General features: G+C 37.2%; 5 protein-coding genes across 7 annotated transcripts; 1 reads left to right on the top strand and 4 right to left on the bottom strand.

Moving 5' to 3' along the window:
* Positions 1-15,291: 15,291 nt before the first annotated feature.
* LOC113291550 lies at positions 15,292-17,452 on the bottom strand. Its single transcript, XM_026541074.1, has 4 exons — positions 17,410-17,452; positions 17,056-17,324; positions 16,879-16,974; positions 15,292-16,719 (listed from the first exon to the last, which is right to left on the bottom strand). Exons 1-4 carry the CDS (start codon positions 17,450-17,452, stop codon positions 15,292-15,294), a joined length of 1,836 nt encoding a protein of 611 aa, XP_026396859.1.
* A 31,517-nt stretch (positions 17,453-48,969) lies between these two features.
* Positions 48,970-51,826, bottom strand: LOC113289467 (beta carbonic anhydrase 5, chloroplastic-like). Its single transcript, XM_026538721.1, has 9 exons — positions 51,591-51,826; positions 51,422-51,498; positions 51,023-51,175; positions 50,889-50,937; positions 50,664-50,777; positions 50,477-50,530; positions 50,320-50,402; positions 49,612-49,717; positions 48,970-49,445 (listed from the first exon to the last, which is right to left on the bottom strand). Exons 1-9 carry the CDS (start codon positions 51,669-51,671, stop codon positions 49,245-49,247), a joined length of 918 nt encoding a protein of 305 aa, XP_026394506.1. The 5' UTR covers positions 51,672-51,826; the 3' UTR covers positions 48,970-49,244.
* Positions 51,827-63,224: 11,398 nt separating this feature from the next.
* LOC113291549 lies at positions 63,225-64,601 on the top strand. The gene is made up of 2 exons (XM_026541073.1): positions 63,225-63,685; positions 63,833-64,601. The coding sequence occupies exons 1-2, from the start codon at positions 63,225-63,227 to the stop codon at positions 64,599-64,601; spliced, it is 1,230 nt and encodes a 409-aa protein (XP_026396858.1).
* Positions 64,602-88,021: 23,420 nt separating this feature from the next.
* On the bottom strand, positions 88,022-89,162 carry LOC113291548. The gene is made up of 2 exons (XM_026541072.1): positions 88,830-89,162; positions 88,022-88,717 (listed from the first exon to the last, which is right to left on the bottom strand). The coding sequence occupies exons 1-2, from the start codon at positions 89,160-89,162 to the stop codon at positions 88,130-88,132; spliced, it is 921 nt and encodes a 306-aa protein (XP_026396857.1). The 3' UTR covers positions 88,022-88,129.
* A 550-nt stretch (positions 89,163-89,712) lies between these two features.
* Positions 89,713-100,307, bottom strand: LOC113289466 (kinesin-like protein KIN-14B). Of its 3 annotated transcripts, none has more exons than XM_026538718.1 (23): positions 99,872-100,307; positions 98,436-98,559; positions 97,901-97,987; positions 97,605-97,775; positions 97,048-97,154; positions 96,618-96,749; positions 96,352-96,524; positions 96,069-96,230; positions 95,796-95,890; positions 95,559-95,710; positions 95,309-95,482; positions 95,068-95,214; positions 94,793-94,984; positions 94,267-94,338; positions 93,792-93,838; positions 93,474-93,690; positions 92,881-93,072; positions 92,571-92,783; positions 92,048-92,398; positions 91,257-91,355; positions 90,748-90,888; positions 90,504-90,662; positions 89,713-90,407 (listed from the first exon to the last, which is right to left on the bottom strand). In XM_026538718.1, the coding sequence occupies exons 1-23, from the start codon at positions 100,091-100,093 to the stop codon at positions 89,952-89,954; spliced, it is 3,885 nt and encodes a 1,294-aa protein (XP_026394503.1). In that variant the 5' UTR covers positions 100,094-100,307; the 3' UTR covers positions 89,713-89,951. The 3 variants fall into 3 exon arrangements, with proteins under 3 accessions (XP_026394503.1, XP_026394504.1, XP_026394505.1); XM_026538719.1 differs by having other exon boundaries at positions 89,934-90,407; positions 95,796-95,887; XM_026538720.1 differs by lacking the exons at positions 98,436-98,559; positions 99,872-100,307 and adding an exon at positions 98,138-98,193 and having other exon boundaries at positions 89,934-90,407.
* Between the last annotated feature and the right edge of the window lie 30,390 nt (positions 100,308-130,697).

The following is a 130,697-nucleotide window of genomic DNA, read 5'->3' as shown; positions in this document are numbered from 1 at the left end:
GCGTCTGGATGGGGGACGGATCCAGGGTTTTCTTTAGGTAGTACTGGAATATCACTAATATGCAAAGCGATTGAAGGTCACGACATATTTTTTTTTTGAAATAAATCATGTAGTTAGTGGCTAATTTTGATTCACAAATAGAATATTATATAAATAGATGTTAAAACAAATAAAATCAATAACAAAAAGTGACCGCGAAAAGAAATTTATAGTATATGGAAGAAAATTAGGAGAGAATTGTGTTGACACAAAGGTTTTTTTTTTTTTTTTGCTTTTAAATAAGAATATATATTAAGTGGCCTAAAAATTATCTCATAAATGGGTTAAAATGCTTGTATAAGTGGAATATAAATACAAATTCAAAGCATGTAAAATAAAGTTGGGCCAGAATTAGAGCGGGTTATACCTAGGTTATCCCCTTGCTAGGCATGTCCTTGATCTGGAAGGAGATTATCAAAACGTGATAAATGCCATGAGTAGAAAGTCTACATTTTCTAATTGGACTAGAAGTATCTTAATAGGAGATTTTTTAAATATTATGAACTCTTTTGAATTTTGGACATGTTCTTATGTTCCTAGAGATGCAACTAATGTAGCAGATGAGTCCTAATTTTTCTGAACCTCTATGACTTTATTGATTTGCTTTCTTGGATTCAAGAGCAATTAATTCAGATTGATCAAAATAATTGTAATTCCTTTCGGTCAATAATTTAAATTATAATTAAAAGAAACCAGATGATTTAAATTACAGTGTGTATTCAATTGATCTAGGATCATATATCAAATTTTGAGTTGCTAATAGGATTTTGAATCACGAGGCAGACTATAAATTATGAGGCAGATTCCAAGTCACAATGGCACTAGGTGGATTTTGGAATAAAAAGTATGTTCTATATCACGAAGGTACCCAAGTAAATTTTGGGTCATGGTATTAAGTTTCAGAAATATTTTTGCTCATGCACTTTCTTAGAGCATTGCTCGGTTGAACCTACAAGTTTTGCTATCTCAAGCTTGTTGTCAATGTTAGGTGATCAAAACTATATTTTGATTTCTAGTATACTAAGTCAAGTTTCGGATAGGTTAGAATTGTAGTTGGGTATCAGAATCACCCTTGAAGACTGAAGATCGACAAAGACATTTTGGAGAACTTATGTATCAGGTATGTGAAGACTGAACCATTCTTTTTTTTTGAAGCATTTTATTTTACTCACCATACCATCATTCTATCTATTGAGACTATGCCGTATGAATAATAGTAGATTAACAAAGAAGATGTTTCGAGTCAAGCTTGTCTTGTGAAAAATCTCGAAATATGATTTAGCGATTGGATGTTCAAAGGTCCTTAATAATATTAGTTCTATGAAGTAATTTGTAGATCAATTAAAAATTGCCCATGCAAATGATTATATCACTTAGGAATGTTTCAATCATCAAAAGAGAGATATATGAACTTGCTAGAGCATTGCTCGGTCGAACTCTCATGCGTTGCTATCTCAAGCATGTTTGTCAATGTTAGTGATCAAAACTATAAGTCTTGATCTAGTTTATTATAGCTAAGTCTCGGACTAGGATAGAAAGTGTAGTTGAGCTCAAGGACTTCATGGAGATTCATCATACAAGTAGAAGAACTACTCAAGGAACCGGTGGAACTTCTCGACAAAAAGGTATGTGAAGACTTGAACTTATCTATCACTCAAAAGTGTACCTACTCTATCTCCTACTCTTTGAGACAAGAAGTCATACGCTATATATATAGACTTTGATTATACACATTTGGTATTTGAAGCCAAGTATACCTCGTCTATCTATATCTCGAAATATGTGTTGGTATGCTTTTCGCTTCGATCAAGTTTATCTTTACCATGTGACGAAAGTCATGATATGTTTCAATCATCTTGAAAATTGCTTTGACGGGAAATGGTGTAACAACTATATAACTTCCTCTAAGAATGTTTCAATGATTGAAATGAGAGTTTAGATTACATAATCAATGGTGGACATAAGCATTGTTGTGGAAACACATTTATGTATAAGTCCTATTCCTTGAACCAAATTTGCGAACTTTGTTGATCAAGAGAACCGGAAGAATGGCGTGAGCCAAGTCCGCGAACTCAGTCCGCGAACCGACGAAGTTCTCATACCCGAGAATTTCTGGTGGAGTTTTTAAAATTTGCTCGGTAACTTAAGTCTGCGAACCTAGTCTGCGAACTTGAGAAGGTTGCATACGTTTGGGTAGGGTTAACAAACCTAGAAGCGTGCATTGTCAAGTGTGTGTAACAAGCTAAGTTTTCGATTTAACGGTTATGAAATATTAGCTTGAATATAAATCAGGTTTTTATCTAACGGTGAATATTGAATGCTTTGTTACTAATCTAACATTGATTGCAAACCCTGATTTAAAAAACTATATAAAGGAGACATCTAGTATTGTGCAAAACTAATCCCCACACCTTACGTGTGATACTAGTTTGCGTGCTAGAGTCGATTCTCCTTTAACCTTTGGTTTTATTCTTTTAAAACCAGGTTAACGACTTAAAGACTTCAATGGGATTGTGAAGCCAGACCGATACTACTTTTATCGTAGTTGTGTGATCTGATCTTGTATCTTCTATCGTACGAGTACAATCAGATTTATTGACTTGAGATTGATATCTCCGATGGGAAATATATAAAAAGTAATCACAAACATCTTCGTCTCATTGTTTGTGATTCCGCAACATCTTGTTTCGCTACCATACGATTAAGATTGTTGTGAGGTGATTGATAACTCTAGGATGTTCTTCGGGAATATAAGACTGGATTATAAATTGGTTCCTGTTCACCTTGATTATTATCAAAAGATGGAACAAAACCTTTAGGGTTTATATGTGGGAGACAGATTGATCCTTTGATAGACTTGTCTGTTTGAGACACATTTTTTTATTGTCAAAGCCTGCGATATTAGGTCGTAGCAACTCTTAGTTGTGGGTGAGATCATCTAAGGGAATCAAGTGCGCATTATACTGCTGGGATCAGAGGCGTAGGAGCATAATTGTACCTTGGATCAGTGGGAGATTGATTGGGGTTCAACTACAGTCCAGTCCGAAGTTAGATTGGAGTAGGCTAGTATCTGTAGCGGCTTAATACAGTGTGTGTTCAATCTGGACTAGGTCCCGGGGTTTTTCTGCATTTTCGGTTTCCTCGTTAACAAAATTTCTGGTGTCTGTGTTATTTCAATTTTCGCACTATATTGTTTTATCTTTATAATTGAAATCAGGCTGTGCATTTGAATCAATCAATTCTAAATCCGACCTTTGGTTGTTGATTGATATTGATTGATCCTTGGATATTGGTCTTTGGTACCATCCAAGTTATTCCTTGCATTTGATTAGAACTCGCAGTTCCTGCTTGAGTAAATCAAATCAAGAGAGAGATATAAACTCGTTGATATACTTTTAATTGATTGAGTCTTGTTTATTCTCTTAATAGTATATTCGAGTTTGTCCATACAGATTGCTAAGCGAAATATTTGGTTGTGTTGTTAGACCCCCACTTTTTCAATTGGTATCAGAGCAGGAAAACACCTCAAACCTTATAAGTTTATGTTTGTTTGATACTCAAAAGTCTATTCCTATGAGAAATATTTTTGGGAGGCTTGCTCGTGGCATCTGTAACACACACCAGAGTTCCTTAAATGTTGTTTAGAGGTTATCACACTTCATTCCTATGGATGCACATGATAATCCTATACCATCTAGCATGTCAGAAAATCTAGAGGTGAAGAAACGATCTAAGGAAAAGAATAAAACGAATTGTCGAAGAAAACATGGTCAACGCTCAAGGGTATGGAATCTCACGAGAAATACTCTTAATCTCTTTGAGGAATACTACCATAAAGGTTCCATTGACAAGGAGCTTTTCAGAGCGTTTGTAAGTGTTTTAATTCTTAGAAAAGCTTAATTCCATAGAGAATTTGAAGTATTCTGACAAGAGTGTTGTGCCTGTCAAATCATTTTCTAATGATGCACAAACTATTCTCAATACCGATTCATGTGAATCCGATAAAAAGGATTCGTATGAATTGAGCAGAGGAACCATTTGTCAGAAAAGGTTTTGTCTTTGTCATGAGAAAAAGGACCCACGTGACTCTAAGTATTATCATTACGATTATACTCCTGACTCTGGGTACAAATGTCAACCAAAAAAATTGCATGGTAAATCCTATGCAGTTTCCAACACCTGATTTCAGGATTGGCTCTACCCCATTTGTATATAACTTGAAATGGGGGCAAGTAACATGTTGATGTTTGTTTTCATATGTTTTTGTGATAAGAGCTTTTCATTAGGTACTTTTTCACTTGTTGTTTGTATTTTTAAAATCCTACTCCTCGAATGGGTCACGGTTCGTGCACGGGTCAAAGCCCATGTAGGGTATATAAACGAAATTCGCGGATGTCTTCATCACCTTAAACAGTCTGTGTACGTGAACCTCTAGGGTTTTGTGTGTTTCCACCATTAAAGCCTCCTTGAAGAAATTGAAAGAAAGTGTGTTCAAGATTCACTCCAAGTAAGTAAATTTCTCTTGATTTTTTCTTATTTCTAGACCTATGATGAATCCTAGAAGCACAAAAAGGAGTTCTAAAAGCTCAAAATCCTCTAGCTTGAATTCTCCTTGTGACCAGAACTCTCTTAGAATTAGGTTTGTGGATGATTCTTGTGATAGAATGTTTGATAAGATTGTTTCAAAAGGTTTCATTCTAGAAAATAAATTGGTTTTCTCTAGTGGACATGAAGAGGATTTGGTATGCTTTAGAAAATTCAAGTTTTGAAATATCTTTGATGGTCTTGGTCAAGGATTTGATTCTCTTACAAGGATTTTCTATGCCAACATTCATGATGTTGATTACAACAAGATAGAGTTCAAATCCATGATTGGTAGAGAAAGGTTTCTTGTTGATAGAGAATTAATTTCAAGGATTACCAAAATCCCATTGGGGAACGTACGGCTTCCTAGACCAAGTGATGAACGTCCATCATGTGATGATATCTCAGTTGGGCTTTGTGGGAAGAAGGTCGTTAGGAGTCAAGGAAAGTTCCCTACCAATGATCTTAGTATTGCTTTGATGGCTTTTTGAAAACTTGGTATCCCCAATCTTTGTCCCTCCACAATTGAAAATTCTTGGTGGAGTCATGAGTTTGCGTAATTGGTCTATTTCCTTGAATCGGGTGTTCCTAGTCTCGATATTTGTGATTTTATTATCTCTCAAATGATTTCGATGACTTCACCCATCAAGACTTTGGGATACCCATGCTTGATCAGTCAAATTTGCCATGATCATGGGTTTGATTCAATTGGCAACTCTCTTGGGGTTCCCAAACCGGTTCGTCTGTGTACCTTCAGGCGCATAAGGGAAAATGCTTGCAAGCGACAAAGAATCGCTTCTCTTGATTTCAGTGACCCTACCATCGTGATACTTCTTCAAAAAATTCATAAGGGTGTGTGCAAGGTTAATTCAAGAGTGAAGCGTGTCAAAGAGCAATTGTCTTTGGTTGCAACAAAGTTTCCCGGGCTCAAGGAAGGTTTGAACGCAATTCAAGCATCTTGGAGTATCTCCGATGAGGAAGAAGATGAGTAATTCGTGTTCTTATTGTTGCCTAGTATGTCTTATTTTTGATTTAGTTGGAAGAAGTGCTTTGAATAGCAATGATTGTGACTACATATAGCTATTATTTTTCATCTTCTTGTTCTTTTTTAGGTTTATTGGTTTAAATTCTAAAAACTGTTTGGAAGATGATGTTGTTGCAGTATTAATCTTTATGATTTGTTATATTGCAATTTGTTATGGGATATTGGTGTTTACGTCCGTGAACTATGTTTGTCCCATACTTTGTCAAAAGTAAAGTCGTTCGTGATCGGTATTCACGTACTGGTAAAAGAATGAATGAATTTTTGACAAATACAAAAGTTAAGCCTATATTGTCAAACATTTGATGGAAGATAGGTTAAAATATTTTGTTTTCAAGGATTATGTCTATTAATTGTCATTATGCAAATAGTGATTGAAGATAGAACGAATCCTTGTGTATTCCGCAGTATTAATCATCCCTGATCCATATTTTATGTATTACTGTGAGGCTCCGTAATGTATCTTATGTTGAGCACTATACAACCAAGTTGATCTTTTAGCTTAGGTGGTGTTCCGTGAGATATGTTATGTCGAGCATATTGAACTAAATTAATCATCTTGTTTGATTATTTAGTTATTGCTCCGTAAGTTTTCTTATGTCGAGCAAAACAAATGACAATTAAATTGATTACTTTTGTGATTAGTTTGGTCGTGTATTCCAATTAGATTAATTATGGGTTCTCTTGTAATTAATCTAGTTGAGTATTTTTGTGTCTCCATAAGTTCTCTTATGTTGAGCATAATCAATTGAATTGATCACCTCTTGTGTTTAATTTGATTGTGTATTCCGATTAAATTAATCATGGGTTTACTTGTGATTAATTTGATTGAGTTTTTTGGATATAGAAAATCGTTCTCATGGTTTTTGGTGTCCAATAAAATCCTTATTTTCTTTTGAAATTAAGGTCTCTCTTGTTGTTCTTTCGGGAATGACATCAAATGGGGGAGAGTTCTTTTGAACTTGTGCTTAATGGTCATATCTTGAGGGGTGTGCGGCCGTGGCATTCTAGAGGGGTTATCTTGTATCTTTAAACTCCTTGATGAATGCATTTAGCTTCGGCTTTATGATTTCATCTAAATTTGTTGGTATGTAGTTTTTCCTTTTGTCATGAAATATCTCTCGGAAATTTCATTATGATCCTGTTCTTGTACCTTTGCCAATTTTATTGAAAAAAAGGGGGAGAATTAATATGTAGTTCATACTACACATACATGTGGTTTTCGGATCATTATGTAAGGGGGAGTGGTTTTCATGTGAGATGGAGTATTGACTAAGGGGGAGTGATACATATCACCATAGTATTATTGTTGAAGTTGTGATACAATTGAACTTTCACGCTGTGTAATAATACTATGACACTGTATAACAATGATCGAGAACTATGTTTTCTCATTGTTATAGCTACGGATCTTCAACAGCGGTGATACTAAACTTACAACCTTTGGGATCATTGGAGTACTTGGAAGTGACGAAGATTACAAGGAATGTTGAAGATTAGACATGTGGAATATGAGCTACTAAAGTTTCTTTATCTTTTTTGTATTCCATATGTATTGATAGTTTTTTCACTAAAATTGGCAAAGGGGGAGATTGTTAGAGCATTACTCGGTAGAACTCGCATATGTTTCTATCTCAAACATGTTTGTCAATGTTAGTGATCAAAACTATAAGTCTTGATTTCTAGTCTATTATAGCTAAGTCTCGGACTAGGATAGAAATTGTAGTTGAGCTCAAGGACTTCATGGTGATTCATCATACAAGTAGAAGAACTACTCAAGGAACCGGTGGAACTTCTCGACAAAAAGGTATTTGAAGACTTGAACTTATCTATCACTCAAAAGGATATCTATTCTATCTCCTACTCTTTGAGACAAGAAGTTGTATGCTATATATATATAGACTTGGATTATACACATTTGGTATTTCGAGCCGAGTATACCTCGCCTATCTATATCTCGAAATATGTGTTGGTAATCTTTTCGCTTCGATCAAGTTTATCTTTACCATGTGACAAAAGTCATGATATTTTCCAATCATCTTGAAAATTGCTTTGACGAGAAATGGTGTAACAACTATATAACGTCCTCTAAGAATGTTTCAATGGTGGAAACGAGAGTTTAGATTACATAACCAATGGTGGACATAAGAATTGTTGTGGAAACACATTTATGTATAAGTCCTATTCCTTGAACCAAATTTGCGAACTTTTTTGATCAAGAGAACCGGAAGAATGGTGTGAGCCAAGTCCGCGAACTCAGTCCGCGAACCGGCGAAGTTCTCATACCCGAGAATTTCTGCTGGAGTTTGTAAACTCTGCCCGGTAACTTAAGTCCACGAAACCTAGTCTGCGAATTTGAGAAGGTTATATATATGAAGATGATTTCTGAACTTAAACTTAAAAATACTAAGGAATGCAGTTTGCAAACCGTGGCTATAAAAGTTCATGAACCGATTCAAGTGAATCAAATCATCTTTGCTTCAATTGTGTCTTGTGTAGTACATAAGATTTCCTTGCAATTGAAAAACTCTCTAACTAGTTCATTTGAAGTCATTAGAACTAGTTATGGTGAAGAAGAACCTGGTTAATATGAAACGCTCATATGGATAACCTTTTGGTTAATTATTGTTGAACAACAAGTGCATACGTTTGGGTAGGGTTAACAAACCTAGAAGCGTGCATTGTAAAGTGTGTGTAACAAGCTAAGTTTTCGATCTAACGGTTTAGAAATATTAGCTTGAATCTAAATCAGGTTTTCATCTAACGGTGAATATTGAATGCTTTGTTACTAAGCTAACATTGATTGCAAACCCTGATTTGAAAGACTATATAAAAGAGGCATCTAGTATTGTGAAAAACTAATCCCTACACCTTACGTGTGATACTAGTTTGCGTGCTAGAGTCGATTCTCCTTTAACCTTTGGTTTTCTTATTTTAAAACCAGGTCAGCGACTTAAAGAATTCATTGGGATTGTGAAGCCAGACCGATACTACTTTTATCGTAGTTGTGTGATCTGATCTTGCATCTTCTATCGTATGAGTACAATCAGATTGATTGTCTTGAGATTGATATCTCAGATAGGCAAGATATAAAAAGTAATCACAAACATCTTCGTCTCATTGTTTGTGATTCCGCAACATCTTGTTTTGCTACCATACGATTAAGATTGTTGTGAGGTGATTGATAACTCTAGGCTGTTCTTCGGGAATATAAGACTATATTATCAATTGGTTCCTGTTCACCTTGATGATTATCAAAAGACGGAACAAAACCTTTCGGGTTTATCTGTGGGAGACAGATTGATCCTTTGATAGACTTGTCTTTGTGAGACATATTTGTTTATTATCAAAGCCTGCGATTTTGGGGCGTAGCAACTCTCAGTTGTGGGTGAGATCAGCTAAGGGAATCAAGTGCGCAGTATCCTGCTGGGATCAGAGGCGTAGGAGCATAATTGTACCTTGGATAAGTGGGAGATTGATTGGGGTTAAACTACATTCCAGTCCGAAGTTATCTTGGAGTAGGCTAGTGTCTGTAGCGACTTAATACAGTGTCTGTTCAATCTGGACTAGGTCCCAATGTTTTTCTGCATTTGCGGTTTCCTCGTTAACAAAATTTCTGATGCCTGTGTTATTTTAATTTCCGCATTATATTTTTTTATCTTTATAATTGAAATAATACAGGTTTTGCGTTTGAATCAATCAATTCGAAATCCGACCTTTGGTTGTTGATTGAAATTGATTGATCCTTGGATATTGGTCTTTGGTACCATCCAAGTTATTCATTGCATTTGATTAGAACCCGCAGTTCCTGCTTGAGTAAATCAAATCAAAAGAGAGATATAAACTCGTTGATATACTTTTAATTGATTGAGTCTTGTTGATTCTCTTAAAAGTATATTCGAGTTTGTCCATACAGATTGCTAAGCGAAATATTGGGTGGTGTTGTTAGACCCCCGTTTTTTCAAAACTTACTGAATTTATACTCAGGGTAGGTTGGAGAACTCAGTTTACAAACCATAGATATCTCAGATTCATAAATACAAGAAGGTTGGCGAACGGGTTCACGAACCTGGTTGGCGAACCTTGGTGAACTGAATTTTATAGGTTAGATTAATTGGGTATCAGTTGGCGAACCCAGTTCAGAAACTGTGGTCAACTGAGTTACGGAGTCTAGTAGGGTTGGCGAACTCGGTTCATGAACCGTTGCACCCTGATTTGTGAACAAGACCTACAGTTGGCGAACCGTCGTACCAACTTTCCTGACATTGTTTAGCAGATGCTCAGAGACTTATTATTTTAACATATTTAGCATTGTTAGAACTCTCTTAAACACTTCTAAGACTTCATTGATTTATTAAAACACTTAGGTGTTTGAATCATGATTAACTTTTTAGGTGTTTAAATGAAAATCAAGTAGTTTTTAGTTCTTTGGTTAACTTTCCAAACCAAACAATCATTATACATGGTTATTGAACTTGGTCTAACAGAACCTTGTGTATAGTCTTATATTATAGTTTGAAGACCTATTTGTTTGCCAGATTCTCAAGTTATCTTAGCTTGAATTCTAAACTAACCCCGGTCTTTGAAAACTATAAATAGAACATCTCTGTCAACTTGGAAAATCAACCCCTGACACTTTCTGTCCTAGTTGATTCTAGAGTTGCCTCTATTGACCTTTTAGGTTTACGACTAAAAAGACTTCGCTTGGGGATTCATGAATCCAAGTCCGACTATCTTTACCTTGATTCTAGAGTCGCCTCTATTAACCTTTTAGGTTTACGACTAAAAAGACTTTTCTTGGGGATTCATGAAGCTTAATCCGACTATCTTTACCTTGATGATTCATGAATCTTGATCTTGCTTTTCTATTATTGAGGTTTTTGTAATGTCTTTCATGCAAGATAGATACTAGTCACAAAGTTCTCTTCATCTTAAACTTTGTGCTTCCTCAATATCTAAAGACTGATCTTAGTTGATCTTTCGACGATTGTTCTTGAGAGATGACTAAGAATCTAGGATGCTATTTGGGAGTCGTAAGTTCCGGATCCGTGAGGTTTTTTACCTTGATATTGCAAACAGATTTCCACACCTTGATCTTTGATCTAAACGGAAATCAAATAGGCTTATATGTTAGAGGCAGATTAGTAGCAAAAGTCTTCACTTAGGCTGAAGCAACTCTTAGAATGTAAACGATGTCAGCTAAGGGAATCAAGAGCGTAGAACCTTACAAGGTTCAAGAGATGTAAGGAGCGCGACTGTAACTGAATCACTTAGAGGGTGGATTCGTTCTCAACTACATTCCAGACTTATACTATATACCAAGTGTATACCTTGTGGTTGTTATGGTCTTGATAGTCTCTGTCTATATTAGATCGTGCAAGGTATCAGACTTATGGGTTGATACCGGAAAGATTATGGTATACTTGACATCCTCGCCATTTCAGTTGGTATCAGAGAAGGCAAAAACGAAAATATCTAACAATCTGTGTTTGGTGCGATCCAACCTATAAGACATGGGTTAAAGTACGATCAAGACAAAGTGAAGAAAATACTCAATTAACGTATCATAAGAGGTTGGTAAATCACTCTCTGATTCAGAGGTTACGAACAGTAATAATGGTTCTATCTCATCTAAGTCAAGTTCGGAATGTTCTTCTGGTATAATCTTAAATGAGTCAGAAAGATATCATGATAATCTAAAACTAAGTCCTATAGGCATGCCCAATGACTCAAGCATAAACCTCTATAGGTATATTGCAAGTTCTATGGATATGTTAACATCCATGTTGAATCAATCCCATGAACAATTGTTTTATTACAATAGTCACCAATGTATGTATATTGAAAAGGAAAAGAAACTTCAACGTGATTTAGAATCAAAGACTGTTGATTGCGAAATACTTCGTCAAGATCTCGAAAAAATAAGTAATTCTCAACAATTACAGAGTCTTAAAGATGAAGCAGGTGCTAGTATTATCGGGAAGATCTGATAGAGAAAGATCGTGATGCTACTCGAGAACTTCAAAATGTTGGAAGAGAAACTTGCCGAATCTGAAGCAGTGATTAATTCTCAACAAATGAGTTTTGAAGAGAAATAATGAGCTTATCTCTCTCGAGAAAAACACCTTGAGGCTGATCTAGCAAATTCTCTTGATAAAATCAAGACGTTGGAAGAAGAAAATTTGAACTTGATAAAGTTCAATCATAACTCAAATAATTTCACCTTAATGTTAGTAGCAAGTAGAAATCATTGTGATACACGAAGGTTGGTCTATAAGGGAATAAATGCTTCAAATATTAACAAATAGGTAAAACTCGTCAAGGCTAGAAATTCTTCTCAACCAGAGGCTTCCACTAATGAAAAAGATGCTATTATTTTTTGTTAAGAAGTAAAGTTTGTCAAGCCTAAGAATCATGCTCAGCCAAAATCTTCGAGTGCAGCTATCAAAGAAAGCACATGTACTAATATCAAGAAAGCAAGGCCTTTGAATGAAGACCGGAAGAAAAAATATCATCGACCTCCAATGCAAGTGGATCCACAAAATATTAACATTAAAACTCATAATCCTTATGTTACTAAGCATTATTTTTATTGTGGAAATCAAGGACACTTGCGATGGGGACGCAAAGTTTGTAAGATGCAAGATGCACTTTATTTTGTATCAAATGAATTGGCTAAGTTTGTCCAAACTCAGATCATTATTTTCCAAAGTTTAGGAAAAAATAATTATTATAGTGATAGTTCAAGTTTTGCCTATCGCTCGACAAGGTCATCTCATAAAAGACTCGATTATAGAAAGATAAGTGACTTTGTAAATGCGAAGACAAGATCCGATGTTCCAAATTGGAGAAAGGTTGTTTAGAAAAGTATCCAAAAGGGAAATGGTCCTAATGGTATGAGGGAGAAATATTCTCCTGGGAAACCCATCTATAAATGGGTCCCGAAGTCCTCCATAGCCAAGGAGGCACCAAAAGTTAGTCACAAGGACAACACTCAATTAATAAATATTGGTAACAATGTTTATGAGATCTTCTTGAAAGACTAAAGAAAACGACATCATGTTATCTAATGTCTCTCGTATGAATGCACGTTGTGTTAATGACACTCTTCATCACAGGTCAAGGAAGAAAAACAAGAGAAGTCAAACCAAGGAAGAGGTCAAGAATGATGATTCTGCCTTAGTCACATGTGATGAACATGACAAGGCTCAACTCAACACAACCTAATTATGTTGGAATGTGTATGCTCACCTTTGTTCTCAATCTTATGGAAGGTGAGGAAGCACATGAAACAAAGAACACGATCTGTCGATTATTAAATGATTGTTTAACATCTTCAGGGACATTTTTATCTTCTTTACTCATACCTTCTCTATCTATAATTGAGAATTTGATACAAATGGTAATTATGAGTTTAAGGTGTTGATATATACAAGTCATATATGTGCATCTCTTGTTTGTACGGCTAAAACGGTCCAAAAATCACTCAATTCGGATATCGTAAGCAAAAGTTATGTCTAAAACAGTTTTTCTGTGGATCCATGTTAGGATCGGCATTTACGTAGAACAATATTCAACTTTTCAATTAAGAATGAAGGCTTGGAAATCTGTTTTCAATAGACAAAGCTTGCAAACCTCACAAATACGAAACACTCACACTCACTTAGATGAGAAGCCTGGATACTTCACCACCTCTCAAGAACAATCTTCAACTTATCAATTAAGAATAGTTTTCAGATATCTATATTGAGGAATCATAAAGTCTAAGACAAAGAGAACTTTGCGATTACTATTTATCTTGCCTGAAAGAGATTACGAGAACCTCAATAACATAAAAGAAAGATCGGGATACACGAACTATCAAGGTAAAAGATAGTTGGACATGGATTCACAGATCCCCAAAGCGAAGTCTTTTAGTGGTAGACATAATCATGTTTCTCAGAGGAACCTAGATCAATAAGGGACGACTCTAGCTATCAACTAGGACATAAAGTTTCAGGTATTGAATTTCCCAGTTGAAAGAGCATCTCTATTTATAGTTTTTCAACACGGAGAGTTGTTTAGAATTCAAGCTAAGATAACTTGAGAATCAAGCAAACACTTTCTCTGTTTAGATGAAACTCAAATTAGGGTTTCAAGTAAGCATGTGAGAAGTTTGTCTTGAAATCATATTAGAAGAATATACATAGTGGTCTGGTTATGGAACCGTATATAATGACAGTTCTTTGGCAAATATGCCTTATGAACTATAAGCAATTTGATGTTCACTTGAACACTTAAGAATTTAATCATGATACACATACACAAGTATTCTAGTTATCAATGATGTCTAGGTGTTTAAGAAAGTCATAGCAATTCTAAACATATTTAAAAAATAAGTATTTGATCATATGCTAAAATCCACTAGGACCGTTAGTGAAATGGTTCGTGAACCATAAAGAAGTTCATGAATCAGGAGCTACAGTTCGTGAACCGGGTTCGTCAACCCTACTTGGCTCGAGAGCTCGTATGGACTCGGTTCGCCAACTATTAGCTTTTTACACCAACATGAAAAATTCAGATCACCACGGTTCGTGAACTGTCCCACTCTAAACTTTCCCTGTGTTTCCGAAACTCAGATATCCATGGTTTGCAAAATGGTTCGCCAACCTACCCTGAGCCGAAATATCAGGATTTCTGAATTTCTCTCTTTTCATGTTTGAAACAGTCTCAAATGATAAAATCATTTTCTTGGGCAATTTTCAATTGATCCACAAATTAATTCTTGAATAATAAATTGTTTTGAACTAATATTGTTAAGAACCTTTGAACATCTATGCTTGAATCATATTTCGAGATGTTTAAAAAGACAAGGTTGACTCAATTTTTTTCTTTGCGATAATTCTACTATAAGTTATACGACATAGTCTCATAAGATAGAATGGTAAGATGGTGAGTAAATTAGAATGGATCGGTCTTCACATACCTGATTGATGAAGTTCTCCAAATGTCTTCGTCAATCTTCAGTTTCAAGGTGATGTCAGATACTCAAATACCAAATTATAACCTAGTCTGAGACTTGACTTAGTAGACTAGTCTGAGTCTTCAGTTCTCCAAATGTCTTCGTCAATCTTCAGTTTCAAGGTGAACATCACTCTAACAATGTCTGCTAAATTTTATGGATTTTTCTATTTATATATTACAAACCCAAAATATCAGATCTAAAAAACAGTCAGAAACTTACTATTTGGAAGTTTCTGCCACCATTGTCACCCTTGTTGTAATGTTGCTATTTTTCGGCTTAATTATATTTCAATTACAGCCAAGTAAAGTTGCCAACCATAGGGCTTGCCGTTAAGGAAAATAATAATAGTATCAAGAGATACTCTTGAAGGTCCAGTATACTGACTTTCATTCTTCCTCGTTGCACACTTACACAGAAAAATGGTATATGAATCTGTATGTGACAAAATTACAGAGATAGAACTCTAATAGTTGGATATGACTTTTATTTAAGACAAAGAGTCTTATTTCCACATGGGAAATTCCCACTGTCCCAATAATGAGCTTTTATTTAAAAAAAACATATCTAACGTGAAGGTATAAGAATACATGATTTTTTTTACCAAAAGAAGAAATATTATACATTATGTAATAGAGACATCTTTGTCCAAAGATATAGAGATTTCAGCAGGTGGTATATTCCACCACTCTTCTACATTAAAATACTTGCGAACTGATTTGGCCAGACAATCTGCAGCTTTATTACACACTCTAGGTACATAGACACACTTCCAGTTCTGGTGTATTTTACAAAGATCAACACATAAAGATAAAATGGTAGAAGATTCCCAGGGAGGTAAAGGAAAACCATTATTCATATACAACATCAAACTCTTATTATCAGACTCAAAGATAACAACATCCCAGTCTTTAGCTTTAGCCAATTGCATTGCTTGTAATAAAGCCCATGTTTCGGCTTGAAAAGCATTTTCTACTCTTTTAAGTACTCCTCTGGAAGCAACATGTTGTCCTGTAGAAGTTCTAACTATCACAGCAATACCTGATAGATAAAAACTTTTATGATATGAAGCATCAACATTCATTTTTAAAGTATCTGGTGGAGGAGGATTCCGATGATGTGAATGTCCTACAATATGTCTAGGATGGAAAGCATGCTGATTAGACACTAATGATGAAGCAATATTAGTAAGATGCTTGAACAAAGGAAGTAAAACAGAGTTTATATTAATCTGTGCCTGCTGAAAGATAACTTGACATCTATATGTCCATATATGCCACATTGTTGCAAGAATTCCATGTATAGAAGGAGAATCTAAATAAAAATTGAACACAACATTAGTGGAGGACCAAGTATAAATCCAATCAGAAATAGTATTATACTGTTGTAGAAGATGAAAATGCTGAGGAAGAGAAGCTTTCCAAATGGCAGTAGCAAAAGGGCGGGTAAAAAAGAGATGATTGATATGTTCTATATGGCCTATATTGCAAAGTGGGCAAGAGAAATCAATTATATCAGGAACATGTCTCAAGTTGCTTCTAACAGGAAGAGCATCATGAATTATTTTGCACAAAAAAATCAGCAGCTTATAAGGTATCTTGAGCTTCCAGAACTTTAACCAGAAAGTTGTACTGAAGGAGGATAGATTGGTGTCATGCAAATCAATTTCACAAAGATGATTATAAGTTGACTTTACTGTGAAAATTCCAGTGGATGTAAGTGGCCAGATGAGAGTGTCTTGAGTATGTAACATCAGAGGAATAGTTAAAATAGAATCTACCTGTTGAGGAGAGAACAATTTTCTCAAAAGTGTAACATTCCATTCTCGTGTCTCAAAATGTATAAGATCAGAAACCCATTGAAGTTCATTTATGTTTAGATCATTCCACTTGTATAAAGGTTCTTGTTCACATGGTATCCAATTATGTTTCCAAATATTAACAGTAGTGCCATTACCTATTTTCCATTTACCAAATCTATATATAATCTGCAACCCATCTAGAATACTTTGCCATATCCAACTAGTGTTTTCACAAGGAGGAGGTGGCTCATGCTTCAAATCATATAAAGGGAAATATTTACTGTTAAGGAGTTGGACCTATAATTCTGTATAAGAATGTATCATATCCCATGCTAACTTGGCTAGAAAAGCAGAATTGTAATGAGACAAATGCTTTAGACCTAAACCTCCATGGCGTTTCGGCAAACATACTTTATACCATCCAATGAAATGCTTCTTTTTACCCCACCAGTAATTCCTTTGAATTTGATCCATTTGCTGAATTTTGGCATCTGGTAACTTGAGGACCTGCATATGATACATACCCATTGTGCTTAGAACTGAATTTAGTTGTGTAGTTTTACCAGCTTGATTAATCAATTTACTTGCCCAACCCTGCAGTATGATATTCATATTATCCAAAATTGGCCGACAATTTTTAGTTTTTGATCTATGCAGCAACAAGGGAATACCCAAATATTTCTCACCCAAACCCATAATCTTCATTTGCATGATATTTGCAATTCTGTTTCTGGTAGAAGGAGTAACATTAGTGCTAAAAAATATAACTGATTTCTGCAAATTTATAACCTGACCTGGAGCAGTACTGAATTGTTGAACAATATGTTGAAGCTGTCGAAGATGATGAGGCGAAGCTTCTAAAAACAACATACAATCATCTGCAAAAAAATAAGTGACTGATTTCAGGACTATTTTTAGCTACTTTGAATCCTTTCAGCTGACCTGTAAGTAGTTGATGCTGGATTATCCTTGAAAAATCTTCCATTACTAAGAGGAAAAGATAAGGTGATAACGGATCACCTTGTCGAATTCCTCTAGTAGGAGAGAAAGAGGCCGTATGACTTCCATTAATAAGGAGAGAAATTTCTGTAGTGGTTATACACTACTGAACAAGATGAATCCAGTCAGGATGGAAACCAAGTCGACGAAGAATATCAAACAAAAAAGACCACTCAAGGCGATCAAAAGCCTTCGACATGTCCAATTTCAGACCAATATACGAGACTTTACCCTTTATTTTTCGTTTCATTGAGTGAAGTAACTCATGTGCTATGATGATGTTATTTTAGATGTATCTACCAGGGACATAAGCAGACTGAGTTGGAGCAATCAGCTTTGATAACAAAGTCTTACGTCTATTTTATAAAAGTTTTGAAATAATCATGTAACTGAATTACAAAGACTAATCAGTTTGTAGTCATTTGGAGTCTGAGGATGTAAGGTTTTGGGTATTAGGACTTGATATGTATGATTTATGGATTTAAGGATATATTTATGTTTAAAAAAGTGTTGGACCATAGAAGTTACCTCGGTTCCAACTGTAGGACAACATTTTTGTTAGAAGGCATCCTGAAATCCATCTTTCCCAGGTGAAGACCACGGTTTAATTTGAAACACCACATCTTCGATCTCTTATTCTGAGGGAAACTGCAAAAGCAAATTGTTTTCTTCATCTGAAATGCAACTCTGAAATTCTGACAAAATAGAAGAATCTGAAGGCGGATTAGTCGATTTTGAGATAGCCGAAAAATGAGTGAGAAAAGTGGTTTCAATCTCAGATCTTGAGTCATGCCAAATTCCTAAAGAATCTTGAATAACAAAAATTTGACTTCTTTTCTTGTTAAAGTTGGCTTTGGAGTGAAAGTAAGAGGTGTTTCTATCTGCATCATAAGAGTGAGTACCAGATTTTTGCATATAAAAATATTTTTGAATAGACAACAACTGCTGAAGAGAATTGGTTAAATCAATAACTACAGGATCAGAAGTGGGTATATTCATATTGTAGCATTGTTGAAGATGGTGTTGAATGGTTTTAATTCGGGTTTCTATGTTACCAAAAGTGACTTTCTTCCATAGTTGAAGTTGATGTTTGGTATAATCTAGTTTGGAAGATAGTTGATAAGAAGGAGAACCCGAAACTTGGTGAGACCAACTAGTATTAATTATATCAGAACAAGATGCAATTGAATGCCAGTATCTTTGAAGTCTAAAAGGGAACTGTTTCTTTTCCATACCTGTTGATGTAGCCAAAAGGATGGGAGAGTGAGGCGGAATATGCATGAGATGAGCCGTAGAATAACAGTTGAGTGATCGAATTTTATATAGTGGTAAATAGAGTTGTCGTTCACTCGGACTTGATGAGATTGATTTTAAGAATTAATAAACTAAAATAAAAGAAAAATATATACAAAATATTGTCACGGGATGAAGAATTTACTGGGACTCTTGATTTCACTGTTTTTCATATTCAAGTGGTTCAAAAATTAATCATAGGCAATTATAGCTCCAAACACAAGAAATATTAACTCTATTCTTTGCCAAAATAGATTTCGTAAAACATCAATTGTAAATTTCAAGCATAGTGTATCAAAATCACCTAAGACTAAGCATACACTATCAAACAAGATAACAATTGATTAATAAATCATAAATCATTTAAAATCGATGCAAAAAGTAAATAAGGAATTAATTAAATTACCCCAAAGATGAAATACAGTTTCCTCCGTTGTCCCAGTGATGGGGTCTAGCTCCGCATGGTGAAAACACACTTAAAATATTTATTCATGGTTCAAAAAATGGTTTACAAATGATGAAAATGTGAGAAAATTATTAAAGCAGTGATTCTCTTTCTCTCCCAAAACTCTCCCCAAATGTGCTCTCTAGCTCTCTATTTATACACACAAATACACATCACTCAAATATATTCTTCCATGACTCCAAAATCTTCTTCTTTTTAATTAAAAATATCTTTAAGAATTTTTCCTTCTCTTTATTCTATATATGTCTTTACTAAACCCATATCTTCTTTAATTCGCAGAATAAAATCCAAGATAAAATCTTCTAAGAATATCTTTCTTGTTTAATACAAGATAACTTCCTTTTTCTTCAATACTTCATGTTTGTAAGGCAAGAAGATATTCTTATCTTAAAGATAATAAATCCTTTACCGTTGAAACCAAATTTCCCGCCAATTTCTTTTCAAATCAAGGAAGAAGATGGTGCCCCCTTAACCAGTAATGGGGTGCGATTAGCAGTTGGCTCCCTGGGGAGCCCCTTATCCAAAACTGGGAGTCCGAATAACATGTGTCCTCCGGGTGCCTATACCAACTTTTCGAGCCGAATTTTCCAAAAATGTTTATTTTCCAAAAATACCTACAAGCACATAAAACACCATAATAAGTAGAAAATCGAGTACCAACAATACTGAAAATTGAGGACAATTTGGTCACAAAAATGTGTCTATCAGATACCCCCAAACTTATTATTTGCTAGTTCTCGAGCAAATCTAATCTTGGAAAATAAAATGACTACACTTAGCACGTGAAGCAAGCCGTTAAACCGCTAGGTGGCCCTAGCGGCGGAGTGTTGTCTCCGGAGGGTTTACCAGAGGTGTACCCACAAAACCTTTGCTCCAGACCCTAGCTATCTACGCAGAACCTTGGAAGGCATTAAAGAATCTACTTGGTTGGCATACAATCATTGACTATAGGAGGAAGTACCCTGATGCGAAATTCCAATTGTTGTATACGAGTTTGCACTCAAGCATACTAAAATTCATATATAAGTGACAGAGATCTAATCAGATAGTTTCTGGACATCATAACAGGAGTCAACCAATCACATGAAAATATCAAGAAGATGGATAAAGATAAAAAAAAAATAGATGGTTTGAAGTGAACGGTGTTTCTCATATCTTTCTGAAGGCCTCTGCCAAGATGAACCTATCCTAATGGACTGAGATACCAGTCTGACTAATATCAACACAACTGGCAAATACAAGGGAACCAGTGGTCGATAAACCTAACTCTAGGTCAACACAACTGGGATATAAAAGGGCACCAGTGGTCGACTTTATTGAATTTATTCTGGTTGGTCTGATGGTATGGTCTCAATTTTTTTTTTTTGTGGTATCTCAATCACTCTATTTCACCCTAGCAATGGTAACAACTTGATTCGTGTGCCCCACCAGATCATTTAAAAAATAAAAACATAAGGATTAGGATTCAACGAGATATGGCGAAACTACCATGTTTTTTTTTAATTCTAACACCTGAGCTCTGTGCTTTTATGAATTGACTCTTTAGATGTTTCCATCTAATCATATTGGTTCCTCAACTCCTATAACCAAGATGTTCCCATCCACTTAGATTGGTTAGTACCAAACTTAATAAACATAAATTTCTAGGCTTTGGAGTTTATTTATTGCAACTAAAAAGTTTCTCCCATAGCCCCAAACTTAAATCTAACATTGTCCTCAATGTTCTAAAGATAAAATTAAAAGTATGAACAAGGAGAAACTGTTACCACTCGAAGCAAAAGAGTTAAGGAAAGATATTACCGTATTGCATGAGATTGGGTTACCTCCCAAGAAGTGCTAAGTTTAAAGTCTTCAGCCAGACATCGGAAGGAATTAATCACCTCATAGAATCATAAAGTAGTAGCCGGGATAACTGTGGGTCATCTGGATCAAAAAGTGCTAACCACAAGAAGAGGAAACTGCAACAGACCAAGAAGATACCGAACATACCCTTGCTTAAGAAAAATACATCTAGTTGCGGTTCAGGTTCAGGCTCTATAAAAGGGTCTACATAAAAAGTTTTCATTGTTTGGATTTCCTCCAAGGCATTCTAAAGATCAGGCTGAAGAGTCTGGAAATACTCAACTAAGAACTTAGAAGCGCATAACAAAAGCCTTAATAATTGGTGATCCTTTAAGTCAATCATATTTGACTCACACAGCTGACCACAATGAAAGAGGTGGTCTTCCTTAAACAAATGTGTCGACCCTAATCTCCTAAAGTAATTAGGTTTAGTCTCAAAACCCAATAACTGACACATTTCAAATTCAAACGTTCCCACAATTGGAATAAAAGTTTTTGGTGGGAAAACAAAATCAATCTGGGTATCATATCCTGGGTAAACCACATCAACCAGAGGATGGGTTTCTAACAACTGAACTTCTTCCTGGACATTATTAGGTTCGGTAAAACGCGTATGAAGATAATCTTGTAAAATGGTTGAGGCACATATGTCAAGTCCCAAGTGAGGTACCTTTCTAAGAGTTAAAGCACATGGAGAATGATGATCACCCCCAAACTTAGAGTTTTCAGTGTCTCTAGAAAGACTAGTCACAACTTCCCTAATTTCTAGGTCATCAGATTCCTGGAAATGGTCAATTGATTCTTCTAAGTCAGGTTCATCCTCACTCATCTCTACGAGTTCATTTTCTTCTAAGAGTAGGGTTTCTAAATTTCTAGACTCGAAAAAAATATTCTCAGGATAAACTAGTTCCCCTAAACCATCATTGGCTTCGTAATCAAAAGGAAGTACAACTTCGTCTAAAACGGTATTATCTCTAGTCAAATCCCCGTCTTTTTGAATAGGTGGATAATATTTAAAATTATCGGGATTTGAACCAGAAATATCATTATCATTATCAAGCTAATTAGGAGTAACAAATTCCTGATCACCATGCCTAAATACTTCAGACTCTTCATCAACATTGTCCATATCATACTCATCATTATCATAACATAGAAATGGATGAACCTCATCTACACAAGGAGTGTCACCAATTCTAACCTCGATATCTTGATTATGCAAATAACTATCCTCATTTTCAAGAGTATTATTGGATACACTATATTGGAAATTCAAGTTATTTCGAGCAATACTTTCGTTCGTCTCTAACTCAAGTCTACGCGTCGACTCGACTATCCTCTCAAGGGTCTCTTCTAAAGAAAGCTCCCTAAGTGTTGGATCCAAGTTTTCACTTAAACTATTGAGGATATCTTCCAAAGAAGATTCAGTCGTTGCTGCAGTTCTTTCGTCCATAACTACGTTATTCTCCTCATCTAATTTGAATGTCGATTCAGCTAAACGTGATGACTCAGCTAAATTCCTGAGAGACTCTTCTAGAGAAGGAATAGGAACTGAAGGATCATAAAAAGGACTACTTTTCAATAGTTTGATTGTATCCTCTAAAGACGAAGAACTAGTATTATAATCTTCTTGCCTGTAAGACCGATGAGCGTGTGGATAGTAATTGGGCTCACCATGGTATGACCCAAAACCTTGAAAAGGTTGGCGTGCCCAACTACTATTCACACTATGATCATAAAAAGGGTAATGTCCATGTTGTTCAGTTGGATAATTATTGTGTTGGCTATACCAGTTCGACATCCTAACTGCAAGGGAATTCCAAACAAACACAAAGAAGGCTGACTCGACCACAACAAACCTATTTTGTCTAGCAAACAAAAAGCATGATGGCTCCACTTAGATTGTTTTTATACTAGCTTCTATTCTTTCGAAAAGGAATTCGTTACAATCTGAGCAAACCTCTCTGGAATCAATCCGAGTTAAAGTAAGTTGAATATAGACGAGGGAAGCTCAGTGGAGCTTTGATACCCAAGGCCTCATCGGCGTTACAAGGCGGCGTATTCAACTCACAGTAACCATCATGAACTTGAAAGTATGCTCAAAAGAGTAACCAATATTTTTCGAACGACTTTCTTAATAAGCTCGTTACCCTATCGGTCTCGTTCTAGTCCAAATTTTAAGGCTTAGGTTCGCGTAGGTTACGTGTTCCTAAGGCGGGCAAGAAGGAAACGGTGATGAAATCCGAGTCCTTATCTTGATTTGGCCAGGCCTTGCCCTTTACTAGAAAATTAAATCCGATTTCAGGTCCTCAACATGTATGCATACAAAATCATCCAATAAACCCGCTGACAGGGGATTCGTGGGTGTTTAGAATTCTTACCTCCCGTTCCAGACGGGGGATGAACCGTTGAAGTCGACTCAGGCCACGACTCCTATGTCATGTACGAACCCGAGGGGCCGAGGCGATATCGTAATCGCCTCCTTCTCTGCAAATAGTTTATTTAAAACTACCCTTCCGTAGGGTTTTAAAAATAAAGTCCAATGTTCAATGTCCAAAACAAAAGAAGAAGAAAAAAATTTCCAAAAATAAAATATTACAAAAATAAAAACCTTAATTACAGTTTCTAAAAAAATCAAAATAAAACTATTTACAAAATCTGCTTCTTCACTCCTTTTGGATTTCTCTTTTCGTTCCTTTTTGGGCTTTTCTTTTCTTTTCAGAACTTTCTCTTTTCCTTTAGCTTAGCTCCAAATCCGAAAGAAAACAAAAATACCAAAACGCGTAAAAAGTAAAAAATAAAATAAAGCCTAAAAACAAATGTATAAACAAATCCGCGTCGGCGGCGCCAAAAATTGATCGAATTTTATATAGTGGTAAATAGAGTTGTCGTTCACTCGGACTTGATGAGATTGATTTTAAGAATTAATAAACTAAAATAAAAGAAAAATATATACAAAATATTGTCACGGGATGAAGAATTTACTGGGACTCGGGATTTCACTGTTTTTCATATTCAAGTGGTTCAAAAATTAATCATAGGCAATTATAGCTCCAAACACAAGAAATATTAACTCTATTCTTTGCCAAAATAGATTTCGTAAAACATCAATTGTAAATTTCAAGCATAGTGTATTAAAAGCACCTAAGACTAAGCATACACTATCAAACAAGATAACAATTGATTAACAGAAATCATAAATCATTTAATCGGTGCAAAAAGTAAATAAGGAATTAATTAAATTACCCCAAAGATGAAATACAATTCCCTCCGTTGTCCCAGTGATGGGGTCTAGCTCCGCATGGTGAAAACACACTTAAAATATTTATTCATGGCTCAAAAAGTGGTTTACAAATGATGAAAATGTGAGAAAATTATTAAAGCAGTGATTTTCTTTTCTCTCCCAAACTCTCCCCAAATGTGCTCTCTAACTCTCTATTTATACACACAAATACACATCACTCAAATATATTCTTCCATAACTCCAAAATCTTCTTCTTTTTAATTAAAAATATCTTCAAGAATTTTTCCTTCTCTTTATTCTATATATGTCTTTATTAAACCCATATCTTCTTTAATTCGCAGAATAAAATCCAAGATAAAATCTTCTAAGAATATCTTTCTTGTTTAATACAAGATAACTTCCTTTTTCTTCAAAACTTCATGTTTGTAAGGCAAGAAGATATTCTTATCTTAAAGATAATAAAACCTTTACCGTTGAAACCAATTTTCCAGCCAATTTTTCTTTCCAAATCAAGGAAGAAGATGGAGCCCCCTTAACCAGTAATGGGGCGCGATTAGCAGTTGGCTCCATGGGGAGCCCCTTATCCAAAACTGGGAGTCCGAATAACATGTGTCCTCCAGGTGCCTATACCAAATTTTCGAGACGAATTTTCCAAAAATGTTTATTTTCCAAAAATACCTACAAACACATAAAACACCATAATAAGTAGAAAATCGAGTACCAACAATACTGAAAATTGAGGACAATTTGGTCACAAAAATGTGTCTATCATTGAGCCACAAAACGTTTACCAGTGCTCGTTCAAGTCTAACAGCTGTATAATCTTGTCTAGTTCTGTGATTATACCAAGTTGTAGAAGACCCCGAAAAGCCCAAATCTATAAGACCTAATTGTTGAATAATAGGTCTGACCATCCTAGAATGTTGATGAGGATGCTGAGACGAACTTTGAGTCTCAGAGTTTGACATCGTAAAGTTCAAATCTCCCAATAATATCCACGGTAAGTCCACAAAATGTTGCATATCAAGCATGTACTGCCATTGTTCTTGATACTCAAGAGGATTGTTAGAACCATACATACAACTCAAAAGAAAATCCGATTCATGTGAATGAGTATGAATGATAGCATGAAAATTATGTCTAGATGTATACATGATTTCTAGGTCCACACCATTTTTCTAGGCCAAGGAAATACCACCAGACAGACCCACTGGAGGAGCATAACAGAAATTAGGATAGTTATATTATTGTAAGTAAAAGTGCATTTTTGTGTCTACGGTTTTAATTTCTGACAAAAAGAAGATATCAGGATCATAATTTCTAATACAATAAGTTAGATAATCTCTAGTAGAAGGATTTCCAAAACCCTGACAGTTCCAAGAAAGAATTTTCATAGCGAAAATAAACCAAAGACAGAACAAAAAGCGAAAATAAAATAAAGCAAGACCGAAAGTTGAGCGAAAAATAGAATATGAGAAATAATATACCTGCCGGACAATATCAGGGGGATGATTGAAAACTATAGTTCCAGATGCAATGTCCCAAACAGTTGGCTCAATGTTAAGTTTAGTATTATCTTCATCAAAACTAATACTCCCAGTAGGCAAATTACCTTGATTATTGTCTTGTTGCTGACTAGTGGATGCTTGAGTTGAATCATGATTGTCTTGATTGACATATACAATATCAGAATGAATTCTTTTGTGCCTAACAAACGTTTTACAAGCTGAGGTACTGGCAGTGGAGAGGAGCTTGGAAGAGTGAGGAACAGTTTTGTCTGCTGGCGCTAAAGAAGAGTCAGATTGAGAATCAGTTGTTGTAAAAAAAGAGACATGCATACCATCATAAGGTCCCAACTGCTGTGAAGAAGAAGGCCGGTGTAAGTTGGATCTTCGATGATGACCATAATGAAGAAACAACTTAGCAATTTCCTGAGGATTTCTCTCTGGTAGAGCTACTGGTTCAACTTCAGGACCAAAGTTTCGAACTGTTGTTTCCATAAAAAGTCTTCTAGTTTTGCGATTATTACAAAGATTAGTGTCATGATCAGGAACTTTGCATTTAGGACAAAGCTTGTATGGTTGTTTTTCAAAAAAGAAACCCACCCAACGAGATACTCCTGCAGCATTAACAACGTGAATTCCTGTAATCAATGGAGTTGTAAATCTGACCATAACCAAGCTCTAAATTTACTAGAACTAGTAGGAGTTATACCATCAGGTTCAACTACAACAGTTTCTCCAACAATATTACCAAAAAGTTGCAGAATTTCTGGATAGGTAAATTCAGGGAGAAGATATTTAAACTCAAGCCAAAAAGAATAGGTGTTGAAAGTGATTTTCTGGCAAGGGTATGAAGGATGCCAGTCACGAAAATCTATAACATATCCATCAAAATTCCATGCTCCTCCAAAAAAAATAGCATCCTTGTCGTCATCAGTAGTAAATCGTATGGCAAAAATATTGGGTTCTAAAGATCTTACCATGATTTGCCACTGATTATCCCGCCGAAGATGAGGCCAAATGAACTTAGCTGCTTTCTCAGCATCCTGCCAAACCATAATTCCAGGGGAGAAAAGCTTACCAGCAAGAAAAAGTTTCCAATCCTTAATATCCTGGGAAAGAGCAGTAACAGAATGTGTAACAACTCTGGCTCTAGTAGCAGGATGATCCTCTAAATTTATATCCTCCATCTGAGAGGAAATATTGTTTACGTAATCATACATGATGATGATGGTAATAACAAACAAAATAGAGGAAAAGATGGGTGGAAAACAAATAGTGAACTGATAAAGTATATAAAGATATATTGAAGTAGTTGTGTGTCAAGGAGCTGTGTAAACAGTTGATGAGTATTGAAGATGGATAAGGGTATAAACGAACAGGTGTTCAAGTTACAAGATATAATATGGGAAGTTGAAATTGATAGTAACTAGAACCAATCTGACCAAACCATATAAGGATGAAGATTAATACCCAGATAATATCATATTGATGATGCACCACTGCAATGAATAGAAGCCAACAAACACTTAACCAATGAAACAAGAGCCAACTGCTGATATGAGACACTACTGCAACCCCTGATGCTGACAACAAGTCTTTAAGGCTGCATAAAATGGAAGATAAAAACAAAATGTTAATAGAAACAATGAATTGAGAATCAAACGTGATGAAAAGATTAAACAAACATCAAATAAAATTAGGAGAAGGAAGAATCAAAAATATGAAAAGAAGAGAAACTAAAATCAATTGAAAATAAAAACCTAGAGGATAAGTATGAAATTAGGGTTCTAAAAAGGAGAATAAAAGGAAAAAAGAAAATTAAAAGAGAAAGCAGAAGAACATATCAGAATACTAGGGAAAGATTCGAAGATGTAAAATCAAAAAACAAGATAGGGAATTGAAGTTTGACTAAGTTTGACTTCCGTTGAATTTTCGCGTGTCGAAGTCATTCTCTCCTTCGAACCAATTCTTGATTCTTAAGAAGACATGATTTTTTCAGGTTTTTGGAATAAAAAACATCTCAAATGCAGAGATTGTCCGTGTTAATATCCCACTATCTTAAGTACTTCATAGATCTAAGGATAAGGTAAGAGAGGAGGGTCCCAATTGACCGGAGGCGATCTGCGATCTCGGATTTTGGATCATCTGACCAAAAAGATTGGGCCATCGATCCTCAAGCAGGTGATGGTATGACACACAAATGATCATAGTTTTTTTTGGGTACCAGACAGACTCAATTTTTAATATTGTAACGCTTATAAGTGTTGCTGGATTAGAATCTCTTGGCGCGTGCCCTTCTCTTTTCCGACTCGTGGCCGACAGTGGGGAGACAATCATATAGCAATTTCTTATATATGTTACTAAAAAATTGTGACGATTCCTTCCCAATAAATTAATGTTTGTGGGTGAAAACTGATTCTGTCGGTTTTGGTAATTTTAGGTGTGTGGATGAGAAACGAGTCTAGACCCTAAACAATGCACTGCACGGGAGTACTTTTGATTCGAGAGATCAATCTGTACAATCCTGGCCTAAACCAAGAAATGGCCGTTCCATACTTGCTTCGGTCACAAAGTGAAGGAGAAGGGTTGGTCTTAGGGAGGGAAGCGAAGAAAGTGTTGAGACCAGAATCGGTTATTCTAAAGGTGTGGTTGTTTACGACTTGTATCAGAAAGTAGAACTAGCTAGTAGAATGGAAAGTTATCAGGTGATTTCTGGATACTGTGTTGTTCTCCGACCAAAACTTGTTGTTTGGTAGAAATAGGTGAGACCTATTTATACAAGTCGCAACAAAACATACCCTAGTCTCGTAGGTAGTGGAAACGGTTGAGTGGTGGAAGAGTGGAGTAACGTGAAACGCCAGGAATTTATGTTTCCATAATGAAGGATCCGTTTACACCATTACTAACCGCCCTGCTTTATGACACTTTCTTGTAACGGGAATATTGCACGCCGCACGTTGTAAACCGCCAGACCAATACCCTGATGAGTATCCCCCAGTTTGTGACATGTTTGATGTCTCGAATGTTTTCGTGGAAAACATGTAACACTTTGCTACGTGTGGAAAATTAAGATTGAGAGGCTTGCCGCAAGAAAATAACATGTGATGATATTATACTCGTCTTGGCTGGCCGCCTGAAACTTTCCCCAAGTATGTCAATTCGGTGGCGAACTTGGATCGCTGAGATTGCATCTCATGAGGAAGGGTAGCCATTGATTATGGCTTCCCTCTGTTGGCGCCTGATGATGGCACAGTGGCGCCTTTAGTGCATGCCAGTGGCATTGCAGTATGGCTGGCATAGTTTGTGCATGCCAGCGGCATGATGGTCTAAGTGGCGCCTTTAGTGAATGCCAGTGGCATTGCGGTATGGCTGGCATAGTTTGTGCATGCCAGTGGCATGATGGTGTAAGTGGCGCCTAGCGTAGCCATGGCCACAGGATTTAGGCGGCTGGTCGCCTAAAAGTTGCCACAAGTCTGTTAGTTTGGTGGCAAACTTAGATGGCTGAGATTGCATCTCATGGGGAAGGGTAGCCGTTAATTGTCGTTACCTTCCGTTGGCGTCTGACAATGGAACAGTGGCACCTTTAGTGCATGCTAGTGGCGTCGCGGCATGGCTGGCATAGTTTGTGCATGCCAGCGACACGATGGTGCAGGTGGCGTCTGGCGTAGCCATGGCCACTGGATTTTTGGCACGTTGGTGTTAAATTCAAACGTGGTGTGGAAACATCAGTTTTAATGGCCACATTGATCCCCATGTTCTGTGGAACATTGTTTGGCTCGGTTGGCGCAACATTGCCTAAATTAGGGTTTGGCTTGCCGAAACCCTAATTAGCGTATATGGCATGTAGTATGCAGTAGGTGGCACGTTTGGCATGTGCACTTGGCATGCATGTTTGGCGTGTGCGATTGGCATGCTTTTGGCATGTGCGCCTGGCATGCGCGTTTGTCATGTGCGCCTGGCATGTTTGACATGCCGTTGGCATGGTTTTGGTAAGCCAACTTGGTAGGGTAATCTTTTGACACAATTTCCACACTTTTTAAAGTTGTGGCAGGTTTAGAGCAACCTGATTGGTCAATGAAAGCAGGGAGACGGCCAAGCATGGTCGTGGCCACCCTTTTGGTGCGCGTGGCAGGTTTAGTGCGACCTGATTGGTCGATGGGAAATAGGGCCGGTAAGTATGGGCCCAACCACAACTTATGTGCGTGTGGCGAGTTTAAGGCGACCTGATTGGTCGTGGGAAATAGGGCCGGTTTAGGATGGGGCGTGGCCGATGGAAAATGGCGCCGATTGTCCTAAGGCATGGCCACGCCTCTCTTTGTTGCTGCTCATATCCTGTGGCTCCTTGTTTTCTGATTCTGGGCAAGATTTTGCATCTGCTAATCCATGACGGATTAATTACCTAGTTTGCCTAGGCTTAATTTTGACAAGCAAGGTCTGATATACTGCGCATGGCGCAAAACCCTAACTTTTGCAAATTAGTCAGGATAATTGATTGAATTCTATGTGTTGACAGAGAGTTCTTTATTTACAGAGTGAAGTGCGCTTTCTGACTGAGTATTTTGTGCAAGGGACTTAATTTTGGTATTTGGAGATCCGTGCTACTCTGCTACGAGTTAACATAAATCCGTCATGCCATACCGATATTAAGGGTTCTGCCGGGGAACATGATAGACACATTTTTGTGTCCTATTTGTCTTCAATGTTCTGTATTGTTGGTACTCGATTTCGTACTTATTATCGTATTTTATGTGTTTGTAGGTATTTTTGGGAAACAAACATTTTCGGAAAATTCGGCTCGAAAAGTTGATGAAGGCACCCTCGGAGGGCAATTGCTAAATGGAACCCAGTTTTGGATAAGGAGCACTAAGGGGCACCTTCTCCACTGTTTACACCCCACTGGTTATTCGACACCAACGGATTTGGTTAAGGGGCACCTCCTTCTTCATTTCAAAAAATCAGTTTTGGAAGGAAAGCATTGCATGCAACTGGCAGAATCAGGATTAACCTTTTGGACGTGATTTCATGAGATTCAATGGCTGATGTTTGTTGGATGGGCTCAGTTCAGATAGACAGGGATGGTATGGGCTTTGGAGTTAGCTAAAATTGGCTGGATAATCCTTTCGGAGCAAGACAGGGGAGTTTTATATTCAAGGGATTTTTTTTCCACATGATTTTGTCGGACTCTGCATTGTGATTTGGTCGGATTTGTTGCCTGCTTTGGTTTGATACCAACCTGTTACGACTAAACAGGATTGGTAAGAGATTTAAATTCTATTGAAGGAGAAGATTTCATATAATCTCGACAAAACAGGGCAATCTCCCTCGGGAAATTTTTTGAGATATTTTGGGAAGGTCTGTGTGTGTTTCCAGCGTGCTAATCTTCTTATGGAATGTGTATGAGTCTGTTGAGAGTATACAGAGTACATGCAGACGCGTGAAGGAGTTGAAAAAGGAAATTATTCCCATGACTATTAAGTAAAGAATAAGAGTAATCAATGAAGATTATATGGAGTTATTGTCGAGTATTTTGGTTTCTGAAGAGTATTTAAAGGGTGCTGAGAGTCAGAGAAAGGAGGACGGAGAGTTTGGGAAGGATTTGGAACATCACAGAGGAGAAATGATGTGATTTTAATTGTTGTAGAAAAAGTGGTAATAAGATTCGTTCAACTCGGACTCGATAAGATTGGGTTCTAGACTTAAAATAAAAATAGAAAATATATATACAAAAGGTTTGTCACAATGTCGAGAGAGACTGAGACTCAGGATTCCACCAAATTCCATTCATGCGACTCAAATAATAATTCCAATCAATTATAGTTCAAATAATAAAAATATGGACTCTTGTTCTTTGCCAAAAATAGATTTTTGAAAAGCAATGACTGTAAATCAAAACCATGATGTATCAAAAATACATAGACCAAGCATACACCATCAAACGAAATCACACCCATTCAATAAAAATCATAAATCGATTAAAAATCAATGCAAATAGTCATAAAAGAATTATTAGAATTACCACATGCGTGAAAAGGGCTTCCTCCGTCATCCCAGTGTTTGGGTTTAACTTCTTATATCAAAAACAAGCTCAAAAGAATAAATCATGGCTCAAAAGTTGTTTTTATTGAAGAGATGATATGATTCAGTGAATATGCAACGACGTACTGGCGTTACAGAGTTTACTGTTACAGGAGGTGTGGCTAACTGAAGATAAATGTGGTTGTTCAGCTGTTACAGAGAGAATACTGTAGCACTGTTGCGAATTTGAGACGCTGTTCTTCGTTGCAACGCTTGTTCTTCAGCAGCAGCAGCAGCAGAGACAGGCTTCCTGTAATCTCCGATTCTCTCCTCCTGAGCTCTCCTCTCGACCCCAAACTCTCGACACTCCTTCTTGAGACCCTAGGAAACCTATTTATACACCACAGGGCGATTAAATCTCTCCCAAATCGCTTCGAAATCTCTTCTTTCCTTCCTTGGAAGTCACGGCAATAATTCCTTCCAGAAATTGTTTTAAGTGTTTCTGAGCTTTCCCACTTATCTCAAACTCTTCCTTAGATATATATGTATCTTTGGAAAGATTTTCTTGCATTTAATCTCTCTGAATGTCCAAAAACAAACTCGATAGGGACCGTGTTTCCTTTTTTACTCTGTTTCCTTTTTCCGGCAATTCCAGCCCAATTCGATCGATCCAAACGCATGTATTAAACCTGTTTTGCTCTATCAAGTCCAGCCCAATCGATTTCCAGTGTTGAATCACCCTGAAACTCGTTCAAATCTTCAATCCAAAATCAACAGCGTCTGCATGCATTTTTCCCGCCAAAAACCGTTTTAAACGTGAAAAAGAAGGGTGTCCCCCTATCCAAAGCGAGAGTCCGAATAACAAATGTCCTCCCAGGTGCCTTTAACAACTTTTCGAGCCAATTTCGCCGCAAAAGCTTATTTCTCCAAAAACACCTACAAAGAGATAAAATACCGAAATAAGTACAAAAATGGGTACTAACAATATACACAATAGAGATGAAAATAGACACATAAATGCGTCTATCAAATACCCCCAAACTTATTATTTTCTAGTCCCGAGCAAATCAAAACTACAAAATAAAATCCTAACTCACTGTCGCAGGCATCGTCGATTGCATTTAGCGTATGCAATAAGCCTTTAAACCCCTAGGTGGCCCTAGTGGCGGAGTGTTGTCTCCAGAGGGCTTACAAGAGATATACCCACAAAACCTTTACTACTCCAGACCCTAGCTATCTACAACGAACCTTGGAAGGCACTAAAGAATCTCCTTGGTTGGCATACTTATTGACTACAGGAGGAAGTACCCTGATGCGAAATTCCAATTGCTGTACACGAGTTTGCACTCAAGCATACTAAAATTCATATATAAGTGACAGAGCCCTACTCAGATAGTTGCACTATGGACATCATATTCGGAGTCAAAACTAATCACATGGATAGATCAAGAAGATGGATATAGAAAAACATAGATGGTTTTGATGTTTACTAAGTGAACGGGTTTCCCATATCTGTCTGAAGGCCTCCGCCAAAATGAACCTATCCTAATGGATTGAGATATTAGTCTGACTAATATCAACACACTGACATATACAAGGGAACCAGTGGTCGATAACCTAACTCTAGGTCAACACAACTGGCATATACAAGGGTACCAGTGGTCGACTTTATTGAATTTATTCCTTTTGATCAAATTGTCTGGTCTCAATTTTTTTTTTCATAATAATAATTTTTTTTCAACTTTTTGGTAACTACCATTTTTTTTCTTCATGGTATCTCAATCACTCTAATTCACCCTAGCATTGGTAACAACTTGAATCGTGGGCCCCACCTATCACTTAGAGAAACATAGTTTAAAAACAAAATAAAATAAAATAAAAATAGAAGTGAAAAGGATTCAACAGATATGGTGAAACTATCATGTTATTCCTAACAACTGAGCTCTGTGCTTTTATGAATAGACTCTTGTAGATGTTGCCATCTAATCAGTTTGGTTTCTCAACTCCTACAATCAAAATGTTTCCATCAACTTAGATTATTTAGTGCAATCCTAAATAGGCATAAATTTCTAAGATCTGGAGTTTATTTATTCAGACGGCAACTAAAAAGTTTCTCCCATACCCCCAAACTTAAATCTAACATTGTCCTCAATGTTCTAAAGATGAAATTAAAAGCATGAACAAGGAAAAAATGTTACCATTTGAAGCAAAAGAGATAAGGAAAGATATTACCGTGTCGCATGAATGTTGGGTTACCTCCCAAGAAGTGCTAAGTTTAAAGTCTTCAGCCAGACTAAGAAAGTATTAGTCACCTCATAGAATAAAGTAATAACCGAAATTTCTCTGGGTCATCAAAACCAAATAGAGCTATCACAAATAAAAGGAATCTGCAACCTGCCAAGAAAATTAACAAATAAAGTGCACCCTTGTCTAGTTTCCTGTTTAAGACAACTACATCTAGCTGTGGTTCAGGTTCAGGTTCTATAACTGGGTCCAAATAAAATATTTTCATGGTTTGGAATTCCTCAAAGCTAAGATCCGGTTCAGGTATTAGAGTCTGAAGAAACTCAAGTAAAAATTTAAAAGCACATAATAATAACCTGAATAATTGAGGATCCTTAAAGTCAATCAGTTTTGACTCACACAGCTGACCACAATGAGAGTGGTGGTCTATCTTAAGCAAATGTATCGACCCTAATCTCTTAAAGTAATTAGGTTTAGTCCCAAAACTAAATAATTGACACATCTGAAATTTATACGTTCCCATAATTGGTTGAAAAATATTTGGTGGGAAAACAAAGTCGATCTTGGTATCATAGCCTGGTCTAACCTCATCAACCAGAGGATGGGTTTCTAACAACTAAACTTCCTTATGGAATCACTAGGTTCAGGAAAACGTGTGTGAAGATAATCTTGTAAAATGGTTGAGGCACATATGTCAAGTCCCAAGTGAGGGACCTTTCTAATAGTTAAAGCACATGGAGAATGATAATCACCCCCAAACTTAGTTTTCAGTGTCTCTAGAAAGACTAGTCACAACTTCCCTAATTTCAAGGTCATTAGATTCCTGAAAATGGTCAATTGATTCTTCTAAGTATGGTTCATCCTCACTCATCTCTATGAGTTCACTTTCTTTGTCTAAGACTAATGTTTCTAAATCGCTAGACTCTAAAACAATATTCTCAGAAAAAACTCGTTCCTCTAAACCATCGTTGGCTTCGTAATCATAAGGAAATACTACATCGTCTAAAACGGGAGTATCTCTAATCAAATCCTCGTCCTTTTGAATAGGTGAATAATTATTAAAATTATTTGGATTTGAACTAGAAATAATATTATTATTAAGCTCAACTGGAGTAACAAATTCCTGATCGCTATGCCTACTTATTTCAAATTCTTCTCAACACTATCCTCATCATAATCATCATTATGATAACATGAAAATGGTTGAACCTCATCTAAACAAGTAGTGTTACCAATTTTATCCTCGTCATCTTGATTATGAAAATTACTATCCTCAGTTTCAAGGGTATTATTGGAAATACTGTATTGGAAATTAAGATTATTTCGAGCAATTCTTTCGTTCGTCTCAGCTTGAAGGATTCCTCTATAGAAAGTTCTCTTTCGTCATAAACTAAGTTATTCATCTCAGCGAACTTACGTGTCGACTCCTCTAATTTCCCGAGGGACTCTTCTAAAGGAGAAATACAAGAATTTTGCTCGTATGACCGGTGCGTGTGTGGATAGTAATTGGGCTCATCAAGGTATGATCCATAACCTTGAAAAGGATGATGTTCCCAACCACTATTCACATTATGGTCAAAGTAGTAACGTCCATTTTGAAACTCAGACGGGTATTCGTTGTATTGGCTATCGTAATACCAGTTCGACATTCTATTGCAGGGGTGTGAGTTGTCACAAAAAATAAAACCCACTGACAGGGGATTCGTGGGTGGATAGAGTCTTACCTCCCGTACCAGACGGGCGATGAACCGTTGAAGTCGACTCAGGCCACCGACTCCGATGTCAGTGTACGAACCCGAGGGGCCGAGACAGTATCGTAACTGTCGTCCTTCCCTGCAAACAGTTTATATTTAATCTTAACCCTTCCGTAGGGTTTTAAAAAATAATGTCCAGTCCAAAAATAAAGTCCAAAAAGTGTCCAAAAATAAAAAGAAAAATTACAAAAACTAAAACCCTATTTACAGTTTCTAAAAATAAAACAAAATTACTATATACAAAATATTCTTCTTCACTCCTTTCGGATTCCTCTTTTATTTCCTTCTTTGGCGATGCTTTCCTTTTATAGCACTTTTTCTTTCCTTGTAGCTTCGCTCGAAATCTGAAAAGAATCAAAAAATACCAAAGGCGTAAAAGAGAACAAAAATTCTAAAAGAAATAAAATAAATCTAAAACCTAAAGCCTAATACAAATCCGCGTCGGCGGCGCCAAAAATTTATGTGATTTTAATTGTTGTAGAAAAAGTGGTAATAAGATTCGTTCAACTCGGACTCGATAAGATTAGGTTCTAGACTTAAAATAAAAATAGAAAATATATATACAAAAGGTTTGTCACAATGTCGAGAGAGACTGAGACTCAGGATTCCACCAAATTCCATTCATGCGACTCAAATTATAATTCCAACCAATTATAGTTCAAATAATAAAAATATGGACTCTTGTTCTTTGCCAAAAATAGATTTTTGAAAAGCAATGACTGTAAATCAAAAGCATGATGTATCAAAAATACATAGACCAAGCATACACCATCAAACGAAATCACACCCATTCAATAAAAATCATAAATCGATTAAAAATCAATGCAAATAGTCATAAAAGAATTATTAGAATTACCACATGCGTGAAATAGGGCTTCCTCCGTCATCTCAGTGTTTGGGTTTAGCTTCTCATATCAAAAACAGGCTCAAAAGAATAAATCATGGCTCAAAAGTTGTTTTTATTAAAGAGATTATATGATTCAGTGAATATGCAACGACGTACTGGCGTTACAGAGTTCAGTGTTACAGGAGGTGTGGATAACTGAAGATAAATGTGGTTGTTCAGCTGTTACAGAGAGAATACTGTAGCATTGTTGCGAATTTGAGACGCTGTTCTTCGTTGCAACGCTTGTTCTTCAGCAGCAACAGCAGCAGAGATAGGCTTCATGTAATCTCCGATTCTCTCCTCCTGAGCTCTCCTCTCGACCCCAAACTCTCGACACTCCTTCTTGAGACCCTAGGAAACCTATTTATACACCACAGGGCGATTAAATCTCTCCCAAATCGCTTCGAAATCTCTTCTTTCCTTCCTTGGCAGTCACGGCGATAATTCCTTCCAGAAATTGTTTTACGCGTTTCTGAGCTTTCCCACTTATCTCAAACTCTTCCTTAGATATATATGTATCTTTGGAAAGAGTTTCTTGCATTTAATCTCTCTGAATGTCCAAAAACAAACTCGACAGGGACCGTGTTTCCTTTTTTACTCTGTTTCCTTTTTCCGGCAATTCCAGCCCAATTCGGTCGATCCAAACGCATGTATTAAACCTGTTTTTCTCTATCAAGTCCATCCCAATCGATTTCCAGTGTTGAATCACCCTGAAACTCGTTCAAATCTTCAATCCAAAATCAACAGCGTCTGCATGCATTTTTCCCGCCAAAAACCGTTTTAAACGTGAAGAAGAAGGGTTTCCCCCTATCCAAAGCGAGAGTCCGAATAGAAAATGTCCTCCCAGGTGCCTTTAACAACTTTTCGAGCCAATTTCGCCGCAAAAGCTTATTTCTCCGAAAACACCTACAAAGAGATAAAATACCGAAATAAGTACAAAAATGGGTACTAACAATATACACAATAGAGATGAAAATAGACACATAAATGCGTCTATCACGAAACACGATCACCATAGAAACCTGCTGTTGCTGCCGCCGTTGAAGAACACGAAGAACATAGACCCACAGAAGCAGTCGTTTTTGCTACAGTATTTGCGACTGTTCAGCGACAGTCTTAGAACTACAGTAACAATGACATATCCTCTGTATCGTCCTTTGGTTTGCAACAATTATAAGCGTTACAAACCCGGTTTTGAATTATCTCTCCCTTTTCTTCATTTGTAAACACCATTTGAGCAATGAAATCAACTTTTGAGCGTGTTTCCAACATAATAATGAGCTAAATCTCCCACAACCAAGGCAATGAGGAAGCTATTTACGCATGAATAATTGGTAACTATTTTATTTTCTCTAATTTATAATTTATAATTCACTCAATCACTGCTTTTGCAGAGTTTTAAATTGTTTTCATAATTTTCTTAATTAGTTGTGATTCAATCTGATAGGTTATACTTTGTTTAGTCAATTGATAATCTATGCTTAGGGAATACAATTGATATTTGAGAATTTGCCTGATTATTTGTGAATTAAGAAATAAGGGACTTAAAAGATAATTAGAGTTTTGGATTATTTGCCATAATTTATTCGTGTGTGATAGTGGAATCACTGTCTTGGTTATTCCTAATAATCTTGAATTAAGTTTTGTTTGTTTTTAAATTTCATTAAATCTAAAATCTTTTGCTTTCACAAGTCTCAACGAACCTATTACTACTATAACAACTTGAAATCTCATCAGAACATAGCACAGGAAAGGTACTCAGTGAGTCTTATATTAATAAGTAATATAGGCAGGGCGCCGAAATTTACAGAGCATCTGGGATTGTTGCTAAATGCGTCAGTCTGGATAAATTTCATGTAAATATATTAAACGACTCAATAAATATGCCAGTGAAGAGGTTGAAACTCATGGCTCTGCTTCCTTACAGAGTGAATCACATCAGATGCAAGGTTTTACGATTTTAACCCTAAACTAAAAACCACCATCAACATTAAGTACCTTGCTTAGCCCGTGATAGTGGCATTGTTGCGGGGTAAGCATGAGATGGTGACAGGAAAGGATAAAATCAAAACGACAAGTCATAAAGAGATTGTCAGGAGAATTTGGCTAACCTTTGTCAGAAGGCATGAAGAATCTGCGATCCTTCAATTGGTGGCTTTGCATAACTTTGGCTCGGCCATAGGGTGTTGGTGCTGACACTGCCGCTTTGGCCACGGAGTGCTAATGCTGGCGCTACAGGTTCGGCTACGAAATGCTAATACTGGGACTGCAAATTTATCTACGGAATGATGATGATGGCGCTGCTTGCCTGGCGAGCGAGGAGATGGCGCTGCTATGGCTACCAAACGGTGATGGTGGTGCTACTTTGGATGGCTGTGGAGCGGAGAAGATGGCGCTGCAACTTGGCCAGCGGAACGGGAGATGGTTGTTTAGGTCACGGAACATGCGGATATGGCGCTTGTCTTCAGTCCATGGAATGGTGGAAACTGGCCTTAGTCCGTGGAATGGTGGAAACTGGCCTCAGTCCGCGGAATGGTGGAAACTGGCCTCAGTCCGCGGAATGGTGGAAACTGGCCTCAGTCCGCGAAATGGTGGAAACTGGCCTCAGTCCACGGAATGGTGGAAACTGGCCTCAGTCCGCGGAATGGTGGAAACTGGCCTCAGTCCGCGGAATGGTGGAAACTGGCCTCAGTCCACGGAATGGTGGAAACTGGAAACTGGCTTCAATCCGCGGAATGGTGGAAACTGGCTTCAGCCCGCGGAATGGTGGAAACTGGCTTCAGCCGGCGGAATGGTGGAAACTGGCTTCAGTCTGTGGAGTGGTGGAAACTGGCTTCAGTCCGTGGAATGGTGAAAATGGCACTTGGAAGGATTGCTGGCTGGATCATGGAATGTTGGAGCATCGGCGCTAACTTAACCACAGAGTACTGGAGTCATGGGGAGTTGGCTTGACTACGGAGTGTTGGATCCATGAAGAGTTGGCTTGAACACAGTGTGCTGGAGCCATGGAGAGTTGGCTTGACCGCGGAGTGCTGGAGCCATGGAGAGTTGGCTTGACCACGGAGTGCTGGAGCCATGGAGAGTTGACTTGACCGCGGAGTGCTGGAGTCATGGAGAGTTGACTTGACCGCGGAGTGATGGAGTCATGGAGAGTTGGCTTGACCGCGGAGTGATGAAGTCATGGAGAGTTGGCTTGATCACGGAGTGCTGGAGCCATGGAGAGTTGCAGGTTGAGAGACTGGTGTTCCTCGTGCTGGCGCGCTGCTGTTTCGGTCATGGAGCGGAGATATTGGCACACTACTTGTTCGGCTATGGAGCATGAGTGTGGTGCACCCAGTCATCTATTCCCGTTCATGTATCAATAAGGAATCCTTATTCTGTTCAAACTCTAGAAACTGCGTTCGTATGCCCTCTTCTGTTTTTTGTTGTTCGTACGACTCCGTGCTTTTATCTGCAGTATCTAGATACTCTTCGTCATTTATTAGCGGTGGTAGAACGAGCATTAATGGTAACAAAACAATCTCCAATAATCAGCAGCAAGGCGAGCCAGGAGAACTCAAGGTAGGTGCTTTCGCATGTATCCACCCAACAGTACCATCGATCTTCTCCAGAATGTGTAACAAGATTCTGACTCCAGAAGAATGAGTATCTGACCTCTCCAGTGGATTTCAAAATTTACCAAACTCCATTGCACTTTTGGGATGGATGGATGAAATAATGGCAGGGCTAATCTTGGAGATTATGGTTGCATTGTTGGTTCATCCTTGACTTTAGGTTATTTAATACCTAGACTTTCTGATTGCAATGATGATATATTGCAGATGCTTGTATGGTCGAAATCTTCCGGAGCCATTAGGTGGAAGAGATGAGTTGAGAGACGTTCCGTTGCCGATGTGCTGCTATCAAATCTTCAAAGACTTTGTTCCAAACGACATCCTTTGAACCGTCTTCTGAATCTTGGACTATTGCATGGAGTGCGGTGAGCAGTCCCTAGTTATACTTCTGTTAGATACGATGGCGTGGCCGGATATGTGAATGTATCTTTGTGGCATGATTTTTGGGTCTTTGATGCACGTGTACAGCTTCATGTTGAGAAATGCTTGCGGCTCGTAAAACTTCAACAGTGATGATGTTGAAATCAGAAATAACCTGGTTGAGGGCAGTGAAGGCATCCCATTCTGGTAGTCCCTATGTGTAATTATCTTGAGCCTATTTTCTCATGGAAGATTTTCTTCTGCAACATTCACTGGTAAGGTGGTGACTGCATTTAAGCTTCTAAACATGAAGGAGGTTTCAGTCCCCAGGTGTAGACTACTCTAATTGCATCTCCTTGAATCCACGCATATGGGATTTGATACAATCTTATCATGCTCTCTTAGATGTGATGTTAGGATGCTTGGAATATCGCATGGACGAAACATTCTGGATAACGAAGACGTAGAAGTGAGAGAGTTATGTCGTTAATCGTGGCTCCCTCTATCTCTTCAAGAAAAATGATTCAGCCGCATCTCTGAAATTATCTCATGAATGCTTGATTTTTGTCGGGGATGGGCCGTGAAGAGCAGTCCCCAGTCGCACTTCTCTTTGGTTATTGAAGTTGTTTTCTCTGAGTAGGCTTGGGATCCGCCGCAGCCTCGTAAAGTGTTGCAGGCACCTTCTAGACATAGAGGTGATGATATTCTTACGCTACACCTTTGAAGGGTGGATGTCCTTGTCGCGGCTATGACTTTTGGTTGACAGCATCTTCTGAGCTTTGACAGTGAAGGGATCCCGTGTAGAGCCTCAGTCCCCAAGTGTGGTTTACATGTTTCCATCTTGTATGGTCGGTGAGTTGACCATGATAAAGACATCATCTTGTATTCGTACTGGTTACTCTATTATTTGTTCCACGTGAAACTTCGTAGTGGTTGTTTCCATGGTAAAGTTCTAGCTAGTATCGACAAACGAGCAACAACAGTTCTTGGCAGAAGCTGTGGTCAGAAGAGACTACATCGTTGTGGGAACCAAAATAGGTTGGCGGGAATTTCATGGGCGTCCATGGAAGCAAAGAGATTGGCGGGATGCGTAAGCGAGTAAACTGTCCATGACCACGAGGTTTGGCGAGATGGACCAAAAAGTGGCCACAACTGCGAACCTGGGCTGGCTGTGATCACGACCCTTGACAAGGAGGAGTGTGGTGGCCACGAAAAGATTTTTGGCAGGGAGGAGTGACGAATTCTGAGGAGAACGTTGAAGCGGAGCGGCTTCTACATGGGTCGAAACGTTGAAGCGGAGCAGCTCCTGGAGAGAAATGTTGAAAAGGCTTCTTTTGAGCTGTGGCCATACCCGTATGAGTTTTTTCAAGAGCTTCTTGTCTCTCCATTAAATCTATAATGGTAAAGGGAAGGTTGGTTTCCTCTGGCTCCTCCAGTCCCTCTTTCTGATGGTGGAGTAGCAACGGCTCTGGTGACAGTTGGAGGTGTCGCACTTGAAGAGACGTTGGGGGTGGCGGCAGCGGCTCTGGCTCTGGTGATCGGAGGTGTAACACCTGAAGGAACATTTTCCTCGCCGCTGGTGTTGATAGGTGGCGTATTAATGCCACTGGAAGGAACGTTTATACATAGTATGATTTCAACGCTAGTGTTTTCAGAGTTTGTTGCTGATCCGGACCTGAGTTCTACCATCTTGAGATTGGGATTGAAAAATGAAATTGGAAATTAGAAATTAATATTGCAACCGAGAGATTAACCTCCCACTGTGGTCGCCAATTGTTTGTGGGTGAAAACTATTTCTGCCGGTTTTGGTAATTTTGGGTGTGTGGATGAGAAATGAGTCTAGACCATAAACAATGCACTCCATGGGATTACTTTTGATTCGAGAGATCAATCTGTACAATCCTGGCCTAAACCAAGAAATGGTCGTTCTAGGCTTGCTTCGGTCACAAAGTAAATGAGAAGGGTTGGTCTTAGGGAGGGAAGCGAAGAAAGTATTAAGACCAGAATTGTTGATTCTGAAGGTATGGTTGTTTACGACTTGTATCAGAAAGTAGAACTGGCTAGCAGAATGAAAAGCTATCAGGTGATTTCTGGATATTGTGTTGTTCTCCGACCAAAACTTGTTGTTTGGTAGAAATAAGTGAGACCTATTTATACAAGTCGCAACGAAACGTACCCTGGTCTCGTAGGTAGTGGAAACAGTTGAGTGGTGGAAGAGTGGAGTAACGTGAAACGCCAGGAACTTATGTTTCCATAATGAAGGATCCGTTTACACCATTACTAACCGCCTTGCTTTATGACACTTTCTTGTAACGGGAGTATTGCACGCCGCACGTTGTAAACCGCCAGACCAATACCCTGATGAGTATCCCCCAGTTTGTGACATGTTTGATGTCTCGAGTGTTTTCGTGGAAAACATGTAGCACTTTGCTACGTGTGGAAAATTAAGATTGATAGGCTTGCCGCAAGAAAATAGCATGTGATGCTATTGTACTCGTCTTGGCTGGCCGCCTCAAACTTTCCCCAAGTCTATCAATTCGGTGGCGAACTTGGATGGATGAGATTTCATCTCATGTGGAAGGGTAGCCATTGATTATGGATTCCCTCTGTTGGCGCCTGATGATGACACAGTGGCGCCTTTAGTGCATGCCAGTGGCATTGCGGTATGGCTGACATAGTTTGTGCATGCCAGCGGCATGATGGTGTAAGTGGCTCTTGGAGTAGCCATGTCCAGAGGATTTAGGTGGCTGGTCGCCTAAAAGTTGCCACAAGTTTGGTGGCAAACTTGGATGGCTGAGATTGCATCTCATGGGGAAGGGTAGCCTTTGATTGTGGCTACCTTCCTTTGGCGCCTGACAATGGCACAGTGGCCCCTTTAGTGCATGCTAGTGGCGTCGCGGCATGGCTGACATAGTTTGTGCATGCCAGTGGCACGATGGTGCAAGTGGCGCCTGGCGTAGCCATGGCCGCTGGATTTTTGGAACATTGGTGTTAGATTCAAACGTGGTGTGGCAACATCAGTTTTAATGGCCACATTGATCCCCATGTTCTGTGGAACATTGTTTGGCTCAGTTGGCGCGGAAACTTTGCCTAAATTAGGGTTTGGCATGTCGAAACCCTAATTAGCATATATGGCATGTAGTATGCAGTAGGTGGCACGTTTGGCATGTGCACTTGGCATGCATGTTTGGCGTGTGTGATTGGCATGTTTAACATGTCGTTTGGCATGTGCGCATGGCATGCGTGTTTGTCATGTTTGGCATGTCGTTTGGCATGTGCGCCTGGCATGTTTGTTTTTGGCATGTTTGAATGGTTTTGGGAAGCCAACTTTGGTAGGGTAACCTTTTGAAAAAATTTCCACCCTTTTTAAAGCTGCGGCAGGTTTAGAGCAACCTGATTGGTCAATGAAAGCAGGGGTCCGGCCAAGCATGGTCGTGGCCAGCCTTTTGGTGCTCGTGGCAGTTTTAGTGCGACCTGATTGGTCGATGGGAAATAGGGCCGACAAGTATGGTCCCAGCCACAACTTATGTGCATGTGGAGAGTTTAAGGCGACCTGATTGATCGAGGGAAATAGGGACGGTTTAGGATGGGGCGTGGCCAATGGAAAATGGCGTCGGTTATCCTAAGGCATGGCCACGCCTCTCTTTGTTGTTGCTCCTATCCCGCGGCTCCTTGTTTTCTGATTATGGGAAAGATTTTCATCTGATAATCCATGGCGGATTAATTACCTAGTTTTCCTAGGATTAATTTCGACAAGCAAGGTCTTATATACTGCGCAAGGCGCAGAACCCTAACTTTTGCAAATTAGTCAGGATAATTGATTGAATTCTACATATGGACACAAAGTTCTCTATTTACAGAGTGCAGTGCGCTTTCTGACTGAGTATTTTGTGCAAGGGCCTTAACTTTGGTACTTGGAGATCCGTGCTACTCTGCTGCGAGTGAACGCAAATCCGTCATGCCATACCGATATTAAGGGTTCTGTCGGGGAACATAGCACAGGAAAGGTACTCAGTGAGTCTTATATTAATAAGTAATATAAGAAGGGCGCCGAAATTTACAGAGCATCTGCGATTGTTGCTACATGCGCCAGTCTGGATAAATTTCATGTAAATATATTTAACGGCTCAATAAATATGCCAGTGAAGAGGTTGACACTCATGGCACCGCTTCCTTATGGAGTGACGTCATATCAGATGCAAGGTTTTACGATTTTAACCCTAAACTAAAAACCACAATAAACAATTAGCAATACAAATATCTGTTCCAAACCTGACATTACAAAAATACCCCTATGATACCATGGACGCACGAAGTGCGCGCTTGTATCGCACACTTGTACGACATAAGAACCTTAGCATTGAAAAAGATTCCACAATAAAGATATTACCTCCTAAGGGTCTAGAAATCTATTTGACACTTTACAACCTTCATAAACCATTGATATGCTCATCAAATTATCCCCAAAAAGTAATTGAATCACGGTTAATCTAGGCGTCTGCTTACATAAATAAAATGTAAAAATCCTGCAATTGTGTTATTGTGAATCCAGGCAGACAGCTCTACAAGGATGATTTTCATGTATTTTTTTTTTGCCATATTGCCGTGTTAAAAACCATGCCAAGTCTTTGATAATCAGCTCCGAAAATGATCAGCTGGCTAATCCAATCGTCGATTGCACACACTCTTACCCGGTGTTGGAGAAAATGAGTCTTTTCAACATGTTTTAGTTTTTTGGTCTTGGTTAGAATTGATATAATGACGTAAAGGTTTAAAGATGCTTATTCATTTTTTATGAGTGAATGAAATGTAAATACGGATGGGCATGAGACACTTGCAATGTCTAGTGCATGTATGCACATGCATGAGTCAACCAAGTTTAAAATTAGAACAAGTTTTTTTCCTAAACGGATTAAAATCAAAAAAGTTTTTAATTGCTAAAGGGATTATTTAAACAAGCTTCTAATTCCTAAACGGAATACTTAAAACAAAATTTTAAGTTCATTAAACTATTTTATTAAAATTAAAATATGATTTTAATTTCTTAAACAGTTTATGTTTAATGGGAGAATTACCAAAAGTAATTTATGTCAAATCCATTTTCACTGCCTATAAAACAAAAAGGATTTCTTCATTTCAAAATGTACTAGAGAAATCTATTATCCCTAGCTCTATCCTTATTCTTTTTGTTTTTCTCCCTCTGTGTGGTTTTTATATTCCTGAGCTTTGTTGTTGAGTTCATAAGTGGGATAGTATTGTAGTGCTTATAGTACTTGCAACGGGCAGTTTTATTCTGGATACGACGTCACCATAGATATTAGTATCACTCATTTTTGAGGCGTACCGGTGAACTATCATGTTAAGGACAGCTTGATGATCAAGTGACTCTGTCCTCAGTGTGTTGTTAAATATTTGAGTGTTTTATTTCATTTTCACATCATTTTTCACTATTTCATTGTTGCAATTCCAACAATCTTAACATGATATACTTCTGTAACAATGGAAAGAGATGTTGAAAGACTAGTAAAAATTGGGAAGGAATTTAAGATATGTTCTGGGTTAACATAAGCTAGATGAATTTGTACTGAAACAATTTGATGAAGGTTCAAATATTGGTGGACGTGAAATTTTTTTGGATGATTGGGTTAGGCAGAATTATATGACTATAAATCATATATTAAATTGTTCGGAGGATGCACTGTATGACTGCAATGAAAGGAGAACTTTACTACTTATGATTTGTGGGTTGTTGGTCAGAGTTTCAAGTGTTTAGGTGATTGAGAAATTACCGTCTTCCTAGTCAGCGTACAAACGAAGATTGTGACATGAAATGAGTGAGGTCAGTATGGTTGCACTGAGGACAAAAGATGTGTTATCTGCAAAGGGGCGTGGATAACAAGGCGCATGCGGCTGAACACAAATCTTCGAAAGCTGACAAAGGTGAAAATATCAAATGAAACTCTAAGTGTGATCCTCACAAGAAAGGTATGTTTCGTAAACCTGAATCCATCAATATTTTAATTAAGAGTGATTGTTATGTTTATCAAATTCCTGGCCATTTGGTAGTAAATTGCAGAGAACATAGAAACCTTAAAGTTGATGCTAATTTAGTTGAAACAAACTAGGACGAGTTTTTTGCGATGGTGCCAGAAGTTATTTTAATAACCAATGTGAGAGACCAGTGGGTGCACTCTGGAGCCACCAAGCATGTCTATAGATTCACAGACATGTTCACCTCCTATCAGAGGATACGGGATATTGAGGAACTCTATATGGGTAAATCGTCTATAATAGAGGTTGCATGAAAGGGAAATGTCGAGCAGAAGCTCATATCTGTAAAGACTCTTACGTTGAATGAAATTCTTCATGTTCCGGACCTATGCAAGAATCTTGTATCTTTTCCTGTTATAGATAGTAAAAGATTTAATTAAGATAGTAATTAGATCTGGAAAACTTGTTGTAACTAAGAGAAGTGATTTTAGGCAAGAGTTATAAGACTTAGGGTCTATACAAGATGGAAAATCCGATAAAGTGAAAATATTTGATTCTTGTGCTTTCTTTTGTGTGTCATTGAATGTGTCGCATGGGAGACTTAGAACTGTAAAATTATAAGTCAATGCATAAACTGGCTAGATAGGATGCGTACCCAAAATATACTAGAAAACCTTTTAGCAAAATTATTCAGAGTAATTCTAAGCCCTTAAAATTCATTCAGTTAGACCTAGTTGACATGAAATTAACCCAAACAAAGGTGGTAAAAAGTGGTATATAACTTCGTAAATGATTGTACGAGGTACTATCTTGTACACTCGCTTAGGGGTAAGAATGATGCCTCAGAAGCCTTAAGACGTATAAACTTCAAGTTGAAATCCAAAATGGACACAACGACACGAACTTGACAGCACCTAGAGAGATATCACGCGTGGCTATTATCGCGAATTACACCAAACGATGGCAGTTCAAGACATCACGTTCACTGCCCATCAAGTAGTTTCGGAAAATTCTCACTACGCAAAGGTTCAAGACCTCATGGACACCTCTTGCCTATAGTGGTATTTCTCGCTTTCTGATTTCCTTTTTTTTATCGATATTTCATTCATGTGGGGGATTGTTGGAGAAAAATGAGTCTTTCTTAATATGTTTTAGTTTTTTGGTCTTGGTTAGAATTGATCTAATGACCTAAAGATCTAAGGATGCTAACTCATTTTCTATGAGCGAATGAAATGCAAATATGGGTGGGAATGAGACACTTGACATACCTAGTGCATGTACACACATGCATGAGTCAACCAAGATTAAAATTAGAACAAGTTTTAATTCCTAAACGGGTTAAAATCAGTATTTAATTTCTAAAGGGATTATTTAAACAAGTTTCTAATTCCTAAACGGAATACTTAAAACAAAATTTTAAGTTCATTAAACTATTTTATTAAAATTAAAACATGATTTTAATTTCTTAAACGGTTTATGTTTAATGGGGGAGTTACGAAAAGTAATTTATGTACCATAGCAAGTTGCTATCCCTAACTGCCAATCACCAAGTGTTCTGGTGGTTGGCATGCTCCCTCCACTGCGGATGTAGGGGTTCGAACCCTGTAATTGCTGAAATCCACTCCAATTTAAGGAGTTTGGATGTAGTTTAGGGACCACTAATCTAGGGTATCAAAAAAAAGTTGCTATCCCTAGCTCCATCCTCCTTCTTTTCATTTTTCTCCCTATGTGTGGTTTTTATGCTCCAGAGCTTTGTTGTTAAGTGAGCAAGTTCTGTAGTGCTTATAGTACTTCGAAGGTGCAGTTTTATCATGGATAGGACTTCACTATAGGATATTTGCATCACTCATTTTTGAGACGTACCGATGAACTATCATGTTAAGAACAGCTTGATGATCAAGTGACTTTATCCTCAAAATGTTGTTAAATATTTAGGTGTTCTATTTCATTTCCAGAAGTTTAACATTCACATCATTTTTTTGTATTTCATTGTTACAGTTCCAACACCTGGTAATGGGACCTGCTACTCAACTCAGTCTCACAGTAAATTCGAAAGAGATCATTTATCCGGTGGATTTCGAGCTCCCACGTTACAGTGTGTGCATTGCGTGCACAGATGAGGTCAATTCCTTGTCGTGTGTACCAACTACTAGTCTTTTTGTATTAACCATCAAAAACAGAATAACCATAGTGTAATCAGAAAACAAGTGAGAAAAATCACATTTTATTGATAATATCACTTGAATTATCAAAATTACACAATAACAATTTAATTAATGCACAACAACACAATAACAAGGTTACATTACATTACATATCACAAGATGACAGGAGGATGCGACCTATAAAATTACATTACATATCACAAAATAACTGGAGGATGCGACCTATAAAATTACATTACATATCAGAAGATAACTGGAAGATGCGACCTCGGTAGATCCCCTGCTCGCTAACACTGATAAGGAACAAACGGATGCCGGACTTATTACACTTGATGGTCTTAAACACTTGTTTTCCTAATAGTCCCGATCATAAGGGGGAACACTGAAGGGGCGAATAGCTTAAGACCAAAAAACTCGATCTTTGATTGCATATTTGCCATCTTCTTCTGCACTATTTCCCTTGTAGTCAAGAGTCCACTTTTCGAATGTACAGTTGACGAAGTCATAGTAGCCACCATGAATAGACAACAACCCATTCCGTACTCTCTCTTCTACCCATGGGTAGCTTAGCAAGTTCATTAATGAGTGATTAACAGATTCCTGCAATTTAAATACCCATATACCTGTTAATCAAAATCCTCGGGAAACTGAATTTCATATCTTTCTAATGTTGTTAAAGAAGGTTACAAAAAGCATGTTACTAGACTTAATGTTTACATAATTTAATGTGGATCAATCCCTAATGGTCCTGCAAAGGAGAGAATACCTTTTCACAGTGCCTGCATTGTTGCTCAAAGCTGAGGTTTGCCGCAACAGCATTTGTACTTGTTCTTGCTTGTTTCCCATTAATAACCCAATCTTTGATAAAGACGCTGAAACATTGATGAATGTCTAATATGAGAGAGAGACATAGAGAAAGAATGGAAAACTAAAACCACAATAAAGACCAAGGTTTTAAAAAGCGAAAGCGTGGGGCGAAGCGCTCTCATACCAAAGCGTAAAGCGAAAGCGAGCTTTTTGAAATATATAATAATATATATATAAATAAGAAGTTATCAACCTAATAAAAGAAAATTACGAAATTCAGACATAATGAAAGGAACAATTAGACTAACTAAGCATATGGCATACTGATATTGCATATACTACCCAAGAGATATTTAAAATACTAGCCACGGATTTCTGCATCATTCATATCATCATGTAGATATTCATCGTCATCATGATCATCATGCCCTATAAATTAGGTTTATTAGTATTTAGTTTGAAAACGTAAAACAGTTCCTATTGGGCTTCAAAGGCCGACTTTTCACTTTTTAATATAAACCAATTCGTAAAGCGGCGCTTCCAGAGCGCCTAGGACCTGAAGCGCAAAAAAGCGCCCAAAAACACGCCCCACAAACGCCTTTTTAAACCATGATAGAGAAAGAATGGAAAACTAAAACCACAATAAAAACTTTTAAAAGGTAATTACCTTGAATGTGCACCATCTTGCATACTCATAAGTGCCCGAATGCCTCCACAACAACTATGACCAACGACAAATAAATTTTCAACCTGTATAAAAGATTGCTGACATTAATCCTTATTCTACAACAAACTGGCTCAAGAGAATGTACTGGCAGACTTACTTTGAGAGCATTGACCGCAAACTCAAGAGCAGCATTAGTTTCTGTGGGTCCGTTCTACACAAAAGAGCAAGACAAACATGAGTTCAAGAAAAAGAGTCATGTTCAAAGGTATCTATCTATCTATCTGTGCAACGGTGTTTCCAAACAAACTACAACTTATATGCAGAAGAGATGAAGCATATAATACCTCAAATGGAGGAACTAAATTAGCCACATTTCGCACAACAAAGGCTTCTCCAGGTTCAAAACCTAAGATGCTAGTAGGACATACTCTTGAGTCTGCACAAGCAATCACCATAAACTGTTCTTGAACTAGTTAGCATTAACAACAATATCCCAAGGAACAGTAAAGTAAACACTCAAAGACTAGATTTTCCAGGGGAAAAAAACATTAAGCAGTGATCTGCCTCACCTTTGGTGCCTGTCCATTAGCAAGTTTCTGATAATGATCAGACTTTTCCCTGTTCAAAATACGCGAATTAAACTTTGTGCACAAAGTAATTGTTGCGTTGTCAAATAACTAAGTTAAGTCTAGTTGTTACTTACAAGTATTTGAACCTTTTGAAGCTTAAAAACTTTTCTCTCATGTCATTAAAGAGATCTAAAGTTTGATCATTTGGTTTCTTCTCCATTTCTTTAACTGGCGCTACTCGAGTCGACGCAACCGAGTCCCTTGATGCTTCTAATCTCAGGTTTCTCCTAAAAATCAAGTTCCCATGAGATCGAAACAAATGAAACTGTATTTAAAATCTCAATTACAAATGGATTGATCTAACAGTAAAAATTAGTTAATTAAAGGGACTCTTATCTTTTATGGGTCAGACTTGAAGATGGGCTTTGAATATCTTAAACTTCCTATAAAAATGAATATCCAAACAAATTAGAATTTACAAATCTAGAAACTCTAGGGATTTCATTCAATCTTAAAAAAAAACAGAGACGTACTTGATTAAACCCAAATGTTTGAAATGAGAATCTTCAAATTTCACCGGTTTCAGCTGAGACCCGTAGATCTGAACCACCTATATAAAAAAAAAATCATAAGCTCGTAAGAAGAAAAAAATCCCACATTTTCGGAAACGAAATTGGTTAGAATTTGATAAAATAAACTTACTTGGGTATTGTTCTTCAATGAATTTTTTGAATTGAAAAGAAATGATTCTTTAGAAACAGAGGTGGGTACTGAGATAGCCATTATGAATGGTTTCAGGTTAAATTTTAGTAACAGAAAATGGAGGTAGAAGAAAGAAATTGAATGTACAGAGGAAAATGCAGTTGGAGTTGGATTTCCTTTTTCTACTTCCAGCAAAGACGGAGGATTCCAGGTATAACTAACACCTATCGGTTGTACTAATTAGGGTAAGTTTTTATATCTCCACCCAGTGTTTTACCTTGCTGCCGCCCAATTTTTTGTTAAATTAGAGTGTCGGATTCGGAAACTCGATAAAAACCTTTTGAAAAACGGTTAATACCGTGCAAGTACGAAAAAAGAATAAAGAAAATGAGTTTTGATTGGTGGTTGTTAGGTGTGCTTTTTTTGTTGTTTGGAAAATGTTAAGATTAATGTGATTTGTGATGTGTTCATCTTGTTGACCTAACCAAGAATTCTTTTTGTCCTCATACACTCTTTCGATGATGCCAATGGCAACAATTAACTTTGACCGCCAGGTCACAGTAACTTGAAACTAAACTTACGTTCGGTTCTCCATAAGTGTTCAAAAATTTGTATTTGATAATAGGAGCATCAGCTATCAAGAAACAGACTACTCTTTAATCTTTATCGTTAACGAAAGATAACACAACCTTCAATTTGGGATCGAGTTCTAAAGGGAGCCTAAGGCTGAGTGTAGTGGATGAAAACTTGGTAATAGAAGCGACATCTCGCAGTGGCTAAAGGCTTTAAAATCATTCATCTCCTTTCTCTCTGCTCGAAAACAGGTAAACGTAGCGGGGATTTCAAGTAGACGAGGATTGGATCATCGCCAGAAAAATGAAAAAGCGAGGAAAATGACCTCGTTTTTGTAAAATTCAGCATGGATGTGGACTTCGCTTAAAAGCGAAGCTTGGGTCATCGCTCAAATTTTTAAAGCGAGTCCTTATTCCTCGCTGAAAAGAAATATTTGTTTGACCTTTCTATTCCTACACTCATGTTACACCCTACTACACAATTTACACTCTTTCTATCTAATTCGTGCTCTCCTCATAATCGTTGAAAGTGTAGTCTAGAATTAATGGTTCACTACCCAGATCAATGTGACCGAGCTTAACCCTAACGTACAAATGTTTATATTAATACAACCAATGGCCATCATAATATCTTCTCGTATACATTAAGGATTTTTCAAAAACATCAAAGGGGCGATTGTAAATAGTAGGGGTCGTTTTTCAAATTATCAATGACGTTCATTAGCGTTAAATTAAAGAAACTGATTGATCCCGAAAAAAAGAAAGTCCCACTATATTTTACTTAACAGTCGATTACATAGATTATTCACTCTACATTGTATGTCGGGACTACGTCCTTTAAGAGCTCGTACAATTGATCATATTTAAATGGCCTCTTTGATTCTGCACGAAATTCGATGCGAACTCTTGTTTTCTGTAGGAAACAAAAAAATTAAATAAATAAGTATCGACATTTTTTTGGTTAGACCAAGTAATTATTAAGGTGATATGTTTACTTACGCGAGCTTCATAGGACAATGCAGGATGACCTATGTTAACTTCAAGCAAAAATGTTACAAAAGTATCGATTTCGGTGGTGATCAAAGCGAATCTTTTTTTAACAGACATCTTTGTTTGACCGTTTTTGTTTGCGGTAATATCTTCGAAGGATTGAAAAACTCAGTGCCAAAAAATAGATTGTTCATTTTCACAATCTCCCGGTGCACCTTGATTTGTAACTGAAATCCATGCCCGCACAACCCCCAAATCTTCTTCACTACTAAAGCGCATGATTAATTTTATACAAAGTACAAATTTGTTTGTCTTTCTAGTTACTGAAGAGGACTCAGTCAAATTCGTTGGCTTAAATAGGAAGAGTGAGTAAAAAAAAAACTCGGACATAAAGTATGTGATAAACCTCATCACAAATGGACTGAGTGGTATCTAGTGTCGAATAGAAATCCCTGACTAACAAATTTCTCTTCTCAAGACGGACGGTTTTCTGTAAATAGTAAGGGTTGCTAGTTAACAGTAAACGACTTTTGAAAAAAGTTTGGGTTATTTGAATAATGGTCGTTCTTAAATAGTCGTGGGTGTTTTTGAACATTTATGGAATTTCCAAATTAATAAGGGTCGTTTATATACAGTATAGGGTATTTATAGTAAACATGTTGGTCTGGATTCATAGAATTTTTAAATTACATCGAATAACTTTTTACTCTTAGCAATGCCTTTTGCCATAAATATTATCTTGTAACCCCATGGTCTTGGTTTTACCACACCACTAACTTCTTTGTCAGAATTTTTATATTTTGGGAATATGAGATTTTGTGACAATGCAGTTTCAATTTGTTGAGAATTGTCTATAATTTCATCACCATTGTTTTCCCTACATCTTTTTCCACCATGAATTGTCATAATTTATCGTGCATTATTTTGAGTGATCAAATCATCTTGTCATTTTCTTGTGTTTGCGACACCTGTTTCTGAAAATATATATACATATAAGAAGAGATATTAGAACGGCCCTTGGTTATGTTAAATATATAACATAGCCAATGGTCGTTCTAATATCTCTTCTTATACAAGATTGGTCTTTCATTATCATTCAAGAGGCGTTTTAAACAGTAATGGTCCTTTGTTGAAGAGAAGTCTGCTAACTTGAGTAATTTAGTAGTATTCCAGTGCGGAAAATAAATTATGTATAAAAGTAGTGCAAGTGTTGTAAGTTAACAGTGAATGACTTTTGATACAGTCTTTGGTTGTTTATGAGGAGCGATTGTCTGTTCTAGAAAGTATTTAGTTGTTCATAAACATTAAAGGGTGTTTATGAACATGAGAAGTTATTCGAAATTAGGAAGGGTTGTCCGTAAAAAGTAACTATGGTGTGTAAACAGTAATTTTCAAAGCAACAGTGTATGAGATGGGTTTTAACATTTTTCCACACCAATCCGTAAGTTGGATCCTATAAAAGGATGGGTTACCCAAAGGTATTTCACACACCAAATTTAGTGGTATCCTTGAACATCTTATCATAAAAAAGAAAAAGAAAAACACCGTCTAAGATATAATGACTGAATTTGATTCCGCATAAGATTTGGTAATTATGAAAATATGGGTGGCCCAAAAATACAGTGAATACCATGGACGAGGCGTCGTAACTGAAGAAAATTTTTGGCTAAGGGTTTTTCACGATTACAAGGAGGAATTTGGAACATAAAGGGGAAGAACATTAAAACACATAAAGGATAGGTATATATTAATCCAATCTGCACTTTGTAGTCTTCGTTTCCAACAGAAACACGCGTTCAATAACGATCCTAATCCCAAAGAGATGACCCAATCGAGAATGGTAAATGTTTTAACCATTTGTTTATAGTGATTTTAAATCAATTAAAATGGATTTAAAGTAAATATTTTAATGTTGTAGGAGTTACTGGAAAAAGAAGAGTACCGGCGAGAATATGGGGTTGAATTTCCTTACAACGAAGTTTATGGATTTATGAAAACCAAGTATCAGGTGGACCTTCTAACAGATCTCAAAAGAGATCTTAATGGAGTTCCTGATGCCGATGAATGGGAGGGTACTTATAAGGTTTTACAGAAGATTTTGTGGATATATCTGTTCTCTACCCTCACGAGACAACACTCGTCCATTTGAGACACCTTATGGTTTAAAGGCTTGTTGCACGTGCTAAGTGTAACCGTGATTCCTACGAAAGTGAGTTAGGTTTTGAATTATGATTTCTAATGTACTAAGATGTCTATAATAAAACTCGTCATTTAAAAAGTTGTTCATTACATCATTGCAAGAATAAAAAAAAAACACAATACATCATAATCATTACCTTTGCTCCCTATTTCGAACTAACACATACGACCACACTTAACATCATAAACATCTCTTGACCAAACTAAAACACACAATAAAACATAAAACCACATGTTACATCACCAACTTCAGATTCATTGTACTGTAGCATAACGAGACCTATTCATTACATCATTGCAAGAATTAAAAAAAACACAATACATCATAATCATTACCGTTGCTCCCTATTTCGAACTAACACATACGACCACACTTAACATCATAAGAATCTCTTGACCAAACTAAAACACACAATAAAACATAAAACAACATGTTCCATCACCAACTTCAGCTTTATTGTACTGTAACATAACGAGACCTATTCGGTCCATTCCACCGAGTTACATACTGAACATTCCCAGAAATGTCTGCCAAACGTGCTTTTTTCTTTTGAGCGGTGGAGTTTCATATAAAAATTGCAGTATGGGGTTCAGCAAGGACCAATTTTTTGGTTCTCAATCTTAAATTTTCCTTTTTTATTCAAGTTCTTGCAAAGTTCATCGATCTGTTCGTCTTCCTTGGCTTTTGTTGCATCTGACAGCAACTGTGGTTCTTCACAACAATTTTCATACATACACCTCAAATACTGATGTGATTTCAAGTTGTTTTATAGTAGTAGGTTCGTTGAGACTTGTGAAAGCAATAGATTTTAGACTTAATTTTAAAGCAAGAAAATAAAGCAAATAAATGTTGATATGTTGTGAAAATTATGGAGAGGTTGGAGCTAGGATTTCACCATTCATCAATACTTATGTGGTTCTAAATTAATTTATATCATGCAATTTAAACAATTGATTCGATTCTAAAATATTGCCAAAATCAGATTCCCAAAATATCAAATGTTAGTCGCAAGTATAACGCATCAAGAGTCTAAAACTAAGCATGCATCATCAAGAGAAAACACATTTGATTAATAAAAATCATTTAATTTATTTTTTATCAATGCAATTAATCATATAAAAATATTGCATAAATTTATAAAATAATATCACCACATAATTCTTGAGAGAATGGATTCCTCCGTTGCCCCAAGGATTGGGTTTAGCTCATCATTAGGAAAACACGCTCAAAATTCATTTTTTATTTTTCAAAGGTGGTGTACAAATGATGAAATGGGAGAAATAATGATAAAACCGGGTTTGTAACAGTTATATGTGTTACAAACTGAAAAGAACGATAGAACAGTACTGTCGCTGATTCTCGACCCACGCCTGTGTGTCATTTCCACTGTTGAAAAACGACTGTATTGGATGGTCTGTTCTTCGCGTTCTTCAGATGAGCAGCAGCAGAAAAGTATTTCTGGTGGTTCTTATTATCGCCTCTGTCTTCTCCAAAACTCTCCCAAACTCTCAGTTTATACAAACAAATACACATCACTCAAATATATTCTTCCATAACTCCAAAATCTTCTTCTTTTTAATTAAAAATATCTTCAAGAATTTTTCCTTCTCTTTATTCTATATATGTCTTTACTAAACCCATATCTTCTTTAATTCGCAGAATAAAATCCAAGATAAAATCTTCTAAGGATATCTTTCTTGTTTAATACAAGATAACTTCCTTTTTTTTCAAAACTTCATATTTGTAAGGCAAGAAGATATTCTTATCTTAAAGATAATAAATCCTTTACAGTTGAAACCAAATTTCCCGCCAATTTTTCTTTTCAAATCAAGGAAGAAGATGGAGCCCCCTTAACCAGTAATGGGGTGCGATTAGCAGTTGGCTCCCTGGGGTGCCCCTTATCCAAAACTGAGAGTCCGAATAACATGTGTCCTCCTGGTGCCTATACCAACTTTTCGAGCCGAATTTTCCAAATATGTTTATTTTCCAAAAATACCTACAAACACATAAAACACCATAATAAGTAGAAAATCGAGTACCAACAATACTGAAAATTGAGGACAATTCGGTCACAAAAATGTGTCTATCAAATACTCCAAACTTATTATTTGCTAGTCCTCGAGCAAATCTAATCCAGAAAATAAAAATGACTACAGTTAGCACGTGCAGCAATTCTTTAAACCGCTAGGTAGCCCTAGCGGCGGAGTGTTGTCTCCGGAGGGTTTACCAGAGGTGTACCCACAAAACCTTTACTCCGGACCCTAGTTATCTACGCAAAACCTTGTAAGGCACTAAAGAATATCCTTGGTTGGCATACTCTCATTGACTATAGGAGGAAGTACCCTGATGCGAAATTCCAATTGCTATACACGAGTTTGCACTCAAGCATACTAAAATTCATATAAGTGACAGAGCTCTACTCAGATAGTTTCTGTACATCATAACCAGAGTCAACAAATTACATGGAAAGATTAAGAAGATGGATGTAGAGAAAAACATAGATGGTTTTGATGTTGACTAAGGTGAACCTATCCTAACGGACTGAGATACCGGTCTGACTAATATCAACACAGCTGGCATATACAAGAGAACCAGCGGGTGATAATCCTAACTCTAGGTCAACACAACTGGCATATACAAGGGCTCCAGTGGTCGAATTTATTGAATTTATTCTAGTTGGTCTGATGGTCTGGTCTTTTTTTTTTGTATCTCAATGACTCTATTTCACCCAATCACTTATAAGAAAATAAAAACAGAAGGTGAAAAGGATTCAACGAGATATGGCGAAACTACCATGTTTTTTTTTTAAATTCTAACACCTGAGCTCTGTGCTTTTATGAATAGACTCTTTAGATTTTTCCATCTAATCAGATTGGTTCCTAAACTCCTATAACCAAGATGCTTCCATCCACTTAGATTGGTTAGTGCCATCCTTAATAAACATAAATTTCTAGGCTCTGGAGTTTATTTATTGCAACTAAAAAGTTTCTCCCGTACTCCCAAACTTAAATCTAACATTGTCCTTAATGTTCTAAAGATAAAATTAAAACCATATGAACAAGGAGAAACGGTTACCATTTGAAGCAAAATAGTTAAGGAAAGATATTACCGTATTGCATGGGAGCGGGTTACCTCCCAAGAAGTGCTAAGTTTAAAGTCTTAATCCAGACTAAGAAAGGATTAGTCACCTTATAGAATCATAAAGTAATAGCCGGAATAACTGCGGATCACCAAAACAAAATAGAGCTATCATAAGTAAAAGGAATATGCACCATGCCAAGAAACTTAACAAATAAAGCACGCCCTTATCTAGTTTCCTGTTTAAGACAACTACATCTAGCTGTGGTTCAGGTTCAGGTTCTATAATTGGGTCTAGATAACATATTTTCCTGGGTTGCATTTCCTCAAAAGTTAGATCCGAATGTTCAAGTTCCAGAGACTGGAAAAAATCAAATAAAAACTTAGAAGCACATAATAATAACCTAAATAATTGTGGATCCTTAAAGTCAATCAAATTTTACTTACACAACTGACCACAAAGAGAGTGGTGGTCTTCCTTAAATAAATATGTCGACCCTAATCTCCTAAAGTAATTAGGTTTAGTCTTGAAACTTAATATCTGACACATTTGAATTTCATAAGTTCCCACAATTGGAGAAAAAGTTTTTTGTGGGAAAACAAAGTCAATCGAGGTATCATAGCCTGGGTTAACCACATCAACCAGAGGATGGGTTTCTAACAACTGAACTTCTTTCTGGACATCATTAGGTTCAGGAAAACGTGTATGAAGATAATCTTGCAAAATGGTTGAGGCGTATATGTTAAGTTCCAAGTGAGGGACCTTTGTAAGAGTTAAATAACATGGAGAATAAAAATCACCCCCAAACTTAGAGTTTTCAGTGTCTCTATAAAGACTAGTCACAACTTCCCTAGTTTCAAGGTCAACAGATTCCTGAAAATGGTCAATTGATTCTTCTAGGTCAGGTACATCCTCACTCATCTCTACGATTTCATTTTGTTTTTCTAAGACTAATGTTTCTAAATCGCTAGACTCGAAAAAAATATTCTCAGGATAAACCTGCTCCTCTAAGCCTTCGTAATCAAAAGGAAATACTGCATCATCTAAGGAAGTCTTATCTTTAGTCAAATCCTCGTCCTTTTGAATAGGTGAATAATTATTAAAATTATTTTGATTTGAACTAGAAATAATATTATCATTATAAAGCTCAGTTGGAGTAACAAATTCCTGATCACTATGCCTAAATATTTCAGATTCTTCATCAGCACTATCCTCATCATAATCATAATAACATGAAAATGATTGAACCTCATCTAAAGTATTGCTTCCAATTTTATCCTTGTCATCTTGATTATGTAAATAAAAAATTTCCTCACTTTCAAGGTAGATTTTTGAAGCAATGTATTGGCAATTCAGTGTAATTCGAGCAATTCTTTCTTATGTCTGTAACTCAAGCCTACGTGTTGATTCAGCAAACTCACGTGTTGACTCAGTTAACTTACATGTTGACTCAGCTAACTTCCTGAGGTTCTCTTCTAAAGAAGGTTCACTCATTGTTACAGTTCTTTCGTCTATAACTAAGTCATTTGTGTCCGCTGACTTATGTGTTGACTCATGTAACTTACGCGTTGACTCAAGTATCTTACATGCCTAATCTAGAGAAGAGGAATTATAGGAATTTTGCTCGTATGACCGGTGGGCATGTGGATAGTAATTGGGCTCACCATGGTATGACCCAAAACCTTGAAAAGGTGGGCGTGCCCAACTACTATTCACACTATGATCATAAAAAGAGTAATGTCCATGTTGTTCAGTTGGATAATTATTGTGTTGGCTATACCAGTTCGACATCCTAACTGCAAGGGAATTCTAAACAAACACAAAGAAGGATGACTCGACCATAACAAGCCTATTTTGTCTAGCAAACAAAAAGCATGATGGATCCACTTAGATTGTTTTTATACTAGCTTCTATTCTTTCGAAAAGGAATTCGTTACAATCTGAGCAAACCTCTCTGGAATCAATCCGAGTCAAAGTAAGTTGAATAGAGACGAGGGAAGTTCAGTGGAGCTTTGATACCCAAGGCCTCACCGGCGTTACAAGGCGGCGTATTCAACTCACAGTAACCATCATGAACGTGAAAGTATGCTCAAAAGAGTAACCAATATTTTTCGAACGACTTTCCTAATAAGCTCGTTACCCTATCGGTCTCGTTCTAGTCCAAATTTTAAGACTTAGGTTCGCGTAGGTTACGTGTTCCTAAGGCGGGCAAGAAGGAAACGATGATGAAATCCGAGTCCTTATCTTGATTTGGCCAGGCCTTGCCCTTTACTAGAAAATTAAATCCGATTTCAGGTCCTCAACATGTATGCATACAAAATCATCCAGTAAACCCGCTGACAGGGGATTCGCGGGTGTTTAGAATTCTTACCTCCCGTTCCAGACGGGGGATGAACCGTTGAAGTCGACTCGGGCCACGACTCTTATGTCATGTACGAACCCGAGGGCCCGAGGCGATATCGTAATCGCCGTCCTTCTCTACAAACAGTTTATTTAAAACTACCCTTCCGTAGGGTTTTAAAAATAAAGTCCAATGTTCAATGTCCAAAAGAAAAGAAGAAAAAAAAATGTCCAAAAATAAATATCTTAATTACAGTTTCTAAAAAAATAAAAAAAATTATTTACAAAATCTTCTTCTTCACTCCTTTTGGATTTCTCTTTTCTTTCCTTTTTGGGCTTTTCTTTTCTTTTCAGCACTTTCTCTTTTCCTTTAGCTTAGCTCCAAATCTGAAAGCAAACAAAAATACCAAAATGCGTAAAAAAAGAACAAATAAAATAAAACCTAAAAAACAAATCTATAAACAAATCCGCGTCGGCGGCGCCAAAAATTGATGTGATTTCAAGTTGTTTTGTGGTAGTAGGTTCGTTGAGACTTGTGAAAGCAATAGATTTTAGACTTAATTTTAAAGTAAGAAAATAAAGCAAATAAATGTTGATATGTTGTGAAAATTATGAAGAGGTTGGAGCTAGGATTTCACCATTCATCAATACTTATGTGGTTATAAATTAATTTATATCGTGCAATTTAAACAATTGATTCGATTCTAAAATATTGCCAACATCAGATTCCCAAAATATCAAATGTTAGTCGCTAGTATAACGCATCAAGAGTCTAAAACTAAGAATGCATCATCAAGAGAAAACACATTTGATTAATAAGAATCATTTAATTTATTTTTTATCAATGCAATTAATCATATAAAAATATTACATAAATTTATAAAATAATATTACCACATAATTCTTGAGAGAATGGCTTCCTCCGTCGCCTCAAGGATTGGGTTTAGCTCATCATTAGGAAAACACGCTAAAAATTCATTTTTTATTGCTCAAAGGTGGTGTACAAATGATGAAATGGGAGAAACAATGATAAAACCGGGTTTATAACAGTTATATGTGTTACAAACTGAAAAGAACGATAGAACAGTACTGTCGCTGATTCTCGACCCACGCCTGTGTGTCGTTTCCATTGTTGAAAAACGACTATCTTGGAGGGTTTGTTCTTCGCGTTCTTCAGATGAGCAGCAGCAGAAAAGTATTTCTGGTGGTTCTGATTATCGCCTCTGTCTTCTCCAAAACTCTCCCAAACTCTCAGTTTATACACACAAATACACATCACTCAAATATATTCTTCCATAACTCCAAAATCTTCTTCTTTTTAATTAAAAATATCTTCAAGAATTTTTCCTTCTCTTTATTCTATATATGTCTTTACTAAACCCATATCTTCTTTAATTCGCAGAATAAAATCCAAGATAAAATCTTCTAAGGATATCTTTCTTGTTTAATACAAGATAACTTCCTTTTTCTTCAAAACTTCATGTTTGTAAGGCAAGAAGAAATTCTTATCTTAAAGATAATAAATCCTTTACCGTTGAAACCAAATTTCCCGCCAATTTTTCTTTTCAAATCAAGAAAGAAGATGGAGCCCCCTTAACCAGTAATGGGGTGCGATTAGCAGTTGGCTCCCTGGGGTGCCCCTTATCCAAAACTGAGAGTCCGAATAACATGTGTCCTCCCTGGGATGTAGAGAAGTTAGGTTTCATGTGGTTGGAATTATAAATTGTTTGTTGTATTCTGCTATCATTCGATGCCAAGATCTCTTACATGTTTGTTGATTTCCGACAATCCCATCTCTTGTAATACTAACTATGGCTCTTGCTAGGGAAACATCTTCTCTGGTGGAGAAATTAACCATTTTTTAAGAAAAATAAAAGGTATCAGGAGATAGATAGTTGAAGATGTAGAGTTTGATATGAAAATTGCTTCACAAACCAACTGTGTATATATAATATTCGCAGTTTCAATAGAGTCGTTTGTGTGTGATGATAATAACCGCAAGATGATTCCGCCCGTTGAGATCAGACAGATCGAAAATAAAAGTGAGTTCCATGACATCGCCCAGCGAGAATCCATGCCTCGCTTAAAAATATACGAACATTACTGACCGGTAGATTTTTCCGCCCGTTGATCATCTAACGGCTCAGAAGAAAGCGATGCCCCTATCCTCGCCTTGGCGAGTATATGGAACTCGCTCACTTATGAGCCACTGGATTTTCAACGGACAAAAGAATCTAACGGTCACGCATTCCTCCATTTTAAAGGTATCCATTTAGGTACGCAATGCATATAAATATCGAGCACATAACTTCATTTAAACCACACCCAGTTTCAGTATTGTTCCATCTTTTAAATATAATTTTTCATCTTTCAATTATCAATCTACTCTCATCATCAAAACCTCGTTGTTCGAATTTCGGTGCCCCATGGATTATTTCATAACACTTGCGAGAATGAAAGTGAAAGCTAATTACGAAATGGACGACTCAGACAACGATTATGCCGTATTAGCGTATCAACAAATTGTACAAAATTCTCATGATTTATATCAACCTGTGCCGGTTCAAGTGACATCTAGGGAAATATTACATAGGGACCGTGTCGCCGCCGATGCCAGAATGATGCAAGACTACTTCAACTTCAATTGTGTTTATGGGAAGAAAAACTTCCATTGTCGTTTTGGTATGTATCGACCACTATTTCTTCGTATCTTAAGCAAAATTATAGAGATAGACCCTGAGTTCGAACTACGTCTCGATGCTGCTAGAATTATGGGTCACTCACTACACATGAAAATGATTGCTGTCATTAAGTGTTTGTGCAAGGAAGTTCCTCCGGATAGCATTGAAGATTATACTGCAATGGGTGTGCCTACCATCTACAGGTATCTGAAGAGGTTTCTTGATGCCCTGATGTTTGTTTTTAACGATAGATACATGCGTAAGCCCTCACAGGATGATACATAAAGGTTGTTGAGAGAGAATGTTGCGCGGGGTTTTCATGGGATGCTATGAAGTATTGATTGTCTCCACTGGCAATGGAGGGCCTGCCCAACGTACAGGTCGGATCAACATTATTCGGACCATAAGAGAGCACCCACGGTCATCTTAGAGGAGGTTGCATCTTTCGATAGATGGTTTTGGCATGGATATTTTGGAAAGCTTGGGTCAAACAATGATATCAATGTTTTGAACCATTCTGATGTGTTTGACAACGTCAATAATGGTATACCCCCTCGGTGCGAATATTTCATGAATGGTCACATATACACTGAAGGTTACTACTTGGATGATGGTATATATCCAAGGTATAAAGTACTAGTGGCTTCTTACAAAGAAGCGAACCTAAGTCGAAAAAAAAAACTTTTCAACATATATCAAGAGGCAAAGAGGAAAGATGTGGAAAGAGATTTTGGTACTATGAAACGCAAATTTGTTATTGTAAATAATCCTTGTATTTATTGGAAAAAATCAGATATGAAGTCAATAACGAGGGGATGCATGATAATGCACAACATGGTTGTGGAGAACGAGTATCGTGTAGAGGATTTGGGAATGAGGGAGGAACAACCAACTCAACCAGTGGTTGGTGATATGAGAATGCCTTTCGGTGTTCTTGCGGACCCAATTACATGGGAAAGGCTGAGGTTGGATCTGAAAAAACACATTTGGGAGCGTCATGGGGCTGGTTTCCAAGAAAACACACCGATTACTAAAGACAACCATGTAGACGTCCACATGGATTCAGAAGACGTTGACCCTGAAAATGATGCATATCCTCCTGAGGAAGAAGCGGAGGAATACGAGAACTTTTTCGAGGATGGAGAATAATAACATGATTTTATTATGTTGTTTTTTTAATGTAATGTGGTATGGTGTCTTTGTTGTTTCAACATTTCTTTTAATTTAGGGTGCAGTAGGATTATGTTTGTAACATGTGGGTTGGAGTATTAATTGCAAAATATGGTTTTAACATGTTTGTTAAAGCACTGGATGATTTATTATAATTTGCGGAACTAAGGTGATGGATTGAAGTATAAATAACAAAAGCATTGCAAGGTAACACTTTAATAAACCCTAGCTCATTGTCCCCGGTAACGCGACTGCACTTAGCATGTGCAACAAGCCTTTAAACCCTAGGTGACCCTAGAGGACGAGTTGTAGTCTCGTGAGAGCTTACTTAGAGGTATACCCACAAAACATAAATTTATATAACTACTCCTCATCTGAATTTGGGAGGGGTGGAATCACGCCTTGGTGTTAGCTCCAGGTTGAACTCCGGTAAGTTGGCCTTAAAAATTAAATAGCATTTGTAGAACTTAAACCGGTATCCTTTCTCTTTCTCATACATTAGTTTTGCAATGTGTTCCTGCAACAGCATATCAAAATATCAAATTACTGTGGACACGCAGAAAACACCCAAAAGATATATGGAAGAAAGTATAATAATCACTTACGATGTTTGCACAACTAAGTCGAGGGGATTCTGTCTGATATATATTTATTTTAACTGCTACATAAGTTCGGAATGATCTTTTAATCACGGACACCCTGCATTGAATGGAGTTATTATTTCTCTGGTGGTTTGGTACACCCTCTGTAAATCCATCCATAACTCGGCCCCAAAACTCGTTATTGGTAATTAAAATATTTATGTAATCTTCATGTTGTGCAATGGTAACCCATGAACTAATCAAGGCTAAGTCTTCTTGCTCTGTAAAGTTCACCATCATTTAGAAGGAAAAAAAAACACCAAAATAATAATAAAGAGGGGAGAGAAGATGAGTATAATCTTTAACTCGGATAGAAGGCTGGCTTGGTTGGATGTGTGTTATTGTGAAAATAAGGATCTTATTTATAAGGGTTTATGAATTATTGATGTCACTGTTTTGTGACACAAAACGAATTAACAACACGATTGCTCACTACACCATAAGGATCCAAATCAAGTACTATTGATTTGAGCTAAAAAGACTAGTACATTTATTGAAAAAATATTCTGTAAAAAGAAACACGACAAATTTATTATAATATGCCATTATCGCTGGGAACACGACCAGGTGACTCCGGAGGACGAGTTGTGTCTCGTGAGGGATTACTTAGAGTACACCCACAAAACCTGTGATTAAATTATACAACTGGAGAAAAAAAGGACGTATTACATTATTTATTATTCAATACAAGTATCAAATAATTCGTTTGCGACGAAATTTCTTAAAGGATGCTTCCTTTATGCTTCATATAGGGATAGCGCTGCCACTTGGTCACCATTTGCGAGAGACATACAAAGCCTGAATAGCTTACAATTTTTCTTCAGTATTGTAATGCGATGCATCAGATATTGCACCTGCCTATGGTTTTGGTTGTCATTGACAAGAGCAAACTCATCCCTAAATCGATTCCATAATTGGCTACTACTCTGATTCATTCCTGCCATTAGGACCAGATCTAACACTTTGCAAAAACTTCTAACGAGGTCATTATCTTCCTCATTTGAATATGCCATTGTAGTGAATGTTATTGCAAAAAATATATATATATAACTGGACAAGCTTGGGGTGAGAAATTATGGTTGAGTGTTTGGATTTATATAGCATTACTACCTGCTAGGATTACTGGTGAAAATGTATAAAGTTGTCAATCCCCTGTTTACGGACATCATGCAAAGCAATAATAGAAGGAAAAAACAAAAGGCAAACGACAACACAAAGATAACGTTGAATAGGAAATAGTTTGGTGTTGTCCGAAAACCAATAAATGTTGTCTGAATTATTGAGTACATTACTCATGGATAAGCTGCATTATTAAATTGATGGCCATACATTGTTGTGACAACACAATATCACACTGCACCATAAATGTAGTGACAATGCAATTGCACACTGCACCATAAATTATGCGGAGGGAACTGTTTACAAGTCAAAGATAAATCGAAATATATATAACAAACAAACAAATTTTTATTAAAGCAAAAAAACTAACACGTTTATTGAAAAAAGATATCGAAAAAAGAAACAAGACAGATTTATTAAAATATGTCATTCTCGCAGGGAACACGGTTACACTTAGCCAGTGCAACAAGCCTTTAAACCCTCAGGTGATCCTGGAGGACGAGTTGTGTCTCGTGAGGGCTTACATATAGGTACGCCCACAAAACTTGTGATTAAACTAATACAACGAAAAAAATATTTTAAAAATACAACCAAGTTATTCGGTTTTATATGAAAGTACCAAATAATTCGTTTGAGCCGGAGTGTTTAAATGGACACATCTGTTCCGCTTCATACATGACCATCGCCATATCCTTATCACCATTTGCAAGAACAACATATTGCCTAAAGAGACTACAATACCTCTTTACTATGGTAAGCCGGTGCAAGAGTGGTTCGAGATCCCTATAGGTATAATTGCCATTTGTACGATTAAAGTCGTCAGTAATTTGACACCAAAATCGCCTTCCCGATGAAACGTTTCCCTCATCTAAAACTTTGCAATAACTTCGGACCAGGGAATAATCCTTCGCAAGTGAAAAGGCAGGTATTTCGGTGGTGATTCTAACATGAATATAATATGGGACAACACAAGTTTGGGATAAGGAGGTTAGACTGACTGGTTGGGTTTATATAAATGTGATGCTATATAAACCATTAGTAATACGACAAGTTGGAATTATTTAAAGGCCATAGTGGTGACCGACATCCTACCTAGATTTTAAATAATATAGAAAAAATACGAAACTAACAAAAATGGTGGACCACAAGTGTAATAGGAAAATAAAAAAGATTTATAAAATACTGGATCCCCTGGTACGGACAACATACAAAGCAACAATAGAAGAAAAGACACAAAACTAATGAAAACTCTTATAATAGAGATACTCACTAACTACTCAAATAAATAACTAATCTCTTAAATATATTATCCCCACCTCAATTTTTTTCCGATCACATCTCATAAATTTGGTGGGGTTTTAAACTAGAACGGTAGTAGACTACCATAATGATTTAATTTAAAAAGCATAAAATTAAATATTAAATTTCTCTATTTCTTCGTGCGAGATTGAAATATCAATGCGGCTTCGAAATGATAAAACGGCTCTTTTCTCCACTTGGTATAAGCATCATGTGCCGCAAACCTGTCATCTATGTGCTTGGAGAGAAACTCATTGTACTGGGTGCACAATTTCCTAACATGAAAGAATCTATCGATAACGTGGGCTGAATCATAATTAAAGCGTGGTTTTTTCCGCTTATCGCCCAACTTTACTACGAAAGGACCATCCTTTACCTGGAGCAAAAATAAAATCTCATGTTGATGTTCTTCGGGAAGATCCTTGACTATGTAATAATTTTTAACTCATTCGGTCTCTTCCTCAACTTGCTTCATTCTTTCCCTTAGGTTGAATTGATCTTCACCTCGTTTCTTTGACGCCATTTTCTCTTCATATTTTTTCACAGCCTCTGGCGATGTTATGCTGTCTGTTGTAGATTTTCGTTTGGTGTACAACTGATCCATTACATTAATATATTTTTTACGTGATGAAGACGAAGTTGCATTTGTAGTTGCTTGTTCGCTTCTTTTCTGCATCTCTTCTTCCATTTCGGTAATTGATTTGGTTGTTCACTTGCATCTTCTAAGTATGTGTTCGATAGTTGATGATGATGGACTTGACATCTTCAAATGAAAAAAATTAACAGTGAAGAAAGATTTCTGTGAATAAAGTAGTGTATGATACAGAATAGGTTATCCTATTTATATACACACAAGGGACCTGCGGCTATAATTTAGAAATCATTAGAAAAATAGATTTAATGCTATACAGTTTAATGGGAAAACTACTAATATTTTTAAATTAAATCATTCCCCTATTTTCGGCATACTGACAAGCCATATTCACATAAAGAGACGTTGGAAAACTGACAAATTGTAGGCCCAATACTTTATTTAGGAAAACTACAAATATTTTTAAATTAAATAAGTACATTATTTTTGGAATACATCCAAGCTATAAAAGCTGAACGAGACGATGGAACCGCAAAATGCATAGAGCCAACACTTTTATTGGGAAAACAACAACAATTAAATTTGGTTGTTTTGCAACTTCAATAAACCATGTCTGCGTTATTGATTACAATATTGTGTTGGATACCTTGCAAACACTATTAAAGGAATCAGAGAGAATGCAAGTTTGGAAGAAATCAGTGTCCCCTACCACAAAAAATAACACAATGCACCCCTACCACAAGGTGTATCACAAGATTATTATACAGATACAAAAATCTCCAAATACGTCTAGTCAACATCAAACTAAAGATGGAAAGAAAATTACAAATATAATAAAGTTTTTTCTTTAACATACATACTAGTTTCATCTTAATTTTTTTGGTCATTTGAAGATCATGAATCTGGCGGGGTATCCATAACACAATCAAAAGTGCTATCCATCGAAAGACCAATGTTGAGATCCATACCCATCGAATCATCTACCTGACTCCCCAAACCGATATCCATATTTCCTTGATATACACTTGCATAGGGGTCTTCCGTGGGTTGAACCGGATGTGAACATTCTTCAAGATTATACATAATAGTACTTGATGGTTGTGGAGTTGCCGCAACACCTTCATGTTGTTGATACGTGCCGTGTAGTGTTTGTTCATCAAGACATTGTGTTGAAAAATGACTTGTGGGTGTCCCGCTGTGGTAAAACCAGAAGAAGAAGAGTTCCCACGAAGACAGTACTTTCTGGAATGGTCCAGAACAACTATTTTAGATTCGTTGATAAAATGTGTTGATCGAAACATAAGTTCAACAAATCCTTCTAACAAAATATAAAAATTAAACAATTAATCCATTTCACAACAAATTAAACAATAAATACTTTAAACAAGGAAAAAAAATATAACATACTTACATGTACGACAGTAATATGATCAAAGTTATAGGGATAAGATATAGGCCTTGGCACCTCCAAATCTGTAAGATCACCATTAATGTAAAAAGGGAAACGCCAGTGGACTACTGGTAGTTCACTCACCGACTTGTCCTCGGGATAATCGTCATAGGACTGAGACATCATGTCAGGAGGTGGACGGGAGGGTTGGATTCGATGTGTACTATTAACTACACCAATCACATCATGGTTCTTTATGTGTGTAACTCCTTCAGGAATTAATCTTCCAAAACTCTTCTCCTTCCATCACGCATTGTACAACTCAGCATCAGGGGGCAACCGGTAATGATGTACGGCTTCAACATCGATCGGCTGGACAAAATCCAAATCAGGGGGATCATATGGGATAACTATTTCACCCATAATCTGACGCACAAATCTCTCATCGAGGTACACACTCAACCTCTCATCCTTCCAGCCATATAATACAACTCTTGTCTTTGATAACTCTTTTGCCACAATCACCTCTTGAAAATCGCTATACTGATCATCTCTCCAAGGTTGCCATATTACAGCTTTTCTAGTTGTCATGTCTATTTGGTGTCTGGTTGTACCAATTGAATGCTTGAAGCTATCAACTTGACTTCTACGATTTTCCTTCCTAAATAATAAAATTGCGAGATACATGCACTGATTATTGATGATAGTCTCGTCTATTCTCAAAAGTGGCTGGCAATTGCGGAAATAAAAGTAGTACCAATACTCTAGAATATTCCACATCCCACCCATTTCAGTACGATCGCTAGAGGTCCATTTGTCAAGGAAATCTTACAAATTTCCTAATGTGGCACTACCCCAATCATATTCGCCCAAGTTATGCAAATTCTGCAACGATTCTAACCATCCCTTATGTACCCTTGTCGTGGTGTTGCCTAACAGAGATCTACCTATACACCACAATAAAACAATTCTACTCAATTCTTCCCATAGACCCCTGTTGTCTAGGTTTTCCCTACTACTAATGTAGTTTACAAGAAAACTGAGTGGAATGTTGCATGCTGAAAATTCCATAAACCAACTTTTTCACCCCTACGACCTTCTCTAGTCACTTGCTCTGCAGCGGCTGCTCTTGCATCCCGGTTTTCCTTCACATAAGAAAGATACGTGCTATCATATCCTAAATAATTTGTCTTCTTCAAACCAGCAGGTATTCTTGGCAACCTTCGTCCAGCACCTATTGGAATACCAGTTATCCTTACAAAATCTAAAGGTGTGATTCCTAACTCGATCTCCGGAAAATGAAATGACCTAGTTTTCTTCCACCATCTCTCCATAAGTGCTTCGGTTAATTTACAATCAGCATAAGATAAATCAAATTCAAACACCAAAGAAAAACCACACCTTTGTAACACATCCAAGGCTTGAGGATTATTTCTCACCACTATGTCATAATATTTCTTCACTTGAGACCAACTTGTTTTAAACTGCAAATTTCTTTATGTTTCTAATTTGTCATGATTTTATGATTTACATCACCCTTCCTAGACAAAATCTCACTTGCCGCCATTGCCATTGACAACAATGAAAACAAGAACAATATGTATTACTCACATCCTTCATTTATGATTATAAAGTTTTCATGTAAATTGAAAAATTTAAAAATTACCCAAACATTACATTGTAAATCATTAACAATTTTTTCATCTACATCTAAATTAAAAAAAAAAATTACCCAAGCATTATAAATCAGTAAAAATTAATTCATCTCAATCTAAATTGAAAAAATACCAAATGTATGTATTACTTTCATGCTCCATAGAACCCTAAAACCCTAAGATACCAAGAACAATTCTAAATCAAATGAAATAAAACATACATCAATTAACCATCAACATATTACTTAATACATAATCAGTAACAATAAATAGAAATACTACAATCAATAACAATCAATAAAATTAGGTTCAATTACATACCTCACTAATTTTTGGGTCTTTAGAATCAAATTAATTGAAACCATATGATCACCATCCCATAATGATAAAACCCTTCCAACGAATTCTCTTAATATTTCACCAATCACTCATACTCAATCACTCAAATGGAAGAAGAGAAACCCCTAGGAGGAAGAAGAGAATGTTGAAAAACTTCTACTTGAGTCGTATGAGGAGGACAAACCGAAGTTTCTCTATGTAATATAATTAGGGCGAGGAACGTGGCATCGCTTCAACGCGTGTTGACTAGTCCAGCGATGATTGTGGTCTCACTTTCTGGGCGATGTTTGGGACCTCGATCAAGCGAGGATTGGGTCCTCACCCATATTGAAATTACCTCCCTCACCGCTATACTCAGACCTCTCTTCAATGTGACGTAGCGTCACTATGCAACCGCTACCTTACCTCCTCCACCATACCCAGCCTAAGTAGGGGGTGGGTGACTGAGTTCTAGAGGGAGCATATATATGGGGTGAGAATTCACCTAATCCCCTGAATAGAATTGGATCACCTGAGTTTCTACATATGAGTGAACGATCCGTGCACTTAACATATTGGACGCATATGTATATTCCAATAATATCATTGATTTTTGGATTAGATGCATATGCGAGCTTAAACATGTTTTCAGAAAAATTAAGTTTGTCTAGTATTTATCATCCAATATATATACTTATCTTATCTCTTCCGAGTATACTTCATTGAGTGTTTTTAAGGTTAATTATGCCGCAAAAAAATAGTAAAGCAAAAAACTAAGGTTGTTTCACATATAGCGTAGATAAGAAGAGTTCTTATGCAGAGAGTCAACTAAAAAATAGAATTCAATATTAATAAGAGCCTACAAAAGAGTTTGATAAAGCTATTTATATCAGGTTTCCAGGTTAAGAATCATAAATAAAGATACTTTGAATCTTAGCCCAATATAAGAAAGTCATCAGAGGTATGTGCAACCAAATAATGCAAATGAAAGAAAAGGAAGTAAAACTAATTACACACATGTATCAATATTCCGAGCGAAGAAAAGTTGACCATGGTCAAGAAAACTTTCGAAAATTCTTCATAAGTTTCTGGATCAATTCTCTTAAGTTCCTCTTCTGCAATCCAAGTACTTTCACTAGTTGGTTTGCCTAGCCACTTGATGAGTACTCGATTATATTGTATGCCCATTCGTGTAACTGATTGTCTAATGTCTAATACATCTTCAATCACATCTGTTGATACTTTGAAAAGTTCTGCTACCTAACGATCTACCTCAACAACCTCTCCATCGAACCCATCATAAGGATACAAATCAACAACATTAAAGATTGGATTGATGTGAAAATCCTTAGCCAGTCCTACTACAAAAGCATTTGAACTGATTTTCTTCAATATTTTGCAAGGTCCAAACTTTCTTGACTCGACAGTTTGTATTAAGTGCCCTTGTAAATCATTCTCGCCTCAAATATACCAAAAATTGGCTGACTTCTTCAAAACTCTGGATTCATCGATAATATATGAATCGTTCCTTGATCTGATTGCATTCCTCACTAACCGATAAACTTTCTTAATATGTTCAGCAAAAGCTTCTCCTTCATCACTCAATCGAGCATCTTGTGGTAGTGGAACTAGATCAAGCATCTAATGTAGCCTAACATCCTCAGCCAATAATAACGATCAACATCACCATGCAACTCCTGGATTATGTGTTCACGTAGTGAAACTTCTGGAATGCACAACTGGCTATCGTTAATGCATTCTATATGGACGCTGAAATAATCTTGTTGAATTGTTAAAGTCTGCGAAAACTCTACTGAAAAATGAGTCAATTGTTTATTGATTCTTCAGTTTCTCGAAGCCTGTCACTTAACCATGCATTTCCATCAAGATCAAAGAACACCTACTCAATGCATTAGCCACCTTGTTTGAGTTACATGTTCTTTATTTGAGTGAGAATGTGAAATCTTGAAGATAAACGCTCCACTGATGTCAAGGAATGAGTTTCTTTTGATAGTTTAAGTGCTTGGGTATCAATGTATACAGACTCTTGACAAGCTACAAAGTGTTACCAATGACGAATAGCTTGCAATAAAGCATAAACCTCAAAGTCATATGTTGAATAACGACGTTTAACATCAGTTATGTTTTCACTGTAGTAAGTTATTATCTCTCAACTAAGAACGTTTTGTATAGACACACATGATGCGTCACACTCTATTTCGAATAGCTTCTCAAAATATAGTAAAGCAAAAACATGTATTTCTGTCGATAACCCTTCGGTTTTCTCAAAAGCAAGGATTGCCGATTTTGATTAATGAAGGTAGTTCTCTTAGACATCCAGTGATTGGATCCATCACATCACTAAAATTCCTTATAAATCTTTCGTAAAAATATGCCAAACTATGAAAGCTACGAACATCGCTAATAGTTGGTGGTATTGGTCTTTCCTTTATAGATTTAATAACCTTCATCATACGAACTTGTTATCCCTTAACTGAAACTATACAACTAAGGAACACAACTTTTTCATGGAAGAATGGGCACTTCTTGTTGTCGAAATAGAGTTTTTCCTTATCATGAGCTTGTATAACTTTATTCAAGTGAACAAAAGCTAATTTTTAATTCGACCAAAAATCAACATATCATCAAATAAACAATAACAAAAATGATCCCAAAAGGGTTTTAATCCCTCGATCACAGGGACGGAGCTAAGTGGCAGCCAAGGGTGGATCCCACCCCCTATTTTGTGATAATTCATAAGATACCCTTTAAAAGTTATAGTATTTATGAGAAAATAATTATAATTAGCCCCGTCTAAATTATATTTTATAGATTATTCCCCTCTTATAACAAGTTTCTGGCTCCGTCCTTGCTCAATCATGATCTCATGAAGGCGTTACGCGCATTAGAGAGTCCAAATGGCAACATCAGCTTTTCATATAGTCCATCGAGAGCCTCGAATATTTTCTTCCACTCATCACCTTTTAGCATCCTGATTCGATGGTACCCATTCTGCAAATATAGCCTAGAGAAAATTGTAGAACCAACTAGCATATCAAACATATCATATAAACAAGAAATTGGGAACAAATGCTAGACTGTAAATTTTTTGATGTCGTGAATATCTATGCATATCCGCAGTGAACCACCTTTTGTTGGAGTGAAAATTTCTGGGACAACACATGAATTGACTTTTACTTACTCACACCAACCCGTTATCCATCAGCCTATTTTGGTCAAGTTTTTAGTATTTCCTTTCCTGAACAAGGTGACTTGAATTCTAAGAAACTTAGCTTTGGTCATAAAAGGAGGCTTCATGCTGTTACACAAACAATTCCTTGGAAAATTGTTTTTTTTTTCTACACAAGGTTGTTTTCCACATCTTTGTTCTTCACAAACAATTATATGACGTTAAAGACTTACTTGGGGGTCGTAAAGCATAGATTGTTGATAATCTTCTTAGGTAGTTATACAACCTGTATCTAAGTGATTGTTTATCATAAATCCTAGATTTGATAGATCAAGACATCATTAAAATATTTCCGGTGGATTAAGGGACGTGTAAACCCTAATTGTCGAGTAATATCTTCTAAAGAGAATTACCGTTTTTCTAGAATATTTACAAGAGCAATTCCTAAAGAGGATCGGTGTTTCTATAAGAATTTTACGAGTGCACGAATACGACTGCAGCGGGTATTACATCTAGTTCAAAATCTGTTAGTAAGTGATTGGTATAACAACTTAAATCAGTGAGTATTCAATATGAACTAGGTGCAGGGGTTTTTCGACAAAATTATAAATTCCTCGTTAACAAAAAAAATTGATGTCTGTGTTTTTTTTTCCGCATTTTATTATTATATCTTGAAACCTTGATAGAGTTTACTCAAATGTAAAGAACCTACAAGACTCGTTCTTGTTAAATTCGTGTATTGAAATATGGACTATAAGACTTGTTATTATTGGAATTCGGTTCGTGTGCAGTTCAGGTATATACTAGGTTTACCTTGTTAAAACAATCTTTTATACAGTTTCCTAACCAAACGTATAGATTGTATAAGTATTGTCCATATAGGTTCCCGAACGAAAAAGGTATGTGATGTACTAGTTACCCTTTCTTTTTCAGAAGCAACCAAGCAAGTTCCTAGTTTTGCAAAAAAAAATTAAAGGAGTTAGTATACAAAAAAATCAAAAGCTAACCGGTAATGAAATGTTGAGTTTGGGAAGAATGCTTCGGCGTTTCTTTAAATGAAACTCCCATTAAATTGAAAAATCTTGTAACTTCAACATTCATTGCACAATTAGTAATCCGAGTTATAAAAGCTTTGCTTGCTCTCAAAGAAAACAGTGTAGTTATTCCACTTCTTAACAAAGCTAATGTTTACCCGAAAGGGATTGTTGAGGATTTTTGGTGCATGTTAACGAGCTAATATTTACAGTGACTTTTGTATATGTTCTAGATATATGAGTGGTGAAAATTCATCCAAGTATGTATCTTTATTGTCGGATAGACCATTTATAAGCATGGCTAGAGAAGGGGGGTTGGATTAGCAATATAACTACTCCATCTAGCCGGATTGTAAGGCCTATAATTTCATTCTACAGTGATACTCGTAACCTGGGTCGTCAAGCTATATAAGGCCTATAATTTCATTTTAAAAAATTAACAAAGAAGTAAGTGAATTTGTAACTTTAACCATACAAGTCAATCGATTAAGAGTAAGGAGAAAAATTGATATTGAATTGAAAATCGATAGAGGAATGACAAATATGGAAAAGAATAGTATTCGTTTTTGAAGGTTGTTTCAAAATCCTTAAGGTGTTGGAAAGACTCAACCCCTTTTTGTTGGATCTTGTTCCAACATTTCGATGAAGATGTTTATTGAGTATTACGGTTATTTAAATTGAATTGTTGTTTTTTATTGGAAGTAAATGCTTATATCAATCAATGCAAGGATTAATTAGTACATTTTCATTAATTAAATTTAGAATTACATTAGTAGCAGAAATATAAGTTATAAATATCCTAATGTCGTTTATCATTATCTTCTTCATCTTGATTCCAGGCTCCACGACCCGGAATATTCCTACTTGCCAACAAATTTGTGAAGTAACCTGTATTTCCGAATTGTTGAAAAGCAGAAGTGGATGGTTGTAAACTGAAAGTGGTTGGTAAAAACGTATAAGAGGTTACTTTTGGTGTAGCGGAATGATAAGCTCCATTCTAATTCCAGGTCGGAATTGATGCAAAAAAAAATCTCGGATCTGGTTGAATTACTCGATGTTGAGAAGTAGGCACAATTTGTGGAACTTGTGTATCTCCCGTATTCTCGTGCCATGATGAATTACTCATCAAAAGTAATACCATAATTTTCACGACCATTGGGATTTACAAATGGGCTAAATCGAAACAGGATGATATCCACCTGCTATTTTCGAAACGCCTGCAAGTGCAGAGCCGCCATTTGTTGAATTATCCACCATAATTTTTGCAACTTTAACTTTAATTTATCTTCAGCAGCATCCATCGTAATTAGGATAAGTGTGTTCAATAGTTGTCGAAATTATTCGGATCGTGGTTGGCTCCCCTTGTGAAGTTATACTTGGAAACTCTCTATTTAATTGAGGCATATTTGATAAATATGATGAATACTTCCAAGACCAATACGAGATAACGCCGGCATATCAAACCCATAGATGTGTATATCGTGAACACCAATTACCGGCTTCGTAATTCTCTGGTACCATTTGAGATAACCTCTCCCATGGCATCTCTCGCGACCTATCCAAATCTGATGTAGAGACGTGAGCCTGTCTTAGGGGGTTAATCACCTTTGCAAAAGTACTCTGTAACTGGAAAAAAGTAGTCTTTTTCCGAAATATCAAACACCCATGTGCGATGCCGAGATGAAAGAAACATATCTTCGGAGTGGATAATCTAGAATACCTTGTACCTGAGGATCTCCAAACCTAGCAAAACCGTTGTAAGGGTGAACAACAACATTTCGGGAGGTCCTTATCATTTGTTGATATCTTTGAACAAAAATGGAAAGCATCCCATCGACATCAGTATTCTTATCCCAGTTCCTCTTGTAGTATATGTCCATTATTGGAACTTTCTAGATTTTGTCTTTCAGAACAAGTTTATCAACACGGAAGTAAGTATACCATCAGTAGTAGAAATAAATTCATAATTTAGTAATTCGACCATGTATTTGTTCGGAAAAATACTCAATTTAAAAAGAAAAATTTAGATGTTTACCTTTATAATTCCCCAAAAGTCAGTGAAGTTTGTTTCTCCAACAGATGTTGTATCCAGGTTGTAGTGCATTTCTGCTAAAATTGCAGACCCCCAAGCATGATATAGTGCAACATGAAGATCTTGTAATGCTTCAAGCCAACCAGCGTGAGAAATACTTTGAGTTAGGAAAGAATGTTCGACCTAATAACCATAACACAAAGACTATTTCGATTTTATCATATTCAGCTTCATTATTTAAACCCTACTTGGATAGTAGGAAAGCCTGCAATGCTGAACAATGCACTCGTATATTGGATGCCAAAACAACGGATAAATCATTTTCCAATTTTTATTTCACATCCATTCGTTTTGGTTGAATGGTACGGGGGGCTCCCACACCATTTGGTATTCCATAAATCAGATACAAATCAAGGGGAGTAATTCCTACAACAACAATGATATCATTTAATTATTTATTTTGGTTTAATCAATAATTGTTTAAAATAACTATTAATTTTGTTTTAGTAAAATTAACAGTTTCAAAGTCCAGAACGTGTGCGTCATAGGTCACCATCTTTATACCAGTATTTGAATAACAACGTTGTTGTGTTTTTTGTAATCTACAAAATAAAACCGACGCCAACGACACTTATCCATTCTTTCTCAGACTACATCGGGTAAAGCTACGTAAACAACATTTAAGTTTTTGTATCCACCTCTTATTCAATGATATCCAACTCGGTCTTAACGCCCCGACATATAACATGGAATTGACTTGGGACCCGCAATTATATTCAACGAAGCAAACTCGACGGCGTAATTTAAGTAAAAAATTGACATTTTTAGCAGGCATCGGTATTCTTTCATCTTTTCGAACTCTTTTTTTTCCTTATTCTGTTTATAACATCTTTCATTTTTATAAACTAGTTTCACTAATAATTGTAAACAACATATTTAAGATTTCTCTTAGAGAAATTAGGAAGTAGAGAATAGAGTGGTATGAGTGAAAATGATTGAAAATTTATAGTGTTTCAAAAATTAGACTGTTTGGAAATAAAGTCGTTGGCGATTCTTGTTTAACCGCCAAAAAAATCTTGTTCAAACGTTTACGTCTATGTTTCAACCGCCGGGGATCAACCAGCCACGCACGTCAAAACTTCAACAACACGCTTCTTATGCTGCTGCTAAATACATTTTTCCCATAGTGAAAAACTCGTTTTTTCATCCACGTGACTGACCAAATTTCATAATTAGCAAATTCCCATAGGAATTGTCCTTAAGAGTAAGGGTGTGTCTGGTGTTAAGTAAAAGTAAGAACACAAGATCGTGAATCAAGAGTGAATAACGATGCGTCACGAGTGCAAGAACAAGGACTGTCGAATCATTTAAAAATATTAGACATATTTATTTGTTTATTTAGTATCATATTTGGCTCTTGCTTCTATATATACTAGTATAACACGTACGTGCGATGCGCCTGCCGTTCCGATTACTCAAGATCACCAAACCCATATGAAAACCAAATTCCAACTACCTCTCATTAGAAGAAATTGAATATAAAATTTTAACCTGCGAGAAAAAAAAGTAATAGACATATAACAGCCGTTAATGAAACAGAACAGAAACAGATTTATGGGATGAGATCACCATAGTGTATATTGGAATGAAACAGATTTTACGTATATTGGATGCCAAAACAATGGATAAAATATTTTCCAATTTTTATTTCACGTCCATTCATTTTGGTTGAATGGTACGGGGTGCTCTCACACCATTTGATATTCCATAAATCAAATACAAATCAAGCGGAGTAATTCCTACAACAACAATGATATCATTTAATTATTTATTTTGGTTTAATCAGTAATTGTTTAAAATAACTATTAATTTTGTTTTAGTAAACTTAACAATTTCAAAGTCCACGAAATGAAACGTGTGCGTCATAGGTCACCATCATTCTACCCATATTTGAATAACAACGTTGTTGTGTTTTTTGTAATCTACAAAATAAAAAACCACGCCAACGACATTTATCCATTCTTTCTCAGACTTCATCGGGTAAAGCTACGTAAACAACATTTAAGTTTTTGTATCCACCTCTTATTTAATGATATCCAGCTCGGTCTTAACGCCCCGACATATGACTTGGAATTGACTTGGGACCCGCAATTATAATCAATGAAGCAAAGTCGACGGCGTAATTTAAGTAAAAAGTCGACATTTTTAGCAGGTATCGGTATTCTTTCATCTTTTCGATTTTTTTTCCTCATACTGATAATAACAGCTTTCATTTTTGTAAACTAGTTTCTCTAATAATTTTAAGTAACATATTGAAGATTTCGCTTAAAGAAATTAGAAGCACAGAATAGAGTGGTATGAGTGAAAATGATTAAAAAATTATATTATTTCAAAAATTAGACCGTTTGGAAATAAATCCGATGGCGATTCTTGTTTAACCGCCAGCAAATCTTGTTCAAACGTTGACGTTAATGTTTCAACCGTCGGTGATCAACCAACCACGCACGTCAAAACTTCAACAACACGCTTTTTACGCTGTCGTTAAATACATTTTTCCCATAGTGAAAAACTCGTTTTTTCATCCACGTGGCTGACCAAATATCATAATTAGAAAATTCCCATAAAATAGTCCTTAAGATTAAAGGTGTGTCTGGTGTTAAGTAAAAGTAAGAACACAAGATCATGAATCAAGAATGAATAATGATGCGTCACGAGAGAAAGAGCAAGGACTGTCGAATCACTAAAATTATTAGACATATTTATTCGTTTATTTAGTATCAGATTTGGCTCTTGCATCTATATATATTAGTAAACCACGCACGCGCGATGCGCCTGCCGTTCCGATTATTCAAGATCACCAGACCCATATGCGAACCAAAACCCAACTACCCCTCATTAGAAGAAATGGAATATAAAATTTTAACCTATAAGAAAAAAAAAAAGTAATAGAAATATAACAACTGGTAATGAAACAGAACAGAGACAGATTTATGGGATGACACCATAGTGTATATTGGAATGAAACATATTTTACGTATATTGGATGCCAAAACAATGGATAAAACATTTTCCAATTTTTATTTCACATCCATTCGTATTGGTTGGATGGTAAGGGGAGCTCCTACACCATTTGGTATTCCATAAATCAAATACAAATCAAGGGGATTAATTCCTACAACAACAATGATATCATTTAATTATTTATTTAGGTTTAATCAATAATTGTTTAAAATAATTATTAATTTTGTTTTATTAAACTTAACAATTTCCAAGTCCACAAAATGGAACGTGTGCGTCATAGGTCACCATTTTTCTACCAATATTTGAATAACAACGTTGTCGTGTTTTTTGTAATCAACAAAATAAAACCGACGCCAACGACATTTATCCATTCTTTTTCAGACTGTATCGGGTAAAGCTACGTAAACATCATTTAAGTTTTTGTATCCACTTCTTATTTAATGATATCCATCTCGGCCTTAACGTCCCGACATATGACCTGAAATTGACTTGGGACCCGCAATTATATTCAATGAAGAAAAGTCGACGGCGTAATTTAAGTAAAAAATCGACATTCTTATCAGGCATCTGTATTCTTTCATCTTTTCGATTTCTTTTTTTTTCCTTATACTGATAATAACATCTTTCATTTTTGTAAATTAGTTTCTCTAATAATTGTAAAGAACATACTGAAGATTTCGCTTAGAGAAATTAGGAAATAGAGAATAGAGTGGTTCGAGTGAAAATGATTGAAAACTTATAGTGTTTCAAAATTTAGACCGTTTGGAAATAAATTCGTTGGCGATTCTTGTTTAACCGCCAGCAATTCTTGTTCAAACGTTTATGTCTATGTTTCCACAGTTGGGGATCAAGCAACCACGCGCGTCAAAACTTCAACAACACGCTTCTTATGCTGCCGCTAAATACATTTTTCCCATAGTCAAAAACTCGTTTTGTCATCCACGTGAATGACCAAATATCATAATTAGAAAATTCCCATAGGAATTGTCCTTAAGAGTAAGGGTGTGTCTGGTGTTAAGTAAAAGTAAGAACACAAGATCGTGAATCAAGAGTGAATAACGATGCGTCACGAGTGCAAGAACAAGGACTATCGAATCATTTAAAAATATTAGACAGATTTATTTGTTTATTTAGTATCATATTTGGCTCTTGCTTCTATATATATTAGTATAACACGTACGTGCGATGCGCCTGCCGTTCCGATTACTCAAGATCACAAAACCCATATGCAAATCATAACCCAACTACCTCTCATTAGAAGAAATGGAATATAAAAATTTTAACCTGCAAGAAAAAAAGTAATAGACATATAATAGCCGGTAATGAAACGGAATAGAAACATATTTATGGGATGAGATCACCATAGTGTACATTGGAATGAAACAGATTTTACGTATATTGGATGCCAAAACAATGGATAAAATATTTTCCAATTTTTATTTCACGTCCATTCGTTTTGGTTGAATGGTACAGGGTGCTCTCACAACATTTTATATTCCATAAATCAAATACAGATCAAGCGGAGTAATTCCTACAACAATGATATCATATAATTATTTATTTTGGTTTAATCAATAATTGTTTAAAATAACTATTAATTTTATTTTAGTAAACTTAACAATTTCAAAGTCCACGAAATGAAACGTGTGCGTCATAACTCACCATCTTTCTACCAATATTTGAATAACAATGTTGTTGTGTTTTTTCTAATATACAAAATAAAAAACCACGCCAACGACATTTATCCATTCTTTCTCAGACTTCATCGGGTAAAGCTACGTAAACAACATTTAAGTTTTTGTATCCACCTCTAATTTAATGATATCCAGCTCGGTCTTAACGCCCCGACATATGACTTGGAATTGACTTGGGACCCGCAATTATAATCAATGAAGCAAAGTCGACGGCGTAATTTAAGTAAAAAGTCGACATTTTTAGCAGGTATCGGTATTCTTTCATCATTTCGATTTTTTTTTCCTTATACGGATAATAACATCTTTCATTTTTGTAAACTAGTTTCACTAATGATTATAAATAACATACTGAAGATTTCGCTTAAAGAAATTAGAAGCAGAGAATAGAGTGGTATGAGTGAAAATGATTGAAAAATTATATTGTTTCAAAAATTAGACCGTTTGGAAATAAATCCGATGGAGATTCTTTTTTAACCGCCAGCAAATCTTGTTCAAACGTTTACGTTAATGTTTCAACCGTCAGGGATCAACCAACCACGCACGTCAAAACTTCAACAACACGCTTCTTACATTGTCGCTTAATACATTTTTCCCATAGTGAAAAACTCGTTTTTCATCCACGTGGCTGACCAAATATCATAATTAGCAAATTCCCATAAAATAGTCCTTAAGAGTAAAGGTGTGTCTGGTGTTAAGTAAAAGTAAGAACACAAGATCGTGAATCAAGAATGAATAATGATGCGTCACGAGAGAAAGAGCAAGGACTGTCGAATCACTAAAATTATTAGACAGATTTATTCGTTTATTTAGTATCAGATTTGTCTCTTGCAATATATATTAGTAAAACACGCACGCGCGATGCGCCTGCCGTTCCGATTATTCAAGATCACCAAACCCATATGCAAACCAAAACCCAACTATCCCTCATTAGAAGAAATGGAATATAAAATTTTAACCTATAAGAAAAAAAAAATAATAGAAATATAATAACTGGTAATGAAACAGAACAGAAACAGATTTATGGGATGACACCATAGTGTATATTGGAATGAAACATATTTTACGTATATTGGATGCCAAAATAATGGATAAAACATTTTCCAATTTTTATTTCATATCCAATCGTATTGGTTGGATGGTAAGGGGAGCTGCTACACCATTGGGTATTCCATAAATCAAATACAAATCAAGGGGAATAATTCCTACAACAACAATGATATCATTTAATTAATTATTTAGGTTTAATCAATAATTGTTTAAAATAATTATTAATTTTGTTTTAGTAAACTTAACAATTTCCAAGTCCACGAAATGGAATGTGCGTCATAGGTCACAATTTTTCTACCAATATTTGAATAACAACATTGTCGTGTTTTTTGTAATCAACAAAATAAAACCGACGCCAACGACATTTATCCTTTCTTTCTCAGACTGTATCGGGTAAAGCTACGTAAACATCATTTAAGTTTTTGTATCCACTTCTTATTTAATGATATCCATCTCGGCCTTAACGTCCCGACATATGACCTGGAATTGACTTGGGACCCGCAATTATATTCAATGAAGCAAAGTCGACGGCGTAATTTAAGTAAAAAATCGACATTCTTAGCAGGCATCTGTATTCTTTCATATTTTCGATTTCTTTTTTTTTTCCTTATACTGATAATAACATCTTTCATTTTTGTAAACTAGTTTCTCTAATAATTTTAAATAACATATTGAAGATTTCGCTTAAAGAAATTAGAAGCAGAGAATAGAGTTGTATGAGTGAAAATGATTGAAAAATTATATTGTTTCAAAAATTGCACTTTGGAAATAAATCCGATGGAGATTCTTGTTTAACCGCCAGCAAATCTTGTTCAAACGTTTACGTTAATGTTTCAACCGTCGGGGATCAACCAACCAGGAACGTCAAAACTTCAACAAGACGCTTCTTACGCTGTCGCTAAATACATTTTTTTCATAGTGAAAAACTCGTTTTTTCATCCACGTGGCTGACCAAATATCATAATTAGCAAATTCCCATAGAATAGTCCTTCAGATTAAAGGTGTGTCTGGTGTTAAGTAAAAGTAAGAACACAAGATCGTGAATCAAGAATGAATAATGATGCGTCACGAGAGCAAGAGCCAGGACTATCGAATCACAAAAATTATTAGACATATTTATTCGTTTATTTAGTATCAGATTTGGCTCGATGTGCCTGCCGTTCCGATTATTCAAGATCACCAGACCCATATGCAAACCAAAACCCAACTATCCCCCGTTAGAATAAATGGAATATAAAATTTTAACCTATAAGAAAAACAAAAAAGTAATAGAAATATAACAACTGGTAATGAAACAGAACCGAAACAGATTTATGGGATGCCATCATAGTGTATATTGGAATGAAACATATTTTATGTATATTGGATGCCAAAACAATGGATAAAACATTTTCCAATTTTTATTTCACATCCATTCGTATTGGTTGGATGGTAAGGGGAGCTCCTGCACCATTTGGTATTCCATAACTCAAATACAAATCAAGGGAAGTAATTCCTACAACAACAATGATATCATTAAATTATTTATTTAGGTTTAATCAATAATTGTTAAAAATAATTATTAATTTTGTTTTAGTAAATTTAACAATTTCAAAGTCCACGAAATGGAACGTGTGCGTCATAGGTCACCACTTTTCTACCAATATTTGAATAACAACGTTGTCGTGTTTTTTGTAGTCAACAAAATAAAACCGACGCCAACGACATTTATCCATTCTTTCTCAGACTGTATCGGTTAAAGCTATGTAAACATCATTTAAGTTTTTGTATCCACTTCTTATTTAATGATATCCATCTCGGCCTTAACGTCCCGACATATGACCTGGAATTGACTTGGGACCCGCAATTATATTCAATGAAGCAAAGTCGACGGTGTAATTTAATTAAAAAATCGACATTCTTAGAAGGCATCGGTAATTTTTCATCTTTTCGATTTCTTTTTTTTCCTTATACTGATAATAACATCTTTCAATTTTGTAAACTAGTTTCTCTAATAATTTTAAATAACATATTGAAGATTTCGCTTAAAGAAATTAGAAGCAGAGAATAGAGTGGTATGAGTGAAAATGATTGAAAAATTATATTGTTTCAAAATTTAGACCGTTTGGAAATAAATCCGATGGCGATTCTTGTTTAACCGCCAGCAAATATTGTTCAAATGTTTACGCTAATGTTTCAACCGTCGGGGATCAACCAAACACGCACGTCAAAACTTCAACAGCACGCTTCTTTCGCTGTCGTTAAATACATTTTTCCCATAGTGAAAAACTCGTTTTTTCATCCACGTGGTTGACCAATCATCATAATTAGCAAATTCTCATAGAATAGTCCTTAAGAGTAAAGGTGTGTCTGGTGTTAAGTAAAAGTAAGAACACAAGATCGTGAATCAAGAATGAATAATGATGTGTCACGAGAGAAAGAGCAAGGACTGTCGAATCATTAAAAAATATTAGACAAATTTATTCATTTATTTAGTATCGGATTTGACTCTTGCTTTTATATATACTAGGAAAATACGCACGCGCGATGCGCCTGTCGTTCCATTATTGAAGATCACCAGACCCATATGCAAACCAAAACTCAACTACCCCTCATTAGAAGAAATGGAATATAAATTTTAACCTACAAGAAAAAAAAAGTAATAGAAATATAACAGCCCATAGTGTATATTGGAATGAAACATATTTTACGTATATTGGATACCAAAACAATGGATAAAACATTTTCCAATTTTTATTTCACATCCATTCGTATTGGTTGAATGGTACGGGAAGCTCCCACACCATTTGGTATTTCACAAATCAAATACAAATCAAGGGGAGTAATTCCTACCACAACAATGATATCATTTAATTATTTATTTTGGTTTAATCAATAATTGTTTAAAATAACTATTAATTTTGTTTTAGTTAACTTAACAATTTCGAAGTCCACGAAATGGAAAGTGTGCGTCATAGGTCACCATTTTTCTACCAATATTTGAATAATAACGTTGTCGTGTTTTTTGTAATCAACAAAATAAAACCGATGCCAACGACATTTATCCATTCTTTCTCAGACTGCATAGGGTAAAGCTACCTAGACATCATTTAAGTTTTTGTATCCACCTCTCATTTAATGATATCCATCTCGGTCTTAACGCCCTGACATATGACCTGGAATTGACTTGGGATCCGTAATTATATTCAATGAAGCAAAGTCGACGGCGTAATTTAAGTAAAAAATCGATATTTTTAACAGGTATCGGTATTTTTTCATCTTTTCGATTTCTTTTTTTTCCTTATACTAATAATAACATCTTTCATTTTTGTAAACTAGTTTCTCTAATAATTGTAAAGAACATATTGAAGATTTCGCTTAGAGAAATTAGGAAATAGAGAATAGAGTGATATAAGTGAAAATGATTGAAAAATTATAGCGTTTCAAAAATTAGACTGTTGGAAATAAAACCGTTGGCGATTCCTGTTTAACCGTCAGAAATCCTTGTTCAAACATTTACGTCTATGCTTCAACTACCGGGCTCAACCACCCATGCGCGTCAAAACTTCAACCGCACGCTTCTTACGCATTGGCTAAATACATTTTCCCATAGTGAAAAAGTCGTTTTTTCATCCCCGTGATTGACCAAATATCATAATTAGCAAATTCCCATAAGAATTGTCCTTGAGAGTAAAGGTGTGGCTGGTGTTAAGTAAAAGTAAAATCGGTGAAGCAAACTCAACAACACGATTTTAAGTAAAATCGACATTTTTAGCAGGCGTCGGTATTCTCTCATCTTTCCGATTTCTTTTTTCCTTATACTGTTTGCGACAACCTTCATTTTTGTAAACTAATTTTTCCGCTTAGAGAATTTAGGAAGTAGAGAATGGAGTGAAAATGATTGAAAAATTATAGTATTTCTAAAATTAAACCCGTTGGGATAGAGCCGTTGACAAGTTAGACGCTGACGATTCTTATTTAACCGCCATCAATCATTGTTCAAACGTTTACGTCTATGTTTCAACCACTGGGGCTCAACCAACCACGTGTGTCAAATTTTCAACAGCACGCTTGCAGCTAAATACATTTCCTCGTACGTTTGTTCATCCACGTGGCTGATCGAATATCATAATTAGCAAATTTCCATAGGAATTGTGCTTAAGAGTAAAGATGTGTGTTGTTTAAGTAAAAGTAAGAACACAAAATCGTGAATCAAGAATGAATAATGATGGGTCACGAAAGCAAGAGCAAGGACTGTCGGATCATTAAAAAATATTAGACAGATTTTATTCGTTTATTTAGTATCAGATTTATCTCTTGCATCTATATATATATATATATCGATAGAGAGAGAGAGCAAAAAGAAAATCACAAAACCATTACCCAGTAGGCTAGTACAGTATATCATGTAGAAATTAAAATGAGGCAAAGAAAGATCTTTTCAGAGAATTAGAGAAGATAGAGTTCCAGGATAGATGAAAGCGGGCGAATGATGATTAATGATGAAAGAAGCGACTGTTGTATAAAGAAACCTTATAACCCGAACCAGTAGTAGTCGTTTGTTTATTAACAACAGGCTTCAGTGCTCTTCGAAGTTTAACCAAATCATCATCGTCGCAAATAATACTTCTTCTCGTACTAGTATTAGAATTTTTACCCTGATTAACCGTAGATTTTGTAGTCGTCCCACCACCTGTTGTTTCTGTTCCACCACCACCAGGAGTAGGAGTAGAAGTAGAAGTTTTCAAGAGTTTGATGAGAAGCATGCACTTGGTTCGACCTCCAACAATTGACATTTCACTCTTGACAAGCTTTCCTATTTCTTTAACTGACCTCACTGCTTTTGCTACTTCACTCATCAAACCCACCTTATCTTCGCAACTAAATGTAGCTCTAAGAAACTTAGTTGAGTTCTCGTCGTCGTAATAAGCCAAGACAAGATCATCATTCCCATTCGGAAACGGCCAAAATTTGATGTTCTCTTTATACTCTGGTTCATCTGGTGGATTCATGGCTTTATCTGCTTCCGTTTTGAGTTCCAACACTTTATTCACCGCCGCAGTCAGCAAGGAGGCCTTATCTGTCTGCCATTAGAAAAATCTGTAAGAACTTTTGCCCCATGTTAAACCCATAACTTTTTATTTAGGCAAAATTCATTAAAGAAATTTCACTAATGCATTTTGTTTGAACTTTTACTTTGGTGCAGGTATTAGAGAGGACGGACTTGAGCGTTAAGAAATGGGAATTGATTCGTTCTCGACGTCTCCTCTCGGCTTCCTTATGGCTCTTAAACTTAGTTGGGGGACGATGATCAGCTGCATCTTCTTCTTTTTTCAGTAGCTTCTCACCGTCAACATCAAACGCACCTTCATCTTTTGATGAAACAATATAATTATTGTTAGCAGTAGTACGACTACGCTTCGTCCCTACCAAAGATGAGCCAACTTTAGACACATGATGACCATAGTCTATGTGCGCAACTTCATTTGAAGATGGGCATCCATCAAAAAACCTTGAAATGCTTGTCATTGCTTTGTCTCTCTTATAGTAACAAAATTTTAGTCTTTGATTTCCTTGCAAAACACTGAGAAATGGAAGTCAATCAAACCTTTTCCCCACATATATAGACAGGGTAAGGTATAGAAGAAAGAATTGAGGCAAGAATAAAGAAAAACTTAAGCCTGGTTAAAGCTAATCTTTAAGATTTTTTTCTCCTTTATCTCTGCCAAAAGAAAATCTTGAAGCTTTTATTGCGAACAACATTAAAACTAGAATTAACTACGGCATATAATTACAAATATCACCTAATCTTTATTAACTTTTACTCCTGAATGCAGCCACTCCAGACACAAAAGCAACGCAAAAAGAGAGATACGCATACCGCAAGATACTATCCGGCATTCAAAGCTTATGCTTCTAAATACACTTCCAATTGTAGCATATTATAAGGCCAATTAATTTCTGTTAAGAAAAAGATGTGCTCAAGCCGATAACAGATGACATGTTAATTTATGGCCAGCATGTTAAATGACAACAGAGGCACATAAAATTAAGCATTTTACAAAACAAAAGGGTCTCATTTTCAGACACAGAAATAAAAATATGATATTATAACAAAAATAACAATATGGTTGCAGTACCAACAGTGGCGGAAAGGACTGCTACAAACAGAATGGTATTAACAAAACCTAGTGTTAGCTCTCACTAAGCTATACATCTCGGGTGAAAATGCGAGGGGTAAACTGTTCCATGAGACATGAGAACAGACAGAAAGGATACACTCGATACAACAACAAATACACGTGGATATTGTAACATTCATGACTTTACATCTTTCAAAACTCCCCCCTTTTCAAGCTCACTGACGAGATCCCTCAATGATGGGACCTTCATAGCTAATGTCCTGTACAATCTAGAATACCTGGCACGTGTTCCATCAGCAGTCCTTGCTAGTGCTAGCAAGCTGAGTGCTTCTGGGAGTTGGTTGAATACTTGCTTCATTTCCTCCAAACTCATATTAGCAAGAACCGTGGGTCTTGGTACAACTCTAATAATCTCCCCGCCTTTAGGTTCTTGTACACGAGCATCTGCTTTGATTACCAGCTCTGAATTGGAATTTGCCCCACACTTGATGATAAATGGGGTTGTCGAACCCGTGTTGAACTGCAAAACATTCCACTGGTTAACATCAATCTCTGCAGTTCGCCCCCAATCTCCAGATGGGTGAGGAGCCCGTGATTCTTCAGGCTGACGATCATCTTGCTCAGGAATGCACTGCATATACGCAACTCAGAGCAATGAGAAATTGATATAGGAGATACCAATTACTATACAAATTAATATGTGGCAAACTTCAAAATGTAGAAACACCTCTACTGCACTACGAGCATCCGCTATTTGTCTCTGGGCACAAGGATGATCGATGTCAAGAAGAGAAGGCATCTGTTCGGTTAATCCGTCCAAAGTTTCAAGCATCGCCTTCTTCTTACTTTTAGTTAGTGAGCTTACAGCTGATAATCTCATTATATCCTGGGAACAGAGGAAAATTGAGAGCGATGTTTGCTTACGCATGAAAAAATATAAAATTCTGCACAAATTGAAATAAAAGGAAAACCTTGATTTGCTTCAACATGCCATCAAGGGAAATGAGAGAAGCCAGTCTTGCATCTTCAGTCGCAGTAGAAGGGTTTCGAATTGGTGAACCACCTTCTTCTACTCGTAATAGAGCAGTATCACTCCGCAGTTGTTGCACAATCTGACAATAGGATAATAGGATTTAGAGATTAAATCAACATATGTATCTCATATAATTTAAGGACAGACTTGTCTGTGTGAATTCCAATTTACTGGACACTAAAATATGATATCTATCTCCTGATAATCAATATTATAACGTGGTCATTCTTGATTGGATTTTATTGTTTGGTGTAGAACTCCAGAAGGAAGATTGAAAACACATGCTTATGTAGAAATAATTGCATGTTGACCATCGTCCAAGTACATGAGGCTGGACACTAGATTAGCAGTAGGTTAGAAAGGAAAATAGAATTTCAGAGTGAGAACTAACATTCCTGAGGCATAACATGGTCATGAACCATGACTTGAGAAATATAAAAATCTCACCTTCCTTCTCTTGTGATCAACAGACTCAAGAGCAGAGCGCAGCTTAGCCACTTGTGCAGTCTCTTCTGCCTCTTCTGTTGCTAAGGTACCCGCAATATCCTGATCAAAGGCCAGGAAAGGTATCAACAACCCTTGCACGACGCAATTCAGGAGAACATAAAACCAAGCAAAATGGATATACTTCTAACTGAATGGAATATATAACACAAAAACAGCAACATCTCTTTCTGTAATTAACATAGAACAGAACAAGCAGAAGTTATCTTCTTAGGTCACAGACAATTGCTCATTCAGAAGAGCAAGTTCAAGATGTGATGGTTTTAAAAGGCGTTTGTGGGGGGCGCTTTTTGCGCTTCAGGTCCTAGGCGCTTCTAGAGCGCCGCTTTAGTTTATATTAGAAAGTGATAAGTCGGCCTTTGAACCCCAGTAGGGCCTGTTTCACGTTTTCTAACTAAATACTGATAAACCTAATTTATAGGGCATGATGATCATGATGACGATGACTATCTACATGATGATATGAATGATGCAGACATCTGTGGCTAGTATTTTTAAATATCTCTTGGGTAGTATATGCAATATCAGTATGCCATATGCTTAGTTAGTCTAATTGTTCCTTTCATTATGTCTGAACTTCGTAGTTTTCTTTTATTAGGTTGATAACTTCTTATTTATTTATATATATTATATTATTATTATATATTTCAAAAAGCTCGCTTTCGCTTTACCTTTGGTATGAGAGCGCTTCGCCTAAAACCTTGAATGATTTGAGATAATGATATAATGAGTACCTTTAAGTGCTGCAATTGGGATGTGTAGACCCGCTTTGAGTACTCAGATAAGAGCTGTCCCAGAGCATCTGTATTGGGTGGAAGTGCGGCTCCAAGACCGGCCATCCATCCATCCATAATAGCGGTTGAAAGAAGCTCTAACTGTCCAGCTGACCCTGACATAGCATCACCTCCAGTAACAGAAAGAAATTCGAAGTTCTCTGCAAGCCAAGCTCTGATTTGACGTTGCAGCTCACCGGCTGGGGTATGGACAAAGACAGCAGCGAGCCCCTTGTTACCAATTGCAAAACTTTTCGCCTCCTCAGTGATTTCCCTTAATTTACCACCGGTTACATGCTGCCTCCAGGTCTCCTGCCCAAAGTATATTTGCACGATATTAGGAAGAAAAATAAAAAAATGCTCTATGGTAACATGAAAACCAGTTGATCAACTCCAGCCCTACTAACATAAATTTTTGATCTGGCTAATATGCTCACTGTAACAGTTTTTTGTGCAAGGTAAAATATATGATTACTATATGCACCTGATCAATTCCTCGCAACTTCAATACAATCGATGAGAGCTTTGACTTCTTTTCTTGCTTAATGTTTACTTTGAACCCATGTATGTGCTCCTCAATCAGAGCGTTCCTGGTACTAGAGTCATAACGCACAGGAGACCTACCAGGACTACTACCTCGACTGGAACTTCTGCTGCGACCAGTATCCTTCTCTAAGAAACGCTCAACTGGAGTAACCTATAACCGAGAGCATCAGTGATCCAGGACATACGCCAAAGGCATACAGATTCTTGAGTAGAAAAGACGTAGTAAATGAAAGGAGCTGTTAATATACCTTAATGGATTGTAACTCCGGAGACCTAGCAAGTAATGATCTTATATACAAAATTCGAACACGAGAAACAAGCATCGTATCCATCACTCTTTTCGGCTCCATTTTACGAATAAATGAAAAAACAGCATCTCTGATTTCAGCAAGTATCTCGTGCTCTCTTGAAGCACCTGCTTTAATGACTGCAGCTAAAACCTGACATTCAAATTTCATAACTGGTGATCAGAATATCAGGATTTTCATGCTCTGCCTTCACAAAACATCATCCAAAATCATCAGAACAGAAACACACAACGTAATCCGCTAATGGAAATTTTGTGAATATGCTAGCCAACGACAGAAGAATAGGATATTTATGCTCTGCAGCTCTGCATATGTAACACATCATCCAAAATAAAATAAAAACAGAAACACACAACATCCAGAGAAACAGATATTTCGCAATCATTCTAGCAAACAATGGCCAACCACAGTAGAGCTTTTTTTGTTCCTTCAACCTAAAAAAATTATCTTACAGAAAATACAAAAATACTAAGAAGTTGATTAATCACTAACAACAGATAAACCTATATAAATAATAAAGAATAAGAAGCTACCAGCATTAAAAGCTTGTTGGCTCCGTCGGCAAGAGCAGCAAGGCCGTCATATTGCTCAGGATCAAATTCCATAAGGGCTGCAGTCAGATACTCTCCAGCTGCAGTCATTTTCACTTTATCATTACCTGACTTAACCAGGGCAACTGAGCTATTCGTCTTCTCTGCTGGCGCAGGCAATGCAAGTACTTCTGTAGGATTTCCTTTGCTTTGAACATTCCTGCAGAAAAATCCACACAAAAAGTCATCGTTCTGTTTTTACAAAAGTGGGGGGTCCATAAAACAAAAATGAAAATTGCGAAATGTTGTAAAACTGTAAACCTGCTCGCTGTCTGATTAACCAACCCTTTAGCTGATGGACTTGATACCTAAACAAAAATAAGCACAGGTCTTAGAACAAGTAAAGAAAATCTTAGTGGTGTAAAAAGTAAGCACGCACACACACTACTAATAGAAATAATAATAATTAAAAAAATAGAAAACATATTTCATTCGAGCCCAGTGGACATGGTGAAATGCAGAGAAGCAAACTGTACGGCCCACAAAAGCAGGCACCTCAATCCTACTGTAAGGAGAACACCACAACATCTAAGAAGAGTTCTGGGGGTCATTATCAAAATAATGTCTAGGTCGCAAGCGGGAACTGAACAAATGAAATAAGATAAAAGATAGGCGTACATCCATTGACAAATCGACATCTCCTTAATGACCTAACCTTTCATTTTCATTTTCAGTACCTCAACAAACTCATTATGTAATGGGCATAACGATTAACAGATTAACAAAGAATATCAACCTGTGGTGATCCCGCCAATGAAGCTTTTTCTGTTAATCGATCGAACAACTTCTCATTTTCTTCATGCAACCTCTGCCAAATAACACATTTATTAAAATTAAAAGACAACTCAAAATACCGTGAACAATCAACAGGTCGACATGAAATACACTTCACTTAGAAATGTAAAACAGCTGCACTTTCCTATTGAGACATAACAAACTCAAAGAACAAATCCTTAAAAACAACAACGAAGCATTTTGGGAAACTCAAATGAACTATAAATCAACAGTCATATTACTCAACATGATGCTATTAATGCCTCAGCTAGTCTGCTTAGAAAAGTAACACAAATCTCAAGAATAATATAGACAAGAGTATGATGTACCAGAATACTCAACAGTCAACATCTACGCACCTTATTTTCCAAAAATATCAAAGAAATATAATAGAGTTACCACCAATGCTCATTGATAACACGGAAACAGCAATTACTTGCAACTATAAGTAAACTTAACAGAATTACATATGGAAATATATAGCAGACCTCAATAAGAGCATCTCGTTTTGATAGTTCTTCTTCAAGCTTCTTGGTAACTGCTGAGGAATTTGCTTCATCCCCAGCTGCCATGGAAGTCGACAAAGCACCAATAGATCCAGATTGTGATCCAACAGTTGACCTCACATCACTAGATTGGATGGCTTCCTTTAGCTGTGATTCAATACTCTTAACTTTCGCCTACATTGAGGGAAAAAAAATAATGAATATTAAGAAAGAAAGAAAGAAAGAAAGAAAGAAAGAAAGAAGGTAAGGAGTTCTACCTGTAGGGCCCGAATTGTCGAATCGCGTTCTTGCATCTGAATTTTCTGGTCTTGCTCCAGTTGTAAAAGATGAGCAACTTGATTTTTGAGTTGTGCGTTTTGATCCTTCTCAATTTTATGCTTTTCGGACAGCATCAGATTTTCTGACTGCAACAAAAATGATACAATGAAGATAATGTTGAATTGCCCTCGATACAACATAAATAGAATGTTTTGAGATATTAAAGAACTTAAGAAGAACCTTCAGATCTGCTTGCAATGTAAAAGAAACTTTCCAGGCCTTCTGTACTTCGTTGAAAAGAAGAATACATTGCTCATTTGCATCTTTAAGCTCATGCTTTAGTCCCAGAGACTCTAGCTTTATATCTTGAACTTCCTTCTCTTTTTCATACAACTGCTTCCTGGCATCATTTGCCTGCACAGTAAAGAAAACTTTGAGGAAAGGGAGATCGGCATCTCAATATTCCATCAGAAGATTGAATCAAACTTACAACATCTCTCCATTTCTTAATGGTATCTCGATTCCCAAGACTTAGCTCAGCACTCCGAGCTCTTGCAGAGAAAGTAAGAGCTGACAGTGTCTTAGGCAGATTAGAAGCATTGGGACAGACATTTACGATCAACAATGTTTTTGAGCTTCCACCTGCGAAAGGTTTGACATTAAAACTCTAACAAAAGCATGATACTTAACCACCAACTTCAGCACTTAAGTAGAAAGAACTGATTACCTATTGAATCTTCGAGCAGTCTTGTGAGTCTTGAGTTCTCATAAGGTATCACCTCCTTCTTTGAGGTCAACGAAGATAAGACATCACCCAAACTACTAGTGAAATACCAAGAAAGTTAGAGGGTCTTTTTGTATCACAAACAAATAGTTGAAATCTTTTGTGTCTGGCCTTACCTGTAAAAAAACTTCATGTTTTATTGAATAGGCTGAAGTTTCTTACATCTAAGCTAGAAAATCTCAATCAATAGACATGTTAAGTAATGAAAACACTTACGCAGATAGCGATTTCGCCACATGCAACAAGTCTGTAACATGCTCTCCAGTAGCATCTTCCATGAGCAAACCTTCACTTCCTGCCAAGTCTACAAGAGAAAGCTTGCTGTATAAAGTTTCACCAGTGATCCAATTGCTGTATTGTATATGAATAGTGATGACCCTGAAAACAGCATAGCCCATAATAAAACTTGAGAACCATGTGGTTTGCTACAAACAGGTAAGAAGGGGTTTGGGACAGAAAGGACGCGAAAAAGTCAGCAGACAAAGTAAAAGAACCATACAAATGAGAGACATTGAATTTTGATGTGTCTGTGCCCCTATTCTGAATTCCCACTTTCAGGACTTTGGAGAAGTCCACTGGATTTTCAACTTTCTCCTGCACAAGTTCTACAAAAGAGTCTGCTGACCCCATGCGCACTTTTGGCAGATCATTGTCAGGCAACAAATCTCGTAGCTACAAAGAACACACCAGAATTAGAGAAACTAAGATAAGCTGATAAGAGTATAAGGGTACATTAGCAATTGTGTGAGTATAAGTGAATAGAACCTGTTCGTTATAGAGCTCAAAGACTGTGACATAAAACGTAAAGAGAGAAGTAGAAGTCGAATCTAAATTTGATAAATCAAATAGCTCTTCAAAACATCGAGCATACAGGCCACGCTCTTGACTGGATCCTTCCTGCAATACGTTAGGTAATGCAGTCAGAGATTTTGAAACTAGAAAACAGTTGATAAACATCATGCAGCCAGAAATTTCAATACATTATGAAAATCTTATAATCGGCTTCCTAACATTGAAACTAGCTTCAATTACATTAAATTGCCAGGGAAGACAGATCTGTTTAAGGACGTGTCTAGCTGATATTTGTTTGCCTCAGTCAACATTAACCTTTATCCAACAGAAAGGTGGTATATATATATATAACAAAGGGAGACAGAGAGATACACACACACAGAGAGAGAGAGAGAGAGAGAACCATGGTGTGTGTTTTTCCAGAATGAGTTTGCCCATAAGCAAACATGGAGACATTATATCCATCCAATGCTGACTGAACAAATGGCTGAACATCTTGGAAAAGCTCCCCTACATGCAAAAAGCATATGCCAACAGGTAAGTACAATGTATGCAACACATGTAACCAGTATAAGCATAACAAAAATAATATCTTTATCCAAAACTTTAAGGCAGAGGTTGGAAGTGCAAAGCTCTATGCATGGGTTTGAGCATTAAAGAACCTTATAAAGCATATCAGGGACTGACTAGAGGACGGCCTATCATCTTCTTTCACATTAGAAGCAAGCGATGAGCCAATTCTTTGGAACTATGGACATCAAAATAGTTATGTGGGACATTATCCCTGTTTCTTACTCTTTAATTCGAATTTTGTTTCTGGTTCCCCACCACCACCCCCTAACTAACCACTTCTTATTGCATATGTTTCTTGCCACAAATCCAGAAGTAACGGCTGAATTCTGGTGTCGAGCAAAATACAGACTACAGAGTTAAATACGTGAGGCAACTGCGTTCTCTCACCTTGTCCAACATGAGGTCCATAAACCCTATCAAATTCAAAATCTTTCTTTGGGTTGGAGACAGAAGTATCGCCAGTGTTAACACGAATTGTAATTTCATCAGGAAATTCAACAACAGACGAATCCTCATCCTCAAATAGTGGTCTTGTGCGACAACACACCCTAATGTTTCCTGAAACCATCAGTACACATTCCAAAAAAACAATGTAAAAAGAAACAGATTAAAAAATAATGAAATTTTTACTATACCAAATACACAAAATACGAGATTCAAGCACTAATGGTAAATCTTGGTACCTTTTGCTGTCAACAAGTCATTGTACAACCTTTTCTTCTCAATTATAAGCGGAGATATTCTAGTCTCAGTTTCAAGGGCAGCTTGATCTGGAAGCAGATAACATTTATTCATCAAAATAAGAACAAAAAAACAGTTTACAGACTCTCTTAGCTTGAACAATATAGATCACTAAGAACAACAAAATTTAGACAAAATAACCGAATGTAGAAGAGGAATTATGTTATGGTCTCACGCACCTAGCTTACAAGGTATAGTTCTATCACAGGTCTCATGGCTCTAAAAATGTCAAAGGCAGCTCAGAATACGAAAGCATCTTCATGGTCTTGAAACAGACTGAGCAGTTCAAAAATAACAAATAAAGCGACTAACGAACTTTAAAAGAATGTATTGCAACTAACAGGTAACTCAAACATCAAATATAAGGCCTTTTTGTATATGGCATAACCTTGCAGCACCTACTTCTTATGCTTATAAACAAACTTAAGCATCTGAAAGTCTTTCATTTGGCAACACGTGCAACAGTCACTTCTTTACCTAGTTTACGAGTTTTATCTGCAAGAACACCCAAGTAACGTGTAACTCGATCAAGTTTCGCATTCGAGTACTCCTGCAAGTCGTTGGCTTCTTGCCTCAATTCCAAGTAGTCTTCTTTGGCTCTCTACCAAACAAATGCACAAAATCATTTCAGATGTAACAAGGTATCAAGTACATGCAAGAAACAAGAACATGTTTATTTCATTATTTGATTTAATAGGCAAACAACTAATGTGCACAGCACCAAAAGAACATAACATCTGTGGCGCGAAAGTTCCATCTAAAAAATTACTATTCAACAAGGGCATCAACAAAAAAAAAAACTCATAAATGCTTCAACTTATTGCAAGATACTCTAGTGACCTGTGTGAAATGTGATCTGATACTTGAGTATTGTTTTATGATACTTCAGTGTACCAATAATCCAAAGTTGAAGTATAATATTGATAAAAAGTTGCAACAAACACATCACTCTTTAAATTCGATAAAACATTAGCATTAAAAACTTAACATTCGTTACCAACTAATGCTCACATTCATAAATCACAACTCGTTTCTAGAAAATAAGTGTTGGAAGTGAAGAAAACTAAGAAGTAGAATACAAAGAGCTATTGTTCAGTTCTAATCATCCGATGCCTTTCGCCCTTTCCTCTAGCAGAGTATCGATTAAGTATATACCCCTGGCGTATTTGATACTCTTAGAGTCGCGTATTCAAACGCGTTGTAAATCAGGTAATCACGAGGTCCTTCTGATGCTTAGAAGTAGCATCCACAATCCATCATGATGACCATAACCCCATTTCGCTTCAAAAGTTAAATCTAACTCAGTTCAACCTAATGTAAACTAAATCCCCAATCAAGTGATCCATTCCAATTTTTCGTGAGTACAGAAACATTTCAGTTTTTCCTAGATTTCATCCACCCCATTTCACTTCAAAAGTTAAGTTTAACTCAGTTCAACCTAATGTACACTAAATCCCCAATCAAGTGATCCATTCCAATTTTCGTGAGTACACAAACATTTCAGTTTTTCCTTGATTCCATTTCTACCACTAATATCTCAGAATGTATTAAAACATTCACTTCACCGATATACTATCCACTCAATCAAAATGTGAACTTAAACTTGAAAAATTATTCTACCTTTACGATGACAAAAGCTCCAATACAACTCAATCCCCTCACTTAATTTAAAAAAACACACACACACACACACACAAACATACCAAAAAGAAAAAGAAAAAAAATCTCATTTTGGTTTACTTTCCACTCGACGTCCAATCTTGCGTGTGTTCATTTCTTCATATATCATTAAAAAGAAAAAAACACTCACTCAATACTCTACTGAAACCACAAATTTGCATAAAACAAAAACATTATACATAGATGAAGAAATGAGAGGTTGAAGAATAAGAAATGTGTATTGCATTTCATACCTTAACTTTGTCTTTGATTTTATCAACTTTAGAAGCCAAATTCTGCTTATTAGAAGCCAGCAGAGAAGAATGAGCTGATGGTATGACTGAAGCTGTAGAAACCGAATATCTCCTTAATAATGAAGCATTATTAATATCATCATCATCTTCTAATAACTCAAATGACTTCCTTGGTTGAAAACCAGGTACTTCCCAGTTCCATCTATTTTTCTGCTCTCCCATTTAATTACACAAACCCTAGATCTCCTCCTCCCACAATTCAAATTTTGTCAATAACAGTAAATTTGAATGATATAGTACGAGAGAGAAAGAGATTTTTGCCTTAGGGTTTTTTTTTTCTAATCCGTCTTCTCTCCGACCTGGCTTCGTTCTGTACTTTGTTCAAATTTATGTTTTCTCTCTCTAAAAAAAACAAATGGAAGAAAAAGTAATATACAACTAATAATATTTTATTTTGATTTTTTTTTATGGGTTTGGGATATTTGGATTTTGGATGTCCCTCCAAAATATTACAAAAATTTGAGTTCAGTGTGACACGTTATTCATTTGATAATCACTTGAGAATTTGCGCACCACATTGTCTATCCTTTCGCTCTCGTGTATGTTCTCTTCTTCTCTGGTAAGTTATACTGCTGAAAGTAGTTACGGATAAGGGATCTGTGCATCTCGTGAGTTTGGCGAGAGTCATGGTGGGGACTGGGGATGGCTGTAATACCACACTTCTTTTTGTAACCTGTTATTGGGGCGGCATGGTTTATTAGAAGGGCGACAGTGTGATAGTAATGTCCCTTTAGTTGGTTAGGGGATATTCTATAAGGGGTGTAAATTAACTAGATTATCCTCCCCATTTTTTAACCTAAATCAAAGCTAAGTTGAAAATTTGTTTTCTTTCTTCTTCTCTTCTCCTCCTCCCATCAACCGTAACCTCCATTAAAACTCAAAATTTCATCGTCCTCGATTAATCGACGATTCGAAAATTAATCAAGTGTAGTGTAATGACTTATATGAGGTATGTTTTGAAAACTCAGTTACGATTTGGTTTATTTTGTTCGATTTAAGTTTAATTTCTATCAAAAATTAGGGTTTTAGATGAAAATTGAAATTGAAATTTCTGGGTTTATGTGAGTTACGGTTGATTTTAACTCAATTAGGAACCGTAACTGGATATTTTGATGTTGTTACGGTTGGTAATAGTTCAATTACCAACTGTATGTTCTTATATCTGAGGATTTTCTTCAGTTACGGTTGGTAACCATTTTAGTTTACGAACCGTAACTCAGTCACGGTTGGTATCGAGCATTTGGTTACCAACCGTATCTCAATTACGGTTGGTATCGAGCATTTGGTTACCAACCGTAACTGAGTTACAGTTGGTATCAAGCATTTAGTTACCAACCGTAACAGGTTTTACGATTGGGTTTTCTTCAAATTTAACCAGTTATGGTTGGTAGTTCATCTTTTACGAACCGTAACTTCGATTTACGGTTGGTTATGAGCAAAATTCCAACCGTAATTAGCTCTGAAAATGTAAAAAAATTGAATTTTTTACGTACTTTAGATAACTTTGAACAACAAAAATCTAGTTGCGACTAATTTAGAAGTATACCCGGTCATTTTCAGGTCTTGGTTCTTCATTTTGTTGGTTAATTTGTTCAATTGATTGAGATTGACCTTCTCCTCTAAACTTTTTTTTAACTCTAAAAATCTGATTTTGGTTTTGATTTTGAGTTAATATAAGTGAAATTAATCATTAACACTAAACTAGGTTATCAATTATGAGGGTTAATTTGTCATTTCCAGTATTTTTTTTATAAGGGACACCTTGAATGATCGTGTAATGCCCCTTTTTGTCATATTAGAATGTCGCCCCTCTAATAAACCATGTCGTTCCTATAACGGGTTACTTCTTTTTACACGAATAATAAAAAATAATCCGTGATTCCATGTACTACTAGTATTATTAAGTAAAACCAATTGGGTAAGAAATGCTTTCCGAAATAAAACATAAAATTCGACAAATTCCGCAATATACAACACAACTATAGGGAAGGAATTCGGGTAATATATGGTTTAACAAACTACGGAGCGGATGAAAGCCAAGCGAAAAATTTATCGACAACAATATGGGACCACACAATCCCACTAATTTATCGGCCAAATTATTTCAGATGACTCCGTGAGTACAGAGTATCCACGTGTAATTTTTTTCTAATTATGTTCCCTTTGTTTACATGCTTCGGAAAAAAAAGTTTGAGTTTTTTTTTTTTCCTTTTGTTTTAATACAATCGGCTGGTTGAAGGAAAAACCCAAAACCAAAACAAAAACAAAAAAAAGAAAAACTAAACAAACTCAAGGCCCAAGACCTAAGCTATCTAATATGGATCTTCCTATTTATATCCTCAAGAAAAAAAATTTGGAACTCAGAGTTAAACATACTAAACTCCAATCTAACAAATTCCTTGGATGAAAATTGGCTAGTAGATCAGACGCCCGGTTGGTTTCTATAAAATAATGGTTGTAATGGGTCTTTGGTAGATTTTATAACAGGATCCCAACTCTCCACCAAATCTGTAAAATATTCCAAGGAGATTTGGCCTCACTATTTTTAAACAATAAATAGACACCCATTGAATCAAGACTGATGTGAATCCTATTGATCAACCGCCCGGTTGGTTTCTCTAAACAACGATTGTACTGGGTCTCTGGCAAATTCTATAACAGGATCTCAACTTTACTGTAAATATGTAAAATATTTCAAGGGGGTTTGGCCTCACTATTTTTCAACAATAAGTAGACATCCATTGAATCAAGACTGATGTGAATCTTGTTGATCTTGTGAAGGATAGCCAAGCTCTACTCCAGTTCAGGAGCATCTACAGAGATATGTCTGCTCCCTCAAAAATCACAGTCAATCACCTCCCCTAAGTGATCCCTCGGCAAAGTTTCAAATCCAGCAAACAACTCTTTCATTGAACCATCGGAATTGATCATAATTTCATCTTCTTTAGGATCAATCCACCAGCACTCTTGGAAATATTTAACAATAAACTGACAATCGAAATTCTAGTTATGTAGAAATCTTCTATTACCAGGAGTATCAATAATCTTCCAAGGATGGCACTATGAACATCTTGAATAATAAAAAGACTTACTTGAAGAGAAGAGCAATTGTTGGAGAAGAAAATTATGTTATTTCTCTCCCTCCAAATGTGATAAATAAACCCAGTAAAAGCCATTTTCTTAATGGAGTCGATCAACTAGGAACCTGTGGAGTACTCAACACACCGTCTCACCTCACCCTCCTAAGTAAGAAGAATATCCCTACAGTAACCAATCTTCAATAACATTCCCTTCCAAATAGTACAAGATAAATGACAATCATGAAAAAGATGACTCTCATTTTCAATACCAGAATTACATAACATAGAAACTGCATTTTCAACAAGACCCTATTTTAACTTCTTCTCTCTAGTCTTGAGCCTGCCGTACATACCAGTCAAGCAAAGAAGGAGAACCTAAGAAAGTGAAGCTTAAACCAAATTAAAGAATGCAAGAAAAAAAAATTATGAGAACAAATGGATCTGTAGGTATCTTTCATAACAAACTCTCTATAAGTACTACACTTTCACACTAAAGTATCCTCCTCAACAATGTTAAAGACCCCTTCAGCAACTTGAGTGACAATACCGATAACAATGGGATCAGAGGAGGTAAGAATAGATGATTCACCGTTACAAATATAAGCAGCAGCTACCTTTGGTTTATAAGGAAAAATGAGGTCTACAGGAAAAAAAAAATCTAGTCTATAAGTTTGCCAGTATCATGCCAATCATCATGAAGAAAATTAAGCTTAGTACCTTTCCCAAAAACAAACCCAATTTGACCTTTAGTTATGTCTCTAACATCAAGGATCGTTCTCCAACACCAAGAACAATCTTAGGCATCTTCAAATCCTAAAAATTCCTCCCTTAACAAGATTTATTTGGACCAGATGAGTCCATATAGTATTCTTACTTGAAAGTAGACCTCAAACATGCCTTATAGTTTTAGCAATATTAGTGGCAGTAAGATCCTTAAGACCAAGTCCTCTTTCATTATAAGGAAGAGAAATGACATCCCAACTAATGGGATTATGCTTTTTACCTATCCATGACCCTTCCCACAAAAACTTTTTAAATATTCTATTAAGCTCTTTCATAGCCCTCTAAGTAAAAGGAAACAAGAAAGCCATAAATGAACCATACTAGCTAGCAAAACCTTGGTGAGAAGGAGTCTGAAAATTCAGGGGTACCAAAATAAACCACCAACTTTTTATTAGGCAACCTGTATGGACTAAACTCAAATACAATTCCGAGAGTTACAACTTAATGAATCTCAATCATGAATTACATAAAGAGTTTATATCTTTTACTCTCACAATCAATATGCATTCGGAAACAAGTCCGTAAACCTGATTATATTGTGAAAGTTTTTGGACGATTCCAAAGATCAATATCCAAGATCAATCAAGTCGGATCCAACAATTACGATGTACGTATCTACTTTGATTGATTTACGTACAATATGTGATATTTCAATTATATAGATAAATAATATAATTCGGGAAAAAAAAAACACAGACACCAGAAATTTTGTTAACGAGGAAACCGCAAAAGCAGAAAAACCTCGGGACCTTGTCCAGAGTCGAACACCAAATTGTATTAAGTCGCTACAGACTTTAGCCTACTATCAAAACTTCGGACTGAAATATAGTTCAGACTGAACCTACCGTCACAGCGATTCAGTTATAGTCGCGTTCCTTACGCCTCTTGAATCTCGCAATACTCTGCACAATTGAATCCCTTAGCCGACGTCTTTTACAGCCTAAGAGTTGCTTCAACTCAATTGATGACTTTAAACCAATATGCCTCCCACAGGTAAGCCTATATATGATTTCCGTTCTGATCAAAAATCAAGGTGAGATAGGAAATCGATTACATTAGATAAATTTTAGCAAACCTCAAAATCCAGTAATTACGACCCCCTAAGAGCATCCTAGATTATTCTTCAACTTACAAGTAATTCTTATTTCGATTCCACAAAGAATCTCTATAGAGGAATATACCTGTGGAATCACAAAGTATGAGACGGAGAACTTTGTGATTTATCTCTATCTCGTATGTTGGACATAAAGGCTCAACAATCAGTAGCAAGATCAGGATACACAAACTATCAAGATAAAGATAGTTGGACCTGGCTTCATGAACCCCTAGGTGAAGTGTTTTTAGTTGCTAAACCTAAAAAAGTTTAAAGGAGGGGACGACTCTAGTTTACAACTAGGACACACAAGAACAGTGTCGGGGATACAAAGATCCCATCTGCTTGAGTTTCTCCTTATATAGACTTTCAAGATCAAGGTTGCTTTAGATTTAAGCTAAGGTAGCTTTGGAATCAAGCAATCAATAATCACCATTAGATGAAAAACTTGACTTGAGATTAACATAACAGAATATACACTCTGGTTATGATGAACCGTAACCAACCGTGTACAATGACTTGTTCATGAAAGGTTAGCTGAAACTATAACACTTTAAGACTTTAATCTTGAGCCACAACCATAGGTTATAATGTGATCAAATATGTATAGATAGTGTTTTTAGAGATTTATAGTAGTTTTATATCTCTATAATAATCAATTTGAAACATTCCTGAATAACATCAATGACACATATCACTGTTCCAGGCTATTTTCAAGTGTTTAAATCTTGAATCATAATTTAGGTCGTAAACAATAGATTGTTCTTAACCAAATTCATCAAGTATAAACAAATGTTCTTAAGCTTAGTCAACATATTTCGAGAATAATTAACAAGATAAACTTGACTCAAAATTTATGTTATGCATGTAATGTCCTATTTAGTCATGATACATTGTCTCATAGATATAAAGGTGAAAACTTGAGTAATAGGTGGTTTAGTCTTCACTTACCTTTTGTTTATGAAGTTATCCAAAATCTTCGGTTGATATTCGCTTTCAAATGGTAGAACGTAGTGATGTCTGGTACTCAACTACACACTTATATCCTAATCTGAGACTTGATTTTATGTAGATTAGAAATCAAAATATAATTTTGATAAATTAAATTTGACAACAAGCTTGAGATAGCAACACTTGTGAGTTCGACCGAGCAATGCTCTAATTATCTCCCCCTTAATCAATTTTAGTGACAAAACTATCAATACAAATTGATTAAAAAAATAAAGCTTCAAAACTCCAGAATCCATCATGCTAGATTTCCTTGGTTCTCCAACTCCTTGAATTATTCGTTACTTCAAGTTGCAATGATTCTAAACGTGTTTGACCCTGCATTGTTGTTGTTGAAGATCCGTAGCTATAACTGTTAAAGCACTGCTCGATCGAACTCGCAAGCGTTGCTATCTCAAGCTTGTTTGTAAAGTTCAGTTGTCAAAACTATAAGTCTTGATTTTTAATCTACTTATAGCTATGTCTCGGATTAGGATAAATTAAATGTGTATTTGAGCTTTAGACTTTGCGGCGTTCATCGATTAAAGGCGAAGAACTACTAAGGGGAGCTTGTGGAACTTCATCAACAAAAGGTATGTGGAGATTTGAACTCATCCATCACTCAGAAGTCTATTTCTATTATATCTCCTATTGAGACAAAAGTCGTATAGCTATATAGACTTTACTTTATACACATTTGATATTTTGAGCTGAGTTTAACTCGCTTACATATTTCTTGAAATATGTGTTGGTAAGATTTCGCTTTAATCAAGTTCATCTTTTATTTTTGACGAAAGTCAAAAGATGATCATGTGAAAATCGTCTGGTAACATCTTACATGATTTGTGTGAAACAGTCATTTGATATAGACTCCGAATACTTCGTATTGATCTATTGATCACTTGAAAATTTCTTTGAAGCTAATAGTTTGTGTGAGACAGCTATTCCCGTCTTCTAAGAATGTTTCAATGATTAAAATGGAGTTTAGAATGATTAACCATTGATTGGATACATCACAATATGCGTACTTGTAAGCTAATTGTTGTAGATATATTCCAAGTCCGGGAACTTAATATACATACCCGTATGCGTACTGATTCCACAGTTGAAGTTCGGGAACCATAGTATGCATACCCGTATGCGTACTGATTTCAACTGATGTTGGTCGTGAACGACAGTATGCGTACCCGTTTTCATACTAGCAAACAAACCAGGTCCGGGAATTCTACGTATGCGTACCCGTTTGCATACCTGAGTAGGTTAAGTTCTAAAATTTGTTTATTCGTGAACTAATACATTTATATAATAAGGAATTCAATATTTGCAAACCGTGGCTATAATGTTCATGAATTGATTTGAGTGAATCAAAATCGATTTTGCTTCAATTATGTCTTGTATACTTCTATGAGAATATAAAAAATTGAACAACTCTATAACTAGTTTCATTTGAGTCATTTGAGCTAGTTGTGATTAAGATGAACAAGGTTGATATGAAAGTGTTCATAAGACTTCATGGGATTCTGAATCCAGACCCAACTATTTTATTTGTAGTTGCCTATTCTGATCTTACTTTGTTCTATCGTATTGAGTACTATGTTCTCTAAGATTTGCTCGATATTCAATCTCCGATAGCTAAGATAAAAATCAGTCACAAACATCTTCGTCTCATTGTTTGTGATTCCACAAATCTTGTTCCGCTTCCATACGGTTAAGATCATTGTGAGGTGATTGATATTACTAGGCCGTTATTCAGGAATATAAGTCTGGTGTATCAATTGGTTTATGTTCACCTTGATTTATCAAAAGACGGAACAAAAACTCGTAGGTATTTCCGTGGGAGACGGATATACCTGTTCAATATACTTTTCTGTGTGAGACATATTTGTTTATCAAGTCTTCGACTTTGGGTCGTAGCAACTCTTAGTTGTGGGTGAGATCAGCTAAGGGAATCAAGTGTGTGAAGTCATGTTGGGATTCAGAACCGCAAGGAATGCGACTGTACCTTAATCAGTGTGAGATTGGTTAGGGCTCAACTACATTCCGGTCTGAAGTTAACTTGTAGTAGGCTAGAGTCTGTAGAGGCTTAATGCAGTGTGGTGTTGAAATCTGGACTAGGTCCAGGGGTTTTTCTGCATTTGCGGTTTCTTCGTTAACAAAATTTATGGTGTCTGTGTTATTTATTTTCTGCATTATATTTTCTATATAATTGAAATATCACAGGTTGTGCGTAGTTTAATCAATTAGATTGTCCAACCTTTGGTTGTTGATATAAATTGATTGACACTTGAACATTGGTCTTTGGTGTCGTTCAAGTTGTTTCTCATATTAATCAGCCTCGCAGATTTCATTTCTATCTGTTTGATTTGCTGATTACATTGAGAAATCAAGTTGTTTCTCATATTAATCAGGTTCGCAGATTTCTATCTGTTTGATTTGTTGATTACATTGAGAAACATAGATATAACTCTTGGATGTATTTTCCTTGATTGAGTCTGACTGTCTAGTTGATTCTCTTGGAAATATATTGGAGTTAGTCCATACAGATTGACGAAACGAAATATTTGATCATGAGCATACATCAAAAATCGAAAAGGATGTTACCTTCAAAGCACAAAATAACACTAAAATACTTGATAAAAGTAAAAGTGTTTATGTCTCTGAGGATGATCAGACGGAGCAGTCTCCTTGATCACAAGACATTTTAGGGAGCTTCTATTGAAGAGAAGTAAACGGTTTTCAAGAGACAAACCCAAGTCATCAGATAAACCTCACAATCGCGTTCCTCCTAAAAACAGGGATGCTGACGAGGCTGATGACGAGGATATGCCACAGTGCTTTAAGTGTAAAGGTCTTGGTCATTCTGCAAACGAGAGCCCAAATCGTAGAAAATACACTGGGAACAAAGGTCTTGTTGTAACACTTGATGAGATGTCTGAGATCTATGATTCTGATGAAGATAGGAAATCAAGGTTGGTCTTCTATATGAAAACATTGATTTTGATAGTTGTAGCAATACATATATCAACCTTGATGGTTTCGGTGAAGAAGAGAATCTAATCAAGCTGGAAGAATCGATTGACCCATCCTTTGGAAACTCTGTTTATAATGTTTCAGGATCTGCTATGTGTCTAGCTGCTTTCACACCACAGATGCCTGAATACTATCCAAGATTGACGTGCTCATTTTGTTCTCAGAGAGGTCATGAACTATCAAGATGTTACAAGTACAAACATCAAGTGAGGCACGCCAACAAACTTCAACGAAGAGCAAATCGATTGGCAAGGAAGCTTAAACGTGCCCAGAAGACTGCCGAGTTATGTAGGATTTTATCTTCGTCTAAGAAGTTGGTTTTCAAAGACAAAATAATACCATTAGATAAGAAGGTATGGTCAAATCTCTTTGATATACAGAATTCGGAGAATTCCTCTCAAGAGGAAAATGGTGGACAAATTGTCGTTCACCACAGCACAAATTAATTGTGTTATTTGGTAAATCTTGTCTCATGTGCCTGATCAAAAGAGATAAGATTGTGTATCGCGCAGGCTTTAGGAAAAGTTTTTTTTCTTAGGTTTGTTTTTCCTGTCTATCAAATAAAGGTTTATTATCGAGAATTCTACTCTTTATAGGGTTTAGAGTTGGACGTCCACGAACCTGTTTAAAGATTGCGAAACCTACATTCCTTTTTCCTCTCTGATATCCTTTATATCTTAAGACTGTTGGATGAGATTGTGAATTCTACTCACAAAAATTAGTTGTTTATAACTGTTCTCTAAGCATCATGTCTTTGGATGGAAAAAATGTCAACATGATTGTTAAGCCATCAATCAAGGAAAAAGATAAATCTCCAGTAACTCCGTCCTTGAAAAGAAAGAGGAGGAATACAAGAAAGCCAAGGGTTGTCCCTTCTAACTCTCAGAAGTTTTCTGATGTTCTTGATGAGTTGAAGGAAGTAAAAAAGGAGATTCATGAAATAAAGGCTTGCGTTTTAAGATCTTTGGAAATTCAGAAAGCCCTGGTTCGACATCATCAACCAAGACGGTTTGTTGATATTAACTCTTATCTCCATGAACCTTATGTTCCAATGGCTGTTGACGACAAAGAGTTCGGGAATGATAAAGAATTTTTCAAAGATATTGTTGCCTAGTATGTCTTCTTTTTGATTTAGTTGGAAGAATAACTAGTGATGGATAGCAATGATTGTGACTACACATAGATATTATTTTTCATCTTCTTGTTTTTTTTAGGTTTATTGGTTTAAATTCTAAAACTGTTTGGAGGATGATGTTTTTGCATTATTAATCTTTATGATTTGTTATATTGCAATTTTTTATGGGATATTGGGGTTTACGACCGTGAACTATGTTTGTCCCATACTTTGTCAAAAGTAAAGTCGTTTGTTGTCGATATTCACGTATTGATAAAAGAATGAATGGACTTTTGACAAATACAAAAGTTAAGCCTATATAGTCAAATAGTTGATGGAAGATAGGTTAAAATATTTTGTTTTTAAGGATTATGTCTATTAAATATCGTTATGCAAATAGTGATGGAAAATAGAATGAATCATTGTGTATTCCGCAGTATTGATCATCCATGATCCATATTTTATGTATTACTGCGAGGCTCCGTAATATATCTTATGTTAAGCACTATACAACCAAGTTGATTTTTTAGCTTAGTTGTTGTTCCATGAGATATGTTATGTCGAGCATATTGAACTAAATTAATCATCTTGTTTGGTTATTTAGTTATTGCTCCGTAAGTTTCCTTATGTCGAGCAAAACAAATGACAATTAAATTGATTACTTTTGTGATTAGTTTGTTGTGTATTCCGATTAGGCTAATTATGAGTTCTCTTGTAATTAATATAGTTGGGTATTTTCGTGTCTCCATAGGTTCTCTTATGTTGAGCATAATCAATTGAATTGATCACTTTTTGTGTTTAGTTTTATTGCGTATTCCGATTAAATTAATCATGGTTTACTTGTGATTAATTTGATTGAGTTTTTGGATACAGGAAATCATTCTCATGGTTTTTGTGTCCAATAAAAATCCTTATTTTCTTTCGAAATTAAGGTCGCTCTTGTTGTTCCTTCGGGAATGACATCAAATGGGGGAGAGTTCTTCTGAACTTGTGCTTAATGGTCATATCTTGAGGGGTGTGCGGCTGTGGAATTTTAGAGAGGTTATCTTGTATCTTTAAACTCCTTGATGAATGCATTTAGCTTCGGATTTATGATTGCATCTAAATTAGTTGGTATGTATTTTTTCTCTTTGTCATGAAATGTCTCTCTCGGAAATTTCATTATGATCCCGTTCTTCTACCTTTGCCAATTTTATTGATAAAAAAGGGGAGAAATAATATGTAGTTCACACTACAAATACATATGGTTTTCAGATCATTGTGTAAGGGGGAGTGGTTTCCATGTGAGATGGAGTATCGACTAAGGGGGAGTGATACATATCACCATAGTATTATTGTTGAAGTTATGATACAACTGAACTTTGACGCTGTGTAATAATACTATGACATTGTATAACAATGATCGAGAACTATGTTTTCTCATTGTTATAGCTACAGATCTTCAACAGTGGTGATGCTAAACTTACAACCTTTGGGATCATTGGAGTACTTGGAAGTGACGAAGATTTCGAGGAATGTTGAAGATTAAACATGTGGAATAGGAGCTACTAAATTTTCTTTATCTTTTTTGTATTCCATATGTATTGATAGTTTTGTCACTAAAATTGACAAAGGGGGATATTGTTAGAGCATTGCTCGGTCGAACTCGCATGCGTTTCCATCTCAAGCATGTTTGTCAATGTTAGTGATCAAAACTATAAGTCTTGATTTCTAGTCTATTATAGCTAAGTCTCGGACTAGGATAGAAAGTGTAGTTGAGGTCAAGGACTTCATGGAGATTCATCATACAAGTAGAAGAACTACTCAAGGAACCGGTGGAACTTCTCGACAAAAAGTTATGTGAAGACTTGAACTTATCTATCACTCAAAAGTCTATCTACTCTATCTCCTACTCTTTGAGACAAGAAGTCGTATACTATATATATAGACTGTGATTATACACAATTGGTATTTCGAGCCGAGTATACCTCGCTTATCTATATCTCGAAATATGAGTTGGTAAGCTTTTCGCTTTAACCAAGTTTATCTTTACCATGTGACGAAAGACATGATATGTTTCAATCATCTTGAAAATTGCTTTGACGAGAAATGGTGTAACAACTATATAACGTCCTCTAAGAATGTTTCAATGATTGAAATGAGAGTTTAGATTACATAACCAATGGTGGACATAAGCATTTTTGTGGAAACACATTTATGTATAAGTCTTATTCCTTGAACCAAAGTTTGCGAACTTTGTTGATCAAGAGAACCGGAAGAATGGCGTGAGCCAAGTCCGCGAACTGCCGAAGTTCTCAAAGCCGAGAATTTATGCCGGAGTTGACAAACTACTTGCGTGAACCTAAGTCCGAGAACTCAGTCCGCGAACCCAGTCCACAAACCGGCGAAGTTCTCATACCCGAGAATTTCTGCTGGAGTTTATAAACTCTGCCCGGTAACTTTAGTCCGCGAACCTAGTCTGCGAACTTGAGAAGGTTATATATCTGAAGATGATTTCTGAACTTAAACTTAAAAATACTTAGGAATGCATTTTGCAAACCGTGGCTATAAAAGTTCATGAACCGATTCAAGCGAATCAAATCATCTTTGCTTCAATTGTGTCTTGTGTAGTACATGAGATTTCCTTGCAATTGAACAACTCTATAACTAGTTCATTTGAAATCATTTGAACTGGTTATGGTGAAGAAGAACGTGGTTGATATGGAATGCTCATATGGCTAACCTTTTAGTTAACTATTTTGGAACCAACAAGTGCATACGTTTGGGTATGGTTAACAAACCTAGAAGCGTGCATTGTCAAGTGTGTGTAACAAGCTAAGTTTTCTATCTAACAGTTGAGAAATATTAGCTTGAATCTAAATCAGGTTTTCATCTAACAATGGATATTGATTGCTTTGTTTCCAAGGTAACTTAATTGCAAACCCTGATTTGAAAGACTATATAAGGGGAACTCTAGTATCAGTGCAAAACTAATCCCCACACCTCATTTGTGATACTAGTTTGCATACTAGAGTCGGTTCTCCTTTAACCTTTGGTTTTCTTCTTCTAAAACCAGGTTAACGACTTAAAGACTTCATTGGGATTGTGAAGCCAGACCGATACTACTTTTATCGTAGTTGTGTGATCTGATCTTGCATCTTCTATCGTACGAGTACAATCAAATTGATTGTCTTGAGATTGATATCTCCGATAGGCAAGATATAAAAAAGTAATCACAAACATCTTTGTCTCATTGTTTGTGATTCCACAACATCTTGTTTCGCTACCATACGATTAAGATTGTTGCGAGGAGATTGATAACTCTATGCTGTTCTTTGGGAATATAAGACCGGATTATCAATTGGTTCATGTTCACCTTGATTATTATCAAACGACGGAACAAAACCTTTTAGGGTTTATCTGTGGGAGAAAGATTGATCCTTTGATAGACTTGTTTGTGTGAGATAGATTTGTTTATTGTCAAGTCTTCGACTTTGGGTCGTAGCAACTCTTAGTTGTAGATGAGATCGGCTAAGGGAATCAAGTGCACAGTATCCTGCTGGGATCAGAGTCAGGGAGTACAACTGTACCTTGTATCAGTGGGAGACTGATTGAGGTTCAACTACAGTCCAGTCCGAAGTTAGCTTGGAGTAGGCTAGTGTCTGTAGCGGCTTAATACAGTGTGTGTTCAATCTGGACTAGGTCCCGAGGTTTTTCTGCATTTGCGGTTTCCTCGTTAACAAAATTTCTGGTGTCTGTGTTGTTTCTATTTTCGCATTATATTTGTTTATATAATTGAAATAATACAGGTTGTGCATTTGAATCAATCAATTGGAAATCCGACCTTTGGTTGTTGATTGATATTGATTGATCCTTGGATATTGGTCTTTGGTACCATCCAAGTTATTCCTTGTATTTGATTAGAACTTGCAGTTCTTGCTTGAGTAAATCAAATCAAGAAGAGAAATAGTTTTAATTGATTGAGTCTTGTTGATTTTCTTAAAAGTATATTCGAGTTTGTCCATACAGATTGCTAAGCGAAATATTGGGTGGTGTTGTTAGACCCCCGCTTTTTCAGCAACGGGTCGGGTTAGGGTCCACCCGTGGCGGGTTAGGCGGGTTTGAAGTAGTCAACCCTAACCCGAACCGTTTTCCTCTACGGGTTCTATGTAGTCAATCCTAACCCTATACGGGTGTTTGAGGGTGAAAACAGTTTCTGCTGATTTTGGTAATTTCGAGTGTGTGGGTGAGAAACGAGTCTAAACCCTAAACAATGTACTGCAAGGGAGTACTTTGATTCGAGAGATCAATCTGTACAGATCCGGCTTAAACTGAGAAATGGCCGTTGCAGACTTGCTTCGGTCACAAAGTGAAGGAGAAGGGTTGGTCTAGTGAGGGAAGCGAAGAGAGTGTTGAGACCAGAATAGTTGATTCGGGAAGAGTAGTTGTTTGACGACTTGTATCAGAAAGTGGAAAGCTAACAGATGGGAAAGCTAACAAGTGATTTCTGAGTGTTGTATGCTCCTGACCAAAAACTTGGCTTTGATGGAAATAGGTGTGACCTATTTATACAAGTCGCAACGAAACGTACCCTGGTCTCGTAAGAAGTTGAAACGGTTGAGTAAATGGAAGAAAATGGTAACGGGTAACGCCTGGAATTGATGTTTCCATAATGAAGGAAACGTTTCACCATTACTTCTTATATTTACTAACCGCCTCACCCTTATGACGCTTTCCTGTAACGGGCATAGTGTACGCCGCAAGCTGAAAACCGCCAGACCAATACCCTGATGAGCATCCCCCAGTTTGTGACATGTTTTGATGTCTCGAGTGTTTTCGTGGAAAACTTGTAGCATGTTGCTACATGTGGCGTGGCCAAAGGATTTGGCGTTTGTAGCCAAGTTGGTGCTGTGACCAAAGAATAGGCATCATATCCAGGTTGGTGCCGTGACCAAGAGTTAGCATCGCAGCCAAGACATTGCCGCGAGTCGTTTGGTGGCAGGTTTGTACGGACGAGATCTGCATCTCAGGAGGAAGGGTAGCCGCATATTGTTGCAACCCTTCGTTTGGAAACCAGCGGCATGGCTGCAGCGCTTGTATGCTCTTGGCACGGCCAAATTAGGGTTTTGGCGTCGTGGCCAACATATTGCCACAAATCGTTTGGTGGAAAGTTTTTATGGCTCAGATTCGTATCTCAGGAGGAAGGGTGGTCGTTGATTGTTGCAACCCTTCGTTTGCAGATAGTGGCACGGTTTATGCGCGACCGAGCAAGGATTTTGGCGTAGTTTAGGCGCGGCCAAAACTAGGGTTTTGCATAGTTTAGGTGCGGCCAAAATTAGGGATTAGCATTGGGCCAAAAGTTGCCATGCGTTCGGTGGCAAGCTTGTACGGATGAGATTTGCATCTCAGGAGGAAGGGTGGCTGTTGATTGTTGCAACCCTTCTTTTGGCAGCCAACGTCATGTGGTAGCGCCGGCATGGCTTTGGCATCTTTTAAGCGCGGCCAAAATTAGGTTTTTGGCAAAACCGTGATGTTTTGCCTTGGACCGGAAGTTTCCATGCGTTAGGTGGCGAACTTGGACGGCTGAGATCTGCATCTCAGATAGAAGGGTAATCGTTGATTGTTGCAACCCTTCGTTTGGCAGCCAACGACATGTGGTAGGGCCGGCATGGCTTTGGCATATTTTAGGCGCGACCAAAATTAGGGTTTTGGCAAAACCGTGATGTTTGGACTTGGGCCGAAAGTTTCCATGAGTTAGGTGGTGAACTTGGATGGATGAGATATGCATCTCAGATGAAAGGGTAGCCGTTGATTGTTGCAACCCTTCGTTTGGCATCCAGCGGCATGTGGTAGGGCCCGCATGGCTTTGGCATATTTTAGGCGCGGCCAAAATTAGGATTTTGGCAAAACCGTGATGTTTGTCCTTGAGCCGGAAGTTTCCATGCGTTAGGTGGCGAACTTGGACGGCTGAGATCTGCATTTCAGATGGAAGGGTAGCCGTTGATTGTTGCAACCCTTCGTCTGGCAGCCAGCGGCATGTGGTAGGGCAGGCATGGCTTTGGCATATTTTAAGCACGGCCAAAATTAGGGTTTTGGCAAAAACGTGATGTTTTGGCCTTGGGCCGGAAGTTTCCATGCGTTAGGTGGCGAACTTGGACGGCTGAGATATGCATCTCAGATGGAAGGGTAGCCATTGATTGTTGCAACCCTTCGGTTGGCATCCAGCGGCATGTGGTAGGGCCGGCATGGATTTGGCATATTTTAGGCGGGACCAAAATTAGGGTTTTGGCAAAAACCGTGATGTTTGGCCTTGGGACGGAAGTTGCGTTAGGTGGCGAACTTGAACGGCTGAGATCTGCATCTCAGATGGAAGGGTAGCCGTTGATTGTTGCAACCCTTCTTTTGGCAGCCAGCGACATGTGGTAGGGCCGGCATGGATTTGGCGCGGAGATGTGGCTGGCATGCTTGGAATGCCTTGGTGCGAAGATGTGGCTGGCATGGTATGCCTTTGGCATTGTGGTGCGGCTGGCATGGTCGGCATGCCTTTGGCGCGAAGATGTGGCTGGCATGGTATGCAATTGGCACTATGGTGAGGCTGGCATGCTCGGCATTCCTTTGGCGTGGAGATGTGGCTAAAATGGCATGCCATTGGCACGATGGTGCGGCTGGCATGTTCGGTATGCCTTTGGTGCGGAGATGTGTCTGGCATGCATGCCATTGGCACGGTGGTGCGGCTGGCATGGTTGGCATGCTTTTGGCGCGGAGATATGGCTGGCATGGCATGCCATTGGCACGGTGGTGCGGCTGGAATGGTTGGCATGCCTTTGGCACGGAGATGTGGCTGACATGGCATGCCATTGGCACGGTGGTGCGGCTGGCATGGTCGGCATGCCTTTGGCGCGGAGATGTGGCTGGCATGGCATGCCATTGGCACGGTGGTGCGGCTGGCATGGTTGGCATACCTTTGGCGTGGAGATGTGGCTGGCATGGCATGCCATTGGCACGTTTGGCTAGCATGCGTGGCTGACATATGTAGAGATGATGCCAGTCAGTACCGAGGACTCTGCCATGGAGCATGGCATATACATAAAAAAAGGTAACCCGGTAATTTTACGCAGCCATGTTGAATGGTTCAATAAATGTGCTAGTGGCGACATTATTACTCAAGTGTGACGTTAATGTTTAACTAAGGTTTTACGATTTTAACCCTAAGCTAAAAACCACCATCAACATTAAGTCCCCTGCTTAGCTCGGAACAAGGGTTTTGTTGTGGGGTAAGCATAAGATGGTGACAGAAAAGGACAAAATCGAAACGGTAAGTCATGAAGAGATGGTTAGGAAGATCCGTCTAACCTTTTTCGGGAGGTAAGGAGAATTCGTGATTCTTGTGTTGGTGGCTTTGCGTAGATTCTGCTCGTGGTGTTACTAGCTAGGATGCGGAGTGGTAGAGGTGGTTGCTGGCCGGGATGCAAATAGTTGGCGTCAGCTTGGATAGGCTAGGGAACGCGGAGTTGTTTCCGTAGGCTTGGCGTGATATGGAGCCGCTGGCGTAGGCTTGGCATGGGTTTTTGTTGGATCCCCCTCGGTATGCGGACTATTGGTGCAATCGGCTATGGGTGGAAAAGTTGTGCTGGAAGGGCGCAGGCTGCTAGCGCTGGAAATGATGCAAGCTGCTAGTGCTGGGAGGACGCACGTTGTTAGTGCTGGAAAGGATGCAAGCTGCTGGAGCTGGAAGGACGCAAGATGCTAGCGCTGGAAAGGATGCAAGCTGTTGGCGCTGGAAAGATGCAAGCTGCTGGCGCTGGAAGGACACAAGTTGTTAGCGCTGTAAAGGATGCAAGTTGCTGGCGCTGGAAGGACGCAAGCTGCCAATGCTGGAAAGGATGCAAGCTGTTAGCACTGGAAAGATGCAAGTTGCTGCTGCTTGAAGGGATGCAGGCTGCTGGCGTTGGAAGGACGCAAGCTTCCAGCGCTGGAAAGGATGCAAGCTGTTAGCGCTAGAAAAATGCAAGCTGCTAGCGCTGGAAAGGATGCAAGATGTTAGTGCTGGAAAGATGCAAGCTGCCGACGCTGGAAGGGATGCAAACTGCTGGGATGGAAGGATGTAGGCTGCTGGCGCTGAAAAGAACGCAGGCTGCTGGCGCTGGAACTTCGGCTACCAAACGGTGGTGATGGCGCCTGGAAACTTTGTCTAAATTAGGGTTTGGCATGCCGAAACCCTAATTAGCGCCTCTTACTAAAATCGTTGTATAATTCTCGTACGAACTCGGATTTTGATGGTCCGCCCCTCCATTTCGATTGGAAAAGAATTTCCTTTCTCCCCACTCAGGAATATTTAGGTTTCGAGCTCGTTTAGAAGGTGAAAATAGTCCGACATTAAAACTCAGGGAGAATTCAGGAGAGATGTTGCGGTCCCGTGGAACGATGGCAACTGGCTTCAGTTCCGTAGAAGGATGGAAACTGTCTTCAATCCCTTGGAAGGGTGACGACTTGCTTCAGTTCCGTGGAATGGTGGAGACTGGCTTCAGTTCCGTGGAAGGGTGACGACCGGCTTCAGTTCCGTGGAAGGATGACGACTGGCTTCAGTTCCGTGGAAGGGTGACGACTGGCTTCAGTTCCGTGGAATGATAGCAACTTTGTCTAAATTAGGGTTTGTCATGCCGAAACCCTAATTAGCGCCCCTTACTAGAATCGTTGTAGAATTCTCGTACGAACTCGTATTTTGACGGTCCGCCCCTCTATTCTGATTGGAAAAGAATTTCATATCTCCCAAAGTGGGAATATTTAGGTTTTGAGGTCGTTTAAGAGGTGAAAACAGCCTGACAGTAAAACTCAGGAAGAATTCAAGAGGGATGTTGCGGGCCCGAGGTGGCATAGTCGCGCCCAGTCATCTATTCCCGTCCATGGAGCAAGAAGAAATCTTTGTTCTATTAAAACTCTAGAAACTTTGTCCGCATGAAAAGAGGTATCGACCCTCTTATGTTTTCTGTTGCTCGTCCGGATCCGTGCTTTCATCTGTAGTGTCTATCCAGTGGATTCCAAAATTTACCAAACTCCATCGCATTCTTGGGACGGATGGATGAAATATATGCTCGGCAACGATCATGTCAGGGGTAATCTTGGAGATTGTGGTTGCGTTGTCGGTCGAAATCTTCCGGAGCCACTGGATGAATTAGATAGGTTGGGAGACGTTCTGTTGCCGATGTGCTGCTATCAAGTCTTCAAGGACTTTGTGCCAATAAACATCCTTCGAACCATCTTTTGAATCTTGGACTATCGTATGGAATGGCATGTGGTGAGCAGTCCCCAGTTATATTTCTGTTAGATCCGATGACATGACCGAACATGTGAATGTATCTCTGTGGCGTGCTTTTGGAGTCTTCGATGCACATGTACGGCTTCATGTTGAGAAATTCATGCGGCTCGTAAAACTTCGACAGTGATGATGTTGAAATCAGAAATAACCTGGTTGAGGGGAGTGAAAGCGCCCCATGCTGGTAGTCCCCATGTGTAGCCTACTTTCATTGCATCGCCTTGAATCCATGTCCACGGGATTTGATACAAGATTATTATACTCTTCTGTATGTGACGCTGGGATGCTCAGGATATCAAATGGACGAAATATTCAGGATAGCGAAGAGGTAGATATGAGAGAGTTATGTTTTTTATCGTGGCTCCCTCTGTTTCTTCAAGAAAATGTTTCAGCCGCGTCTCTGGAGTTATCTCATGAGTCTTTAATGATCGTCGGGATGGACTGTGATAAGAAGTCCCCGGTCACATTTTTCTTTAGTTTCTGAAGTTGTTTTCCTATGAGCAGGCTTGGGATCCACCGCGGCCTCGTAAAGTGTTGAAGGCGTCTTCTAGACAGAGAGGTGATGATATTCTTGAGCTACACCCTTGAAGGGTAGATGACCTTGTTGTGGCTATGACCTTTTGGTTGACTGTGTCTTCCGAGCTTTGACAGTGAAGGGATTCTGTGTAGATCTTTATAGTGATTGCTGCTGCGGTGGAGCTCTGGATGGTGTCGGCAAATGAGCAGCAACAGTTCTTGGTAGCAGATGTAATCGTAGGAACAAAGTAGGTTGGCTGGAATTGTATGGGCATTCATGGAAGTAAAATGATTGGTTGGATGCGTAAGCGAGCAAACTTTTCATGATCACGAGTTTTTTTGCGGGATGGATCAAAAGGTGGCCATGACTACGAATATTGGCTGGTTACGATCATGATCCTTGACATGGGGAGTGTGGTGGCACGACCCTTTGCAGGAAGGAGTGGCGGCTATGGTACGATCTTTGGCAGGAGGGAGCTGCGTTGAAGCGGCTTAGGCTCTTGGAAAGGACGTTGAAACTTAAGGAGACAAACGCTGAAGCTTCGACTTCGGATCCTGGAACAGCTTATAGAGAGAACACTGAAGCGGAGCGGCTGCTGGAGCGAACGTTGAAGCGGAGCGGCTGCCGGAGCGAACGTTGAAGCGGAGCCGCTGCTGAAGGACATTGAAGTGAAGCCGCTGTTGGAGGACGTTTGAAGTGGATTCGCTGCTGGAGGACGTTGAAGCGAAGCGGCTGCTGGAGCGAACGTTGAAGCGGAGCGGCTACGTCAATCAGCATGGTGTCAAACTGGACACCCTTCAAGCGAACAATGGTTAGGAGTCACCAGTTCCATTTATCAATCGTGCTTTCCAGGAGAGGTTGGGGTTTGGAAACGGCTTCCCTGGATGGAAATAATTGCTTTCTTGATGTAGTGCGGTTGAGGGATGCAAATATGTCTTGACGCTACACCTTGGAGAAACATAGAATCTCACATAAATGTTTCATCATAGACTGCACGATTTTATGGGCGAAGTCCCCAGAAATCATGGAGCTCCTGACGGGAAGAGGGTCTCTGTGAACTCAGGAGGGTTTCTGATTTCCTTTGCCTCGATTTTGGAGAAGTCGTTCCTGATCTTTACGTGTGATGAAATTGGATTGTTGATTCCCTTCTACTGGGCATTCAATAGCAAAGCGAGCCTCTTCATCTATAAACGCACGACCTGCTGAAGTGCCTGTGCCGTATGTTAAAAGTGTTCCTTGTCAGCTCCCTCTTAGGTTAACGTGACTCTTATGGTGTCTGCTCCGTCAGTGTCTTGAGGAAATAGGTATCTCTTTCTGAGTTATAGAAACGTATGTATGAGCCTTACGAGAACCTTTTGTCTTTCCATCAAATCATCAGTGGTAAAAGGAGGTCGACTTTTTCCGGCTCCTCCAGTCTCTTGCCCTGATGGTGGAGTAGCAGCGGCTCTGGTGACGATTGAAGCTGTCATACTTGAAGAAACGTTGGTTTAATCGATTGAGCCCAGTCTAATCGATTTAAACACCCATATCAGATTCCTAGACTCATAAAGAGTCCATCCTATGAAAATCAGAGGTTTAATCGACCTCAAACTCCTCCAAATCACGATTTCCAAAACTGTTCTTCACTGCAACTATTTTCCCGCCAAAACCTGGTTTTTGAAATGTTGAAGATGGTTGCCCCTTATCCAGGGTAGGGGTGCGATTAGCAACTGCCTGGAAATGGTATGCCCCTTAATAATTAGGTTACCCCTTATCCAAAGTGAGAGTCCGAATAACAAATGTCCTTCAGGTGCTTTCCGACAACTTTTCGAGCCAATTTTTTCCAAAAATGTTTATTGGCCAAAAATACCTTCAAATAAATAAAACACCATAATAAGTACAAAAATGAGCTCTAACAATATATAGAATCGAGACAAATCGGACACAAAAATGTGTCTATCAAATACCCCCAAACCTATTATTTTCTAGTCCTCGAGCAAAAATAAAATCCTAACTCACTGTCGCAGGCATCGTCGATTGCATTTAGCGTATGCAATAAGCCTTTAAACCCCTAGGTGTCCCTAGTGGTGGAGTGTTGTCTCCGGAGGTCTTACCAGAGGTATACCCACAAAACCTTTATACTCCAGACCCTAGCTATTTACACAGAACCTTGGAAGGCACTAAAGAATCTCCTTGGTTGGCATACTTATTTACTAGAGGAGAAAGTACCCTGATGCGAAATTCCAATTGTTGTACACGAGTTTTCACTCAAGCATACTAAAATTCATATGAAGTGACAGAGGTCTACTCAGATAGTCGCACTATGGACATCAATATCCGGAGTCAAAACTAATCACATGGATAGATCAAGAAGATGGATATAGAAAAACATAGATGGTTTTGATGTTTACTAGGTGAACGGTGTTTCTCATATCTGTCTGAAGGCCTCCGCCAAAATGAACCTATCCTAATGGACTGAGATACCGGTCTGACTAATATCAACACACTGGCATATACAAGGGTACAAGTGGTCGATAATCCTAACTCTAGGTCAACGCAACTGGCATATACAAGGGTTCCAGTGGTCGACTTTATTGAATTTATTCTAGTTGGTCTAATGGTCTGGTCTCTTTTTTTTTCCCCGTATCTCAATCACTCTAATTCACCCTAGCATTGGTAACAACTTGAATCGTTAGCCCCACCTAATCACTTAGAGAAACATAGTTTAAAAACAAAACAAAATAAAAACAGAAGTGAAAAGGACTCAACGAGATATGGTGAAACTATCACGTTATTTCTAACACCTGAGCTCTACGCTTTTATGAATAGACTCTTTAGATGTTGCCATCTAGTCAGATTGGTTCCTCAACTCCTACAACCAAAATGCTTCCATCCACTTAGATTGGTTAGTGCCATCCTTAATAGGGATAAATTTCTAGGCTCTGGAGTTTATTTATTGCAACGAAAAGGTAACAAAAAGTTCTACCCCACACCCAAACTTAAATCTAAAATTGTCCTCAGTGTTTCTAATCAAAGAACAATACCAAAACTATAAGTAACACGAGGAAATAGTAAAGAGAAAAGTCAGAAAGATAGTACCTGGGTGAAATGTAACCAAAAACCTACAAAAATATTATACAACATACAAAATCGCCTTGATGGTCAATCAAGGTAAACAAGGTCCTCCAGAGGGACCTCCTCAACATCACCTGTAGGAAAAGGCTCTAAAAAGGGCTTCAATCGCTGACCGTTAACCTTCGAAGAACTACTACCATCTGGTGTCTCAATCTCAACAGCGCCATGAGGAAAAACAGTACGGACCACAAAAGGACTGGTCCACCGAGAGCGCAACTTCCCGGGGAATAGATGCAAACGAGTGTCATACAGAAGAACTTTTTGACCTGAAGAAAATGACTTTCGTAAAATATTCCTATCATGCACAAGTTTCATTTTATTCTTATACTCCTTAGCACTATCGTATGCATCTCTACGAATCTCGTCCAACTCATTGAGCTGGCGCTTTCTTTGAGCTCCTGCCTTGTCAAGTGAAAAGTTTAAGTTCTTGATAGCCCAATAGGCTCGATGCTCTAACTCAACAGGCAGGTGACATGCCTTTCCAAACACTAAACGATAAGGTGACATTCCAATGGGTGTCTTAAACGCAGTACGGTAATCCCATAAGGCATCAGTAAGCCTCGACGACCAGTCTTTCTTATTTGGATTAACTGTTTTCTCTATAATACGTTTAATTTCCCTATTGGAAACCTCTACCCGACCACTAGTCTGAGGGTGATATGGGGTTGCTACTTTATGGGTAATACTGTATTGTTTCATTAAAAGAGCAAACGGTCTATTACAAAAGTGTGAACCTCCATCACTAATTATAGCTCGCGGCGTACCAAAACGTGTAAGTATATTCTCTTTCAAAAACTGGACTACGACCTTGTGGTCATTCGTTTTACACGGAGCTGCCTCAACCCACTTAGACACATAGTCTACAGCGACAAGTATGTAAAGATAACCAAACGAAATAGGAAATGGACCCATAAAATTAATGCCCCACACATCAAAGACCTAAATCACTAAAATAGGGTTCAAAGGCATCATATTTCTATGGGAAATGGTTCCTAACTTCTGGCAACGCTCACAAGAAACACAATGACTATGAGAATCTTTAAACATCGAAGGCCAGTAAAATCCACACTGCAAAATCTTAGCAGCAGTCTTCTTAGCACTAAAATGACCCCCACATGCATGTTCATGACAAAAGGAGATAATAATAGACTGGTCACTCTCAGATACACATCTTCTAATAATCTGGTCCGGACAATACTTAAACAGATAAGGATCGTCCCAAAAGAAATGCTTAACCTCGGCTAAAAACTTAGAATGATATTGCTTACCCCAATGTTGAGGGGTTCGACCAGTAACAAGATAATTCATTATATTTGCATACCAAGGTGATTGGGAAACAGAGAACAATTGTTCATCAGGAAAGCTATCCCTTATAGGAAGGGAATCACTAGGGGAACTAACAACTAGCCTAGACAAGTGGTCTGCTACTACATTTTCTGCACCCTTTTTGTCTCTAATGTCTGGGGAAAATTCCCGTAACAATAGGATCCATCTAATGAATCTAGGTTTGGTATCCTTCTTAGATAAAAGGTATTTCAAAGCAGCATGATCTGTATAGATTATGATCTTAGAACCTAATAGGTAGGACCTAAACTTATCCAAGGCAAACACGATGGCTAGAAGTTCCTTCTCGGTAGTTGTGTAGTTCATTTGGGCATCATTCAGAGTTTTTCTAGCATAATAAATCACATGAAGTAATTTGTTTTCTCGTTGTCCTAAAACGACGCCTATAGCATAATCTGAAGAATCACACATAATCTCAAAGGGTAGGTTCCAGTTAGGTGCCTGGACTATCGGGGCAGTAGTGAGTAAAGTTTTAAGCTTCTCAAAAGCCTCTAAACAAGCATCATCAAAGACAAACTTAACATCTTTTGCAAGCAAATTGCAAAGAGGTCTAGAAATCAAGCTAAAATCCTTAATGAATCGACGGTAAAAACCTGCATGCCCTAGGAATGACCTAATATATTTTACGGTTTTTGGGACCTGTAAAGTCTTAATAAGGTCAACTTTGGCTTTGTCTACCTCTATACCCTTTGAAGAGGCGATGTTCCCTAACACAATTCCTGATTTAACCATGAAATGGCATTTTTCCCAATTAAGCACTAAATTTTTTTCCTTACACCTAGTCAACACTAATTTCAAATGATGGAAGCACTCATCGAAAGATGAACCAAACACTGAAAAATCATCCATAAAGACCTCTAAGAACCGTTCTACCATATCAGAAAATATGCTCATCATACAACGCTGAAAAGTTGTTGGGGCATTACATAGCCCAAAAGGCATGCGTATATACGCAAAGGTACCAAATGGACAGGTAAAAGTGGTTTTCTCTTGGTATTCTGGGGTAACAACGATCTGATTATAACCGGAGTAGCCATCTAAGAAGCAATATTGACTATGTCCAGCTAATCGCTCTAGCATTTGGTCGATAAAAGGAAGGGGAAAGTGATCCTTCCTTGTGACCTTGTTCAATTTCCTATAGTCAATACACACACGCCATCCCGTGGTCACTCGGGTTGGGATTAATTCATTATTATCATTCTGGACTACAGTGATACCTGATTTCTTGGGGACAACCTGAACAGGGCTGACCCACTTACTGTCTGAAATTGGGTAAATAATACCCGCATTTAACAACTTAAGAACCTCTTTTCGAACTACCTTATTCATGTTAGGGTTCAGTCGACGTTGCATCTCCCTAGAAGGTTTGGAGTCTTCCTCTAAATGAATCTGATGTATACACACAGTAGGACTTATACCCTTAATGTCTGCTATAGTCCACCCTAAAGCTTGCTTATTGTCTTGAAGTACATTTACTAGCCTACTTTCCTGATCACTATCCAAATTGGAAGCTACAATCACAGGTAAAGTCTCAGATGGGCCTAAAAACACATACTTTAGAGTATCGGGTAGTGGTTTAAGGTCCAACTTTGGGGGCTCTTCTAAAGAAGGAATTACGGTAGTCTCAGAATCTGGTAACGGTTCGAACCTAGCTTTCCATCTATCAGTGTCTAACACAGGGGTAGAATCTAATAGAGCATTCACCTGTTCAATAGTGCTATCGTCGTCAAAATCTAAACCAAAATGGGATAGACAACTTTCTAATGGGTCTTCAGACAAGATGTTTGGTAATGACTCCTGAAATAAGGCTTGTATCATATTCACCTCCTCAACACATGTGTCATCTAGCTCATGAGGTTGCTTATTGACATTAAAAATGTTCATCTCCATAGTCATATTACCAAAAGATAAACTCATCACACCATTTCGAAAGTTAATGATCGCATTAGACGTAGCTAAAAATGGGCGACCTAAAATCACAGGTATCTGGTTCTCGGGGTCAGGAACAGGTTGGGTATCTAGGACCACAAAATACACTGGAAAAATAAACTTGTCGAACTCAATAAGAACATCCTCGATAACACCTCGAGGGATTTTAACAGACCTATCAGCTAACTGCAGTGTCATCTGAGTAGGTTTCATTTCACCAAGTCCTAGCTGTAAGTATACATGAAATGGCAGTAAGATCACACTGGCTCCTAAGTCAAGTAAAGATTTTTCTACCCGGAAGTTACCTATTGTGCAAGCAATGGTAGGAGAACCTGGGTCTTTGTACTTTGGAGTTGTGGTGTTCTGAATGATTGAACTTACGTGACTAGCTAAAAAGGATTTCTTATGGACGCTAAGTTTTCGCTTTCGCGTACACATATCCTTAAGGAACTTGGCATAAGTAGGAATTTTCCTAATTGCATATAATAAGGGAAGGTTTATGGTAACTTGCTTAAAAACCTCCACTATGTCATTAAAGTTTGATTCCTTCTTTGTTGGTACTAATAGGTGAGGAAATGGGGATCTATGCCTAAAATCAGACCTTTCAGGAGCCGAATTCACATCATCAGAAACCTTATCAGTCTCTTCAGCTACTGGTTCTGAGAGGTGAGATCCTGAGGGGTGAACTACAGTATGTTCACTATCGGGCATGGTTACCTTATTGTCTACGACTCTACCACTTCTAAGGGTTCTAACAACATTCAATTGATTCGATGGTTTTGAACCTAATTCATGAACTTCTCTAGGGTTGGGTTGTGTTTGACTAGGAAACTTACCTTTTTCTCTCAAAGAATCACTTATCAGACCAACCTGGGTTTTTAACTCGGAAATAGCCTGACTATTTTCTTGTCCTATCCTGTTACTAGCTTGTAGACTCTGTTCTACGGATAACTGGAATTTTTCAGTTTGCTGAGTTAACAAGGCGAGAGATTCCTCTAAACTTAGGATTTTCTTATCTGAATGATTCTGAAACTGAGCTAGTCCTGAAGGATTCTTAGTATAGCCAAAACCTGGGGGAGCATTAGAATTACTAAACTGACCTTGACTTTGGCCCTTAGACCACGAAAGGTTCGGATGGTTTCTCCAACCAAGATTATAGGTTTCTGAATATGGGTCAATCTTTTGACGGTTATCAAATCTAGTGTTATTATAAAGAGCATTGGCCTGCTCTTCAATATTCTGGCCTTCCCAAAAAGGCTCCACTCTACCACTAGTATGGCCCACTTCTAAGGTTTCTAACCTTTTTGATATAGCAGCAATTTTGGCATCTGATTCATAGCCTCCTTCTACCTTATTAATGTTTCCTCTACTTAAAAGAATTGTTTTCTGGGGTGCCCTACTATTTTCCCATTGCTGGGTTTTTTCGGCGATTTCATTAAAAAATTCCATCGCCGCATCAACAGTTTGGTTTTCAAATCCACCAGTGCATAGAGACTTAACCATGGTCGTTGTGGAATAACCTAAACCCTCATAAAGGATCTGAACTAGCCTAACCTTTTATAAACCATGATGAGGACACTAGGATAATAAATCATTGAACCTTTCCAAATACCTATATAAAGATTCTCCCACTTGTTGTGAAAATGTGCATATTTGCGTCCTAATAGACGATGTTTTGTGCCTAGGGAAAAACTTATTGAAAAAGGCAGATGTAAGTTGTTCATATGTCTCAATTGACTCGGAGTCCAAACTATACAGCCACGACTTGGCCTTATCTTTCAGGGAAATTGGAATAACCTAAGTTTCAAAGCATCATCATATAAGCCTGTAATTCTTAGAGTACTACAAATTTCCTCAAAATCCCTAACATGGTAATAAGGGTTTTCATTTTCTTTCGCTAAAAAGATTGGGAGCATCTGTAAGGTCCCAGGTTTCAGTTCATAGGGTGCCTCCGTTTCAGCTAACTTAATACACGAAGGACGGGTAGTCCTAGTTGGATTCAACAAAGCTTCAAAGTTTCCATTTCTGGCGCTATCGGAGCAACAGGGATTCTCTCCTCAGTCAAAGAACGTCTAAAAACAGACTCTTCAAAAGCCGGACTTTCTAAATTAAGGTAATCGAGACGCTTCGAACTACTAGGTTTCTCTTTAACAAATCTACCTAGTGCATCTCTTTTACGTTCAGGCATACAATAGAATTTTCTAAATTGGAAGGGTAAGCAAACACAGTCAAGGCCGACTCAACCAAATCAAACCTATTGATTTCTAGCAAACAAAAGGCATGATGGCTCCACTTAGATTGTTTCTAGACCAGCTTCTAATCCTTCGAACGGGAATTCATTACAATTTAAGAAAACCCCTCTGGAATCAATCCGAGTTAACGTAAGTTGAATAAAGGCGAGGGAAGCTCGGTGGAGCTTTGATACCCAAGGCCTCACCGGTATTACAAGGCGGCGCAGTCACGCATTCAACTTACAGAAACCGTCAAGAACTTCGAAGTATGCTTAAAAGAGTAACCAATATTTTTCGAATGACTTTCCTGTTAAGCTCGTTACCCTATCGGTCTCGTTCTAGTCAAAATTTTAGGCTTAGGTTCGCGTAGGTTACGTGTTCCTAAAGAGGGCAAGAAGAGAACGGTGATGAAATCCGAACCCTAATCTTGTATGGCCAGGCCTTGCCCTTTACTAGAAAAATAAATGTCTGTATTCAGTCCTCAACATATATGCATACGAAGGAGTCCAGTAATTCGTTGATAGGGGATTCGCGAGTGTTTGGAATCTTACCTCCCGTTCCAGACGGGGGATGAATCGGTTGTAGTCGACTCGGGCCACTGACCCCGATGTCTAGTGTACGAACCCAAGGTGCGGAGACAATATCGTAATTGTCCTCCTTCTCTGCAAATAGTTTATATTTAAAGTACCCTTCCGTAGGGTAATAAAAAAAATAATGTCCCAAAGTCCAAAAGTCCAAAAATAAAAAAATTACAAAAATAATAAACCCTAATACAATTTATTTATTTTTTAAATAGAATAAACAAACCCTAAAGTAAAACTGTCTAAAATAAAATTGTCTTCTTTTGTGTTCTTTTTGCTTTAATCTTTATCTCCAAGTCTTTATGAAATCACCAAACTCCTTGGCTCAATTTTCTTTATGATCCAGAACCTGTAGACACAAGATAAATACCCAAAAACATAAAAAGGGACAAATAAATAAATAAATAAATCGAAAACCCTAAAAACAAGTTCGCGTCGGCGGCGCCAAAAATTAATGTGATTTGTAGATAGTGGTAAAAGTGGTTCGATTCTCAGACTTGTGAAGGATATTAATTAGACTTAAATTCTAATATTAAAATAAAAAAAACTCACTAAATTTTTTAGCAAACTCAATCAAAGATGATATCAATATTAAAAGAAACACTGAGGCTAAGATTCCACTATTTTCCAAGTTCAAAGTGATTAAACCAATACTTATATTTATGCAATTTTCTCGTTTAATTTGATTCTAAAATATTGCAACAAGTAGATTTTCAAAAGTAATAATTGTAAATACCAAGTATGAAGCATCAAAAGTCTTAAAACTAAGCATACTCCATCAAAATAGATCACAATCACTCAAATAAAAATCATATTCAATAATAGTTCAAGGCAAATAATCATATAATTATTGCAAATAAAAAAATAAAATTGAATATACCACTTTTTGTTGGAAAAATAGCTTCCTCTATCGCCTCAGCAATGGGGTTTAGCTCCTCATATTAATCATGATCTCAAAATATGTGTTTGTTGATCAAAAGATGATTAAAAGAGTGAAAAGTAATAACACAGACTGTTTGCAACAGTGTATTGGCGTTGCAAAACAGCTGTTACAATGGAACTGTTACAGAAAGCTGTTGTAAATACTGTTGCTTTGTCGCTGATTTTAAGACCCTAGAATACGACTGTCCTGCACAACTTAATGTTCTTCAGCCGTTAAACAACGACACTGTTCTGCGATTGTTTCCTGTGCATCAATGTTCTTCGCGTTCTTCCTAGAGTTTGGTAAAGCTCTGATTTCTTCTTCTCTAGCTCTCCTTAGGTCCCCAAACTCTCGACACCTCTTCTATATGACCCAAGACATCTATTTATATCAAAACTACCGATTAAATCTCTCCCAAATCTTCAAAAATCTCTTTCCTTCTCTTCACGGCCAAGTTGCGGCAATTTCTTGTTTTAGAATTTCTACGCATTTCTCAGCTTTCCTTTTTATTCTAAACTCTTCCTTATATAGATACAAATATTTGGGAAAGTTTACAACACTTTAATCTCTCTAAAATTCCCTAAAACAGGTCACACACGTGACTTTCTATATTTTCTGTTGTGAGAAAAATCCGTCGATTGAGCCCAGTATAATCGATTTAAACACCCATATCAGTTTCCTAGACTCATAAGGAGTCTATCCTATGAAAATCAGAGGTTTAATCGACCTCAAACTCCTCCAAATCACGA

The sequence above is a fragment of the Papaver somniferum genome, chromosome 6 (assembly GCF_003573695.1).
Source record: "Papaver somniferum cultivar HN1 chromosome 6, ASM357369v1, whole genome shotgun sequence".
NCBI classification, from domain to species: domain Eukaryota; kingdom Viridiplantae; phylum Streptophyta; class Magnoliopsida; order Ranunculales; family Papaveraceae; genus Papaver; species Papaver somniferum.
This window is presented reverse-complemented; position numbering and strand designations above follow the sequence as displayed.

Bases quoted from the DNA above. Each gene is read 5' to 3' on its own strand.
- LOC113291550 (XM_026541074.1), bottom strand. From the start codon at position 17,452: ATGGAAGATTTTTCAAGGATAATCCAGCATCAACTACTTACAG. The intron at 17,325-17,409 runs GTCAGCTGAAAG...TGTTGTTTTTAG, and splicing joins CCAGCATCAACTACTTACAG to AAGCTTCGCCTCATCATCTT. The intron at 16,720-16,878 runs GTATGTTTGCCG...TATGATTTGAAG, and splicing joins ATTTCATTGGATGGTATAAA to CATGAGCCACCTCCTCCTTG.
- LOC113289467 (XM_026538721.1), bottom strand. From the start codon at position 51,671: ATGGCTATCTCAGTACCCACCTCTGTTTCTAAAGAATCATTTCTTTTC. The intron at 51,499-51,590 runs GTAAGTTTATTT...TTTTTTATATAG, and splicing joins CATTGAAGAACAATACCCAA to GTGGTTCAGATCTACGGGTC. The intron at 50,403-50,476 runs GTAAGTCTGCCA...TCTTTTATACAG, and splicing joins TTGCGGTCAATGCTCTCAAA to GTTGAAAATTTATTTGTCGT.
- LOC113291549 (XM_026541073.1), top strand. From the start codon at position 63,225: ATGAAAGTGAAAGCTAATTACGAAATGGACGACTCAGACAACGATTAT. The intron at 63,686-63,832 runs GTTTGTTTTTAA...CCCAACGTACAG, and splicing joins AGGTTTCTTGATGCCCTGAT to GTCGGATCAACATTATTCGG.
- LOC113291548 (XM_026541072.1), bottom strand. From the start codon at position 89,162: ATGACAAGCATTTCAAGGTTTTTTGATGGATGCCCATCTTCAAATGAA. The intron at 88,718-88,829 runs GTAAAAGTTCAA...TTCTAATGGCAG, and splicing joins TCTCTAATACCTGCACCAAA to ACAGATAAGGCCTCCTTGCT.
- LOC113289466 (XM_026538718.1), bottom strand. From the start codon at position 100,093: ATGGGAGAGCAGAAAAATAGATGGAACTGGGAAGTACCTGGTTTTCAA. The intron at 97,776-97,900 runs GTACCAAGATTT...TGATGGTTTCAG, and splicing joins TGACTTGTTGACAGCAAAAG to GAAACATTAGGGTGTGTTGT. The intron at 90,663-90,747 runs GTTTTCCTTTTA...CTCTGTTCCCAG, and splicing joins GCATGTTGAAGCAAATCAAG to GATATAATGAGATTATCAGC.